Genomic DNA, 122,699 nt, shown 5'->3' with positions numbered 1-122,699 from the left:
TTACCAGATGCTGTGCAGGTAAAAGAAATTGATCTGCTGCCAGAAGCTGCAAAGCAAGCGGTCACTGATCCAACTGGTCAGTGCAAAAGCCCATAAAACCACGGAGACCTCCATGATATGCCGAAGCTCCTTATTGCTGGTTCTAGGGAGAAAAGGAGGGAGATTAGAGCCTGACTCAGATCGCAGAGCCTGAAGGGGCTGATGGGAAATTCCTCCATCCAAGGAGATGATGCTGAGAGGAGGAAATGACCAAGAATACCAGAAGGAGGGGGCCTCACTTGTGATGATTGCTAACATTTGCTGGGCTCCACAAGTTCTTCCCATAAAAATTCAGCCCTCATGACAATGCTGTTATTCTCATCTTGGAGAGGGGAAAGCAGGCATGTGAGATTAAGGTGTGCTCCAACCCCAGCCAAGGTTCCATGGCTAGTAAGTGGCAGAGCTGGGGCCTGAACCAGGTTTGTCAGACTGCAGACTTCTTAACCAACAAGACCTCCCCTGTTTGTGTCTGGGGCTGCAAGTGTGCGAACACCTGTGAGTCAGTGCCCGAGAATTCATGTCTGTGTGCCTACGGGCATGTCTGTGTGTGGGAGGGCAGATTCTCTGGAGGCCATATCTTGGGACAACTCAAGATCGGAATCTGTTTCCCCGACAGCAGAGCTGACCCAGCATCCTTTAGGAAAGAACATATCAGGGATTAATAAGGTAATAACTACCGTATGTTTAAAAGCACAGGGTCTGCTCCCTACTCTAAAATGGGATGGTCTGAACATCAAAAAAGAATAATAGGTAAGGACAGATGAAATCTGAATTGAGAGTCTGGGGTCTGGTGAACAGCATTGTTCCACTGTCAATGTCCTCCTTTTGAGGTTGTACTGTGGTTACATTGGATGCTCCTTCGGGAGAGGCTGGGGGGAGCTGGATGAAGCATTCCCAAGACTCTCCACTATTTTGGCAACTTGCCATGAGTCTGTAACTACTTAATAAAAACTTAAAAATATAGCCCAGTGACTGCACTGGATTGAAACACTTCTGAGATATAAACATCCATGCGTTCATAATGATACTTTTTTTTTTTTTTAAATCTCATTGGTCTCTATTCAAGATGGCTAAGGCCCCAACTCATTACTCTGGAAATAGGTCAATTAAAGGAAAGAGTCAACTATCCATCCTGTCCTTCCTGTGCAAACTGTATTTCCAGGTGGATGAGTGGAAGTCCCTCTTGACAGAAGAACTCCGGATAATCATTGCAGAAGGAATAATAGGTTCTGCAAACCACCCTCCTGCCACCACTAATGAAACCATGGATGGAAATGCAAGCCTGAATGGCTGCTAAAATCCTTGGGTGCAAAGTCAGTGGAAAACTTTACAATAAAGTGAGAAGATGACACCATCTGAGTCCATTGATCCTTAAAAGCACTTAAACATGGAACAACCAGTCATTATGGGGTCCTAATGGCATGGAACAAGAAACACCCAGCACCACACATGAAATATTCTGGCCTCAAAATATGTAAACCTAAATCTAGATCTAACTATTATTTTGCAAGAAATACAAAAAAGAAGGGAAGGCAGGCAGGCAGACAATGAAAGACACCACAGGAAGCAGATGGCCAAATCCAGAATGTTCTACAGGACAAATGATGGAGTTTCTGTTATCAAATCAGAGGCACGAAGATAGGGGAGGGAGGGAGAGACTGCTATAACATGAAGAAAACCTAAGAGACTATGTTCACATCCCAATTTCAACAAGACTCGTTGGAAGACGACATCTTGAAAAACTGAGACAACAGTGGTGTGATCTGGGTATGGTCTACTTCATTAGCACTGAGTGTTCCCTATCTTCCATCTGTCCCTCTATATCCTTCTCTACCTCTCTTCATTCTGCCCTGTGCACTGGGGAGGCAGGGTGCTGACCTGTGTGGACTGAAGCTGGAGACTCCTTTGTTCTTGGGCTTCCAGTTAGATTAGCCAATTGTTTCCAGTTGGTTAAGCCAATGGCTTCCAATTGGGTTGGCCAATGATTTCCAGATGGGTTGGCCAATGAAGCATCCCAGTAAGAAACCAAAGGGTATGAGGAGTGTATGGTTAGAATATTTATTCTCCTGGCCTCCTCCATGTGGGGTTGGCTCAAGCTAGTTGCCACCAGCAACTGGAGGTGACAGTTCTTGTTAAGGAGACCCTCTTCACAGGGCTCTCTTCTTCCATACTCTTGTATTCACTCCCTCCCATTGCTTCCTCCATCAGGTCTCCTGATGAGCATAGGATCCAACTCTTATCAGCACAATGGTTCTAAATGATCCCTAGTGATTTTCCTACACCTGCTCTCTCCTTTGTAAATAACCCTTTTATTCAGGTCTCTTCAAATGACCCCATTTCCTGCCAAGTCCTAGTATGGGTTAAAAATAATAATAATTCTTTATTGGGAGAGTTAAGTCCTGAAAAGTTAATGGGTGCCATATATGGAATCTGAGGGAGAATGTATAATGCAAGTTGGCAAAATGCTGATGGTTGTTGGGAGCAGCAGTTGGTACACGGAGGTTTATGGTACAACAATCTCTGCTTGTTTGTACGTTTTGGGTTTCAGCCTTAGGTACCAACCCTAAACCTGTCCCTTGTTAGTGGACGATCTTGGGGAAGGGACATCTCTCCCTTGAGCCTGGAGTCAATGAGAACTCCATCCCTGGGACTTGGTGAGAATGTGGGGTGAGGGAAGTATTTGGAGGGGGATGGGAGCCACCTCCCCAGGGAGGCACCTGCAACCACCACCCACTTCTTGTATTCCTGGAACACGATGTAGAGGATATGCACAGCAATGCTGTTGAGGGCATACGCGTTGATCACGGGCCTCAGGAAGGACAGGAAGGTGCTGACCACGGTGGTGATGACGACCAGGCAGATGAACTGGGGCCTGGGGGAAGAAGGGTGCAGCTGTCAGATGGCAGCTGGGAGTGTCCTGGGTGGTTTAGGCAGGGTCAGGAGATCTGGTGGCAGAGGTAGATGAGCGAAGGGAAGGGGTTCCAGGGAGCCCAACTGGACTAGAGAAAAGTCTTGAGGGTCCCAGGTGGGCTCAGCAAAGGGCTCCAAGAAGGGTCTGATGAAACAAGGTGAGCTCAGGCAGGGTCCGAAGGGGGGCCCAAGGGTAGGGTGGGTAGGATGATGAGAGGGTCTCGGGGGGCTCCAAGGGGCTTAGTCAGGTCAGCAGAGAGTGTCGGGGTCCAGGTGAGGTCAGTCAAGGGATTCAGAGGAGCCAGGTAGGTTGGAGGAAGGAATTATAGAGGTCCTATCAAGAGAGGGGTCCTAGAAAGCTCGGATAGGTCATATGGGTCAGGAGAGAGATTCAGAGGGGTCTCAGGTCAAGAGAGGGGCCCAGGAAAAACCCAGGAGAGTTCCAGGGATCCCAGGGATTGGCTCAGGAGAGAGGTCCCTGCTTAAGTATGGGTTCCTGGGACCCCCTCTTGGCTTCGAACAGGTTCTGGAGAAGGTACCAGACTATCCAGGTAGGATCAGGAGAGGATTTCCGGGGGTCCCAAGTACTCTCAATGGAGGAGTCCCTGGAGGCCGGTTAAGTCAGGTAGGGTCAGGAGAAAGTCCTGGGGTGATCAAGGGAGGGATTCCAAGGACCTCAAGTGAGCTCGGGGAGTGGACCCAGGAGCCTAGATGGGCTCTGGTGGGATCAACAGAGGACCAGCCACCGCCCCACCTGTTCTCTCCTAGGAAAGTGGGAAAGTAGCAGCGGGGCATCCATATGCTGTAGCCACTGGCCAGCAGCCACAGGATAGCGATCTCATCCAGCAGCTGGCCCAGGAAGCTAAGCGTCATGTGGAAGTACATGGAGAACAGGCCTGGAGCAAGAGACAAAGGTAGGTGGTCAAGGGGGTGGTCCCCCAGCCCTACCACCCCACGGTCATAGACCCCCCCCCACCTACCTACGACCATGAAGAGGACACAGGTGATATAAACATAGCGGGAGCGTTTCTGGGCGTAGGGGTGCATCAGAAACATCATGAGAGGCCCAAAGATGAGGAAGGTGACATTGCTGAACTGGAAAAGAGGAAGACATGGGGAGGGGGTTATCAGAATCACAGGCAGAGGAGGGCTGCCCCTATGTCCAACCCTAAGTTGGCCCATTGGTCACCTAAACCCTTTCAGGCAATTAATCAACCCAGAGTTTGTCACTCTTGTCAACCGTCATCAGTAGATTAATTACTCCATCTCCTCTTCTATCAGTTCACTCATTCATTCACTCATTCATTCATTCAGTGAGTGTGGCAGACTATCTACTAACCTTCCGCACCCATCTGCCCCCTTTTACTTGTAGAAATAGGATCCCCCCAAGTTTTAGACACAGCTACACAACTAAAGACTACACTTCCCAGCCTTCCTTGCCACTCACTGTGCCCTTGTGACCTGGTCTGAGCAATGGGATAGAAATGCAAATGAATAATTACTTTTTTTAAAAATGTGAGCTACATTTATCCAGATCGACTGTATTACTGAGAAATTTTAGAAATCCAGGACTACACAAGGACATGTTCCCTTGGTCATCTGAGGGATGACATCATCACTCATCACAAAACCACTAGAAGATTCCATTGTATCCTGGTGAGACAATTAGAGCGAGAAAGGCAAACAAAATCTTTGTATTATTATGAAAATAATTTTCACCTCAAGGAACCTCTGAAAGGCCTCAAAGAGCCCACAGTATCCACAGACAGCATTTCAAGAATCACTGCTCCATGAACTGCAGAGCTGTAGCGTGGTAATGTTGAGCTGCTGAGTTAACTTTCCAGAACCTCTAGCTCTAGACTTCTACCTCTACCTCTACCTCTACTTCTACCTCTACCATCTACCTCTAGACTTACATTTCAAAAGATGAGAAGATATGATCTTGTCTTTTTAAGCTGTTTTTAGTGGGCCGTTTCATTTGAAACCAAAGCATCCTAGTTGCTGGACTTCTGGATCCGAGTGACATGGGATTGGATCCATGCTCCCCCATCATGGATGGTGACGAGTTAATTCAATGCTCTAACCTACCATATCTGCATTTGTGACATATGTGTAATGCCACTTGCCTCTTCATGTTCTTGACCCAAAGACCCCCAGACCTCAGCAGTCCATGAGTATGATTAAGGTGACAAGAACATGTGTACCAGAATTTCAAGGGTTCAGAGTCCCTGACTGCTGCTACAGGACTTCAGTGCCCCCTCAAAGCTCCCCCCACCCCCAGAGATGTCCGGACCATAGTAAGTCTCTCACAAAAGCTCAGAAACTAGTGTTCTCCCAGTCAGCTTGAGGTCAGCTGCTTGCTCACTCAATTACAACCTTCTTTCCCCCAATAAACTCTTCCCCTTGTAAATGTCTCCTCCATCGCCTCCATCCCATCTTAGAAAGTGAAGAAGGAGCACCCTGTTCGCCAGGGTGCTCCGTTATTCTCAGAAACCGAGTCTGAAGGGGTGCCGACTCAAAAACAGAGAGCTCAAGGAAATGCAAGTCAAAACCACAGGGAGCGATCACCTCACACCAGTCAGAATGGCTATTATTGAAGAAGAAAAAAAAAGAAGACGACAAAATAACAAGTGTTGGGTAAGACTGAGGAGAAGGGGAAACCCTCGTGCGCTGTCGGTGGGAATGCAAGTTGGTGCAGCCATGGTAGAGGTTCCTAAATGATTAAAAATAGAAATGCCATAGGATCCAGTGATTCTGCTGCTGGGCACGGACTCCCCGCCCCCCCAAAAAAACAAAAACACTAATCTGTAAGGATATATGCACCCCTATTGCAGCTTTATTTATACTAGCCAAGATATGGAAGCAACCGGGGGTCCCTGATACATGAATGACTAAAGAAGACATGGTGTAGGGGCGCCTGGGTGGCTCAGCCCTTAAGCATCTACCTTTGGCTCAGGTCATGGTCCCAGGGTTGTGGGATCGAGCCCTGCATCGGGCTCCCTGTGTGTGGGAGGCCCGCTATTCCCTTTCGCACTCCCCCTGCTTGTGTTCCCTCTCTCCCCGTGTCTCTCTCTGTCAAATAAATCAATAAAATCTTTTTGAAGAAGAAGAAGTAGAAGGAGGAGGAGGAGGAGGAGACGTGGTGTATAGTGGAACAGTACTCAGCCACAAAAGGCAGAAATCTTGCCATTTGTGACAATATGAAGGGACCTAGAGGGTGTTACGCCAACTGAAGTAGGTCAGAGAGAGACAAACGCCATATGATTTCACTTATACGTGGAGTCTAAAAGACAAAACCAGTGAACAAACAAACAAAAACCAGAACAGACTCATAAATAGGGGAAGGTGTGGGGGATGGGCAAAATGGGTGAAGAGGTGTAACTTCCGGTTATGAAATCAATAAGTCATGGGGGTGAAAAGCACAACATAGGGAGTGTAGTCAATAACATTATAACATTTCATTGTGACAGGTGGTAACTACACTTACCGTGGTGAGCGCTGTGTAATGTATGTGATTGTCAAATCACCATGGCGCACCCCGAAACTAGTGTAATATTCCATGTCAACTACACTTCAGTAAAAAAGGAGAACACAGAGCACAGAGGCGAGTGTGGGGAAACCATTTACCTGATACAAGGTCACCATCTAGGACCCTAGGTCTTGGGCACCAAGACAAGGTCCCAAGGCAGGAGCCCTTCTGATTCTAGGGAAGCCCGTGGCTTTCCTTGGGTGATGGTGAACCAGCTCAAGGGCTGGTCCCACAATTTGAGGACCCTTGGCAAGCTGGTTTTGCAGCCCACGATCCCACCGATGTCCTTGCTTTCCACACCAATGTGTCTGATGCCCACCAATGGGCGATGTCAAACACATCTACCTGTTCCCAATGGCTACCTGAGAACATGCACGCTGTGTCTGCATCCTAACACCCAACCCCACTGGAGCAGACACCTATCCCAAACTGTGCCAATCAGATTTTCCTGGGAATTTGAAACCTGGAACAGATACAGAGCCTGGGAGTCACCAGAATTGAGTTGCACCATTGTCAACTCTCTAATGTCTTAAGATATTGTCCTGATGTTTAAGACATGGCAACCATTTTGTCACCACAAACAGACAAGGCTGAGAATACAAGCAGATACCCAAGGGTTGTATCTGTCTTGTGCTAAATCCTCCAGACCTGCCGTGGACCCCAGCCCTCCCAAGCAACTCATCTCTCCATTTTCTAAGATACCCCAGTACCTATCTAATGCATTCTTCCTGTTTGGTTTGGGGGTTTTTTTGTTTGTTTGTTTGTTTTTGTCTTGTTTTGTTTTTGCTTAAGCTAGCTTTCTAATGCTTGAATCCAGCAAAATCATCACCATTGGTGTATGAGTTAGGGTTCTTGGGTAGCAGGCAACAGAAAACAAACTTATACCATAAATATAAAAATGTGTACGTAATTACTTATTTAACTTGTTTGTCAATTCAGTCATTTATTGTGGGGAGCTCATTAATCCAAAGAATTGCAGAAAACAAGGAAAGCCAGAAACCAGAACAGCTCTGAGGCTTGAGTGGACAGTCTCTTCAGGGAGCAACTTTGGGCATGAATGGGGGAAAAAAATTATGTTCAGTTGTTATATCCAGGCCCAAGATACATCTCAAATGGAGGATATGCTGCCTGGGCCACAGCCCACCCTCGGCCAGAGGTTGGGGTGGGCACCTTGATTGACCATCCTACTGAGAAAATAACCAGAAGGAAAGGGGCATTTGGTTTTCATAGGGAAGACGGTGCCATGGATACCAAATGGGCAAAATCCCAAATCAGATGTTCCCTCTGCCTTCAAACAAACGCCAGTCCTTGGGCGTATCAAGTATGGCAGAAGATACTGAGCCAACCAGTTCCCCAAACTCTAAACCCTCCATTTAAAACACGTCTGTGACTCCCATAAATAAAATGCAAACTCTTAAACCTGGCTTGTGAACTCCCTCCATAACCACCTCTCTCCACCTTCAACTTTATCATCCAGGCGGAAGGGACAGCTCAGTTCCCCCAAATGAGCCATACTTGCTCTCACCCCTTAACCTCCAGAAGTTGGCAGAGGCTGTTCCCACTGCCTGGAACAGTCTTTGTCCCCACTTAACCCTCTTTGCCAGGTCAACTACTACTCGGTCTTTCCCCTGGGCATCGCCTTTTGATAAAGCCTTCCCAATCCCACAAGGCAGGGTTGGGTGATCGTTTGGGCCCTGGCCCTCTATCCTAACACTTCCCCAGCTGTTCTGAAATTGCCTCACTCTCGCACTAAAGCCGGCTTTGGGAACAGGCACTGTGTCTTCCCTGTTCTCCACTGTAATCTCAGGAACTGGGTAACTGGGTATAGTAGGTGCTCAATAAATGTTTCCTGCTGACTGGACCTCCAAGCAGGTTTCTGTGGTTCACCAGCCACTCACATGAAAACACTTGGCAGAAGGGGTTGTACCTGGAAAGTTCTGGATGGAAGGTGTTACGACTGTCACTTCCTTATCTTTGGACCACATGATTTTATAGACATTGCTTTCAATCCTCGTGCACATCTCCCCCCACGAGGTCTAACTTTCTAGTTCTTATTTGACAACGGATCTCAGAGAGGCAGAGTGACTTCTCTGAGGTTGCACAGCCCTGGGGAACACCAAAGTTTGCTTTTACCCTCTGCCTTAAAAGACAGAGAGGAGTAGACAGGTAACAATGGTTAAAAGAAGGCTTTCCTGCTCCCTGGCCATGTGGCCTGGTGTCTCTGGGTCTCCATTTCCTGCACCAGCAAAATGGCAGAGAACAATGATGGGTAGCATAGAGGCTGTCGAGGGCCATGCACGAGGCCAGGCATCGAAAGACTCCCTTGCCAGGGATGTGTTTACAGTTCAACAAATAGCAAGGGTTACTGCCGGTGGTGGTGGTGTGGGAGATAAGGGTCACAGGCTTATCCTTGGTTTAGTTGCTCCAAGCTCAGGGGCCAGCAGAACGAAGACAGAAGTTTTTGCTAACGCCCCTGAGTGTGCAGAATGAGGGCAGAGCCTCTGACTAACGAGCTCCAGCTGGCTCCAAAGATAGCATCAGACACCGCCCCCTACCGGGGCCTCCCTCCCTGCCTCTGGGGCTGGGCCCCCACCTTTCCCAACCAGCGGCTCCACCTAGACTCTTCCAGGACAGAGAGGTGCTGGCCCAGGATCATGAGCCGGACTCTCTAGGTCCCAGCCCCAGCAGGTACCTTCACCTCCATCCGTCTGTCCGTCCATCCATTTGCTTACTAACCATTCCTTCAGTATCTACCATGCTGCTCAAAGACCTAGCAGCACCCCAAAACAAAGACTGCCTTCCCAGGTCTATGCAGTCAGGGTTTGGGGGGCATTCTGTGCCGCATTTTCCTCCTCTAATGCCAAGCATCACCATAAGGATGAGAGAACCAAGTGCTACGGGGCCGGAGAGTTTCGCTCACCGCTGTGAAACCCCAGTGTCTAGAGCCAAGTCTGGCACACAGTAGGTGCTCAGTGAATTTTGGTAGGGAACAAGGCACGCGGAGAATACATGTTCGCAATGCACCCGTGTGTGTCTGCCGCAGCTGCTCTACCGACTGTGAAAACCAGGGCTGCTGCTGTTCTGGAATAATTTGCTTTTTTGATCACCAGTACCCAGCAGCGTGTCTGGTGAATGGATGTGGCTGGGTGGCTGGGTACCTGAGGTCTGGAAGAAGAAAAGGATTGAGAGAGAGAGAGAAGGTTAGGCGGCAAGGGAGGGAGGAAGGAACAGAGAAGAGAAAGGAGGGAGGCAGACTGACTGAATCGACGGCCCATTTCAGCTTTGGGGAAAGGCAGAGAGGGAGCCGCTTTCTCATCTCCCCTGGCCCGGAGCTGCCCCCATGCCCGCCCACTCCGTCGCTTGTGCATTCCATGGGTTCATTCTTGACTCCTTTGTTGTCCCTGTCCTGCTCACTGGGCGGTGACCTCCGTGAGGACGATACACACCTATTTTGTCCCTGGCTGTGTCCCCAGCACCCACCTCGCTGGGCAGGCATTGGGCGCTCAAGAAAAATCTGTCAAGTCAATCAAATCAAGGGAACATCACCAAACGCCCCCGAGTGCTTTCTCCCCACCGCCGAAGCTCGAACTGCCACCACGCACACCCAGCTCTGTCACCTGTCGAGGACCCCTTCACGTCCCCACCGACACGTGCGCAAGAACGCTGGTGCAGGGCCCGGAGCGTGGGGCTGGAGCACCAGCCGAAGACCCTCCCCAAACAGGACTTGCTTGCATGAATTAAAACACACATAATTAATTGTTAATCACCCAGTAACTGAATGGCCTCACAATGCTGTGGTTAAATAAGTGAGAGGCTCTGGGCCCAGGGGGCCCAGGCTTTAACTCCGGCACTTCCGTCATACACATGCACTTGTGATCTACATGCTGTGCAACCCGGGGGAGGAAGCACACACTCTCTGAGCCTTTATTCCCCATTTTTACAAATGGGGAGAATAAGAGTGCCTACTTCCTAAAATTGCTAGGAGGGTTACAAGAAGCGCTATTTGTTAAAAAAAAAAAATTATACATAAACACTTTTGCATCTCTGTGCTACATTTGCTTCCAATAGTAGTAGTTTTGTTTATTTTGTGCTTGGGATACATCAAGAACATGAAGGTGCTTTTTTTTATTTGTTTTTTAAATTGATAAATAAATCACATACAGTCAAATTCACTCTTTCAAAGTGTGCAAGTGAATGGGTTTCAATCGACTCCTCATGCCCTTGTGCAACCATCACCACTATTTAATTCCAGAACATTCTCATCACCCCCAAAATGAAACCCTGTCCCCAGAAGCAGTCACTCTCCACCCCCACTCCCCCCAGCTCTGGGCAACCACGCATCTGCTTCTTATCTCTACAGATTTGATTCTTCTGGGCGTTTCTTATGGATGGAATCACACAGCGTGTGGCCGTCTATGACTGGCACCGTGTTGCCAAGGTTCATCTAGGATGTAGCGTGTAGCGCTCCCCTCCTGTTTACGGCTGAGTAGTAGTCCGCTGTGTGGATGAAGGACAGCGTGCCTACCCATTCCTCCATGATGGACGTTTGGGATGCCCAGGAGCTGTTTCATCCTCCCTACGGTCTGTGGGTTGGTCATATTAGCACCTCACAGTTGTTCCCTTTCTGAGTGAGTACTCAGTCAATATTTGCTGAGTAAATAAATGAATGGACGTAAGAACGAATGAGTCTTTCTTCCCTGTCCCACCAGCATGCTGTACTTCTGACTTCTGTTTTTTGTCTGTCTCCTCCATCGCCCAGGACACCGGCACCGGCAGAGGTTTTCGTTTGCTTGGGTCACCAGAGCCCGAGACAGTCCCTGACTCAGTCAATTCTTGTTGAGTCATGAGCAAAATGAAGGGGTCCTTATCTCTCCAAATTGGACCCCTCTGTCATCCCCAGCAGGCTTTTTCTGAAGGAGGAAAGAGGTCCAGAGGGACCTATGGGGTCTGGGCCAGGAAGTGTCATAGGCACGGTCTCTGGGGTGTGAAATTATTCAATGAATAGGGTCTTCCCTCCTCATTTTCAGGGGCTGGGGGGGGGGGCGGAACAATTGCTTTTGCCGTGAATTTGATGAGAAGGAAGGCTGAAGAGAGAGGGATGGTTTTAGAACTCATGGGACCTGCTACTCACAGCCAGGGGCTCAGAGAGGGGAGGTTCTCCCCCTGCATCACACAGCAGTCAAGGGAGAGAGGGACAGCAACCCCCCCACCGCAGAGGCCAGCAACGGGAATGCTCAGCGGCGGAAGGACGTGGGGAGGCTGTGGGAAGTACGGGCGTTGCAAACTACACCCCCTTGCACGACCTCCCCACTCTGACCTCTCTGCCCCTTCTATCATACCCCTTCTGCAAACTACGCCCACCGCTGCACCTGTGCCCATGCCATTTCCCGCTCCCGACACGCCACCCCTTGGTTCTGTATCCAAGCATCCAAGAGGGAGCTTTCTGGAGAGGATGAGACCCAGAGCTTCTGAAGTTTTGGCAAGACCCCAGGAAAGAAATTCAGCTGTCTCTCAGAAGCAGGGGGCCTTGACACGTCTTCCTCCACTGCTGGAAACCCTCCTGAGCTGTCAGCAGCCCAGAAGGAGGCCACACCTGGAGGCCAGCAGGCCAACGCCAGCAGAAGCAAACACTGGAGCAGCCCACACCTTGACTTCTCCTCCACCCCGCCTGACCCAGGCCCTCGCACGTCCTTGACCTCTGTTCCTGTTGGATGTGCCCTCCTGGCTCTCCAGGGCCATCTATGAAAGCAACCAGGCGCCTCGGCTGCAGCCCACGTCATTGACTCTTTGCTGTCCAAAAGTCACTCGTGGCTCCCCGGTGCCCTCACCACGGATCTCACGTTCCTCTGGCAGGCATTCTCCACGTGGCCCCTGGAAACCTCCTCCACCTGTCTCTCTGCTCTCACTTCCTCTGTGGGCAACCAGGGCTCTGGCTTCGAGCCACCAACGGTTCCTTGGTCTGCTCTTCTCTTTCACCCCAAGATCTTGGCTTATGCTGGTCCGTTGGCTCCATATCCCTGAGAGAACATTGACTCATGCTTTAAGCATTGAGTTTCCCACCCCATTCAGCGAGCGGAGGCTCCCCAGGTCGTCCCCGTGGCTCCCCACGGCCCATTCTGGTCCCTTTGCCCTCCCTCTGCCACAAGCTAACCACGGGCCTGGTCAGATCTATTTCTGAACCCTTCCTTATCTGGGGAGCACGGAGCCTCTCCAGGACCCCAGGATCAATCAGCTCAGGTTGGTTCATAACAGTGAGGTTGAATGAATGAATGAGCCCAATGAGTCCATCAGGAAATACAGGATATATTTGGAACACTCCCACTCAGCACTCCAAACTCGTTCAGCTGTATCTCTCCTCATCACTCTAGCCACAGGAACACGCTTCCCTTTCCCAAACTGTGCAGGCTCTTTTCCTTCCAAGACTCATTTTTCTCTTTATCCCTTTTCCTCGACTCTTATGCTACCAGGCAAGCTCCTGTTCGTCTTTCAAAACCCAACTCCTCAAGTTGCCCTCCTCGATGAAATTGGTCAACACCTGGGCGGAGTCCTCGAGGGCTGCCTTCTAAACCCTGATGGGGTGGTGCTGGGCTCTGCCTCCCCCCACCCCAGAAGGCAAATCTTGCAAGCAGGGCATTGTGAAAGTGAAAGTCTCTGCAGAGTGAGCTGACTCCTAGGTGGGTCATGAGGAGATCAACATGAACCGATTTTTTAAAGAAAATTCTTGCTACGGGGGCGCCTGGGTGGCTCAGTGGGTTAAGCCACTGCCTTCAGCTCGGGTCAGGATCTCAGGGTCCTGGGATCGAGCCCCATGTCGGGCTCTTCGCTCAGCGGGGAGCCTGCTCCTCTCTCTCTGCCTGCCTCTCTGCCTGCTTATGATCTCTGTCAAATAAATAAATTTAAAAAAAAAAGAAAATTCTTGCTACATATTTTGGATCCAAAACGTGCCTTTTAAAAAGCTGCACAGTATTTGCCCAGAATGTGTTCAGCCCTACACAGGCTGGTGGAAATGTTATGGCTTCCTTTTTATGTATTCCACTACTGATGGCCATTAAAGATGACTCAGACGGCACTTTATATATAAATTTTGTTTTCTATTGGGATTGTCTCTCTGATGCGAGTTCCTGGAGGTACAGTGATGGAGTGGAAGGGGAGGGGGCGCTGTTCGTGAATCCGGAACACCCCGCAACTTGGCAGACTGCCCGCAGGAAGCCGCAAAATACGAGTGCCCAGTCGTAGTGCCCATTCACTACAGAATGAATCCATTTTTAATTACTGATTTGAGGAGGCCAAAAGGGAAAGATCTCATTGTTTTCTGTGGGGCTGATTATTATAAATACAATATCAGAAGCTGGCAAACTCTGGCCCTGTGCCAGATCCTCCCACTGTCCTGCTCTGTATGGCTTATGAGCCAACAGCAACATTTACCATTTTAAATGGTTGAAAATTTGAAAGAAGAATGATATCTTGTGACGTGTGAAAGTTACACAAAATGCGGGCTTCGGTGTCCATAAATAAAGTTTTATTGGCACATGGCCACCCTCATTTGCTTATTACATACTATCTGTGGCTGCTTTCCAGGTATAAGGGTAGAGCTGAGTCATTTCCATACAGACTGTACAGCCCCAAAAGCCAAAAATCGTTAATATCTGGCCTTTGCAGCAAACGTTTGTCAACTCCTCAACGCTATTTATTAGCTCGGATGATCGGTTGGGATACTCAGAAGTGTCTGGAAAGAGAAAATCTTGGGGACACCCTTTATAACATACCTTGGATCCAATTCCTTGTGCCCTGGTCTGTTTTGCAAGTGCCTTTTCAATAGGAGAGGATATGTCCAAGTGTGTTCACACCAGGGAAAGATAACTACTATTTTGCGAAACTTCTGTTTCTCTTTGATAAGTATCTGGAAATGCAGGTACAGGGAGATGATGGGGTTGAAGCCTTGCATGTGTCACGACCATGTCTCCTGTAGCCTCAGAGGGTGTCTGCTAGTCTGCCAGACCCTCCATTTGCTGCATTTGGAGACAGGCTAAAGGAAGCCTGAACAGAGGAGCGCTTTCCATTGTCAAGCATAGCGAGACTCGAGGCTCAGCCCAGCCCCAGGTCAGCCCTCTCTCGGTGCCTTTTGTGGGGACTCCTGCCTCAGGGTGGGCTTCCAGGGGATCCAGAAAGAAGACTCCTAGAACCTCCAACCTCTTCTCCGCCTGGGAGTTCAGCACCGTCAGCCCCCCTCCCATGGGTCAGGTGAGGGTACGCAGGACCAGAGGCCGTATTTCTGCCCAGGAGATACAAGGTTCGAGAAACTACGGGGAACCCCTGAATCTTAAACTCCCACCTCCTGGCTCTGGGCCAAACAAGGCAAAAGCAACCAGGACATCCCAGGACTGATTTCCCTCTCCCCTTCCCCCAAAAAGAATCTCCTGGAACCACCAGGTTCAAATCCTAGCTCTGAGTGCCAGCATGACCCTTGGTATAAATCTTTCAGCCTCCCTGAAGACCATTTCCTCACCCGGACAACAGGATTAACTTTATGTAATATACACTGTGCCTAATTCCCAAAGTCACTGTGAAGATTAAACTGCGATTTTTCCTCTGGAATATTGAGCACAACGCCTGCCCCGCAGAAGCACTCAATAGAGGGGTGCTGGCCTTACTCACTGTGGACTAAGCACCCTCACTATGTGCAAGGTACGGAGCAAAGCCCACAGCCCGCATCACCCCCCATGCCAGTGGCTCCAGGAAGGTGGGCAACCCGCCTTACCCATGGCAATCTCCCCAGCACCACACACGGGGGTAGTAACACAGCCCACATGCAGCTTTGGCTGCTTTGCGTCTTCTAAGCTTTGCTGAAATGCCTCTGCCATTTAGGCATTTTGAGCCCTTCCAACAAGGCCTCATGGCAAGGGCTAGGGGAATGATGACCCACGGTGCCGGTATGCCCAGAACTGAGGGGTCCCCAGGACACGGGACTTTCAACTCTAAAACCAGGACAGTGCCCAGCAAACTGGAAGGAGTTGGTCAACCTAGGCTGGGAGTACAGCTGAAAACAAACTCGACACAGTCACCTCCTCCTGGAAGCCCTTCATGATCCACCCCCCCAGTGGGCTCTCACATCACACCTCTACCCTCCCCGTTCCCCAAGGCTGCCCGTGCAACTCCCATTACAGCACCATCCTCCTGGGTTGTGAATGTCTGGAGTCACATCTGTGTCTTCTGCTCCGGCGGGGCGGGGGGGCGGGGGAGGTGGGGGGGAGACTGGCTGTTTTCCTGGTCACGGTTGCCTTTCCAAAACCTTTCACAGAGCCTGATGCCAAACGCAGACGAATGAATGAAAGCTAGCACCCCTCACCTAGCCGATGCGCCAAGGCGCAGAGGGGTGAGTCCTCCAGCAGGATTCCCCAGCGGCGATGCGGAGGCGCCAGGTCGGAGCCCCGGTCTGTCACGATTGTCACCCCCTGCCCTCCCACCCGGACCTCACCGTGTTGTAGAACTCGGCCACCAGCTCCGAGTGCTGAAAGTTACTCTCACACCAGTCCACCTCAGAGCTCTGGTAGGCGAAGATGCTGGGCATCCTGACGCAGCGCCCGCTGCCCACTGGCTCAGTCTGGCAGAGAGGAGCATGAGAGCCTAGAACAGCCCAGCCCAGGTGAGACAGGCAGAGGACAGCTGGTTGCCCCACGGCAGGCAGGCAGACTGAGAGGAAAAACCTGCCGAACCACTCCCCCGTCGCACCAGGGTAGCCTCGCTGTGCGGTGGCGGCCGCCCTGGGCATAAGTGGAGGGGCTGGCACCATCCAGGGAGGGCGGAGGGGGGAGGGGGCGTGGGCAAGGCGTGTGCCTCCCATCCCTACCCACTAGGAGTGGGGGCTAGGGGGGCTGGTATTAGAACAGTAATTTAAAGTAATAGCGAGCCCGTTGGGAGGAGCAGCCTGGCTCTCCCCACTTTACAGAAGAGCACACTGAGAAAGAAAGAACCAGATCACTTGCTGAAGGCGTCCACGGCGACAGTAAAGCCACGGTGTGAAAACAGGCAGCTGAGTCCAGGCTCGGGGCTCTTAACCAGTAGGTCCAACCACCTCCACACCGGAAAAGCTCCGCACGGCTACTTCCCATACCAGGGGCAACAGTAGTGGGCTTGGCTCAGCTACCTTGGAGTCCTTGGCAATGTAAGGTTGCCCTGTCATTTCATCTTTGGGGGCCTAGGTATTTCTGCTTGTGTTATGGGGGGCTGGGCTGGACCGATGCCACTTCTCTTGGGTGGTCAAAACCTCAGATGCCTAGAGTAGCCCAGCTTCTACCGGGGGCCACCTTCAAAGCCCCCGTGAAAGGAGGAATCTGTAGAGCTCCTGGCCTGGGGCCCCTAGTCCTGGGTTCCAGGGGCTGTGGAAAGTTCTGGTTTTAGAATCACCAAGGCCTGAGTTTGAATTTGGAGTTCCTCCCCTTCCTAAGTTGTATGACCCTAAGCAGGTGAATCCACCTCTCTGGGCCTCGATCTGCTCATCTGTAACATGGGGAGGAGGGAGCTAGACTCAACTGTTCTAAAACACACAGAAATATACAAGTCAAGAGCTTAGCTCACTGCCTGGCCCAAAGCGGGCCCAAGATCAAGGTAACGGGTTTTCTTATTGTAGCTGACCTTGAACTTGAAGGCAACCTGTGAGTATAATAATAATAACAATAATAGCACATTTTACTGATGACTTGCTGGTGCCAGGCTCTTTTCTAAGAGCTCAAAGTTCAGTATTATCTCACTTAATGTTCTTGGCAGCTCTATGAGAGGCCCTCACTACCTCTAGGTCACTAGCAAGGAAACCGATGTCCAGAGAAGCCAAGCAATTTTTACCCAAGGTCACACAGCTACAGAGTGAGGGAGTAGGGCAAGGCACTTTGCCCCTCTAAGCCACAGGTTCCTCTTCTATAAGATGGGGATAATAGGAGTACCTGTCTCTTAGGGCTGCTGTGCCCATCTAATGAGCTGATACAGTGTTTCCCTAGAAAGACTGGGTGATGGACAAACCTGCTTCCGAGACTCAGTGAGCTGTGTGGCAAGTAACCCACTCCCTTTTCAATTCTTAATAGTTCAAGGAGTGGGACTTAATTGGTGTTAATAAATGTTTATGCCCCTTAACACTTAATCCCTTTGTTTGATAAGAAGTCCTTCAGCAGGCAACAGTATCCAACCGGAATGCAGTGACACTGTTTGCATTGTATTTGTTTCTAAATAAGCTTGCCTTACTGGGGTGATATCCACTTTTCACTCAAGGCAGGGTTACAAAATTTCTTTATTTAAAAAAAATTTTTTTAAGATTTTATTTATTTATTTGACAGAGATCACAAGTAGGCAGAGAGGCAGGCAGAGAGAGAGGAGGAAGCAGGCTCCCTCCTGAGCAGGAAGCCCAATGAGGGGCTCAGTCCCAGGATCCTGGGATCATGACCCAAGCTGAAGGCAGCCGCCCAACTGACTGAGCCACCCAGGCGCCCCTGATTTAAGCTTTCTAATTCTGGGGGAAGTTACCGGAATCTATATATGTGAAGAAATTGCATAGGCACATACACACATATGAACATAAGAGCTGTTGAAATCTGCATGAGATCTGTAGGTTACATCCAGGTAAATGTCCTGTTTTGGGAACTGTATAACTATATAAGATGCACCATTGGGGAAAAAACTGAGTTAAATGCACAGGGGACCTGTGGAATTCCTGCAATTTCTTGTGAGTGTATAATTATCCCAGATAAAAGTGTTGTGTTTCTTTTTGAGTAATTGATTTAGGCTTTTCACCGGTGGATGAATGGATTGACAGAATGTGGTATAGCAATACAATGCAATATGATTCAGCCTCACAAGGGAAGGAATCCTGCTACAATGTGGAGGGACCTTGAGGACACTGGGCTCAGTGAGAGAAGCCAGACCTAGAAGGACACATCCTGCAGGACCCCACTCCCAAGAGGTCCCCAGAGGAGTCCCGTCCACATAGACAGAGAGGAGCTGGTGGGAGCCGGGGCTGGGGCAGGGGATGGGGATTCCATGTTTCATGGGGACAGTCTCTGTTTGGGGACATGGAAAGTTCTGGAGACGGACGGTGGGGGTGGTGGCAGGATTATGTGAAAGTGCTTCACGCCACAGCTGTACATTCAAAAATGGTTAAGATGATCAGTTTTATGTTACGTATAATTTTCCACAGTTTTTTAAAAGTAATTGATTTAGGGTTTTTAAAAGGGTTTTATTTAACAAAATATAAATAGAGCTTAGGCAGAAGGTGGATAATATGAAAATCTTGAAGGTGGTCTGTGAAGGTCAAATATTTGTGCTTCGTCCAGACACAAATATCATCGTTGCTACTATTATTATGGTTATTATTACCCACAAGGTGTCAAAACTTCCATGCTCATTCCCCGCCAGGTGCCCCGGAGCTACCTTTGAGATCCTTTGGGGAGATGGGAAAGATGCCAGGTATGGGGGTGAGAAGTTCCCAGAGCCCGAATTAAAGGCTCTGCCCAAATGGGTCTCGACTTCCCCAGAGCAGCTGAAACCCCACCATTTAGCCATGGCCTAGGCCTCCCAATCCCCTCCTCAGCTGGGCCAGGTCAGCAAACAGAAGCCCGCCCAGCCTCTGTCAGCCCAGCTGAAAGCAGGGAGCCTGAGTCCGTGAGGGGGTGGAGCACACGGTCTCTGACCTCCTGCCATGCTCAAATCCAGGGCAGGGCACAACTGTTGGGATCTGGCTCTCCGGGACCTCAGTGAAAGGTTGAGTTAGCATCAGGAAGCACGGTGGTGACGGGTGTCCACACCCAGCCCAGCCTGAAGAGTTTGGGACATCAGCATGCACAGAGCTGACTAGGGAAACAGGACTACCGGGCAAGTGTGTGGCTTCTCCCTCGGCTAGGAGGAGAGAAGGAGGCGAGGGAGGGTGTGCAAAGAGCCAGAGCCTGGGGGACAGGGTGGGAGAGCTCCCGAGGCTGCTTATGAATTAAGACAAATAGTAGCTTAAAACAACACACATACATTACCCTACAGTTCCAGAGATCAGGAGTTCAAAATGAGTCTTCTGAGGCAACAATCCAAGTATCCATAGGGCTAGTTCCTCTTGGAGGCTCTAGGGGGAGAATCCATTCCTTTTCCAGCTTCTAGAAGCTTCCTGCATTCCCTGGTTTGAGCCCCTTCCTCCATTTCCATGCACGTTGCTCCCCTTTGAATTCCATCATCATATTTCCTTCTCTCTGATAGTGACCCTGTCCTAAAGACCCTGAGATGACACTGGGCCCCACCAGAACAATCCAGGATCACTCCCCCTTCTCCAGATCCTTAAGTCAATCACAACTGCGAAGCCTCATTGCAGGGAACATACTCCCAAGATTCAGTAACAAAGATGTGGATATTTGGGGGGAATCATTACTCTACTTAGCACCACGGGGGGTGGGGAGGAGGGTCTGGGGGTAGCGAAGTTGGAGACTGGAAGTGGAGAGGGAGCTGAAGTAAAGAGGGGGTTGGGAAAGGGCTGGAGACTGGGTGAGGATTGGGAATGAGGTTAGGAGTGGGACTGAAGATGGGTCCCATGGCAGAATGGAGTTGGAGGAGCTAGGGACTAGGAGTAGGGATAGGGACAGTGTGGAGATGGTGAGGCTGGAACTCTGTCTCTGGTGGACATGAGCGTCCCACCTTGGGTCAATACCAAGAAGGAGCTCCCATGGGCTTGTAGGGACAGGCAGACGCCCCTGGGGGTGGCCAGGAGGCTGCCAGTGTGCTCTGACTACTCCACTTCTCCAGACAAAGGTCTCATGTCCTCTTCTAACTTAGGCGCTCTTTCTTCTTCTTCTTCTCTCTCCCCTCAACACCCTCTCCAGGTTTGAAGCTGGGGTCTGTCCACTGACCAGCGACCACCTGGTCCACGTAACCAGTCACGAAGACCATTAGACATCCCCGCCCCTCCATGATACTCAGCTGCGGAGCCACTACTGAATCTACTCAGCTCTGTTCTCTCCTCTCGCCCCCGCCATGAGCCTCAGTAGGAAAGAGGCTGATTTTTGTCCTTATCTGTATTATCATGAACATCAAATAACACACGTGCATCGTAGAAAACTCACTAATAATCTTAACCACCCAGACATAACTGTTGTTAATAGTGACATATTTTCAGCTTAAAAAATCATGTATAGGGGCACCTGGGGGGTTCTGTTGGTTAAGTACCTGCCTTTGGTTCAGGTCATGATCTCAGGGTCCTGGGATCCAGCCCTGTGCTGGGCCCTTTGCTCAGGGGGGAGTCTGCCTCTCCCTCTCCCTCTGTGCTCTCTCTCAAGTAAATAAATAAAATCTTTAAAAAAATCATTTATGGGGGCACCTGGGTGGCTCAGTGGGATAAAGCCTCTGCTTTCAGCTCAGGTCATGATCTCGGGGTCATGGGATCGAGCCCCGCGTCAGGCTCTCTGCTCAGCGGGGACCCTGCTTCCCCCTCTTTCTCTGCCTGCCTCTCTGCCTACTAGTGATCTCTGTCTGTCAAATAAATAAACAAAATCTTTTAAAAAAAATTAAAAACCATTTATATTATTTTTTTACAAAGATTTGGGTGTACTGTTTGTTGCCTATTTTTCCCCTTAGAATGTCATTAATATCCTTCCATATTTCAAAGCACTCTTCACTATAATTCTTTTAAATTTTATTTTTTATTCTTAACTATAGTAAAGCACATATAACGTAAAACTTACCATCTTAGCCACGTGTAAGTGTACAGTTGAGTGGCCTAAGCACACTCACACTAGGTGCAACCATCCCCACCATCCATCTCTAGAGCTTTTCCATCTCCCATCTGTCTCCCATTAAACACTAACTCCCCATCCCCTCCCCACAGACCCTGGCTCCCACCGTCTACTATCTGTCCTTCTGGATGATTCTAGGGAGCACAGTTTTCAAGGTCCATCCATGTTGTAGCAGGTGTCAGACATCCTTCCTTTTTTTTTTTTTTTTTTTTTTTTAATTTGACAGAGAGAGCTCACAAGTAGGCAGAGAGGCAGGCAGAGAGAGAGAGAGGAGGAAGCAGGCTCCCCGCTGAGCAGAGAGCCCGATGCGGGACTCAATCCCAGGACCCTGAGATCATGACCTGAGCCGAAGGCAGAGGCTTTACCCACTGAGCCACCCAGGAGCCCCGACATCCTTCCTTTTTAAGGCTGAATAATATTCTATTGTATGAATAGACCATATCTTGTTTACAATGAACATTGGGGCTGTTTTTACCTTTTGGCTATTATGAATAGGGCTACTATGAACACGGGTGTATTAATCAGGAAGAACCCTGATTGATCTATCTATTGTCTATCACCAGATTTATTATAGGAATTGGCCCACCTGATTATGGAGGCCAAGAAGCCCCATGATCTACCATCTACAAGCTACAAAACCAGAAAAAATAATATAACCCAGTGATATAATTCAGCACAAGTCAGAGGCCTGAGAAGCAGGACCTGATGGTGGAAGTTCGAGTCTCAGTCTGAAGGTGGGAGAACCAGGAGCGCCAATATCCAAGGGGGGCAGAAAGGAGCTCTCTCCAACACAGAGAAAATTCTCCCTTACTCTATCCACCTTTTTGTTCTATTTGGGTCCACAGTGGCCTGGATGAAACCATCTGCGTTGGAACAATCTTCTTTAGTCAGTCCACTGATTCAAATGCTAATCTCTTCCAGAAACACTCTTGCAGACACACGAGAAAAATGTTTTACCAGGTACCTGAGCATCAGTTAAATCAACACGTAAAATGAGCCATCACAACGGGTGTTACAGTACCATTTTAATGGCTGTAGAATATCCCATGGCATGAACGGATGCATTGTCATACCTGAGATAGTCTCCTATGTTGGAAAGTTGTATTCTTTTCTTTTTCTTTTATAAATAATGCTACGGTAAGGAGCACACCTGGGAGGCTCAGTTAGTTGAGCGTCCAACTCTTGGTTTTGGCTCAGGTTGTGATCTCAGGATCATGGGATCAAACCCCGCATCAGGCTCTGTGCTCAGTAGGGAGTCAGAGCCTGCTTGGAATTCTTTCCTTCTCCTTTTGCCCCTCCCCTTGCTTGTGTGTGCGGTCTCTCTTTCTCTCAAATGGATAAATAAATCTTTTAAAAATAATAATAGTGTTATTAAAAAAAAATAATAGTGCTATGGTGAGTGGGTCTGAAGGTTTAATCTTCAGGCAACAAATACTAATCAAGTCTAATGCTTCTCTATCCAATATGGTAGCCTCTGACCACATGGTGGCTACTAAGCACTTGAAATGGGGCCAGTGCCATCTGTTGAAACAACAGGATTTTGGATATGGGGTTAAATACAGGATATTATTAGAATTCATGTCAGTAGATCCTGTTTACTTCCAAAATGTGGCTACTAGAGAAAGTTATGTTACATACGTAGCTCTCACAAGATTTCCACTGGATGGTACTGGGCTAATAATAATTATGTTTATTGGCAGCACCAAGCACTGTGTGAATGCAATCTCATTTCACCATCCCAGATACCGCAGGAGCTCCATGGTGTGGAGCTAAAGCTGCCTCTTTGGTGTGGTGCCCTTAATCACCAAGTACCCCCTACCCCCAACCTTACCTCACAGGGTCATCTTCCAGAGGAGAAAACAGAGGCTCACAGAGGTTCAAGTGACCTGCCCCAGAGTAACACACAAGGAGGAGACACTGTTTCCCAAAGGGTGGGAACCTTTTTATGGTGTTAAATAACATTGGATCCCATTGTGAGAAAGTCGAAGTCTCTTGATTTCTCTTTCTGGCGGTTTTGGTCAATGAGAAAGGCTCCACTGGGTGCTACGGTGACTTCAGAGCCTGTATCTGCTCCTGGTCCCCCCTTCTGGGCTAGAATTTCACCTTTTGGCTTGTCTGCATTGCTTTTTAAGACAGCTTTATTGAGGTGTAGTTGACATATAATAAACTACATGTGTTTAAAATGTATAACTCAGGGGCTTCTGGATGGCTCAGTGGGTTAAAACCTCTGCCTTCAGCTCGGGTCATGATCTCACGGTCCAGGGATCGAGCCCCACATCGGGCTCTCTGCTCAGTGGGGAGCCTGCTTCCTCCTCTCTCTCTTTCTGCCTGTCTCTCTGCTTACTTGTGATCTCTATCAAATAAAAAAATTTAAAATATATAATTCAATATATCTTGACACACGCATACACCTTCAAAACCACCACCACAATCCAGAGAGGGGACAGACCCATCTTAGCATAAGTTTCTATAATTGCTGTTTATCTACTTTCCTAGCTTGCCATTTGGGGGGAGCACTGTAAAACTGTCCTTTTGAAATAAATGTGTGGATTCACATTTTTGAAAAGTGAGTTTATTTGAAAACAATGTTTAGGTAAATCATGGTGACGGATTCAGTTGGACAAAGTTTAAAATCTGAAAATGCCCCAGGCTGTGTAGGACATGATTGAGCCACAGCTGAAATGTGAATATGAACGTATATTATAAGAGCGTTCTACCAGAATAAGATTTCTGGAACTGATAAATGACATGGAGTTATGCAAGAGAACGTCCCAGTTGTTGGGAGATACATCCTTAGATATTTAGGAATGAGGGGACATGTTGTTCACAACTTGCCTCGAAATAGTTCTGTGGAAACTGGGGGTGGGGGTTGGTGAGGGAAGGAGGGGAGAGAAAAATATGGCAAAATGGAAGTGATTGGTGTATTTGGGTGAAAGGTCTATGGCAGTTCATTATATTCTTGTGGCTTTTCTGTTGGCATTGACATATTTAAAAAAAAAAAAAAAGTTGGCTAATTAAAAGTATTGCTGAGGATGGGGAGCAAGGAAACTCTCATCCCTGACTGGTGGAAAGGTGGGATGGTCAATCACCCTGAAAACAATTTGACATTGTCTCGTGTAGTACTGAGCAGGATAGGTCAATTACTAGACTAAGAAAATGCCTTAAAAGTTTATTTCTCACATAAGCAAAATTCACTGCGAGTGTGTATCTATCCTGGAAGGTTGTCCGTCGGGTGGCCCAGGCTCCACCCATCTTGTGAGGCTTCCATTTTCAACATGGGATCTCCACCCCCAACCGAACTTTTCAGAGCGACCCCAGTAGGAAATGCATGGAAGACACACTGGATTCTTCACCCCCTCAGTCCAGGAGGGCTTGCCTTACTTCAGCAGACTTTCTATTGGTCAAAATGAGTCCACATGATCACGGTGCAAGGGGAGCTGGGAAATGTAGTCTTTTGCAGTTGCTCCTCTGTTACAGTTCTACCCTATGGAGGGGCGCCTGAGTGGCTCAGTTGATTGAGGGTCTGACTTTGGATTGGGTCATGATCCCAGGGTCCTTGGATTGGGCCCTGCGTGGGGCGCCCTGCTCAGCAGGGATTCTGTTTCTCCCTCTCCTTTTGCTCTTCCCCTGGCTTGCTCTTTCTCTTTCTCTCGCAAATAAATAAAAATCTTAAAACAAAAACAAAAACGAAAATTCTACTCAATGGAAAGGGAGCCTGAATCTTTGTGACAGAGCAGGCTGCCTCCGCCACGTTCACCAAAATCACAAATGAACATGTCCTGCGATTGGGAATTTCCTTCCTGGGTTTATGTCCTCCTGGAAAACCATCACACATAGACTCAGGAGTCAGGCACAACTATTCAGAGTAGCCTTACTAGTCCTAGCAAAACCCTGGAATTACCCTGAGTACTCACGAATTGCAGATTCGATAAGTAAATGACGGTATTTTCATTCAATGGAAAACACACAAATAAACCAACAGGGACATGCATTGACACGAATGACTCTCAACAAGATGATACTGGACCAAAAAAAAAAAAAAAAAAAAAAAAAAAAAAAAGAAAGGAAGAAAGAAAAGAAAAAAAGAAAAAGAAAAAGTCACAAAACAGTACATCTATTTATAAAATGACAAAAGTTCAGGCTGGTACCTAGCTGCTGCTCCAAGCCCCCCTCACTCCAGTGCACTCCCCGACCACCATGATTTTGTCCCCATGACCCTATAGACATCTTCACAACCCAGAAGCTAAAGGGTTAAGATCCAGTAAATATTTTTAATCTTGCTTTAGGTTTAGGGAGACGTGCATATGTGATTAACAAAAAAAAATGTTTAAAAAAAAAAAAAAGCAAAGGAATGGTGAACACCAACTCCAGAATAGAGTCATTTCAGTGGGAGGATTGGGGGAAAGGTTGCATCTAGAGAGTTGCACAGAGGTTTTTACTGGGGTCAGTGTGCTTCCTTCCTGGTTTCCTCCCAATACTCCAGGACAACAAAGGAAAGATATCATTAAGCCCCATTAGGAGCCATTCCCAGAGCCCTGTCTGTGAACTGTTTCTGCTTCAGCCACATCCCCAAGTGCCTTCAAGAAATCTATCAGAATGGCTTTCTAATGTGACTTAACTCTTTTAATTATGTGCAGAAGCATTTACAGGTAAAATACAGGACACCCAATTAAATTTGAATTTCAGATAAGATAAACAATGAATAATTTTTAGCATAAGTATGTCTTAAATATTGCATGGGATTGATTGAACCACTGAAAAAGTATTCCTTGTACATGTAAAATTCAAATTTAAATGGGCATCCTGTATTTTTATTTTTTCAATCTGACAATCCCACTTTGGAAGTTTTCCCTTAACCAAACCCCTACTCCATCCATCCCTCCAAGAATAGAGTTTCACAAAATGTATCTTTCATTGTCTCCACTTCTGAGATCCAATAACCCCCAATGGTTATTCCAAGGCTAACCTTTTGCTGTATTCCTATTATTCACCTGTAGGAGAACAGTGACAGTTTGGGAAACATTGCCAAGATTTTAAGGTTCAAAGGATTTCAGCTTGTAAATCTAGCCCTGAAATTTAAAATTTCTCTCCAACATCACAGCCAAGATCCCTGTGGTCGAAGGGAGGGAGGAAAGCCCCATCGCTAAAGCCTAAGTTATGAATCGAATTATGTTCCCCTCCCCACGCCCCAAAAAAGGTATATGAAAGTAGTAACTTCCTAGGACCTCAGAATGTGACCTTATTTGGAGACAAGGTCTTTACAGAGGTGATTAACTTAAAATGAAGTCATTAGGATGGGCTGTTATCCATTGGACTGGTATCCTTAGAAAAGAGGAAATTTGGACAAAAACACAGAGGGAAGACAGTGTGAAGGGGCACAGGGAGCATGCCATGTGTAGACACAGGATGAAAGGGATGGGCTACAAGCCAAGCAACACCAAAGATGGCCAGAAAACCACCGGAAGCTGGGACAAGCAAGGAAGAATTCTCCCCTACAGGTCCCAGAGGGAGCAGGGCCCTGCCAACACTTTGATCTCAGACTTCCAGCCTCCAGAACTGGGAAACCATAAAGTTCTGTTGCTTAGGCCCCCAGGTCTGTGGTACTTTGGCAGCTCTAGGAAACTTTTGTGAATTTTGTTTCTCCATCTTGAAACGGACTCGGTGGGGTGAGAGATAGCACTGCCCAGAGCACGGAGCAGGGCAAAATGCTCCCAGTAGGGTGAATAACTCACCCCCTTCTGCTCAGGGCTTTCCCAGTTTGGGTTGAGCAAGGAGCCCGATGTGGGACTTGATCCGAGGACCCTGAGATCATGACCCAAGCTGAAGGCAGACACTTAACCAACTGAGACACCCAGGCGCCCCAATTGTTGGATTCTTCTGACTATGCTCTGGAGAAAGGCTCAGTTTTTCAGAGACATGTCTTTAACACCTCACTGACACTTGCTAATTTTCCTTTTAAGGAAGATGAGGTTCAAAGACTGGGACAGAAGAGGTGCCTGGGTGGCTTAGTTGGTTATATTTTACTGTAATTTTAAAAAAGATGGAGTGATAAATTGTGTCAAAAACTGCTAACAGGACTAACAACACAATGAACTGATGATTGACCATTGAATTTGTTGTAACTTTTGGTCCCTGATTTGAGATCTTTCTTCTTTTTTATTATAGACTTTTCTAGCTATAAATTTCCCTCAAAGCACTGCTTTAATTGCATTTCATATGTTTTGATGTTATGTCTTTTTTTTTTTCTTCTCAAAGTATTTTCTAATTTCCCTTGTGTGACCTCTGATTTGGCTATTGAAATTGGTCATTGAATGTGGCCATCTGGAAACCTTGACAGCTGGTGTCTCAGTGGAGTCGTGAGGGAGGAGCCCAATTAGAGTGGGTCCAAGAGATAATGAAAAGTGAAGGAGTGGAAACCAAGAAAAGATTCAACTCTTAGAAGGATTTTTTTTTTCTGTAAAGGAGAGTAGAGAAATGAGTAATAACTGGAGGATACTGTGGGATCACAGGTCTGTATTTTTTTTTAAGATGGGAATAATCAAGGAGAGAGGGAACATCTGATGTAGTAATAGAAAGCAGAGACTTATTTAGAGCGATGACCTTGAGTGGAATGGAATCCAGGATGTAGGTAGAGAGTTGGCCTTGGCTAGGAGCCTGGACAGCTCCGTCATCGTAACAAGAAAGAAGGCAATGTTGACGACCTAAGTCCTATGGAAGTGAACCTTCTGTGGCTTTGTTTGTGCAGAAGATAGGAGGCAAGGTCAAGAACTGAGAGGAGGGGCGCCTGGGTGGCTCAGTGGGTTAAGCCGCTGCCTTCGGCTCAGGTCATGATCTCAGGGTCCTGGGATCGAGTCCCGCATCGGGCTCTCTGCTCAGTGGGGCAGGGAGCCTGCTTCCCTCTCTCTCTCTCTCTCTCTCTGCCTGCCTATCCATCTACTTGTGATTTCTCTCTGTCAAATAAATAAATAAAATCTTTAAAAAAAAAAAAAAAAAAAAAAAAAAACTGAGAGGAGGAAGGGGAAGGTTGGAGGGGAGAAAGCAAGATGAGACATTACCATATGGGAGAGTGGATGAGTGAATGGACCGGGGCACAGAGCAGGGTCACTGGGCAGCAGATCGTTGGTCAAAAATCTCAAGGGAGGCCATTCAATATGGCTGCATATGAGGCTTCCCAGGTATGGGTGAGGAGTAGATGGGGGCCTGGCTTTAATCTGGCTGTCTGACCACCTAAATGTGATGAGGGAAGAGGCAGATGAGGGAGTTGAGGACATACGTCAAGGAGTGATTGTAATGACAGCCCATGTCAATCGAGTGAGGGCACAAGGGAAAGGGGGAGGGTGGGGCTCATGGATTATAAATCCTGGCAGAGCCAAAGGATTGTTTGGATTGGAATACCAAATGGAATGAGCTAGAAAGAAAAGAAGTGTGGGTTGATGAGTAGGGTGCTTGAGAACGTGGGAAATGGTGCCATTTTTGGAAATGACAGAGTCTAAAATAAGACCATGAGAGGTGGAGGCCGAGGTAGAGTGGAGGACAAGTTGGCAGGGAAAGAAGAGTGGAAGGAACTGGAAGGACCATCAAGCTCAGTGGTTCTCAAACAAGGGAAATTCTGCCTCCAATCGACACTTGGCCATCTCTGGAGACATTTTTGGTTGTCCCAACTTGGTGGTGGTATTGGGGAGTGGATGGAGACCAGAGATACTGCTCAGTATCCTACAGTGCACAGGCAGACCCCATGACCGAGAATGGTCTGACCCCAGAGTGTCAACAGTACTGAGGCTGGGAAACCCTGATCTATGTGGATACTGAAATCACCAAGAATTATACCCAGTGAAGTATTTGAGAAAGGAAAATTAAACCAGGACACACAACTGAAAAGAGATGAGAGGACGTCACCAGAGGCTAATAGATAAACAAACAAGATAAACAAGCTGTGGGTATTGTTTGGTGACCAAGACTGAAAGGTGCAGAATGTCAGAGAAGAGGTAGAAACACCGATGGAGGAAGGGTGCCTACCTCACCCCAAGAGGCACATGGGTGTGAGGAGCTGGGAGAGAAAACAAATACAGTCCTTGGGGGAGAGCCAAGCTTCTGTTGGGGGAAAAGGTAAAGAGCGTGTTTTGTCAAGGGGTTGAGAGTACAGGGAACTTTCCTTAGGAATAATTGTGATTTCCCGAGGGCACAATTGAAACATTTCAAGATTTGAGGAGGACTACTAAAATTAACTGGAAGAAGATATTTGGAATACTTAATCTTACAAAGGGCTTATTGCCAAAATACACAAAGAGCTCTTGCAACTCAATAATAAGACAAATGACAAAGGGCTCACAACAGACACTTCACAAAAGAAGACACAGAGTTGGCCAAAAGGCAGAGGAGAAGATGCCTAAAATCATTAGTCATCCGGGGAAGTGAGCATTAAAACCACAAGAATATGCCATTACACACCCATTGGATGAACTAAGATTTTAAAACAACAACCTATCTCTGGAAGGTGATGTAGAGGATGTAGAGTAACTGGAACTCTCATACATCTCTGGTGGGTGTGTAAAATGGTGGAACCACTTTGAAAAATGTTTGGCAGTTTTCCTAAAAGTTAAACCCTTCTACATGATGCAGCCATTCCACTTGATACTTACCCAAGAGAAGCAAAAATATATGCTTGCACAAAGTCTTGTACACAAATGTTCAGAGCAACTTTAATTACAATAACCCAAGCTGGAAACAACCCAAATGTTCATCATCTGGTGAATGGACAAATTCTAGTACATCTAGCACATCCATACAATGAAAAATAATGAATCGAGCATATACACAATAGCACGGTGAATTTCAAAACATTATGGGGAATGAAAGAAGCCAGTCACCAAAGACAATATACTATTCCATTTTATGAAATTCTACTTCAGGGAAATCTAATCTAGAGTGACAGAAAATTGGACCAATAATTGGAGATGAGACGGGAGGGGAAGTTGATTGCAAAGGGACCCAATGGACATTTGGCTGGGGGGGGCGTCATGGAAACGTTTTCTATCTTTTGTTTTTCTTTAAGATTTTATTTATTTGAAAGAGAGCGATCACAGGACCCTGAGATCGACCTGAGCCGAAGGCAGAGGCTTAACCCACTGAGCCACCCAGGCAAGGGAAACATTTTCTATCGTGACTGTTGCAGTTGTTACAGGGTTTTGTCAAAACTCATCAAACTGTACACTGAAAATGACATATTTTATTATACAAACATTATACTTCAATAGAGTGGGCTTTAAAACAAGATGGACAGGGAAGGACAAGAGAGAAAAACAGGGTGCTCAGAGTTGTGGTCTTTCAATTATGAGGTCTACATTACCTAATTATCTGCTTGTTTTCCCCCTTAGATATTACATCAAGGGAATAAAAATGGTGGTATCTTGGAGTATCCAGGCTATACCTACTGAGAAGGGGCATGAAGGAACTTTCTGGTTCTTGAACAGGGTGGTGGTTACGTGGGTGTACATCCATATAAAAAAAATAATTGTGCTCTACAGTTAAGATGCATGAACTTCACTGAGTGTAAGATACATGAACTTCACTGAGTGTACTCTAATAATTTTTCTAAAATTATACCACAGAACTCTTTTCATGTCAATAAAAATGAATTACAACATTATTTTTATTGCTGACACCCCATTTAAATGACTCCCCTCTCCACTAACATGGCTCGCCAAAGCATTTGACACTTCTGAAACTGATGGCAGATCTCAACAGCCTGTTGCCCCTGCCAGCCTTGCTCTTCTGCTAGATCCATTGTCTCCCATGGACCTGTGTCTGCCCCCCTCCCCACTCCTCTCCTCCTTCTCTGACAGGTAGGCCCTCCTTGGTCTCCTCTCACTTCACCCCTTTCCTGGGGTAGGGGTGGGCAGGGAAGATCTCAGCTCCTCCTTGCTCCCTGGGTGCCAGAATTACAGAATCATCAGCTTCCTGGAAATCTCCACTTGGATATGGATAGGCTGCCCAAACTTATCAGATCATAATCCACAGGCTCTCAAATGGGGACACCGGGCAATGTCTAGAGACATTCTTAGCTGACATGATTGGGGGACACTACTGGCATCTAATGGATAGAAGTCAGGGATGCTACTGAACTACTGTGCTACCATACCCAGGGTGACTCCAGACAACATAGAACTTTCCAACCCCAAATGTCAGTAGTGCCAAAGTAGAGAAACCTTGTCCTAAACTGGGTCACTATCTTCTCCCAAACCTAAGTCTCCATCTTAGTAAAAGGCATCTTTATGCACCCAATGGCTCCAGCCAGAAGCTATGATCCTTATTCAACAATAAAATTGAATTCAGTCATTCACAGGCAACCATTCCTGAATTAGTTAGGTAATACTAGTTGCAGCAATGTATAAATCTTAAAATGTTTAATGACTCAAATATGATGCAAGTTTGTTGTTCACTCATCCAAACCCAAAGGGAGTGTTCTTAGCCAGCAGGTAGTTCCCTTCCTAGGCTCCTTCTATGGTCCCACCACCCTAATCAGGCCACTGCATTCAGCTGCAAGGGCCGGTGGAAGCAGGATGAGAGTGAAGTCACACCTGTTTCTTAAGCTCCTTGGCTTAGAAGTGTCCTATATCATCTTCTTGCAGAATCAATTAATGAAAACTCACCATATGGCTCCTCAGATGCAACGAATGCTGGGAAATGTAGTCCCTGAGTAGAAGGGTGCGATGACCACCCTCCAATGATGCTCACCTCTTGGTATCATGCCCCTGCAGAGTCCCCTGCCCTGCACTGAATCATGTGTGACCATTAGAATAATGTGGAAGTGACAATGTGTGACTGCCAAAGCTGGACTGTATAAGCTATTATAGCTTCCACTTTGCTCTCGGGTCATTTGCTCAGGAAGGAAGCCAGCTGCCATACTGTTAGGACACTCCGTTAATCAAGAGGTCCACATGGGGAAGAACTGAAGCTTCCTGACAACTGCTGGACACCCAGCTTGTCCAGGACCCAACTTGCTGGCCGTGTGAACAATCTCGGAAGCAGATCTTTCAACTCTAGTGAAGTCTTTGGATAGGACGACAACTCTGGCTGACGTTTGACTCCATCTTTATGAAAGACCCCAAGTCACAACACCTAGCTCAGCTCCCCTAGGTTCCTGGCCCACAGAAACGGCATATGGATAACGTTTAACGCTATTGTTATTGTTTTATGCCCCTAAATTATGAGGTAGTTTGTTATGTGGGTAACTGCTACAAAGGAGAAGCATGACTTTTAGAAAACAATCTATTCTGCCATCTGCAAGCTATGTCTCCTCTACCTCCTACTCACTTCACAAGTCCATCTCCTCTACACTCTGTCTCCCACAAGCTGCCACCACATTTCTCTTCTGAATGACTACATTTACCCTATCATTGGTCTCCTTTTTTGGAAGACACGTGCCATATCTTTTTACCTCATTGGTTTGTTTGCTTGTTTGTTTTACTTTCCAACATGTAATCATTTCTTTGGGAGTGGGAAGTTCATTGCCTGTAGCTGTGTCCACCATGGTGGCAGAGCTGTTCAGAGGCAGCTGTGACCTTCAAGAAAAAGGGTCCCTAATCCTCAGTCTCTGGAACCGTCTGTCTATTTTTTTCCAAGTGGATATTCCAGACTGCCACCCATGCTGGAAATTTCTTGTATCTATAAGATTTTCTCTCTGCTTAAGATAGTTTCTATTGCTTTCAACCAACAACCCTGACTGGCTCATTTGCCTGCATCATTGCCTCATACAACCTATTCTCTACCCATGCGACATTCATTCAGACAATTGGACATTAATTCAATAAATGTTTACCAGGAACCTACTACGTGCCAAACACTGTTCAAACTTACAATCCTGAGATCAAGAATTTCATGCTCTACCAGCGGAGCCAGCCAGGCACCCCTAAGAGTCTGCATTTTTAATAAGATCCAGGTGATGCTGCTGCTGCTTCTGCTGGTCCACGAAGCATACTCTGAGTAGGGAAGGGCTATGCTAATAAATTACGTATCAAGAAAAAGGAAGAAGAGAAAAGGGATAAGGTGCGCTGGGAGATGAGGGTGAGCTTCAGTTCTAAATAGGGGTATCAGAAGATGACAATAAGCATGGACTTCATGGAGATGAGGAGGGGGCCATCGGGATATGTGAGAGAAGAGCATTTCAGTGCAAAGGCCCTGAGGCTAGTATGTGTCTGATGAGTTAAAGGGAGAGTGAGGAGGGGCACTTGGGTGGCTTAGTGGGTTAAGGCTTCTGCCCTCGGCTCAGGTCATGATCCCAGGGTCCTAGGATCGAGCCCCACATCGGGCTCTCTGCTCAGTGGGGAGCTTGCTTCCCCCCCCCTCTCTCTGCCTGCCCCGCCTACTTGTGATCTCTGTCAAATAAATAAATTTTTAAAATCTAAAAAAAAAGGGAAGGAAGAGTGAGGAGACTGGTGTGGCTACAGTGGAGGGAGCAAGGTGGACAGAAGGAGGAGGTGAAGCCAGACAGGCATGGAGCAGGAGAGGGCATCTATCATTCTGTGGACTATTATTAGGACTTTGAGCTGAGTGTGCCAGGGAGACACAGGAGGGTTCTAAGAAGGATGACCTGAGCTCATGTAAGTTTTAAAAGGATTCCTCTAGCCACTACAGGGAGAATAATTTACAGAGGAGAAGGGGTGGAAGCTGGAATAAAGGGGAAGGGGTGACTCCAACTGTCTAGGCAAGAGGCAATGGTGCCTCAAGTCAGGGAGGCAGCCTGCACTGGTGAGTGGTAGAAGATGCTGAGCTCTGGGTAAACTTGCAGGGTTGAGCCTGCTGGATTAGCCAACATAATTAGGTGCCACAAAGAAGGAAAAATAAAGCATGACTCCAAGTTGGTTATTTTTTTTTTTTTTTTTTTTTTTTTTTTTTTTTTTAGTATGAGCAAATGAAGGATGGACAGAGCAATGCTTTGGTGTGGGAGAGAAGATCAGTAACTCCTCTCAAACATGTTCATTCTGCTATCTAATTAGACATCCCAGGGGATAAGAGAGTGGGGGAGGTCTGGCGCTTCGGGGAGATATCTTGATGGGAGACGCCAACCTGGGAAGCATCAGATATGCAGGTATTGAAGGCAAGGGTCCAGAGGAGATGATCAAGGGGGTGTGGGTAAAGACAAGGGTACACGGGCGCCTGGGTGGCTCAGTGGGTTAAGCCGCTGCCTTCGGCTCAGGTCATGATCTCAGGGTCCTGGGATCGAGTCCCGCATCGGGCTCTCTGTTCTGCAGGGAGCCTGCTTCCCTCTCTCTCTCTCTGCCTGCTTCTCCATCTCCTTGTGATTTCTCTCTGTCAAATAAATAAATAAAATTTAAAAAAAAAAAAAGACAAGGGTACAGAACTGAGGCCAAGGGCTCTCCAAGGCAGGGAATCTCCTTAAAAGACAAATCTGGGAGTGCCTGGGTGGCTCAATCAGTTAAGCGTCTGCCTTCAGCTCAAGTCATACTCCTAGGGTCCTGGGATCCAGCCCCACCTTGGGCTCCCTGCTCAACAGGAAGCCTGCTTCTCCCTCTCCCTCTGCCCTTCTCCGCTGCTCGTGCTTGCTCTCCTTCTCTCTCTCTCAAATAAATAAATAAAATCTTAAAAAAATACAAATCTGATAAGAGAAAAAAATTTCATCACAATGAAGACATCCATCAACAAAGAACTGATTAAATACATATACATATATTTAACGTATACATGTATACTATCACTATACATACATAGATACGTCATGGAATGTTATGTGGCCCAAAAAAGCAGAGCAGCCTCCCTTCAAGACTGGCTGGCATGCACCCTTTGGCTCGTCTTCCCTCTCTACTCCCAGCCAGCTTCTTGGAAGGGAAATGCACCAGGTGAATTCCCATTTTGGATTCCGGAGACCCTGGAAATGGCGAAGGTATGAGCCAGAAGGAGAAGGTCTCTGGAGACTTCATGGTAGAGAGCCAGCCTGCCCACCCTGGGTGCCAACCTCCAGACTGTTATTTGGAGAGAAAGACATTCTTATCTTATCTAAGTCATTGACACTTTGGGGTTAGCCTCTGTCACGTCACACCTAATCAGAATAGGCAATCAGGAAGCATCAGTAAGGGACGCCTGGGTGGTTCAGTCAGTTAAGCCTTTGCCTTCAGCTCAGTCATGATCCCAGAGTCCTGGGATCAAGTCCCACATTGGGCTCAGTCAGGAGCCCGCTTCTCCCTCTCCCTCTGCCTGCTGCTTCCCCTGCTTGTGCTCACCCTCTCTGTGTCAAATAAATACATAAAATCTTTTTTAAAATGTAAAAACCAGTCATATTCCACAATACCCAATACTTGGCAATTTTTAAAGATTTTTAAAAATTTATTTTTGAGAGAGAAAGAGAGCATGAGCAGGGCGAGGGGAAGAGGGAGAAGCCGACTGCCCACTGAGCAGGGAACCCCGTGAGGGACTTAATCCCAGGACCCTGGGATCATGACCTGAGCCGAATGCAGATGCTTAACCCACTGAGCCACCCAGGCGCCCCCCAATTTTTTCCATTTCAGGTCACTATCCACTTTATTTCTTTTTAAGAATTATTTATTGGAGCACCTGGGTGGCTCAGTGGGTTAAGCTGCTGCCTTCGGCTCAGGTCATGATCTCAGGGTCCTGGGATCGAGCCCCGCATCGGGCTCTCTGCTCTGCAGGGAGCCTGCTTCCTCCTCTCTCTGCCTGCCTCTCTGCCTGCTTGTGATCTCTGTCTGTCAAATTAAATAAATAAAATCTTAAAAAAAAAAAAGAATTATTTATTTATTTGAGAGGGGGTTGCGGAGGAAGAGAGAGAGAGGGAAAGCAGACTGAGGAGCCCAACACGGGGCTCAATCTCACAAACCTGACATTGTGACCTGAGCCAAAACCAAGAGTTGGATGCTTCACCCGCCGAGCCAGCCAGGTGCCCCACCACTTTGATTTAAATCAGTGGTTTTCAACAGCGAGCAGTTCTCCCTGCCCCCGCCCCCCACCAGGAGGAGACTCTGCAATGAGACATCTTTGACTGTTGTGATGGGGACTGATACTGTCATCTAGTGGGGGACCAGGGTGGCCTTCCCCAAACAACAAATTACCCATCATAGAATGCCCGTGGTCCTAAGGTGGAAAAACCCCACTGTAAATGGAACAGAAGAGGAAAAAACTAGAATAGAAAACATCAGAAGGCACTACCCAAAGTCAGGATAAATACTTCATGAAACGTTTGTATTTTTGTGTCCTCAGACACTATATGTCTCTCTCCTTGTGAGTCCTAATTTAAAAGGTTGGACGAAAGCTGTCCCGAGGACCAGAGAACTGATTCCGACCTCCGGCTTCCAGGAGCTCCCATTCCACAGGGGATAAAGAAGACAGAATGAATTGATGTCACAATGGACAGTCATTTAAAGAAGGCAGGGGTTCCAGAGTGGACCTGGGTATCAGCAAGGCGAATCAGGGAAGGCTTCTCCAAAGAGATGACGTTTGAGGGGAGACTGATGTGTTGGGAAGGAGCTAGATTCAGGAAGAGGACGCGAGCAAAGCCCAGGTGCCTGGACGGGGCTTGGTCTGTTCGAGGCACGGAAAGCTGGCCCGTGTCACCGCTGGAGCCAAGTGGGGAAGGGAGGGTGGAGGCAGGTGACGGAGGAGGCCAGCATGGGTGACAGGGAGCCCAGTGGAAGGCTTTAGGCAGGGGAGGGTTATGGTGAGCTTTCTCTGGTTGCTAAAGGGGGAAGTAACTGCGGGACCCAGAGAGAAGCTGGAATACGCAGGGGCTGTTACGCCACGCCCCAGAGAAGGTGAAAAGTAGCTGAAATATGGACAGGTAGAGCAGGTGAAACAAAGGGAAGCAGTGAGGTCAGGGGGCGTGGGGGTGTTGGGGGAGGGACTGCGGGGGCTGCAGCAGCTGACGGCCCACCCTTCTCCCCAGGGCAGGGCGGGAGCTCAGGACCTAGCGGAACCGGCCGGGCAGGGCCACCCACCTGACTCACAGCAGAAACTGGGACAGCCCATGCTGCCCACCTACGTCCACAGTCCCCACTGGGGAATGCCACGCCCCGGGCCCAAACACTGGCTCCCCCCGACCCCCAACCCCTGTCAGTGATGCCTAGATCTAGGCCTTCTTTCAGGGGTGCCTCCTCCAAGCTCTTCTACTTCCATGTCTTTTTCTCAGTCCTGTCCTGATTCCATATGGCATAAGTGTCCGTGTCCTGTTCTCTCTCTCCATCAAGCTGGAATCCACTGTGAACACAGAGGGTGCTAAAACTACCCTTATCTAGGGCACCCAGCATCAATGCTAGGGTCCAGCATTTAGGCTCTGTCTGCCTGGTGAACTCCTATCTATCTGTCAAAACCCACCTCAAAAGGACCCTCTTAAGGGAGGACTTCTTGGACGGCCGTGATTCCTGGGTAACATAATCAGTAATTAAAACCCATCAATAGTGAATGCAAACTGAGCTTTACTATGTTCCAGGCCCCATTCCAAGGGCATTATAGTGGCCCTAGGGTGTGTGTGTGTGTGTGTGTGTTTTAAAGACTTTATTTATTTATTTGACAGAGAGATCACAAGCAGGCAGAGAGAAGGAGGCGGGGGTGTGGGGGGAAGCAGGCTCCCTGCTGAGCAGAGAGCCCGATGCGGGGCTCCATCCCAGGACCCTGAGATCATGACTGGAGCCGAAAGCAGAGGCTTAACCCCCTGAGTCACCCAGGGGCCCCCCAGGGTGTATGTTATCAATCTCCCTATTTGCAGATGGAAAATGGAGGCTCAGAGGCACATGGCTAGTAAGTAATGGGGCTCAAATTTGAACTCGGAGGACTTCAGTATGCGCTTCCGCAGCAGGTCTCTTTAAATCCATCCCTGTGCGATTGGTGCGATCATTGCTATCTCCCAGATGAGAAACTTCAGGCTCAGAGGGGGTTAAACAATGTGCCTAAGATCACACAGCACTTCCTGAGTTGAGCCAACCTGGCAAGTAGGGCAGCTGCCTCTAAAGCTTTCAGCTCTTAACCTTCCTCCCTTATCACCCCTTGTTCTAGGCTCTGAGGACCCCTGTAAGAAGGTGGCATTTGGGGGTGCCTGGGTGGCTCAGTGGGTTAAGCCTCTGCCTTCAGCTCAGGTCATGATCTCAGGATCCTGGGATCGAGCCCCGCATTGGGCTCTCTGCTCAGCAGGGAGGCTGCTTCCCCCCTCCTCTCTGCCTGCCTCTCTCTGCCTGCTTGTGATCTCTCTGTCAAATAAATAAATAAAACCTTTTAAAAAGAAGAAGAAGGAGGAGGAGGAGGAGGAGGCGGCATTTGAGCTGATTTGGGGGGAAAGAGAGGTCTCAAAACTTAACAGGAGCCTTCCTATTTCCATCCCTTTGCCCATTCTTCTGCCAGGAATGTCTTTCCCCACCTAACAAACTCCTATCCATCCTTCAAAACCCAGCTCCAATACTCCACCTTGGAAACCTTTCCACACAAATCTCTCCCAGGCAGAGTCTGCAACACCCATCCTTGGGCTCCCACTGCCTGGGGTCCATAGATAAATGGAAGGTCTCGGTAGGAGTTAGCCCCACCGAGCTGGAAGCTTGGCTAGGCCGAGGCCCCAGTGGGCACAAAGGAAATTATTTTCATTTATTTATTATTAACATTTTTTTTTAAAGTAAGCTTTAGCCCAACGTGGTGCTTGAACTCAAGACCTCCAGATGCAGTCGCATGCTCCACCGACTCAGCCAGCCAGGCGCCCCTAAGGCTAATCTTTACGTTAAGGAATAACTAATTCATTAGGAAGGGCACTGAAACTGGGCTCATTAAGGGTCCTCCGCCTCGGTTCCCTTCAGGCTCCGCTCCACCCTCGCCCCGCCCCTAAGCCTGCCGGTCCCGCTCCCCGGACGTGGGCGGCCCGTGAGCATGCGCCCTAGACGCAACGCACGCCGGGAGTTGTAGTTCCGCCATCGGACGGAAGCCGGGACGGACTGCGGCGGGATGTGGCCCGGAATATTGGTTGGGGGGGCCCGGGTGGCGGCATGTAGGTTCCCCGTGCTGGGGCCTCGCCTCGCCGCCCGGTTCTCCCCGCGGCGGACGCCCAAGACCGGCCTGGCCCTGCAGCGGAGCCTGCACGCGACGGCGGCCCGGGCTCTCCCGCTCATTCCCATCGTGGTGGAGCAGACGGTACAGCGGCCGCGGGAACTCGACCCGGCGTGGGAGTCGGGGGTCTCCGGGCCGCGGGCACTGCCGGCCTCTGACCCCCACCGCCATCTTTCTCCCACAGGGTCGCGGCGAGCGCGCCTATGACATCTACTCGCGGCTGTTGCGGGAGCGTATCGTGTGTGTCATGGGTCCAGTGAGTGCCCTGCCGGGATTGTCCTCTGCGCCTGCCCAGACCCTATGCGCCCCTCCTCCTCCGCGAACCCCCTTGACCTCTTGACCTCTCCCACCAAGGTTCCGCCTTGGTCCCAGTCTGACACCCCACTTCCTGGGCACATGAGCCTTCAACCCCCTCTTCTGGCCCCATCCCCCACCTCCAGCCCTTCAGCCTCTGCTTTTCCCTACCTGATTTCTGACTCCCTCCCTCTCCAGTGACCCTCCTCCCCATTCCTGGCTCTGATCCCCATCCCCCCATCTGACCCTCCTGACCCCTTCCCTTCTTGCCCTGAGCCCACTGACTCCCCCCACTTCCTGTGCTCCAACCCCCTGGGGCCCTACCACCCCTCACCACCTCCCCTTCCTGGTGCTGAGTCCTCCCCAGCCGTCTCCCTTGGGCTCTGACACCCATCCCTGTTCGCTGACTTCATCCCCAGCCACCTCACAGTTGCCTGGGTTAGCCTGCTCCTTGCCCTCCAGCTGGGCGCACCCACCCTCCCCGCTTCCTTCCTTGCAGATTGACGACAGCGTCGCCAGCCTGGTTATTGCGCAGCTGCTGTTCCTGCAGTCCGAGAGCAACAAGAAGCCCATCCACATGTACATCAACAGTCCTGGTGAGCAGAGCCATCCCCCGGGCGCCAGGGCCCGCTTCCTGGGTCACTCCAGGTGACTCGGGGCAGACGCCCCCCACCCCACTTCCATCAGGAACATTCTCCCTCTGGAGGAAGAAAGGGTGCTGAGCTTCCTTCAGAATCCCAAAACTGTCTCGAAACCTCCAAAAGTTGCCTGGTCCTTGCTTTTAAGTCTAGGTTCCCAAACTGGCAGCAGAGCCTGCCTCTGATCACACATGTAATATCTTACCAGCCTGACCTGGTGGTCGGCATATTTTAAAATTAGTAGCTGCCACCACCAGCACCAACCCCCTCCCAAAAGAGAAGAGCTCATCTCGACCGAGCGCCAACTGTGCCCTGTACTTGAAGCGTTTCATAGGCATTGAACTCCTCTGGTCCTCGTGGCGGTGGCCTGTGGTTGGTCCGGTTCCCCCTGTCTGCGAGGAGCCACTGTTTGGCAGGCTGGGTAACTTGCCCAAGGTCACCCAGACCACACTGCCAGGACACGCTGACTCCAGAGCGTCCCTCTCGGCCACCACGCTCCCCGCTTTCCACCTTCCCTTGCAACTCTGACAGATCTGGTCCCCTGGGGGCCCGGTTACAAGGGCGGTAAGGGTCAGCTCGCTCTGGAGCACGTGCTCTCCTCTCCCCATTCAGTTCGTGTCACCCGTTGCTGTCGCCTCCCTGCCCTCCGAAGTATTCACGTTTGTGACCTGGGCTTTAAAGGGCTGTCTTTACACAAGCCCCCCCAAGGCCAGGGGCCGCACTGGGGGAAGGCTGGGGGCGAGGAGCCAGCGCAGCCCCTCACTCCTGCTGCTCACTCCGCCCCGCCCGCAGGCGGCATGGTGACGTCAGGCCTGGCCATCTACGACACGATGCAGTACATCCTGAACCCCATCTGCACGTGGTGTGTGGGCCAGGCCGCCAGCATGGGCTCCCTGCTTCTGGCTGCCGGCACCCCGGGCATGCGCCACTCGCTCCCCAACTCCCGCATCATGATCCACCAGCCCTCCGGGGGTGCCCGGGTGAGTGCCGGGCCCACGCAGGCTGCTTTGGGACGGGGGTGGCGTCTGGACAGAAGGACCAACTGGGTGGAAGTCACGGGCGAGTGTCAGTGTCGGCAAGTGTAGGTTTCAGAATGATTTCAGTCAGGTATGGTGAGGCCAGCGGATCGGGAAAGGACAGCCACTGGAAAGACCATTTGTTACTCACAGTTCCCGGGGCGGGGTGGGCGGGGGGCTTGCCCCGTCACGTTTGCCCACATGGGAAGCACCAGCGTCACTCAGGAGGCACAGAGCAGGGGTGGGAGGTGGATAGGGATTTTACTGTGGTTTCTGCAGGAAGGAACAGCGAGGCAGGGCCCACAGAGCTCAGGATGGGCCAGTCTGAAATATCTCAGCAGGCTCGGGGGATAGGGGATGGCTTCATTGTCTGGCCCAGGCCCTGGGGGCAGAGGGAGGGCAGGGGACAGTGGCCCTGAGTATGGGTGCCCTGTGGAGGAGGGGGGCGCATTTGGGATCAGCTGGTTTGCCTGTGAAAACTCATGGCAGAGCTGGAGCTGTCCGCTGGCTCCCGGAATCCGCTTGCCCTGGGAGGGGCGAGGCTCCACATGCAGAAAATACAGTTAATACCGGAAGCTTTCCGGCACCAGGGTGCCTCCGACAGCTACGCATCTGACTCTTGATTTTGGCTCAGGTCACAGTCTCGGGGTTGCGGGATCGAGCCCCACATCGCATGGGGCTCCCCGCTCAGTGGGGAGTCTGCTTCTCCGTCTCCCTCTGCCCCCACCCCATCTCTCTCTCTCTAAAAGGAATAAATAAAATCTTTAAAAAAAAAAAAATACAGGAAGCCTTCCTGGTAGGAGCAAAGATGCTCCAGGGTGTGTGGGCCTCGAAAAGCCTCACTCCACGAAAAGCCTCACTCCACCCACCCGTCTGAATGCCCTCTCCGGCCTCCCTGTGAGTGGCTGATGCTTACTGTGACCTTCTCCTTCGTACCCTCAGGGCCAAGCCACAGACATCGCCATCCAGGCAGAGGAGATCATGAAACTGAAGAAGCAGCTCTACGGCATCTACGCCAAGCACACCAAACAGAGTCTGCAGGTGATTGGTGAGTGCCCCCCCCGTGCCCCCGCCCTCCTTTATTTTAACCAACATGCACACGTGTGGCAGGCCTTGTGCCAAGCCAGGGCCTCTCGACCCTGGCACCGCTGACCCTCAGGGCTGGACCATCCTCTGTCCTGGCCGCTGTGGGACGTGGAGCCATGTCCCCAGCCACCACCCACTGGATGCCAGCAGCACCTTCCATTTGTGACGACCAAAGCTGCCCCAGGGGGGCAGCTTGACCAATTTCCATTGGTCACCCCCAATGGAAATCCCCTGTCCTAAGCACTTTCAAAAGACCAGTTTGCAGAATCTTCATAAAAACTCACTTAAAACGGGTCAAAGGTTTGAACACTGTCCTCAATAAAGAATTTTCTAGATTGCCAAGAAATATAAGAAAAGATACTCATCATCTTTAGTGATGATATTTTAAAATGACATCATTAGGGGCACCTGGCTGGCTCAGTCGGGAGAGACGCGACTGCTGGTCTCAGGGTCAGGAGTTCAAGCCCCATGTTGGGCATGGAGATGACTCAAAATTAAATAAATAAGTAAAATTGCCCATATATATACACATACAGACGTAACGTATATATATTTTAAGATTTTTTTTATCTTTTTTTTTTTAAAGATTTATTTATTTATTTATTTATTTCACAGAGAGAGCACAGGTAGGCAGAGCTATAGGCAGAGGGAGAGGGAGAAGCAGGTTCTCAGCTGAGCAGGGAGCCTGATGCAGGGTTCGATCCCAGGAGCCCGGATCATGACCAGAGCCAAAGGCAGCCACTTAACAACTGAGCCACCCAGGCGCCCCAATTTATTTATTTTCGAGAGTACATGGGGGGAGGGGCAGAAGGAGAGGGAGCCACTCCACACTGACCGTGGAGCCCGACACAAGGTCTCCATCCCACGACCCTGAGATCACGACGGGAGCTGAAACCAAGAGTCGGACGCTTAACCGACTGTGCCACCCAGGCACCCCTTGCGCATCTGTTTCTTACAAAAGAACATCATTAGTCCAGGGAAAGGCCAGTTAAGGCCCCAGGGAGATACCATTTTAATCCGCCGGAAGAGCTAACATCCAGAACCCGACACTCGGCACCAGTGAGAACTGGAGCTGGGACTGGAAGTGGAACTGGAACACTCACCTGCGGCAGGCAGGAGCGAAGAGGAAAGCCGTCTGACACCCCCTGCTCGGGCTCAGAAGGCTCCAGACGCCCCGGTTCCCCTACTCTGCATGCACGCAGATGTGGGTGCTTCTGTCCACCAAAGCTGCAGATGGGCATGCCGACTGTCGTCCTGACTGCCTGTGTGCGGGAGCCCCACGCCGGGAGACACCCCCATGCCCAGCAGCAGCATAGCGAGTGCATTCGTGCTTAATTTATGCTGTGGAGTCCCACAAGGCAACGACAGAGACCCAGCCATGGCGACACGCGGCAGCTGGGCTGAATCTCGGACACAGAGTGCCAAGTAGGAAAAAAGAGTAAATACTCTGATTCCACATATTCAAAAACAAAAAGCAGCATGCTTATCTCTGCCGACACGCCACCATTAGGCTAGCGGTTACTGTTGGGCCAGAGGAGTCAGTGACTGGAAGGAGGCTCCCCCCAGGGGCAGCTGGGGACCTGGGGCTGGCCCCGGTCTCAGTCTGGGTGCTGGTCACGTGGGTATGTGAAATTCACACTGAAACTCGCACTGTCCACTTGCATCTGGATGTGTGTTAGACATCAGGAACCAGTAAAAAAAGAAAAATGGAATGGGTATTTTACCAATGGGGAAACTGAGGTACCAAGAGGGGAAAGGCAAGGTCACCCGGCGAAGAAGGGACAGAACAGGGCCCCCCGGACCTGGCCCCAGGTCTCCAGCTTTAACCCCCCACCCCGCCTCTTGCTTCCCCTGGCAGAGTCGGCCATGGAGAGGGACCGCTACATGAGCCCCATGGAGGCCCAGGAGTTTGGCATCTTGGACAAGGTTCTGGTCCACCCTCCCCAGGACGGTGAGGATGAGCCCGAGCTGGTGCAGAAGGAGCCTGTGGGGGCGACTACGACAGCAGAGCCCGCCCCTGCCAGCATCTGAGAGCCAGACCTCACCCTCCAGAGGAGTCGGGGGAGGCCAGGCGCCAGTCAGAAGCTGGAGCTGCAGCCCTGCCCACCCCTCGCTGCTGAGCCTGGAAGGGTCCCAGGAGGAACTCTGGGTTTGGGGCTGCCCCTCAGGGCAGGTATCTTGAACGAGACACTGTGATTTTCAATTAAATCTTTGTAGTCTTTGAGCCCCGTCTGTGTCACCTTCCCTGCCTGCCCCACGTGGCACGCACATCTGTGCCCTGCACGATGCCTCGTCTGCCTTCACCCCAGCCCTGAGGCTCTGACCTTCCAAGCCCCCTAACTGCAGCAAACCCTGCTGAGCAAAAAGGATATTCCAGGCACTATTCTAGAGGCCACGACATATCCTGAAGCAAACAAAATTCCCTGTCTTCAAAGAACTTACTCTTGTGGTGGTAGACAGTTTTTTAAAAATCCAGGGAGAAAGGTATGCACAATATGTGTGTGTGTGTGTAAGAGAAAGAGAGTTACAGCTTTCAGTGTGGTGCCCAGTGAAGGCCTTGCTGAGAAAGTGATGCTTGAACAAGAACAAGATTTAAGGTAAGAGAAGGACAGAGCAGTCCAGGCAGCAGGCATAGCAAGTGCAAAGGCCCTGTGGCAGGACTGTGACTGCCACGTGGGAGGGGCCCCGAGGAGACTCGTGGCTGACGTGAAGTGGTGGAGATGTGAACAGAAAGGAAGGAGGACAGAGCTTAGAAGGCCTGGTGGATCTGAGCAGAGGGACATGAGCCATGGAGGGTGCTGAGAAGAACAAAAAAGCAGGAGCACTATGGCTCCCATGGAGTACTGGGAGGAGTGCAGCCAGCAAGGAAACTGGAAGATGAGTTCTGAGACGTGGAATAATCAGATGAAAGCTGGTGGCCCCAGCTGGGTGGCCAGGAGAGGTGGGATTCTAGCCAGGTTTTAAAGGCAGAGCTGACGGGTGGAAAGGTTGCCAGAAGGCGCAGGTGTGGGGGCAGGGGATCAGGAGTCCAGTTTGGACACCCGTTACTTCTGGTGCTTGATGTGCCTCAGACATCCGGGGGAGAGAGGGTGGATAAATCTGGGGTCGGGATTGAGAATGAAAATGGAAAAGACATCATTGGGTATGTCAATAAACTAGCAGTCAGCCTGAGAACCGGCTGCTGGATCTGGCACAGCGGAAGTCACTGACCGAATGAGCAGGATCCCAGGTTCAGGGTTGTAGGGGCTGAATGCCAGCCTGGTGTGCACCCAGAGTGAGGGGGCGGGAAGACATGGGAGCTCGACACATTTTTCAAGAAATGTTATTGTATAAGGAGAGCAGAGAATGTGTGGCTGTCCCCAGAGGCGTTGTGGGGTCAATATTTCAACATGCATTTCTAAAAAGATAAATCTTTAAAAAGGCCACCAAAATACCATTTGCAAACCCCCATCCCCCCAAAAACAAAATCACCCCAAATCCAACCAGTGTGCAAATCTCCCCAGTTGCCCCTATATTATTAGTTTGTTCGAATCCGCCTCCAGGTAAGGTGCATACCTTGCAACTCACTGATGCTTCCCGAAGCCTCTTTTAACTGCGGGTTTTCTCCTCCATCTCTCTCTCAATCTCTCCCTCTTTTTCTTCTCTTTCCTTGAAATTCAGCCTTTGGTCTTGTGGACTTCCCATCTGAATTTTGATGATGGGATCAGTCAGGACCGGCTGTGACCTCTGTCTGTCCTTGATATTCCCTGTGACTTGACGTATAAATGTAGAGAAGTCTGATCGGGTTCAGATTCCGCTTTCTGGCAAATGGCCTCTTAAGTGGAGGTGTGTCCGTCCATCAGGAGGCCCCCAAAGCGTCGTGGTCCCTCGTTTTGTGACATTAGAGGCTGATGACAATCCGTGTCTAGATCACTAAATATTCCAGTAAAGGCTGCAAAGTGGTGCTACGTCAATCCTACCCTTAAAGCAAGAGGAGGGTTTTGGGGTTTGCTTTTTACTTATAAGGTGGGAGCCAGGCCGTTTGTACACAGGTAGGGATGATGCATAGACGAGAGGGGGAACAGGTGATGCTTGGCTTCAAACTTTGACCCCAACCTCTACCTTGACATCATGGCCTTGATGTCACTCCCCTGGACCCCGTGCCCCTGACCCCTTCTTCTCAGCGGACTTTTCCCTCAATCTAAAGTTCTGGCCGACCCCACAACCCGGGCCTTAGCCCAAATCCTCCTACAGCCCCTGACGTCACGCCCCAGGCGCCTTCCGTCATTGAGCCCGCCCCCGGCCGCCACCATCTACCGCGCCCACTGCGTCCACACCGCGGGCGAGGAGGCGGGTTCTCTGGGGAGCCAATAGCTTGAGAGGGCGAGCAGAGCAGCAGCCAGTAGCCTTGGCCAGGGGGGCGGGGCTATGGGGAAGGCCAATCATTGGAGGGACTCCGTGCGGCCACAGCCAATGGCTCCGGGGCGGGGGCGTAGCCCTGACCCCGACAGCTTTCACGACCCGGCCCCAGGGTTATGGCCGGGAGTGGGCGGCTGGCGCTGGGGGCGCTGCAGGTACCCGGCTGGGTGCGGGGATCGAGCCCAGCCGTACTGAGCCGCCTTCGGGACGCGGCCGTGGTGCGTCCGGGTTTCCTAAGCGCGGCCGAGGAAGAGACGCTGAGCCGTGAGCTGGAGCCCGAGCTGCGCCGCCGCCGCTACGAATACGATCACTGGGACGCGGTGAGGCCGGCGGCGCTGGGGGCGGGGTCTGCGATGGAGTGGGGGCGGGGCTACGGTGGGGGCGGAGCCTGCGGCGTTAGAGGTCGGCACGGGGGTGGAGCGCTGGGTTGTATGGGGTACGGTTGGGGCCGGGGTCTTGATGCCCAGGGCCTCTGCGGGCGGAGATGAGGGCTTGGTCATAGCTGGATCCCTGACCTGGAACTCTGGGGTGTGTGGGGGACAGGGGCAAGGTTAGGAGCCGAAACAGGTGTGGAGCGAGAAGAGGGAGGGTCATTGGTTGGGGGCGGAGACAGAAGACTTGAGTGGAGTCGAGTTGTGGGCGGAGACAAACAAAATAGAACATTTCGGTGGGACCAGCACTGGGGACTAGCTCTGGGACTCCATTGGAACCTGAAGGCAGGTACAGAGGAGTGAGGCCGGGCCTAGTAGGACAGGGGTTGGGGTTCGAGACCCAGGATCTTAGGGTAGGTAGGATCCAGGTGGTAAGTTGAGGGTGGTGTCAAGGGTCATGCTGGGAAAGCCAGTTCTTTGCACTCTGCCCTCCCCCCACCCGTGCCTCAGTTTCCCTGTTCCCTCTGCGAGCTTCCTGGCTTGACGGAAGCTCTCTGTGCAGGCCATCCACGGTTTCCGAGAGACAGAAAAGTCACGCTGGTCCGAGGCAAGCCGGGCCATCCTGCAGCGCGTGCAAGCAGCCGCCTTTAGCCCTGGCCAGACCCTGCTGTCCCCAGTGCATGTGCTGGACCTGGAACCTCGGGGCTACATCAAGCCGCACGTGGACAGCATCAAGGTGGGCAGAGGCCAGAGCCTTGGATGGGGATGGGCCGGTGGGGTTGATTGGCCAGAGGTTGATTGGCCGCCATGCCCGCTCTTCCAGTTCTGCGGAGCCACCATCGCTGGTCTGTCCCTACTATCTCCCAGCGTCATGCGGCTGGTGCACACCCAGGAGCCAGGGGAGTGGCTGGAACTCTTGCTGGAGCCAGGCTCCCTCTACATCCTTAGGTACTGCCCAGCCAAGGGGCCCCCATTCCCCCCAGTAACTCCTTAGATGTCCACCTAGCATGTTTCTCTTTTTCAGCCCTCCCAGCAGACACGAGCATTCCCCTGTGGCAGGCAGGCCACCTCACCCCACCCAGCCACAGCCTGTTTTCTCTTGCAGGGGCTCAGCCCGTTATGACTTCTCCCATGAGATTCTTCGGGATGAAGAGTCCTTTTTTGGGGCGCGTCGGGTTCCCCGGGGCCGACGCATCTCTGTGATCTGCCGCTCCCTCCCTGAAGGGATGAGACCGGGGGAGCTGGGGCAGCCGCCCCCAGCCTGCTGAACCCCCGGCTCTTTCCCCAGCTTCTCAGAGACACCGTGTTGGTGAATAAAGTTGGAGTGTGGACAGACTGGCCTGCCTTGCACTGGCTGTTCGCAGGGGCTGAGCCGGGCCAGGGAAGCCCAGGAACCCCCCTTCCCCCTCCCCTCCCCACTCTGGGAGCTGAGGTGGCTGGGGCAAGGCGCACCTGGGCTGAACACAATCATGCACTGAACACAGTCACGCGGAGGCAGTTCCTTTATTATGCTCCTTGCCCGGCCCACCTCCCCTCTGGTCTCCAATAAATAAGTCAGCAGAGCTCCTCCAGGAGCCTCGGGGGGCCCCAGGCCAGGCGTCCTTAGGCACCACAGCTGCAGGCGGCTGCCGAGAGCTGGGGCAGCCACTGCCAGCGGTGGTGGTCGTCAAGAAAGGCCACATCAGTGTAGCGGGTGGGCCGGCAGCAGGGCCCACCGTGGGCTCGGCCCTGGCCCCGCAGGTGGGCCAGCGTCAGGCCATGCTGGGTGCGCGCATCACGGGGGCAGCTGCCTGCACAGTAGCGGAAGACAACTGTCTCCTCCGACGCGTAGCCCAGACCCAGCTCGGCCACGGGTAGGGACAGGCTCCACAGCTGGCACGGGGTGGCCAGGGCTCGGCGCGGGCGGGCCCCTGCGGGGGACAGAGGGGCAGCTGACAGTTAGTGGGGTCTGGGCGGGAAGGAGTCGGGGAGTCACACGGGGTCCAGGGGGTCCTTACCCAGCTGCAGCCTTGGGGTCCCTCGGAGCTCTTCCTCTGCCACTGGAGCTCCCCAAACACCAGGGCCCCTGGTGAGGCCCAGCCGTAGGGACAGGATCAGCAGAGAGCAGAGCAGGACGCGTCCTGTGCCCATGGTGACAGGTGGGTCCTGATGGTGGGGAGGCCTCGCTCCCTCAATTTATCCCACTGCCAGGGCAGGGCCGAGGTGGGGGTGGGGGGAGGAATCACCTCTTCGTTGCCGCTGCTGTAACCACAGGATGACCCCCGTGTCCCGCAGCACACACTGTCCTGTGTCTTCCGACTGGTTCCTCTGCCCCACTCGCTGTGCCTCCAAGAGTTAAGGTTCACCCCCTCCCCGCCTCATCCAGACATTCCGCAGACCCGTTTCCGACACCCCCTTCACCCCTGATTTACGAGTGTTGCGGCAGCCAGAGCCGAACTCAGGGCGGGCCACGGGGTCCCCTGCCCCACCTGCTTCTGGAAAGAAGTTGGGGGGGCCACTGAGAGCCCACCAGTGGGACCCCATCCCCACTCAGGGTGCCCAGGGTCTGGAGTCCCCACACTGTGCACCAGGTAGAGCAGGATTGGGTGGGGGGGGGACAGGTCAGCAGGTAGCCGAGCTGTCACCTGGAGGATTAAGGCTTCACGCTCCTGTCTCCGGGCTCCTGTCTCCGGGCCCGCCCCAGCCGGCGTCAAAACAGGAAAAGGGAGAGGCCTGGGGTACAGCCAAGAACCGGAACACGAGGCTAGGAAGCTCACCCTGCAGGGACTCCTGTCTCTAGAAGGCCCACCTGAGGCCCCAGGGACCTCAGCCCCCTCCCAGCATTAGGGTGGGAGGGGCGGTTACACCGGCAGGTTCTGAGAGGCAGCAGAAAGTTCCAGTGATTTCCATGCCCCTGTGGCCTCAGGGAAAGGAGGCCCTCCCTCGCCTGTGAAAGGGGCCTAACCGGGGTCCTTCCCACACGAGGCTCTGAGGACAGGTGGCACGTTTAGCGTGGGACACCTGCCTGAGGGAGGAGCTTGGGCGGGCAAGCCTGCAAGCCTGCTTTGAGGCCTTGGAAGTACGCAGAACCTGGGTAGTGCTTGAAAAGCTGCTCGATCTCGCGGAGGTCAGACAGGGTGGGAGCCCAGGTAGGAGCCTGCAGCTCTGGCAGGGGGGGGGGACAGCAGAAACCAGTATGTTTACCCATGACTGGGGGCACACATGCGATGCAGGTCCCCACCCCAGGCTGCCAGGGAGGGGTACAAACCCACAGTGGGGGAGCCTTCGCTCCGGAAACAGCCACCACCACCACCACCCCCCCCCCCAGAAAACACCTGCTCAGGAATTCGTCCTGCACTGGTGAGCAGAGAAACATGGGTTCGGGAACCGCTGTGGGCTTTTCATGTGAGAAGAGCTGGGGACGGACCCCAACTCCGTCCGCGTCTTGCTGGTGTGGTTACTGTGGCACCTGCTGAGACCACCTCAGACAACTGTCGCTTGTCCAAAGTCACACTGGAAGCCAGATCCTGCCGCACAAAAGGCCCTTGCTCCTAGCCACCAGGGCCTTAGCCCTCCGTCGCATGGCAGGGAGGCCCAGGGTCAAATCGACAGGCCAGGGCAACCCTGCCGCCCCCAAAAAGACTTGGCAGAAAGATGGGGAGGGAAGCTGGACGGACCTGGGACATTCCTAGGAATTAGCCTGTCATCTCTGGCATCCCTGCTCGGCGGCCAAGGGCCTGTGGAACTGGGTGGGGAAATTTTCCACCTAGCATCCAGCCTCGAGCAAGACGGAAGCCCCACATCCTCCCCCCCCACCCTCCGCCCCCAGCCGGATCACACAGAACGGATTCAGGAGCGCCAGAGCCAAATTCCATTTCCAGCACTGAAACTGTCCACAAACAAAAAACCTTCCCACGGCAGAACACTGGCCATGTGAGATAAAAGAGAAATATAACGGAGTCATCAGAAATACGGGGAGCCCTAGAAACATCGCTGGGAAGCTGAAAAATAGGGCCCAGGGGCCAACAGCAACAACAAAAGGGCTTGGGATTTCAGGGCCGCTTTGGGAGAGAAACCACTGGCTGAGAACCACCTAACCCGGGCTCAGCCCAGGGCTCCTGGGCCACCGCGGTGGGAGGTGCGGGCGAAGGCAAAAGCATCGGAGGATTTGCCTGCAAAGCTCACTGCCCAGCGGCCCCCCAAAGCCCCGAGGCGGCCTCAGGTCCCCATTCGAAGTTCTACAGCATAACAGTCAATCGTGAGGAGGCGTCAGGTAAGGAATCAGGAATCAGGCGTCTGGCAGAGACCAGAACAAGACAGATGCTTGAAACAAAACCGTGAGAGAAAGGATCAAAGGCCTTAGAGGCGAGGTGATCTGAAAAGGAAGCCAAGAGCTGGAGAAGCACTTCGTGGGTGAAAGGGAATAAGCTACAACCAAAAACAGGACCAGAGAAGCTAGAGCCAGAGAGACAACACTCCCCACCCCTGCATGCAAAAGGCTTAGGACTGAGAGTAGGCTCAGAGGTGCGGCGGAAGGTTCCAGAAGGAGCCCGCGCCGGGTGAGGCGGCACCCAGGAAACCCCCAGGGTGACGTGAACTGAAGAGGCGGGACTCTGGGATTCGGGGCGCAGGGGAGGGACGAGGCGAGCACCCAGGAAGTTCTGGAGCCGAGCTCGTTTATTGGGCGGCGCCGGGCCGTCACTCCTTGAGGGAGAAGTGCATCTTGTCGCTGATCATCTTGCGCTCGGGGTTGAGGCGCTTGAGGATCTGGGCGAGCACGTTCACCGTCTGCTCGCTGCTCAGCCCCGTCTTCTTCGTCTGGAACTTCTTCAGCAGGTCCTTGGTGGTCATGGGCTTGCGCGTCAGGTAGCGGCGCACGGCGTCCTCGGTCACCTGCACGTCCCTGAGGAGCGGGGCACAGGGAGGGTGGCCGTCAGCAGGAGGCTCCCCCGCGCCCCGTGTGGCCCCGGCTGCCCTCGTGCCAACTCACCCGCTGCTGGGGGTCGACTTCCCGGACTGGGGCTGAGGGGTCGACTTCCCCGACAGGCTCTGCGGTCCCGGCTCCAGCCGCAAACGCTTGGCCACCGGCGTGTCGTTGGTCCGCTTGCCTGGGGGAGTGGGGGCGGGGCTGAGTCCTGCGCTCCCGGGGGAAGGGCATGGGGGGCCCAGGGTCCCCTGGGCAGGGGGCGGGGAGGGGGTGTGGACGGGCCTGTGGCCCGACTCTGGGCTCTGCCCTGGAGGCAGAACAAAGGACCGCAGGGGGGACCGCAGCGAGGGGCAGAGGCCGCTCACCCTGCTCCAGCTTGCTGGCCGCGGCCCGCAGGGTGGACGACGTGCTGCCGCTCTCCGTGCTGGGTGTGCCCGGCCGGCTGTCGCCCCGCGAGCTGCCTCCCGACGGCCTCCGCTCCCTCTTGGGGGGTGTCTTCTTCTTCTGCGGGAACGGGGTTGGGGACGTGAGTCTCGGCACGGGGCGGCCGCCTGCCCACTCGGGCCCCGGGCTGGGCCTTACCGCCATGAAGAGGGCGGACGACGCCTCGCTGTCGATGTCGCTCTCCTCGGAGCTGTCCGACTCGTCACTGCTGTCTGTTGGGGCCAGAGGCGGGACGCTGGTGTCGCGGAGCCCGCCCGCCCCAGCTCCACCTCAGACGGGGGGGGGGGCTCTGCGAGTTGGGGGGCCGGCTGCCCCGGGGAAGCGGGCCGGGGACTGACCTTTCCTGCGCTTCTTCTCCTGAGGCGTGGGCGCCTTCTTCTCCTCCTCCTCCTCCTTGTCCTCCTCCGGCGGCTTCTCCTCCTCACTCTCCTCGCTGCTCTCGCTCTGCTCGTCCACGCCCTTGGGGCCCTCCTCCTGCTGGGTGACCTTGGGCTTGCCCTCCAGCTCGTCCTGGGAGCTGCTGCAAGACAGCGGGGCGGGCGCGGGGTGAGGGAACCAGTGCACCAGGCCCGGCCCAGGCCCGCCGCCTGCCGCCCGCCTCACCTGGAGCCGTCGGACATGTAGTCTACCTCCTGGCCCTCGAAGTCCCCGTCGTCGCTGTCTTCGAACGCCTCGTCGTCGGAGCCCTTCTTCTTCTTCTTCTTCTTGCCCCCCTTGGCGGGGGGTGCCTTCTTCTTGGCCTTGGACGCTCGGCCACCTGGGGAAGCAGAGCGGGGCTCAGGCGGGCCCTCATCCCGTTCGGCCTATCCAAGGACATCTGGACATCTCGGGGGCCTCGCTAACCGGGCAGAGACACCCCCAAGGACTCCGCTCTCCCGCGTAACCCGACCGGTCCAAGTCTCCACCCCCAGCTCCTCTCGCCGGACTCTCACACTCCCGCCCATCATCTCCTCCCCTCCAGCCACCAGGGCCGGAGACTGGGTACCGACGGCCAGAGCCCTCCCCTGTAGCCCAGGGCCTGCCAGAATTACTTAAGTGGCAGATCTGAAGCTGTTCCCCTCCGACCCCTGCATGGCCCATCCCGCGGAAGCCCCGATGAGGGCCACTGCTGAGACCGTGCTGGCGTCACTCCTTTCTACCTCCTACCAACTCTGGGGCTTCCCCGGTGGCCTGCGTACCCTGCTGCGTCGTGTTCTCATTCCCAGCGGGCTGTGAGTGACCAAACCTTCCTACAGCGGCATTAACCCAAGTCATCACTCAGGCACCTTGACCAAGTACGACCCAGCCCCCCGGGGGGCGCCAGCGGCCTCACCTTCCTCGCCACTGGCCTCGCTGTCGTCAGACGACATCTCCAGGTCGTCCTCCAGGTCGTGGATGCGCAGCTCACTGGCTTTCTTGCGGCTGCGCTTCTCCTTCTCCTCGTCTTCCTCGTCCTGGTCCTGATCCTTGAGCCGCCGCTGCTGCATGATGCTGAAGTGGTTCAGGACTTTGTTTCTCCTGGGGGCAGGGGGTGCGGTGCAGTGGGGGTTACAAGGGACCTGGCTCCACAAACCGGGCCTTCCCCCTGCAATCTCCACCAGCCGCTCCCCCAAAGGGGAAACCATGGACAGGAGTTAGGTGATCTGAGGATGGTGTAACCCCAGATAATGCGATCCTGAAATCCCCTGGGGAAGAGCTGGCCTTTCTCCGATTCCCTCTCTGTCCCGCGTCCCTCAGGCAGAAGGTCTCAGCGCGGTGTTGGTATCCAGCAGTTCTCTCGAGCTCAGGGCATTTCTCAGGCAACAGAACTTGGCTACAACGTATTCATGTCCATGTGTTTTTATGGTAGTTGATGGGTGCCTTTGTTTGTATGAGACGTGACACTGATGTTTCCATTTAGCATGGTGATAAAAAGTTTTAAAAAATATGACTGCGGCTACGGAGAGCCTTAGGATTGTATCAAATAGCATGAGGTTCGTCAGCAGCAGGGAAAGGGGTGAGGTTCTGTCTCAGAAGAACGTGAGCAGATGTAACACTACTGAGTAGCACACTTACAAATGGTTAAGATGATAAATTTTATGTTTTTTTTTTAATCATTAAAAGTATCTTAATTACAAAAAGGAAGGAAACAAATATATTACATATATTACATATATTACAATATGCATGAACCTTAAAGACATTGTGCTCCATGAAATACGCTAGTCACAAAAGGACAAATACTACATGATCAGTGAGGTCCCTAGAAAGGTCGAACTCAGGGCGCCTGGGTGGCTCAGTGGGTTAAGCCGCTGCCTTCGGCTCAGGTCATGATCTCAGAGTCCTGGGATCGAGTCCCGCATCGGGCTCTCTGCTCAGCAGAGAGCCTGCTTCCCTCTCTCTCTCTCTGCCTGCCTCTCCATCTACTTGTGATTTCTCTCTGTCAAATAAACAAATAAAATCTTTAAAAAAAAAAAAAAAAAAAAAAAGAAGGTCGAACTCAGAAAGGAAAAGTGGAACGGTGGCCGCCAGGGGCTGGGGGAGGGGACAACGAGGTTCTGTTTAATGGGGGCAGAATCTCAGGACGGGAAGATGAGAAAGTTCTGGAGAGGGAACAGCAGTGACGGCTGGACAACAGTATGAATGTACTTCATGCTACCGAACGGGACACTTAGAAATGGTTAAATGGTCAATTTTACATCATATAGATCTTGTGTGTCATTGATCCAGCCGGGGCTCTCCTGCCTGGTGGAAGACAAGCGGGCCAGAGAGACCCTCCCCTGCGCTGCCAATTCCTGCTCCAGGGCTCAGCTCAGCTACCCCTTCCCCAGCCCTCTCAGGGCTGTGTGTGTCCCTGATGCTTCCGGGTCTGCCTCCCTCACTGCACTGGGAGCTCCCTGCCAAGGGCCTGGTGGAGTCCGGCTTGGTGACCACTGAGTACGCAGCTCCCAGCTAGAGAGAAAGCTACCGTGACACACCCCGTTTCCAAGGGTTTCTGCTCCCTTCTAGGGAGCTGGGAGCTTCTGTCCGGGCCCTGCCTCCCTCCGGCCTGCCGGGCTCACTCACCGCTCCCACTCCTCCTCCGCCTCTTCGGCAGTGAGCGTGCGATGCCGGGCCAGCGGCGTGAAGTTGTACCAGTTGTGCACCGGGAAGGCCTCGAAGGCCCCGTCGGGGCACTGGGTGAAGATGTAGTAGGACGTGTTCTCTGTCACACCCCCCTTCTTTATGCCCTTGAACCTGCAGAGAGTCATGGTCACGCTGTGGACCAGGCCCCTGCCTGCCTATGCCCCCAGCCTAACCCATCTCCAGAACCATCTGGGTTCTCAAAGCAAAATCCAGAGGCGCCTGGAGGACTCCGCTGGTTAAGTGTCTGACTTCGGCTCAGGTCATGATCTCGGAATCCTGGGATCAAGCCCTATATCTGGCTCTGCACTCAGTGGGGGGTCTGCTTGTCTACCTCTCCCTCTGCCCCTCCCCACCCTTGCTCTGTCAAATAAATAAATAAAATCCTTAAAAAAAATTCAATGCCAGGAGACCCTGGGCTTCAACTGTGTGAGCCTCCATTTACAGGTCTGGTCTGTGGGCCACTCCGGGCTTTTGTGCACACTGTTCCTCCTGGAGCGCCCTCCACCACCTGGCCTCCCAATCGCCACAACCCCCACCCCCCCCACCCCTCCCCGCAGACCCCTGCTGTGTGCAATCAGCCCGGTTCTCAGGCTTCCCACACCCCAGTCTCTAGGGCTCCTGCATGAGCACCAGTTTGGTTCACCTTCAGAAATAAAACCCCACGAGAGCCATGGGTGTTGACAGAGGACGCCCAACAGAGTCGGCACACTCGGGGGACAACGGGAGGCACCCACTGCCACCACCACTTACTTTCTGCCCGATTTGCCATTGACGCGGAGCAGCCAGGGCTGGTCCTCGGGCCGGAACTCCTTGAGGACGATGCCGTACTTCTTCCTCCTCGCCTCCTCGCGAAGCTTGCGGTTGAACTCGCTGCCCGCACCGGACTCGGGCATCTCTTCCTCCTGGTAAATCTTTTTGTTACTCAGGTCTCGCTCCAGCCGGGCCTGGGACAGCAGGGCAGGGTGGCAAGGAAACAGACACTTTCAGCGGGATGCCCGCCTTTGCTTGAGCTCTGCACCCCCTCCCCAGAACACCCCTGATCCCCCACTTCTCCCAGGCTGAGCTGCCGGCATTCAGAGCTAACCTCCAGCTGAGCAAAACAGAAAAAGGGGTAGGATACTGGCCTGTATGTCTGTGTGTCCAGACACTGTGTGTCTGGGAGAAGGCATGTGGTTAAGCCTTGTACTAGGTTTATTTTGCAGCTTTTAAAAGTTTGCAACTTTTTTTTTTTTTTTTAAGATTTTATTCGAGAGAGAGACAGTGAGAGAGAGCATGAGCGAGGAGAAGGTCAGAGGGAGAAGCAGACTCCCCATGCAGCTGGGAGCCCGATGCAGGCGGGACCTGAGCCGAAGGCAGTCGTCCAACCAACTGAGCCACCCAGGCATCCCAGTTTGGAACTATTTCTATATCAACAGTTTAAAAATAAATAAATAAACGGATCATTTTGGTGAGAAAACAAAAGCAAAAGCAAAGAAAACAACCTGCTTGGAACTGGCCCACTTCTTTCTCTGCATTGAGACGTCATTAAAGGCTGTTTTCCAAATTTGGATCTCCAGGCAATTCAGCAGCAGGTAAGAAATTCTGAGACGTGCACACTGCTTCCCCAGACAGTGGGGGTGAGAGGCCCCACACGAGCCCTCTACCAGCCCTTTACGGCACCGCTGTCTGCAGCAGCAGGAGACTGGAAGGGAGTCTGGGCACATCAGGGGGGGCAGGGCTAACGCTGCCACCTCCAGACACCACCTCCGGACACCGGAGGACCAAACAACCAAAAAGAGGAGGGAATGTGGCCACGCATTCCCTATCGTCACCCTGGCCAACAACGCCAGCATAACCATCAGCTGGGCCTTCCAGAAAAAGCCTGCTGACCCGATCTAAAGGACAAGAGTGAGAATGGCGGGCACTCCCAGCAGCCCACACCACGAGCTGGGGGCCGATGGCATAAAACCTTGGAAATGTGAGGGCTACCAAGCTAGCATTCGATCCCGGTCAAGCTCCCCAGGCTGTGGCCCCCCCACGGAGGGGAGGGACCAGTGTCCTTCCTGCACCTTTCCAGGGAGCCAGCCCGGGGTGTGCTTCAATGCTAAAGGTGGGGGGAAACGGGCCTGATTCCCTGAAGGTGGTCACCCCAGAGGGCAGGGCCCCTGTCTGGATGGTTCACCTCTAGCCCAGGGGGTGGTCTCCCCTGGCGGGGGTAGGTTTCTGCCCAGGAGTGGCCCTGGGTGGGGAGTGGCTATTGGGGGAGGGGACGTTGTGAGTACTTAGACACCTGTACCTGCCTCCTCCCTTGGGTGATTAGTGACAACCCAGGGGATTCGTTCTTCCCCAGGAAATGTAATCCCCTCCTAAGATTCTGAGGGTTCCCATGACGATCAGGGAACAGGGTATGTGCAAGGTCCTAGTGGCTGGGAGGTCACGTGTCTCAAGAGGTCATCAGTACTCAGGTGCTGCACCTCAAGGTGATGGGTAATGGGGGGCACGGCCCCTCCAAAGGGACACGTGACTGAGGGGGTAGGCTCCTCTGGGCTCTCAGGGGTCGGGGGGAGAGGGGCCCTCCTATTTAATGAAGGACAGAAGGGGTATGTTCCCAAAGTATTTACCAAGTTATTCCTCTTAGGGGTGAGTGTTGGGGGCTGGGTACCCCCAATGGGTGAGTTATTTCTCGTGGATGACCAGTGGTAAAGCAGGTCCCCCCACTGAGTGATCAGGGATTTGGAAACACTGCATCCTCTCTGGATAATTCAGGTGGGACCAGAGGTCGGGGGAGCGCGTTAGTCCCGTATATGAATGGTGCGCAGGTGGAGATGCTGGGAGGCAGGCACCCTACAAGGGGAGGGGTGCCCTGAGCAAGCATCCACCTACCCAAGCTCTGATGGTCTCATCTGCTCAACTAGAGGAAGTGACCTTTAAAAGCAGTCAAAAGAGAGACCTGTGTTGGAAAACAAGATTGGGCGGTTAGGAGCCGCCCAACTGAGAGAAGGCCAGAAGCTGCCCCCCTTAGACTCGGGGCCAACTCCTCTGCTGGGCCGGTCCAGGCTCCATGGCTTTAAATGCCGCCCCAAATACCCAGAGGCTCCCTTCCAGCCTTCCAGCTCGACTGCTTACTTCCCTCCAATCTCCTCTGGATGTCTAATACACGACGTTGGGCCCACAGTTCCCAAATACTCCATCCATAGGCCCCGTCATCCCTCAACATCCAGCCATTAACAAATCCTGTGGGCGCTACTTCGAAACACCCTAGAATCCACCCACTTCTCACACCTCTGTTTGCTCCAGGTGCAATGGTCACTCCCCGGGACCCCAGCCAATGCCTTCCCCCTGCGCACACTCTCTGCCCTTGATCCCACAGCCTGTCTCCCGACAGCGCCCGGATCACCCTATACCTGCTCGATTTAAAACCCTTTAATGAAAATAAATAAATAAATAAATAAATAAAACCCTTTAATGGCTTCAGCTAGAGACTGAATGTCTGCATTCCACCGCAAAATGTGTTACCAAAATGTGTTACGTTGAAACCAAACCCCCAGCGAGATGGCACTGGGAGGTGGGGCCTTGGGGGGGGGGGCTCAGTCACGAGGGCTCCACCCTCGTGAATGAGATGAGTGCCCTCATGAGAGGCCCCAGAAAGCTCCCACACCCCTTCTGCCGCATGAGCACACAGTGAAAAGACAGCCATACATAAACCAGGGGGCAGGCCCTCACCAGACTGAAAATCTGCTGGCGCCTTGATCTTGGACTTCCCAGCCTTCAGAACTGTGAGAAATAAATGTGTGTTTATAAGCCGTCCGGTGTGTGGTATTCTGCTACAGCAGCACCACCAGAGAGTGGCAGCTTCCAGAAACCATCTGCGGGACGCAGCCCCTTCGGTTGCCCAGATAACTCAGGGCTATGCCTGTCAGTGGACATAGCTTCTCAATGTTCTCCTTTCCCAAGGCCTCCGGTGGGGTCTGCCAAATCTTCCTCCCAGGGATACCCAGCAGCTCAGCCTGGGCCTTAGTACCTCATTTGATCTCCACTCGGGGACATGGAGGAAACCAAGCCTTAGCTACTACTGGAACTAAATGTCTGCTGCAACCACCAAGGGCAAGGTCAGGCTCTCGCTCACGACAGGGACTTACCTGGTTCCAGGTAGCGAAGTTGACTTTATCAGCTGCGTTGAAGGCCATGATGTTGTATTTTTTAGTTGTGTTTCTGGAACGGACAAGAAGAGGCACTGCTCAGTCCACCGATCATTTAACAAACCCTCCCTGGCTCAGCAAACCTGTGGACCCACAAAAGCCCTCAGGGGCTCCCCGTCTGTCAGGGAACAGATCCAAACTCTCCCCACTGGGTGCTGAAGAAGAGCAGGAGACACAGAGATCTGGGGGCGCCCAAGATGTGGGAGTAATGGGGAACTGTGCCCTGGGGATGGGGGAGGGCAGGCAGGGAATGATTCCCGGAGGAAAATCCTGGAATTGGGTTTTAGAGGACCAAGAAGAGTCACCGCTGGGGAAAAGGCATTCCTGCCCGACGGAATGCCAGGCCGGGAGGCTTCATCCTCCTGTCTATTACTGGACTTCTTCATTCATTCCTTCTGTTCAAAACACAGGATGCCCCCAGAGGGGCCTCGGCTCAAGCCCAGCCCCGTCCCCACGTCCCTGCCAGTTAGGAGGGGGAATCACAGCAGGTGCCAGGCAGGCCTCGAAGCTCAGGAAGGTGTTGATCCCTTCTCGGGGGAAGCGGGGAGGGCTCAGGGACTTACTTGGGAACTCGAACGACATACTCGGTGACGTTCTGGGTGCTGGGGCCCTGCAGGGAGAGCAGGAAGGACGGTGAGTAAGGGGTCTGCAGCGGCCGCCGCCGGGACCCCCGCACTCCGCCGCATACTCACGAGGGCCGCCATGGGTGACGATCGGTGGTTCGGGTCCGTCCGCGCTCCTCAGTCCCGGGCAAGCCGCTCTCGCGGTGTTGGGTCTCTGGCCGCGACGGAGGACCCCAAGCCCGAGGGGCCGCCGATCCCGGGAGCAGCTCCCCAGCAGCAGCGCTCAGTCTGCCGGAGGTTTCGGGGACCTCTCCCGCCGCGTCTGCGCCTGCGCCTGCGCCTAACCTGGACGCGAAACTCGGGCCGCGTCGCGATGGCAACCCCCTCCGCCTCAGGTTTCCCTGTCTCTTTCCAGAGAGAAGACCTCACGCCGAACCCGAACTACAACACACCCTCCCTGCGACTCGCGTGGGGGTCTCCCTCTTCCATGTAGCGCGGTTAATTTAATCAGCCCTGTGGCCACGCCTCCCTTGACGTCACACCCGGAACCGCGGGGCATCCTGGGAAGGGAGGGAGAACCTGGCCTTCCTCGCGAGCTCCCGGGCGCCTGGCGCATGCGCCACTCCACTCCGGAAGTGAGTCCGAGGAGGGCGCGTCACCATAGCGACCGAGGCCTCTTGTGCAGCTCGCGGCTGCCGCGCCACCTGAGCCTCTTTGGGTTCATTTCCTCCTTCTGCCCCGGGGAGACTTCACCACCTCGCCAATGATCGGGCCCTTGTGACGTTGAGCCGAGCTAGCAGGAGTCAGGGCTGGGTGGGCATGGGGCGCGACCCCCGACGAGCGGCTGGTGGGATGGGTCTGTGGACGTCCAAGCTGCCCCAGAAGGGCAGGGCCCTGAGACCCCAGGAGAAGGGTAACGTCGCGGGGGTGGCTGGCTCACCGGGGGCAGGAAGGAGGCTGTGAGGGGCATGAGGGAGGTGCAGGTGCCGCACACCCCAAGTCCAGTGTGCACACATCCCCCTCCCCCCCCACCCATCACAGGAACACAACTGCACATGCGCAAGGATCAGCCGTGCTTCGATCCACTCTGGGCACAACGCGGTCAATGTGTCCGACGAGCGCCCCGGCCTCCTGGAGATGACAGTGTAGTGAGGGAGACAGTCTCAGAAATCGGCATCTACGGGCAGGAGGGAACAGGGCTGTCACAGGGAAAGAGGAACCGGCTCCGAGGGCTGGAGGAAGAGGGGAGGTTTAAGCTGGGCCCTGTGGGGTTGCCTAGGGATTCACTAAACAGAGGGGGAGGGAAGCAAGGCACCCAACATTGCATTATAAAGGGCTGCACGCCATGGTCATGCCTGGTAGCTGCCACGTTCATGTACTCATCACCCACGCCAGCACATCAGAAACTGTGCCCCGTAGTAGAGGCACGAGGGCCAGCAAGACAGAAATCCTCCTTGCCCTCCTGGAGTACAGAGGCGGGCAGGGAAGACAGACAAGAACAAGTGAACAGGCAGAATCATTGCTGTTCATGGCTGCTGCTGTGGAAGACGTGGGGCTCTGGGTTGGAATGATGGGGCGGGAGGCTCTTAGAGAAAGCAGGATGGCTGGGCTGTGACCTGAAAGCCGTGGAGGGGGGAATTACCAGGCAGGGGGAGCAGCAAGAGAGGGTTGAGTTTGACAAGTTCAAGGGACAGAAGGGGCCACTGGGGCTGGACCAAAGCGGAGGAAGAGGAGGGTGGTGTGGGACGGTCTGGAGGATGGGCGAGCCTGCGCCCGCTCTGAGCCTGTTTCTTTAACTGGGAAGTGGGCTGGTAGAGTCATTGAGATTCTTCAAGGAGATCCTGTGTGCAGAGGGCCTGGCCTGCTCGGGTTCGTATCTGCTTCACAGTGACCCACAGCAGCACTGACGGCATGCCTTGTCTAGATATACCATTGGGGGCTATGGACCCCCAGATGCCATCCTGGGGCAAAAGCGGATATGTCAGGAGACCCAAGTCCAGTGTCACTCACCCAGGGACACACATTTGGTGGTGGACCCAGTCACATCGGTGCATGCTGGCCCCTGCAGGCGCCAAACCCTCTCTCCACCTCTTCCCCGCTCCCCCCACCCAGACATCCTCAGGTCCCCCCTGATCATCTTCATGATGGGCGGCCCGGCTTGTGGCAAAGGGACACAGTGCAAGAACATGGCAACCAAATATGGCCTCTGCCATGTGGGGCTGGGCCAGCTGCTGCGGCAGGAGGCCCAACGCAGTACCCGGCGGGGCCGGAAGATCCATGACATCATGCTGCAGGGGCTCCTGGTGCCTACGGTGAGAGCTCACAGGCTCCGGGGGGCAGAGGGAAGAAGAAGGGGCACATAAGAAGGAGTTTCCCTGGAAGCCCTGTAGAAGCAGATAGGCCCAGAAGGCCATGGCTCCTGGCCTGGCCACTGCCTTGGTGCCCTGGGTCTCCATGTCCTCAGCTGTAAAAAGGGGGGGCCAGCTGGACCCACAGCAGGAGTCTGTAGCCAGAGTTGGCTGACGTCATTCCTATCAAGCTCGTAGCAAAGTGCCCAAGACTTCACAAGCACTGGGGAAAGTTTGCTAGTACTCATTCCTCTCGTGACCTTGGGCATCTGTATCACCAGCCCCTTCTGTACCTGTTTCCTCACCTGTAAAATGAAGGTCACCCCCGTCCCTACCTGTAAGATGGCAGCAATAAGTAAACGAAGCCTCACAAAGTTGGGCACACGGTAGCTGTTGGCCCAGTAGATGGGCTTCGTGCGTCAGAGTGGCCCCAGGGCACCAGGGAGGACCCGGAACCCTGGCCCCGGACAGGGCAGGTACCTGAAGTCCAGACCAGGGACGAGAACTTGACAATGTGGCTGTGTAGGTGAGGGAAACTGGGGCACTGAATCCGCCACCTCTTTCCTTCCCAGGGCATCATCCTAGACATGATCAGCAACGCCATGTTATCTCACCCGGAGAGCCGGGGCTTCCTCATCAATGGCTTCCCGCGGGAGCTGAGGCAGGCCAAGGAGTTCGAGCGCATTGTGAGTGACCCCGGGCTGTGTGAGTGTGTGGTGAGGTGTGAAACTACGCCTCCCTCCCCACCTGGGACGGAGTCCAGGCGGGGTGGGCCTCGGGAACGGAGGAGATGGCGAGGGGGTAAGGGCGTTTTATATGGTCAAGGGACAGCTGGGAGATTGCTGGAAGCTTCTAGAACCTGGGTGGATAGCTGGTGAGCTGGCCAGGACAAAGTCATATTAATACCTTTTTTTTTTTTTAAGATTTTATTTATTTATTTGACAGACAGAGATCACAAGTAGGCAGAGAGGCAGGCAGAGGGAGAGGGAGAAGCAAGCTCCCCACCGAGCAGAGAGCCCGATGAGGGTCTCGATCCCAGGACCCTGGGATCATGATCTGAGCCGAAGGCAGAGGCTTTAACCCTCTGAGGGACCCAGGCGCCCCAAAGTTAATATCTTTCTGTACATAAATGATGGGCAAATGAGTGGCATGTGGGTTTAGCCTCATGTCTGGGCCATGAGGATGAAGCATGGTTGAATAATTCATCTATATATGTAACCACCTGTCTCCAGGTAGCGTGAGAACAGGCTGTGTCCTTAGGTGTTCACGAGACAGACTCAGTCCCTGCTCTTAGGATGCCAACAGATGGGCAGTGACCAATGCGTGACTGGCTGAACAAAACAGAGACATTTCTGGCAGCGGTAAACACAGTGAAAAGCGAGAGACAGAATAACATCCTAGAGGGCCACAGGGGGCTGTTTGGGTTGGCTTCCTTGAAGCGAGGACATGGGACAGCTGAGCTGTGCCAGCAGGAGGCAGCGGGCGCTGGCAAGCCGGGCTACCTCTCTCCAGGCTCCCCCTGCACGCCCGCGGTCTGACTTCAGGATAAGGCCCCTCCACACACCTCAGCAGCCACACATGCCAACAGGAGTGTCTGGAAACGGCTGAGCGGGGATGAGAGAAACTGTGGCAGGTTGTCAGCCTCCAGGCTTTTCTGGAACTTGCTGGATTGGGTCGAAATGCTTTCAAAGACGTCTCCTGGGGCTGGAAGAGGTGGGGCCCTGCCCTTTGGCCGCACCTGCTTGGGAGCAATTCGAAATGACTTGCAGGGCAAATATTGGGCTCCCTCTCCCGGTCTGGGCACTCTGAGGGCAAAGGCCAGGCTTGTGAGTCTCTCTGTCCCCATCAGCCCTGGGCCAGCACCCGGCCCCTGGTAGGCCCCGGCCCTCCAGGCCAGCTCAGCGAATGCCACAAGGCCTGGGGACAGAAGCTGCGCACTCCTGACCCTCGGGCCCCACGTGGCCCCCTGATGGGTTCGGTTTGCACTCTACAGGTTTTCAAGACTTTTTCCCTGAAGTAGTGGCCAACCTTCGAGACTTAGGAGATGCTGCCTCAGAACTCCTGCTTCCCTTGAAAATCTCCCCGCTTGGCAGGCATAGGCCCTGCGCGTCCCCATGGCAACAGCAGTGTGAACGCATCCTGAGCTTTGTCCTGGGCCCCGCACTATTCTTGACACTACGCGGAGGAGCTCTGATCTTTTGGAACATTCCAGAAAAACGTCTCTTGCACCATTAGCGTCCTGCTTTTTTACAGAGGGATCGGGCGACTCGTGCAGGGTCGTGCAATTCAGGTGGTGGGCGCCGGCCTTCCTCGGGCCCTGGCAGCTGGTTCTGAGGCCTAGATTTTTCACCACATCAGCGCGGGACCCTTCTGTGCCTCGTGTTGGGCTCCCCCTTCCTCCGGTGGAGGGTTGCCTCTCTGTCATGGAGGCCGAGCGCCACCTGCCACGTAGGATTGTGCTTGTGCTGTGCTTCTGTGCTAAGAGGAACAGAACATGTACTTTTCCTCTTGTGCCCATGTGGCTGCCAGATGTGAAAAAAAAAAGGCAATATATTGGGGTCTGTGTTAGGAGAGTGCATTTTCTTTGTGGGGAATTTTCTAGATCTCTGAGAGCTGCCCTGCCCCTTCAGCCTTTGTGGACCCTGTGGGCCCCTGCCTTAGGTCTGAGCCAGGTGTCCCCGGAGGCACCCAGCTCGGCCCTTCATGCCCCCACCCCGCTGGGCTGCAGCTCTGTCTTAGGGCGGTCTCTGATGCTGATGTGGGTTTGGAGCCAGTGAGACTGGCCCTCAGGTCCCACTCGGTCACTTGCTCCACCTCCGACTCAGCCTCCCAAGCCTCAGGGTCCTCATTGGTGAATGTGGACAGACGTGCTACCGGCGTCTCCCCACATCGGGGACACGGGGAAGGCTGATTCCTGAGACAGTTTCTGGTCTGTTTCCAAGATTGCTTCGGTCCCCTGTGCACCTGTCTGAGAGCACCGCTAAAGGGGACCGAGGTCCCAGGGTGGGTGGCCTATGTCGAATAAGCACGTGGGGACTCCCCACCGGGAAGCACTCGGCTCAAGCTGGGGCGAGGGAGACCAGATGACCCCCTGCAGCTCCAAGGAGTATCGTCAAGGTTGGATGTGGTTGGAGCATCCGTGGCCAGTCACCCTGAAACGCCCAGACACGGGAGGTCTGTTTCTCTGGGTGCGTGTTTCTCCCCAAAGTGCCACCTGCAGGAAGACTCCCCTGTTCAGAGGATTTTTAAGTAATTGTGTATTTGTTAAAACTTTTTGTTAATCAGAACCTTGCGGGAAATGGCCCTGCGCCCTTCACCTCCGTTCCCTACAGGGGGTGACGTCCTATTCCGTGGCCGTCCGGCACGGTCACCAGGCTGTCAGGGTCACTGTGTAATTGATGTTAGTTCTCCCGGAGCAAGTGAAGCTCTCTTTTTCCATTTCCCGAAGTGTCTCTCATTGCTCCCCTCCCCGCCTGGCAAAATGTAGAAAAAAGGAATTGGGTGAAGTCCGTGTCTTAAGGAACAGCGCTGACCGTGACGTAGAGACTTGTCTGTGGACGTTGACCCCACGAGGCCTCGTGCTCAGAAGCACCCAAGAGAAATGAAGGCGCCCGCGTCCTGTTCACCATCCTCGCCAGGAAGAGGAGGGGCTTATGCACGCGTGTGCGCAAGGCTTCCAATTTTGGGTGTCTCTCTGGTGCCAGGTTTCAATCACGCACACAATGGGAACGATCTAAAGGATCACCCTGTCCCCAATCAAACCATCATCCAGGGTTGGCCACGCTGGCTTTATCTGCGCGAAAACGCCCTGTCATCGGCGCGGTGGCGGGGGGGGGGGGGCTCAGTGGGTTCAGCGTCTGCCTTCGGCTCAGATCATGATCCCAGAGTCCTGGGATCGAGCCCCACATCGGGCTCTCTGCTCAGCAAGGAGCCTGCTTCCTCCTCTCTCTCTCTCTGCCTGCCTCTGCCTACTTGTGATCTCTGTCTGTCAAATAAATAAATAAAATCTTAAAAAGAGAAAAAAAAAACCCTGCACACAAAAGAAGTCTTGTTGCGGTTGCCGACTGTGCGTTTAAAGCAGCTTCCAGGTCCCGTTCTGGGGTCTCCCTCCCCGCGACACTCCCGACATGGTTAACAATCTTGCCTCGAGACCGTCCGGTGTCCAGGCCACCTCTCGGTTTTCCCAGTGCCTGAAGAACGTCTCTTTGGCTTCCCTCCGGTTAGATTTGCAAAGAAAACGAGGGTCACGCCTCACTCGTTGTCTCCTAACCCAAGCCAGGTGGTCAGCCCCGCTCGCATCCCTTTGACTCACTGGAGGGCCTGGGTCGCGCTCGGGCTTGCCCAGGGGCTTCCTGCCTCGCGGAGTTCCCGAGTCGTCTCTCCATGCTTCGCAGGCGCTGCACTCGCGACGACGTTCACTGCCGCCGCTCGGATGCAGGTTCAGTACGTTGTGCGTGTGTGTGTGTGTGTGTGCGTGTGTGTTAACCCTTGAATATTTCAGTATACATTTTCCAAACACTTCCCCTTATCCTGCGCGGGTTAGTATCTGTCCTGTCCTCAAATGATCTTCAGATTTGCGTGAACATCTTCAAAATCTTTGTCTTCTGACGTCTGGCTCTAACGAGGACTGAGATAAGGCCAACCCCGCCGCAGGTCACTAGGGCCTGGCGCTCCCTGTCACCCGCGGGCGCTCCTCCCAACCCCGCTGCTACTGCTTTCCTGGCCCTCGTGTTTACCGAAGAAGCCGCGTCTCCGGGTCTCTCTATCTCGCACAGCCTGGTTGTCGCTGATTGCGAAGGGTTGTGGACCACGTTCCTCTCTCTGCTAGATTTCCTATAACTCGATAGGATGTTTGATAAATCAATGTTCCCGCATTGATGAACGGGCATTCTTCCCTAAAGAAGAAATCTCTGTCCTCATCGAGGGCTGTTGGATTCTCCGGAAACACGGTTGTTGTTGTTTTTTTTTTTTTTTAAGATTTCATTTATTTATTTGACAGGCAGAGATCACAAGTAGGCAGAGAGACAGGCAGAGAGAGAGGAGGAAGCAGGCTCCCTGCTGAGCAGAGAGCCCGATGCGGGGCTCCATCCCAGGACCCTGGGATCATGACCTGAGCCGAAGGCAGACGCTTTAACCCAATGAGCCACCCAGGCGCCCCTGGAAACACGGTTTCTACCAGACAGGTGGGAGAGAAGCTTAATCCCTTCCTCCACGAAGGCCGCTTTTCAGAGGAAGGCGTTGGTGTTCTGGTTCCTTCTAACGGCGACCACGACGTTGGTCATTTTTGCCTTCGTTTGTTTTGTTCTCTTTCATCACTAGGAACTCACGGGTCTTTTGTCGCTGCCCTCGAGCGGGCTGTCACATCGGTGGCCGGGGGCACCCTTTCCCGCTGACACACGTGGCCTCTAACACAGCCACCTTCCCCTCCCATCCCCACCCCTGCCCTCTCGATTTCTGGCCGACTTCCCGCCCCCACCTTTCTCACTTCCTGCTGAATCCCAGAACTGGCTGGGCCTCAAAGGAGCCCTCTTTCACAGTGGCCCCCAGTTGCCACTGAGTTGTCATCGTTTCCAGGCCTTTCCAGGGGACAGAGTTGGAAAGCACAAACTTGTGGAAAAAGTAAAAAAAAAAAAAAAAGTAGAAAAAAAATAACAAGTTCATACTGATGTTTCTAGTTCACACCATGACCGAGCCTCCTTCTTTTTCCCTAAAACCACGAACGCGGTCATTTGCATGATTCCATCATTTGTAGGAGCGTTTCCAAGGAATATACCCATATTAACGACTAAGAACAAAACGAGGGAAGTTTAAGATTTCCCGGCAGCTCCGATTTTCCTTATACAATTCCTCCCTGTGGACGTACACTAAAAACACCGAGCGGCCCCAAATAATCATTTTCTCTGCATAGTTATGATGACGATAACACCCAGTTGGGTACATTTGTTTCGGTTTGGTTTGGGATATTTAGGGATTGCTTTGTTAAATTTAACTTTTAAATTTGCATATTACTTAATGATTCCAAAGTCAGCGCCACAGAAAAAGGTGTGCGGGAGAAAGCTTGTTTCCAGCCATTCCTGTCTGTCCCCAACCCCCCAGAGGCAATCATTTTCATTAGTTTTGGGTTTGTCCTTCTGGTGTTTCATTGTGCAAATATAAAGGAAGTGTGTGTGTGTGTGTGTGTGTGTGTGTGTGTGTGTGAGAGAGAGAGAGAGAGATCCTCCTCACACAAAATCTAGCATTCTGTATATACTTGTCTTCATTTTTTTTTTCTTTTTAACTTTACAGTATATCCTGCAGGGGCGCCTGGGTGGCTCAGTGGGTTAAGCCTCTGCCTTTGGCTCAGGTCATGATCTCAGGGTCGTGGGATCGAGCCCCGCATTGGGCTCTCTGCTCAGCAGGGAGCCTGCTTCCCCCACACCTGCCTGCTGCTCTCCTAATTGTGATCTCTCTCTCTCTCCGTCAAATAAATAAATAAAATTTAAAAAAAATTAACAGTGTATCCTACAGCTCTCCTGTTGGCATCAAAGACTTCCCGGTTCCCTTTCTGGTCCATGGTGTGACACTGCCATTGTCTAACTAGCTGTTCCCCCAGAGACATAAACTGTCAAACAACATATTATTGGTAGACCATAAGCTGTTGGCAGTCTTGTGTCACTACAAGTAATGCCACACAAAGTGACCTGTGCGTGGCATGTTGTATTTTTTAATATCTTTATGATAGGTCCTTTGGAGTGGGTGTGTCAGATGAAAGAGAAACATGTGGGTCATCCTGCTAGCTCCCACCATGGTCTTTGTTTTGCATTGCCACCAACACACCCACACCAGCAGAGGATGCTGCCACACTTCTGAATGTTTGTCACTCTGCTTGGGTGTGAAATGGTGTTTTGGGGTTGTTTGAAATGGGCCTTTCTTTTACTATGGGTGAGGTCGAACATCTTCCCCAAAGCTTAAGGGCCATTTTTATTTCTTCTGTGCGCTTTTTATATTTAGATTTATTTTTTTTTCCTTAAAGATTGTTGGTCTCTTCTTGATTTCTAGGAACTCTTTACATATTAGGGCTATTAGCACTTTGCGGTATGGTTTGCAAATCTTTCCCCCACCGCTTTGTCAGTTATCTATTGAGTTTGCTTTATGGTGTCTTTTTATCATGCAAAAGCTTTAGTTTTTAATCAAATTTATCATATTTTGTTATTTCTTCTAAATTTTAAGATCACCCCTCCCCAAATGCTAGGCTTATAAGGGACTCTACTCATGGTTTATTTAGTACTTGTTTGACCTTTCTTACATGGATATCTCTGATCCATTTGGGACGTATCCTAGTTTTTGGAATGAGCTAAGAGTTCAATTTAACCTTTTTCCAATCAGGATCCAGTTGTTCCAGAATCATCCAGTTGAAAGGTTGTCCTTTCCCCCATTTATTTGGGATACCACCCACACCATGTAACAACTTTCCATATTCACTTGGGTCAATTTCTGGATGTTACTCTGTTCCGGGGTCTGTCTGTCCCCCTGTGCCCTGCTGTTTTAGTTATGGCAAATTTATTAGGTTTTAATATCTGTTAGGGTTCAATATTGCCTCTCCCACCCCTACCAGCCACTGGTTTTCTTTGCCTAGGTTCTCCTGGGCATCCCCGCTTGTTTTTGTATACAAATGTTAGAGTCGACCAATTCAACTAAAAAATATGTTATCATGTTGAAATTACAAGCTGATTTAGGAACTCTTATCTTTATGATGTGGTCTTCCTCTCCAGGCACATTTATATCTTTCTTTTGTTCAAGTCTCCTTTGGGTTATTCAGGGGTCACCTTATCCAAGTTTTCCTTAAAGATCGTCCTTAAGACTTGGCCTATTTTTGGAAAAGTTTTGCCTGAGCTTGTTACTTTTCATTTTGTTGCTGTTCTCAACAGGGCCTTCTTTTCTAACTGGTGGTTTCTGTATACATGTAGGCTGCTCACCTCTGTCAGTTAATGCAATATCCTTTTATTTTTAGCAAATATTTTATCAAATTCTCTGAAGTCCATACAGGTTTATCTATTGATTTTCTTGTGTTTTCCAGAAATGGAATCACATTACCTGCAAACACACATAGTTCTACCTCCCTTCTTTCAAACCCAGGTTTCTCAAAGTGATTTCTTTTATCTCATTGCTTTAGCTGATCTTCTCATACCCTACTAAGTCATAGGAGCAGGAGTGGGCAATTTTGTCTTGTTTCCAACTTCAGCGGGAAAGCAAATTTCCATTAAGATTCTGGTGAAGATATTTATCAATTCCTAACCTCTTTTTAAAAAAAATGTTTAAAGATTTATTCATTTATTTATTTGACAGAGAATACAAGTAGGCAGAAAGGCAGGCAGAGAGAGAGGACGAAGCAGGCTCCCTGCTGAGCAGAGAGCCTGAAGCAGGGCTCGATCCCAGGACCCAGGGATCATGACCTGAGCCGAAGGCAGAGGCTTAACCACTGCGCCACCCAGGTGTCCCAATTCCTAACCTCTTTGAAAATCAGGAATGCATGCTCGATTTTGTTAAGTGCCCTTTCTGTGTTTATGAGGATGATCATATGCCTTTTCCCTCAGAGGTTAATACAACAAATTGTATCGAACCATCCTTGCTTTCCTGGAATGAATCCCACTTGGCTATAATTTTTTTTTTTTTTTTTTAAATGCATCACTGAAGTCTATCTTAGAAGGAAGTTCTGGAGGAACTCGTAGGAGGTAGAGCTCACAGTGGACAGCCATGGAGATCTAGAAAGGTCTCCCTGAGAATAGTCCGGGAGGGCAGAGCAGTGGGATGGGTAGTTGTGAGTTGGGGACTTTTGTATCTTACCCAGTGGAAATATCCGGACTGCTTAAATCCATCTTAGAAGGAATTTTTCAATCCACATACCCATCAGCCTAGAACTAAGTTAGGGTACATCCATACAGTAGAGTACCGTAACAACCGGGGCTTCCTCCTAGCCGATATGGAACCATCTCCAGTTATGCTGAGTGAAGTCGAAGACAAATCAGTATCTTCACCACTTGTATTAAAAAGGAGAAAAAAGACATCGGAACCCATTTGCCTTTATAGTATATGCCTAAATTAGGGGCGCCGGGGTGGCTCAGTCGATTAAGTTGGCTGCCTTCAACTCAGGTCGTGATCTCAGGGTTCTGGGCTTGAGCCCCACGTTGGGCTCCCTGCTCAGTGGAGTTGGCTTCTCCCTCTCCCTCTGCCTGCCACTCTGCCTACTTGTGCTCTCTGTCAAATAAATAAAGCCAGTCTTAAACATAAAATAAAATAAATAAAACAAAACAAAATAAAATAGGAGGTAACTCCAGGAAGGAGTTGCTTCCAGGGAGGGTGAAACGGGTGGCTGGGGATGGTGAGGGTGTCTTCACTCTTCCCTGTGTTATTTCTGAGCTCTGCCAAGGTCCTCTTATCTCAAAAAAATAAACATGTATGGGGCACCTGGGTGGCTCAGTGGGTTAAGCCTCTGCCTTAGGCTCAGGTCACAATCTCAGGGTCCTGGGATGGAGCCCCGCATCAGGCTCTCTGCTCGGTGGGGAGCCTGCTTCTCCCTCTCTGCCTGCCTCTCCGCCTACTTGTGATCTCTGTCTGTCAAATAAGTAAAATCTTTAAAAACAAAAAACATGTAAACAGCAACTCGGAGGTAAAAGATCAGATGAACCCGTGGGGGGCTGCACAATTCTGGACTCCTGATTTCAGGGTCGGGGTTCCGGGAGCCACTGCATCTCGCCTCTTTCTCACCCAGTCCCCTTTGTGGGTGCCTAGGTGGGCCGGGCCCCAGACGTCGTCATCGTGTTGGACTGCTCCATGGAAACAATGGTCCGGAGAGCGCTGCGCCGGGGCCGCCTAGAGCACCGGGCGGATGACTGTGAGCCGGCCATCCGCCAGCGCCTGGAGACGTACTACACGCTGTGTGAGCCGGTCTTGACCTTCTATCAGCAGAAGAACCTGCTCTGTAATGTAGGTCCTCCCCGCTGCCACTCACTTCCCCACGAGCCAACTCCGCAGGGGACCAAGACAGGGGGTCATGCCATGGGCCACAGCCTGGACCTCTCTGGGCCGGTTTCCCCACTGCGTACACTGGCAAGTTCGGGAAATTCCACTTCTTCCATCGGGCAGTTGGGGCACAGGCCGTATGGGCACAGCCAGGACATTTAAGGTCGGAACAGAATGACGGTCTCCAAAACTGCAACATTAACTACATTTTAGAATGTATCCGCACAACGTAAGCTTAGGACAACCGGTTAACCACAGCCAAGTCCAACTGTATACCTCGCCCAGGGGGGAAGCGGGGCTCTCTTAATTCTTCTAGTGACCCATCTTTCAAGACATTAAACTTTGCCGATGTCCCCATCTCCCGCTGAAGGCAGGAGTGCTAAAGGAGGGCGTCCTGTGGAACCGGCTTTGGCCAATGAAGTTGGGGTGGGAGGGTGAGGGCCCGGCCGGGCAGCAACTTCCCTCCGGCCTCCCACCCTGCTCCGAGGACCAGTCCCTCCGGCCGGCTGTCAGTGACATGTCACACCGCACTGCGGCCTTCCTGACCCGTTCACCTGTTCCCTTACTCGCGTGGCCCAGGAACCGCAGCTCCCGGTTTTTTGCTGGCACTTTAAATAAAGAGACCTGCTGACCTGCTTCCCCAGAACTGACCCTTTGCCCCACCCCCTCTAGATCTTGGCAGAAGCAGCTCCAGAGAACATTTTTGCCAAGTGCTGCTCGGTCGTTGAAAGCCTGCAGTGACGGAGGGGCTGGGGGCTCTGCCTTCTTCCCCATCCCAGAACCCACACAGGGCTCCGAAGGGTGCAGCGCCACTAAGGTACAGTATTTGGCGACGGCAGGCCGGGCTGTACCGTGAACTCGCTTCCCACAGGACCCCTGACCGACAGCCCGTTCCTGGGCCGTGGCACCCACAGGGGTGAGCTACAAGTGGTCGTGGGCTCCTGCCTGGCGCTGCCCTTCAAGTCTGTGGGCCCAGGATTCTGAAGGCGAAAACTGATCTGTGTTAGTGTTCAACGACGAGCCCAAAAGGCACATTCCAACTATATACTGGGCCTCAAGATGACTGGCCCTGAGCCGGAGAGCTCAGAAGGCCCCTCAGTTCACTCTCCCATCTTCTGTCCTCACCCTTTGGAGGCCACAGGCTCCCACCAAGCATTGGAACTGGTGCTAAGAGGCCTGGTTTCCACCTTGGGGCCCGGCGACAGACTAGGCCCCAGCCAGGTGCGGATCAAGGCCAGCATGGCTCCCAGGAGGCGTGCACAGCCCCAGGGGGGCTGCGGGGACAGGCTGCATCCATGGAAACACCTGTCCCCAGAGATTCTCCTGGGTGTCTTGCTCCCCATGCTCCCAGAGGGGAGAATGGAATGAGAGAAGGCTCCACTGGGGCTCAACCTGCTAGTCCCCTCTCGGCCAGGCAACACCAGAAGAGCAGTCTTTGGGGGGTGCCCAGACCCCACTCTTATTGGCCAACCCGTTCCTCTTCAACTTGTTTCCTCTACAAACACAACTGCGGCCAGCACGCAGTTTTTAGACAAAAAGCACTTTATTTAACAAAAAAAAAAAAGGGGGGGGGGTCGGGGAGTTAGGAAAGCACGATGCGCCTGCAGAAAGAAAACTATTTTTTCTTATAATTCTTTTTCTTTAAAAAAAAAAAAAAAAGAAAAAAAAGGAAAGAAAAAACACAACACAAAGCTTGTAATTTCCAATCACCATTATCAGGCTTTTACAACATCTATAAAGAACAAACAAACATCTGCTTCAAAACTCTACAGGGGGCAGGGGAGAGAGGAGGGAAGGGGGGGGGGGAGAGAGAGAGAGAGAGAGAGAGAGAGAGAGAGAGACGGCACCCAGCAGACACGGGGAGGTTTTGTTATCATTTATTTGTGAAGTTAAAAACGAGCGATAAAAAGTAAAAACTGCCATACAATTTTTTGTTTTGTTCTCAATTTGTTTTCAGTTTCAATGTCCTCCTGAACAGTTGAAACCCAAGACCAGTCCCGGGATGGGGGGCGGGAGGGGCTGCAGGGGAGCCGAGCGAGGCAGGGGGAGGAGGAGAGAGGAGCAGAGGCCGAGGAGGGGCTCGACTGGGGGAGGGGAGGGGCCTGTGACAGCAACACCTGGTCCAAGGAATGTTCCAACTCTAACTAAAAAAAAGAAATAGCAAGAGTGACTTTTTTTCCTTTTTAAAAGTTTATTTTAAAAACATGAAGAGGGCCAAGGGCAGAAGGAAGAAAATGAATTGCCTTCCCCTGAAAGAGGCAGTTTCAGGAAGGGATAGAGATTTATATATATATATATATAATTTTATAGGTTTTGTTTGCTTTTTGTGTTTTTTATATTTAAAATTTTTTTTTTTTTTTTTTGGCAGAGATTTAATTCTATCTTCTATGGCTGGCTCAACATGAAGGATCCCAATTTTGAAAGAAAAAAAGCATGAGACACACAGAATAAGCGAGAGAGTGAGAGCCCAGCATCGCCCAAGGCCATGACCAACAAGCCACTCACAAGGGCTCCCCCCACACCCCTCACGGCAGCCATCGCTCTCTCGCCAAACAAACGAGGAAAAAAAAAAAAAACAAGAAAGCCCCCAAACAGAACAAAATGGAAAAAAAAAAAAAAATTAAAGATTTTCACAGATGAAGAAGTTCACATTCATTCGAGTCACTGAGCCTGCGGAGAGGGAAGAGATAGGAATCGGTCACTCCGGGGAGGGCCGGGGGGCGGGGGACGAGGGGGCGGTGGCCAGGAGGGGCCAGGAAGCCCCGCTCCTCAGCCTGTGGTGAGCTCAGGCTGGAACCATGTGTTTGCAACTGTCTAGTCAAGTGCTCCGGGGACTCGGCTGAAGTCAGACCGGCTCCTTGATGGAGGAGGAGGAGAGAGAGTGACAGGAGGACCAGGAGGCGAGAAGCGGGGCCGCAGAGGCGGAGAGCAGGGGGAGGGAGAGAAGCGCGCTCAGGGTCTGGGAGGGAGGAGGGGTGCCCTCTGTCTTCAGGAAGGCAGGTGCTCTGGCGCATCACAACATGACAATCTCAGAGATCACGGTGTCCCCACAACACCCCTGTGAGGTAGGTTGGAAGGTGGCGACGATCGTCATGCCCACTTCACAGACAAAACCGGGACACAGAGGCAGGCGCGAGAGCAGAGGAGGCGGAGCCCAGGCGGGGCGGGAGGGGCCCTGGGGCCGGTCCCCTCGGCAAGCTCCCCGAGTCCCACCAGAGCCAGGGCTGACCCACGCTGGGGCCGCCTGCAACACAGTCACTTGGACACAAGGGGAAGATCGTGGGGTTAAAAATAAAAGAATGCAAAGAACAAAACCCAAAAAAGTAATGCAGAGAGGGGAAAACACATCCGTTTTCTTCCCGAGTGGCCAGATTTTGAGTGAGCGAGTTAGCAGCCAGGATGGCGACCAACGTCTGTGCTGCTGGCCTGCCCCCCACCCCCAGGACTACCCACCAGTTCAACAGTTCGACCTTGTATCTGTCTCGCGCTTCCCCCAGCATCGCAACAGCGTGACACAGGAACAAGCGGGCCGGCGCAGGGAGGCCTCTTCGTTTAACCTCTGGACCCAGCGCACACGTCCCCCGCTCGCGGGGACTCCCGGAGACCTCTGGCCACACGGCCCCCGCTGCAGGCATCAAGGACACACCCCGCAGGGGAAGGGATTTCCGGCGCTACCCACTAAGGCAGGATGGACGGTGGCCGGGGGTTGGAAGGAGAAAGGAGGAGGAGGAGGGTGGCAATTCCCACTTGCCTGCTGCTGTCCCTGCTGTGTGGGCGGAGGCTGGGGGCCGCCGGGACCTGGGGTCTGTCCGTAGTAAGCGGCCTGCTGTCTGTAATATTCGGCCCAGGCGGCACTGTAGTCTGGCTGGGAGCCCGGGGGCGCTCCCGGACCCCCTCCGGTGGCCACTTGAGCTGCGGGCAAGCGGAGTCCCGGTGAGGAGTGCGGCCGGGGGCTGGAGGGCCGGGCCCTGCCCCTGCCCTGCCGCCCCAGCAGCTCACCCTGCTTCTTGTAGTACTCCTCCCAGGCCTTCGTGTAGTCCTGCTGCGGCGGCGCTCCGGGCTGCTGCGGCTGCTGGCCTGCAGGAGAACGCCTCGAGAACTCAGAGCGTGGCACGGGGACGCGGCGGCCCCCCGCCAGCCTCGGGCTTGCTCGAGCCCCCCCGCGCGGGCCCGCGCACTCACCGATCTTTTTGTAATACTCTTCCCAGGCCTTAGTGTAGTCTGACTGGCCGGCGGGTGGGGGCTGAGGGGGCTCGCCCTGGGCAGGAGGGGCCGCGGGGGCCGGTGCAGGGCCGGGCACAGGGCCTGGGGGCTGCTGGTAGTAGTGTGAGTAGTAGGCGGCCCAGGCGGCGTTGGGGTCTGCGGCGGCTGCAGCTTTATCTGTAGGAGGGCAGCGGGCTGAAGCGCAGGACCGGAAGCGAGCCCCGCCCTCCGCGCCTCACCCCGGCCAGGTCCTGCCCCTCCCCGGGCAGCCGCACTTACTCGGGTCATGAGGAGCAGGTGGTTGCCACTGGGGGTAGGTATTGCCCCAGCCCTGGGGTGGGTACTGGTGAGGAGGGGGACCCCCCGCGCTGTAGGACAAGAAAGACAGGACAAGTGAGCTGGGGCCACTCCTCCGCGGGGGCAAGGGTGCCTGGCAGGAAGGAGACCCAGGCTGAGCCCACTGTGTACACTCAGTCACGGGCCCCTCGCCCAAGGAAACGGGAGATGAACAATGCCAAGAACACAAACGCTGTTGCCGTGAAGATGTCCAAGTCCCCCAAATTCAACATACACGGGTCTGCCTGTTAGGCGGCAGACGAGGCTCAACATCTGCGACATCTTTCAAAAATGGCATCTATGCGGGCTCCTGGGTGGCTCAGTCATTAAGCATCTGCCTTCAGCTCTGGTCAGGATCCCAGGGTCCTGGGGTCGAGCCCCGCATCGGGCTCCCAGAATTCTCCCTCTCCCACTCCCCATGCTTGAGTTCCCTCTCTCGCTATCAAATAACATATAAAATCTTAAAAAACAATAATGACAAAAATGGCATCTATAAATGCGGGACGCTATGCCGGATCACATCTTGGACAGGTGACATCAAAACTTCTTTTCGGTGGCGAATGAAAATGGGGTCCGCTGCGCTTCCTGCCAGCACAGCACCCCCGTGTCCCAAATCCCAGGAAGCTGAGAATTACTCACTGTGGGGGAGCCCCAGGTGGCCCCTGATTGAAAGGCCCAGGGTTGAAGGGCCCCATGGGGCCTGCAGGGCCTGGTCCCCCTGGGCCTGGTCCAACTGGGCAGAGGGGACCCTGGAGGAAGGAGAAGCGAAGTCAGCTGGGCGGGAAGGGGACTGGAGATGGGTCCGGGCCCCAAGAGCCCCTCCCTGAGCCCACCTCAATCTTCTCCTCAATGAGCTGCTTGGCGTGGTCAATCTGCTGGGGTGAGCCCCGGATGATGAACAACTTGAAGTTGGGGTCCCCGTTGGGCGGCAGCTGCCGGGAGATCTCCACGAAGGCGCCCGTCTGCTGGTTTATGGCTTTCACGTTCTCCCCGCCTGTGGGGGGCCACAGGCAGTGAAGAGAAGGCAGAGCAGGGAAGGGGGCGCAGAGACCGAGCGCCGACGGCCGACTCACCTCTGCCGATGACCAGCCCACACTTGTGAGTGGGGATGGAGAAGGTCATCTCTCCGCCAGGAGGGCCCCAGTTGCCTTGGCCCCTTCCTCGTCCCCGGCCCCCTGGGGGCATGCCGGGACCCCCTGGTGGGCCGGGGGGACCACTCTGCAAGACAGGAGACAGGCAATGAGCGCAGAAACTTAGCCCGGCGCCTGGACTTCCCCTGCAGGGCCGCGCACGTTACCTCCGACCTCACCGGCCGTCGGCAGCACAGCCCATCGGCATCACAGCCTGACGCCACCTACCCTGAGGCTCTGGAGGAGATCGTTGATGATCCGCGCCGCGTGCTCGCACCGGTCTGGGGGCCCCATTATGTGAGCGATCTTCTCAGGACCTGTCCCGTCGTCTGAAGCCAGCATCCAGAGAACAGGGAGACGGATTTTACAGAAAAGCACAACACCAAACCCCCATAACACCGCCTCTGCGAGGCAGACACCGTGCCAAGCCAGGTGTCAGAAATATCTCAGGCTCCAAGTGCCGCTCATCTCACGCCATGGACTGAGGCGCGGGGGGAGAAATGCAGTGGGGCCGGGTTTCCAGAGAAGAAAACCGACCAACTAGGGCAGGGCGGCAGCTGAGGCTTCTTCCGGCACACGGCACCCCCAGAACAGATGCGTTTTATGAAACTGAGAACGGTAATAGACCTCAGAAAAGCAACAGAGAAGTCCTTCCTCCCCATGGGCCTGCCACTTGGGAGACTCTCGCGGAGGCTTGGCAGTAGCCCAGAGTTGGGACAGAGTGATCTGATCCAACCCCGACTGCCCTGTCGGGACGGGCCACTCGGTGGGGAAGAGGAAATGGGGAGATGTGATGAAGGGAGAACATTCCATGTGGACTTAGAAAGCCTGCCCCTCGCGATCTCTCCCACAAAGGAGGGACACAGAGCACGTGCTGCTGGCTGGGAGCGACGAGGCACTGCAGAGGCTCGGCGGGCTCCCTGGTGCCAGGCCCTCTGCAGCGGAGCCTCAGAGCGATCCCGAGGACTGAACCAGAAGACACGGCCACCCCCCACTCTCCACTCGGCTTATCTTTGCAGCCAGGCCCCTGACCTTGCTTGAACTGTATCCGCACGCCAGCGTCGTTCTGGATCTTCTTGATCATTTCTCCACTCCGGCCGATGACCACCCCGACCGAGTGCCTGGGGACCGGCACCTGAGGAGAGAGGGCGCAGAAGGGCCAGCTAAGTCTCGTCCCTGCAGCTCTGGTGCCCTCTGCCCACCAGAACCGAGTCACACCCACCCCGTGGCCCTCCGCCACTCCGGGAGGCCTGCACTCACATCAATGCCCCCGCCAATCCGGGATCCGTACTCGTTCCGGTCCCCAAAGCCGCCCTGGTCGCGCTCCCGGAGGATGTCCATCACCATCTCACAGGCTTGCTGCAAACACACAGGGCAGGGTGTGCACAGGGCAAGCCTCCCATGATCCAAGGGCTCAGGGACCAAAGCTGAGCCCACCGCAGAGCCCTGCTAAGCTCCTGACCTGCCATCCTGAGAGGGAGGGATGGCCAGCCACCCCCGTTCTCCAGGTAAGAAACTGAACGATCCACGTTTAGGCCTCCTGCTCACGTCCAACCCTGTCCAACTCAGTATGAGAGTGAGAGCCCAGGGCTGACTTCAAGAGGACGCACTTGAAAATCTCTCCCCCTTCACTCAAATCTCCAGCCCTACCTGTCACTCCCTTCTGCAACAGCCCGTCCCCTCCCGGGGTTCTCACCTGCACTTTGTAAGGGTCCCCGATGATGCGGAGAGGCTTGTCCACATTCGTGTTCTGGGAGCCGTCTTGAATTAAAATCATCTTCACTCCCGCTCGCTCCTTTACAACCAATGCGGACAGTCAGTGCCAAGCCTTCAAATGACTTTGTGGGGCTAGTGCGCGCAGGGGGCAGGCGTGACCACACAGGGTAAGAGGCTCTGGCAAAGCAGTCGGTGGGGCGTGCACACACAGGCGCAGGAGGAGCTTCTGTCCTCCACCCCACCCCTCACCTGCAGCTGCTTAATTGTCTCCCCGCCTTTGCCAATGACCAGGCCGGCCTTGCCCGCGGGGATCATGATCTCCTGCACGGTGCCGTTCTGGCCCCCATTGGCATTGTCGTGGAACTGTCCTGGGGGCCCCCCACGACCCCGAGACACAATGTCATCCAGCATCATCTTTGCTTTCCTGAGAAGGGAAGAGCGGGGTTCAGACACCGAAAGAGCACCGGCCTGACAGTCCCGTCCGGCTCAAAGGGGAGGAGGGGACCCCACACGTGGGTCTGACAGATGACGAGGAAGAGGGTCTGTCCCCGGGGCTGGAGCCATTCAGGTGGTTCTCTCAGCTCTTCAAAGTCGGGGGGCAATCAAACCATCAGTACAGGCCCTTGGCAAGGGCAAGGGTTGAGGGGCTGGGCGGAGTCACCCCCAACTTTCCAGAGGATGGAGAGAGCTTCTGCTTGCTCCCCTCGTCACAGGGGATGACGGGCCCTGTCAAGGGACTTACTGGACAGATTCTGGGGCTCCTGTCAAGGACACGCTGCGCTCAGGTAGGCCGCCGCTGTCTGCAGAGGAGAGAGAGGGTCAGTGCCGCCCGGGGCCACGGAGACTAGAGAAAGGCTTTCCTCCGAGACGGGGAAACTTGCGCAGCAAACAACGGCTGCTTCTGCCCGCGGCAGCCTGACCACGTGATGCCGCGTCACACTCCCGCGAGCTGCTCCATGCAAGACCACAGCTGGGAAGCCTGACGTCCAGTCACGGTGCCGGACCACTTAGGGGAAAAGGATGAGGCAGAGGGCGATGCTAACCCTGGGCCACTCCTGCCACCGTGTCTACAAACCCCGCTGCGGTGGAGCCGGTCCTCTGGAACCCCTGCCAGCCGGGCCGCCAGACTGGGATCCAAACCCAGGCCGGCCTCAGAGCCATTCCTTCCAGTGCATCTCCCAGCCTCATACATGCCCACTGGTTTCCTGCCGGGTGTTCACTTCAGATGGTGACTTAACTAACATTTTAGAGCAAGATCTAGAACAAAACTTCCTCTATTCAATCTCCCATCTCCCACCTCAGCCTTCCCCAACTACAAAGCGAAAGGGAGAAAAGTTGCAGCTATGCTACAGGGCGCGGTGCTGCACTGGCCAAGACCTTGCCCTGCGCCGGGCATAGAGAAAGTGCCCAGTAAATACAAACCTCTCGCCTCTGTCCAGTCGGACGATTATGAACGTACTAGGAGACCAGCCCAGCCCCACACCCAGCCCCGCACCCGTTCTGACCACATCAGGCTCCCGTACCTGGAGAGATCTGGACTTTGCAGCCTGAGTCCTGCTGGATTTTGTTGATCTGTTCGCCTCCTCTGCCGATGACTAGGTGGGGAAAAGGGGAAATGCAGAGGTGGACGAGGGCACCCCCGCACTCAAAACACTGTGTGGCAGGGCTTCCTGGCCCTCCTGAGAGCCCCACCTGCCCCCCACCCAGAGAGAACAGGTGAGAGCCGAGGACAGTAGACCTCTTCACACCAGATGCTCCTGAGCCAGCAGGGGCTCCCAGGACACATCCCTGAGAGGCAGAGAAAACGGGCACCCCGCAGCGACCCACACTCACTCAGTCCCACCATGCCGTCTGGGACCCTGTACTCTTCTGTCATTGAAGTCCTGCAAGAACAGACAATAAAAGTCAGTCTCGAGTGAGAAGCAGTAGACAGATGAGGGTCTCCAGGAGAAAAGGCCCCTCAAAGCCTAAGCCCCTGACCTGTGGGGCCCTTGGCCTACTGGCCTCTGCCCATGCTTCCCACCACATCTGGACCAAGACCCCACAGGCCTAAGCAGAGTGTGACAAGAGCTCCCTCTCCCCACAGCAAGCCCCTCAACTCTCGAGGCCTCAGATTCCCCATTCAGGCCACAAGAGGCTTGGTCGGGGTCAACGTGGCCCCTGAACCATTTCTGCTCCCACCAACTCGGAGCAAGAGCAAACGCTTGGACGCGGCTACGGAATTCCTATAATCATTTCAGATCTCTTGACTTTAAAAAAAAAAAAAAAGTTTGTATCTTTTCCACCTCAGCTCCCTAACAAGCCAATTTCACTGCAATTCATAGAAGCAAAAAAAAGAAACAATGTGGTCCTTTACAAAGACTTCTACATCAGGTCCACTGAGTCATGGGGGGTGGGTGGCAAAAAGGTAGGAAAGAACCCCGAGCCCCACCGGTTCTTGGGATCAAGCATTTGCGAAGGCAGACAAGAAACCCAGGGCCGGCCCCCAGCCCTTCTAGAAAGATGGCTGTCGACTGCGAAGTTCCCACCACAGCGCAGGCAGCAACAGGGTGCAGACCGCCCCTTCCTGGGCCCTGCACACAGGCAAGCACAGGAGCAAAGGCAGCTCTTCTGCCTCCTGGGCTTCTCTGTGACCAAGCGAGTAGCGGGGACAAGGTCTGAAACGGTGCAGCCCCCAGACAGCTCTCCCCCAACTTAGCAAGAAAAGCCAGAGACAGCTGACAGACAAGAGAGCAAGTGTTCTCCAAATCACAACTTACCTGGGGGGAGGATGGATGGGTCCAAGTTGAGAACTGATGGCTGCAGAGAGAAAATTCAAAGCAAAGATTGGCTTGGCTCCTCTCTGGGACCCTGAACACCCCTGGCCCCCACATAGTCCCGTATGCACAAGGAGTGGCTGGCACTTAGTACGGTGCTTCTGGACCTCCCTGAGCGCCTGAGTGTGACAAACCCACCGCCCATCTGACCGGCTCTGCCTCCATCTCCAGGGGGCTCTGGGATCCCTAAAGTTCATGGACTCCAGATGCTAAGCACCTAGAGCCTCTATTAAGAACGGTGCCACCTGCTCAGAGCTTCTAGCTCCCAAATTCTAAAAACCTCTTAAGACCCTGAAGCTGCCCTCTGCCTGCATCATCCAATGGACTTACAGTCTCCCTGGGAAGCCAGTTTCTTGCTCTCCGGTTGGTCTGTGAAAGAGAGAGAATGTCAGATGCTGCACCCACCCACCCACAGCTGCCTCTAATCTAATGCTGGTGCCACGCGGCCTGGCAAACAGCCCCCCTCCCCCACCCCCAATATCAGAGCCAAGACAGGAGAGTAGCACGGACCAACTTCGGAGAGGGGGGCAGACATCCATCAGTCCCACCACCAGCACCGAACAGTAAAAAAGTCCTTTATGACAGGAGCAATGATGGCAGCATTCGAGTCTGGGGTCAGGGTCAGGGAGGGCCCAGGTGTAAGGCCCGTTGCGGCTGATCCCCACAATGATGGTACTGGCCACCGTGGGCAGCGCCGCACGCCCTGGGCCAGCCAAACTGCACTTACATGGGGCCTTGACCCAACTGCGAGCATTTCCCAGGCCGACCAGAAGGGGAGGACCGATCTTGAGAACTTACAACTTGGACCTAGTCACAATCAATCTGCTCCTCTCAGCCACCTGATACCCCAGGATGGCAGCCCAAACAAAGAGAAGGAACAAAGCTGGGACTGCTGGGCTTTGAAAAAACCAAATGGCAGTGAGCTTCCCCCTGACGCTGGACCATGTTCAAACAAAGACCTTCACTCTACCCCCAGGCCTTCTTCCCAGCAAGCAGTTACCTCCATCTTCTAACTGCCTCTTTTGGCCCCCAAACCCAAAATCAGGAGTGCTGTTGTTCACTGTGGTAGCAGCGTCGCCTCCAATTTTGGCTGCGATCTAGAAACAAAATCGTAAGCACAGAAGGTTACCACCACAACCAATCCTCCCTGGTGTTCAGATCAACTTCTCAGAACCTACTCGAGGGCCTCGGCATTCAAGAGTCATCCAGGAATTTCAAATCCCATTCTAGATGGGATCTGCGCTTCCGTTGGTTTGCAGATGGACCCCAATCCACACTGATCCGCTCTCAGGAGGGTCCCTGGGTTGCCTCCACGAAGGAGGCAGAAACAGTGACTGTAGCCCGGCTCTTCTGGGATGGTGAAGAGCACAACTTTCCTTTCTTGAAAGCTTGACATTTGTTGGACAAATTTTGGGAAAATTTTTTGCTTAAAGGCATCCAAAACCTTCACTCCACCAAAACAAAAGACCCTTTCTGAGAACACAGGTTACATATCAGACACGTGAGGGGCAACTTCAGATAACCCCAATCCCACAAACTTAAAACCAGAGTCCATTTGTGGGTCTATTACAAGTTTTTCCAAAGGCACACAAACCGTGAACTAAGGATCCATCTTTCCACCTCCCTCAACTTTCCCTGTTTTAACGCCTGGAGCCAGAGCCCCTGAGATAAGACTTACTCCCACCCCAGCCAACAGCATCCACTCGCCTCGTTACAACTGCTTCTCTGTCAAGGCAGTTTGGTGAGCACCTGGATGAAGGGCAGTTGAGAACCCTACCCTGCTCCATAGGTGAGGAAGCCACAGACCACACTGGGCGGGAACCGGGTGTTCACCTAACGGGACCTTCCACTCTGCCCTGGAGGCACTGGAACAACCCCAGAAAAGCACTCAATAGCAAAGGCACTCAGCCGGCCCCCAGCCCATCAGCTTCCTGAGAGGGCAGCAAACTTCTCCCATTCTACAGGCCCCCTGCTCTCCGGGACGTGGGGAGGCTGCAAAGGGAGCCGAGGAGGTCAGTCCCACCGGCAGGTGACACCTCCGTGTTACCATCATGCCTCAGAACACGTTGGTGGGACCCTCCCCGCTTTCCCAAAGACACGGACCAGGCTTTCCAGCCACCGGAAGCATCAAAAAGAGCCAGCCCCTGTGCCCACCCTCCTCATTTCCCCTAAGTGCTCGGCCACTCTGGCAGCAAGGGTCCCCCGGTGCAGGCTCCAGAGGAAGGGCTGTTTTCCTCCCACAATTCCTCCGTCCCGAGAAGCGGGCAAACAGGGTCGGGGGCAAACAGCTCTCTGCCCTGATGGCGAGGTGAGGGCAAAGCAAGACCCTCCCCCCCCACCCCGGGGAAGAGGGACACTTTGCTTCCTAGAGAGCGGAGCACGCCCTCGGGTGTCCTAAAGGGGGGGGGTTCCCCAAAGTCAGTCCCAGCCCTCCGGGGCCACTAAACATCCAGGGGCCGTTCATGGCGACCCCCCGGACACCCCTTTCCCCTGCAGGGGTTCACCCGCGGGGGGCCCACTGGAGACATCCTGGGCGGCCCAGGCCCCCGCCTACAGCCCCACGTGACCCCACGGCGGCCTCAGGCCCCCCCCCCGCGACCCCGCGCGCGCGCGCGCGTGACCCCGCCCCCTCCCCCGCCCGCGCGCGCCCCTCAGGCCCGCGGCCTCCTCACCTGGCGGGCCCGCTGCACGGCGTCGGCGAAAGCGTCCTTGCGGATCCCCGGGCCTCCCCCTCCGGGCGGCTGGGAGGGACCCCCGGCCGACCCCCCGCCCGGGCCGCCGCCGCCGGGGCCGCCGCCGCCCCGGTCCCCCGCGCCCGGCGGGCCCGGCGGAGGGCCTCCCCCGGCGCCCCCGGCTCCCCCGGCTCCCCCGCCGCCGCCAGCGGGCGGCGGCGGCCCGGGCGGGGGTCCTCCCGTGCTGTAGTCCGACATGGCGCGGCGGGGCCGGGCCTGGCGCGGAGGCTGAAGCTGAGGAGGAGGCGGCGGCGGCGGCGGCTCAACGCGGGAACAAGGCCTCGCTCCACACGGCCGCGGAGCACTCTGGGAACCCAGCGGCTGGGAAGACGACGAGGGGGGAGAGGGACGCCCCCTCCCGCCGCCGGCGTGACGGACGGCGCCGCCAGGCCAATGGGAGGCGGCCGCCGCTCCTGGGACACCAATCGCGGGCTCTGGAGGCGAGCGGCCAATCGGAGTGCCGCGAGAGGCAGTGGGCGGGAGGCGCCGCGTGACCGACAGGTCTCGGAGGCAGTGGGCTGCGGGCTGCCGGTGCTGGGCGGGCAAATCGAGGCGACCCGAGAAGGCAGGAGGCCCAATGAAGCGGGAGTTCCAGAACTACGGGGCGACTTCAGAACCGGATTGACGACTCCGGAGAGTCAAGTGGACAGGAAGGAGGGGCCTGGCGAAAGGCCCCTTTGACCAGGCTGGGCGGGCGCCAGGTGAGATAATCGTGCACGCAAGCCAATGAGTACGCGCAGAAGGCGGTTCTTGCGAAGATTGGCAGTCAATTTAATCCAACCCCTGACGAGCTCTGGGTGACGCGCTTAGGTTTGGACTGGATGGCTTTCCCTGTTAACCAGAATCCTTTTCTAGCCTTGATTGCTAAGCCAATGGCTGGGCCGTGGGGGCGGGTGCAAGGTGACGGACACCTCTCTGGACGAATGACAGGGTAGGAAATGAAGGTGCCCAGTTTTGGTGGGAGCCAATGGAAGAGGAGCTGCATTGGGGCGGAGCTGACCGCCAAACGCGAGCGGGGATTAGCCGTGGCGAGAGTGAATGGCAGTCGACGTGGGCAGTGCCGACCGGCTGCGAGGAATTCGGGCCTGACGTCTGGGTTAGCGCCCCAGGAGCCTGGTTGGGTAGGCCGGACACATGGCCTGCTCGAGGCCTTGGAGATCGGGTGCTTCCGGGAGGGGGTGGCCCAAGGGCAGGAGGGAACCCAGAGATCCCGGGTACCGCCTGTCTTCTCCACCCCGGGTTCTAGAGCCCCTGCTTCTCTTCCAGGCCTCATGCAACCAGTTCCCCTGCAGAATTCAAGGATCTAGGGCCGCGGGTTCTCTCCTAGGACCCTAATTACATCCCACGCCCTCTCCACATAAGGTCTGGAGATAAGAGCTCCAAGCGCCGATCCTAGGCCTCAGTTACTCTTCTGAACCCAGGCGTTAGGCGGGTTTACAATTCCTACTCAGGTCCAAGGGGCCCAAGATACCCAGGCCTCTTTCCAAGACCCAGGGCTCCCAGGTACCCAGCTTCCACTCCTGGGACCCAGGTATCCAAACTGCCCAGCTCCCTCTCGGACCCAGAGTGTTCCGAGTCCCCAGCTCAGCTCCTGAAACCAGGGACTCCTAGTCTCGACCCAGAGATACCAGATACCCAGCTCCCCTCCTGGACGCAGGTATCCCAGACACACCCGGCGGAAACGGTCTCTTTATTTCCGATTGTCTCCATGTCCACCGTTTCACCCTGAAGCCGGGTCAAGCCACAACGAGCCAACCTGGAGTCCAGACTAGTCCCTGGCCGCACCCTTGGGAAGGATCCCCAGGGATCTTCCGGCCAGGCCCCCAGACTGCTTCTCCGGACAAACTGTCCCCCTGGGCCTGAGCCTGGAGGGCTATTTGGGCCAGGAGACCCTGGATCCTTCTGTCCATTTCTGCCCAGAGTGTGTCAACTCGCCATCGCCTATACACCCAGGGTTTTCTTCATGGCTTCATACACCACGTAGCTGATGCCACCTGCTGGCAACACCTTCAGTAAAGTGGGAGTCATGCCTCGGTACAGCCCTGGCCAGCCCTGCTGGGCCAGGATCCGCCGAAAGACTCCGCACATGGTGGGGTTCGAGCCCTCCACAGTGTCTGTGGGAACAGGGGCAAGCTCAGGGCTTCTCGCAGAGATGATCTGGCCACCTGGCGGTGGGGGGGGTGTGGAATGTTGGGGGGTTGGCTGAAGCCAGGGGTCGGAGTCTGGGGGTCAGTTGGGAAGGAGCTTGGAAGACTGTTAGAGGAAATCGGTCAGTCTGGGGGAGAGTGAGATCAACCCAGGCAGGAGTTTTCAGGATTTGTTTTCGGGAACATCTTAGAAAGCTTTCACATTTACTTGGGAGGGAACTTCGAAGATCTGCCAGAGATTCGGGAGTGTGCTAAGGGGTGGTTTGGGGATATCTTCAAGATTCGGGTAGTGGACCGAGGACTTGTTTGGGTTTAGGGGCTGAGAGTCCATTTGGGGGGTACCCAACTTAGTGGGGGAAATGGTTATGACACTGGGAGGCCTAAACTTTGGTTTTAGCAAATTTAGGAATTTTAGGAATACAGGGTAGGTCTGTTGGAGAAGTGGGGAGAGCATTTGGGGAATATGTGTCTTGAAGTATGGTGTGGGGGCCTGAGTCACATTTGGGGGGTGTTTATGGGGGTCCATCGGGATATGTTCATTTCACTGGTTTGTAGGGTTAATTTGGGGTCATATTTGGGGGTGAGTCTTGGTGAGTTTAGAGTTCGGCACAGGTGGCCAGGATCAGATGTGGAGAGTTTGGGAGTCAGTTTTGGGGGATGAGAACGTTCAGCGTCAAGGCTGGGGGGGGGCACGCACGGTGGCCACTGGGGCTTTTCTGACCTTGGGCCTGCATCCGGGTGCGCACCAGTGTCAGCGGGTAACTGGCCATTTGGCCACAGGTCGTGGACAGTGTCACCGATGACAAACTGACCAGGCCACTGGGATCCTCCATGTTCCTGCCTGACTTCAACCAGAAACATCTGAGCATCTGCAAGAGAAGGGGGTCAGCAGGACACTCACGGCGGGCCTATGTCCACACCAGCCCCGGCACCCCTCTGTGGGACCCGCACCTCATAGACGGCCAGGTCCGTGCAGGCGTAGGGGATGATGCCAAGCATGTTGGGCAGGTAGCCGCGGTATAGGGCACGGGTGCCCTCCTGCTTCAGGATCTGCCTCGCACAGTCCAGCAGCCCCTTGTACTGGCCTGTCCGGCGCAAGGTCAGCCGTGTCTTCAGCACCTGGGGAGGGTGAGGAGGGAGGGCGTTCATCCGATGGAAAGCTCTCAGCGGCCCTCAGCGGCAGCCGGCGTTTCTGTCCTCCAGCTGAGGAAGCAGAAGCTGAGGAGTCCAGAGAGCGGAGGTTCGAACCCAGAGCCACGTGATCCCTTGGCTTGTGTGTGCCTCCACCCAGGGTTCAGAAGCCCCAGTGCTGACAGAGGCAAGAGGATAAGGGAAGTGGCGTGGACTGAGCGGAGTCACAGCCTATACCTGGCGGACACAGATGTAATGCCATGGGGGGGTGCAGACCCTAGGTGTCCTGGTTTGCCCGTTTTCCAGGAGGAGCCGGACATAATCTGTATGACATACCCCCAACATCAAAATAGTAGCAGCTCTACAGTTGCCTGTAAGACCAAACGCCAAGTTCGATAGGCAGAATTCTGAGGTGGTCCCCAAGTTTTCCACCTGATATGTATGCTTCATATAATGCCCGCCCCCTGACCTTGAGTGTGTGCTAGGCCTGTGACTATGGTGGGGTGTCACTCTCCTTGTCAAGTTACATGATGAAGGTGAAGGGATTGTGCAGATGTATTGGAGGTCCTGAAGCGCTTGATTTTAAGTGAAGCAAGACCAATTGTCCTAGGTGGGCCTGACCAAATCAGGTGATCCTTTTAAATGAGTCTGTTGCCAGAGACAGAAGAAATCAGAGTGATGGGGAGCATCCAGGACATCCTTCAGTTGGTCTTAAATGAGCAGACTGTTGTGGAGAGGACCACCTGGCAGGGACAGTACATGGCCTCTAGGAGCCGAGAACCTCAGTCCTACAACCATAAGAAACCAAATCCTGCCAGCAACCAAGGAACTTGGCAGAGGACGCAGGCCTCAGGTTCACTGTAGCCCAGCCAACACCTTGATTTTGGCCTGATGAAACCCTGAGCAGAGGACCTGACTAGCCAGTGCCCAGGCATGACCCACAGACAAAGGAGATAATAAATCTGTATCATTTTAAGCTACTGAGTCTGGCAGTTTGTTACACAGCAATAGAACAAATACACCAAAGACGAAATTTAACTGGTCGAGGGCAAGAATTATATGGAAAACAACAACAACAACAACTTTAAAAAGACCATTAAAGTCCATAAAAGGAGACTTGAACCCATGGAAATGATCTTGGACACCAGACCCAGCCTCATATAGATGGCAGGCATCTCTAAGCTTCTTTATAAATTGAATACCATCCCAGTAAAAACAAACAAACAAACAAACAAACCAATAGGTGACTTTGTTTTCTGAACTAGACAAGTTACTTCTAAAGTTACTTCTAAAGTTTATATGGGAAACCACAGGGGTGTAACCCGGAAAACCGATAAAGAGCAGGGATGGGGGATGAGAAAGCGTAAGATCAAGCCTGAAAAATTAAAGATGATAAAACTATAGGGATGCCCAGCTGGCTCAGTCAGAAGAGCTTGTGACTCTTGCTTGCAGGGTCATAAGTTCCAGCCCTGCGTTGGATGTAGAGATCACTTAAAAATAAAATAAAAGTAAAACTGTATAAACAACGATCTGGGGTTGTCAGGGACTCAGGAGAAGCAAAAAGAGGTGAGTAGGGGGGCACCTGGGTGGCTCAGTGGGTTAAAGCCTCTGTCTTTGGCTCAGGTCATGATCCCAGGGCCCTGGGATCGAGCCCCGCATTGGGCTCTCTGCTTGGCAGGGAGCCTGCTTCCCTCTCTCTCTCTGCCTGCCTCTCTGCCTACTTGTGATCTCTCTCTCTGTGTCAAATAAATAAATAAAATCTTAAAAAAAAAAAGGGTGAGTAGGCAGAACTCAGGATTTTTAGGGCAGTGAAACTACTCTGTATGACACCCTAATGGTGCGTACGTGTCCATATGCATCTGTACAAATCCAAGAATGGCAACTATGGGCTTTAATAATAATGTATCCATATTGGCTCATCAGTTGCAACAAACGCCCCTCCCCCACGCAAGACGTTAATAGCAGAAACTGTATATGTGGGGAGAGGTGTGTAAGAACTCCCGCACTTCCTGCTCCGCTCTTCTGTAAATCTAAAACTGCTGCACAAAAACTTCCTGCTCGGTTTTGCTGTAAATCTAAAAGTGCTGTACAAAAAAATCTAATTGTTACCTCCCGCAAGAAAAGGTGGGGGGGGGGGAGACACTAGTGCTTGGACAGACACAGCAGAGTAAGAAGAGAAAAGCCAAAAAACCTCTCCAGTATGCACAGGAGTTTAGTAAATTATCCCGGTTGCATCTTGGCTCGGCGAGGAAAAGAACAGGACCCAACCAATGCATAGGTGTTGAAATAACCTGCGAGCCATCTGGAACGCAAGTGGGACACACACCTCACGTGAAGGAGGGAGGGGGAAGACGAGGAGGAGGAAGCGGAAGCAGCTGCTGGCTAATTTTCACCTAGTTTCATCTTCCACGGGGAGGTGTTCTCTTACCTCCATGGGGTTGATGAGCGTCTGAGAGGTCGCCACAGCGAGGGAGCCAGCGAGGAGACGTTCCTGAAAGGGTGGGGACCCGTGCACTCCGCAGAAGTAATTCTTACACTGGAGCGGGAGAGAGGACCAGAGAGAACCGCTAACCTTCCTAGCTGAAACCCACCCTGGGTCTGGGGCCAGAGCGTGAAAGCGTGTCTTGGGTGAGGATCTGAGCTTGCAAGGAGGCGTAGGAGAGCTTTGGGTTGAAGGACAAAGGCTGGGCCAAGTGGGCCGCCCCCCGCCCACCTGTTCGAAGACGGAGAACTTGATGGCGTACTCAGGGGCAATCTTGAGGACGTTGATGCCATTGCCCCGCCACAGGGAGCGGAAGCCCCCTTCCTGGACCATGCTTCGGAGCCCCCCCAGCAGGTTCATGAAGTTAGTCTTGGAGGAGTAGACCTGGGGATGGGAGGCCACTGGCCCTGTGAGGAGCCTCCCACCCGGGTCGCCTCCGTCTCAGCCTGGAGCTCAACACTGGCCTGTCCCTAGCCACCCAACCCCGTTCCTCCTCCTGCTCCCTCCCCGCGGGCCTCACAGTGCTGTAACCCACGCAGACCCGCGTGCCCATCTCCGACCTCGTCTTCCTCTCCTTACCTGTTCTAGCTTGCCTTCAAAGCCATCCGAAGACCCTATCCCCAGTTCCCTTATCCCCAGCCCTACCCTGTGCCTCCTGCTGTTCTCTCGGCTCCTCCAACTTCAACCCCATTGGCTCCAGAGTCCTCAGCTCCAGCCCCCACCCTGGTCTCCATTCAGCCTCCTCCTGACTCCAACCCCCCATCCCAGCCCCACCCCCCACATCCTGAACCCCATCAGTTCTGCCTCTGTCCAGCCCCACCCCAAAGGCTCCAGTGCCGGCTTCCCCGCGCACCTGCATATACACCTTGGCTCGGTCCAGAGGGGCTGTGCCCGTGCGGGATACCGCCCCAGCCATGGCCCCTGAGAGCAGAAACTTCCACAGGGCGCTCTCGTTATCCACTTTGAGGACATCCACGGGAACCATCAGCTGCTCTCCTGTGTCCAGCACCTGCAAGGCAGACCCAGCTCCCACCCGTACTCAGCCAGGCTGGAGCTCCTTCCTTGAACTTCCAGAAGCCCCTCCTGGTGAAGGCCCATCCTGGCCCCCAGTGCTTCAAGGTGGAAAGCCAGGTCTGCTTGGAGGGGAGTGGGTCATGCAGAGGGGGCTGGAGGTGCTGGCCGACCTGCCATTCTCAGACTCACTTGCTGTGATGGGAGATGCTCCAGGTCATTTTCACGCACGTGCCCAAACACATACCCGTACACATGTGTACAGCCTGGATTCCGGGAGGGGGGTGGGGGCAGGGTCGGAGATGGGGCTTTGGTGAGCAAGGCCTTGACCCTCTTAAACAGGGTTTGGACACTCAAGCAAGGCTTCTGAGCTTCCTCAGGCTGATCTCCCATGGGAGCCGGAGGGTCAGGACACCCAGTTCAAATCCCTGGTGACAGATTTGCCCATCCAGCAACCAAGTGGGAGGGCCAGCTTATAAATTTGGGTACCGGGGCACAATGACGTCACAGAGGCCCTTGTGACCTCACTGGATGTGGTGGGCAGAACAAAATGTCCATATCCAGATCCCTCTAAAACCGTGGACTGGCCATGTTACGTGGCAAAGGGGAAAGTAAATTTGCCCAAGGATTTAAGGTCACTAACCAGCTGATGGGAGATGGGGAGATTATTCTGGACTCATTGCATGGGCCCAGTCTAACCTCACGAGTCCTTAAATGGTGAAGAGGGAAGCAGGACTGTCGTCAAAAGGATTCAACGTGAGAAAGACTTGACCGACCGTTGCTGGCTTTGCAGATGGAGGAGGGAACCACGAGCCGTGGAATGCAGGCAGGAAGACCCTCGAGGCTGGAAAAGGCCAGGAAGCAGGTTCTCCCCTGGAGCCTCCAGAAGGAGCTTGATTTTAGCCCAGTGAGATCCGGGTCAGGCTTCGGACCTCTGGAATGGTACATCTGTGTTGTTTGAAGCCACCATGTTTGTGGTCATTTGTTACAGCAGCCGTAGGAAACAAATGCACTGTGTGTTGTTGTCGTGGCAATGGGAGACAGAATTGAGGGAGAGTGGGAAGGTTCTGGAGCTCTGAGAGGGAGAGACACAGTTGGTTCCCAAGGTGAGACAAGCATAGCTTTGGAGGCAACCTGGATTTGAATCCCATCTAGGGCAACTCCTGCTATGTGACCCTGGGGTAATCGCTCTACCTCTCTGAGCTTCAGTTTCCCCATGTGTTAACTGGAAGTGATGATAACCTGTACCACATCATGTCAAGAGGTTGCAATGAGTCTTCACGGAGAGCGTGTCTGTCCTTTATGTGGTTTTGTTAAAAAAATCTTGATGTCATCCATGATTCTTCTCTTTCTCTTATGCCCACATTCTGTTATCAAATCCTGGCTTAACTTTTTTTTTTTTTAAGATTTTATTTATTTATTTGACAGAGAGAAATCACAAGTAGATGGAGAGGCAGGCAGAGAGAGAGAGGGAACAGGCTCCCTGCTGAGCAGAGAGCCCGATGCGGGACTCGATCCCAAGACCCTGAGATCATGACCTGAGCCGAAGGCAGCGGCTTAACCCACTGAGCCACCCAGGCGCCCCCTGGCTTAACTTTTAATATATACCCGGAATCTGGCTGCTGCTCACCATGTCCATGGCCTCCACCCTGGTCCAGCCCCATGATGGATTACCTGGACCAGTGCAGCTGCCTCACTCTGGGCCCGTCCACTCTTGCCTCTGGTCTACTCCCCACAATAACACCAGAGGGCACCCGTGAGCCCTCCCCGTCTCTGCCCCACAGCCCTCCAGGGCTCCCATCTCCCTGGGGTAGAAGCACAAGTCCTCTCTTTTGCCCCCAAGATCCTGCCTGACCTCCCCGGTCCCCTTCCTGCCCTTCCCTCCCCCCTTCCTCCTCCTTACCCAATCTGCTCCAGCCACACAGGCCCCCTCCCCGTTCCTCCAACACGCCAGGCTCAGTGCTGCCCCAGAGCTTTCGCACTGGCTGTTCCCTCTGCATAGAATGCTGTTTTCCTGGACATCACCATGGCTCCCTCCCTCGCTGTCTTTAAATCTTCATGCAATCTTTATTCATAGCACCTTTGCTTCCTACCCAGCTACACATTCACTCGTGTGTGTTACTCATTGTTTGTCTCTCCGCACTGGAATGTGGGGTCTTTGAGGGCAGTGATTGTTGCGTGTTGCACAAAGCCGGGTCTGGCACAAAGCAGGGGTCCGGTAAATAGATGAGAAAGGGAAGGAGACAACATGGCAAAGGGCTCAGCACAGAGTCAACGTATTGAGTACTTGCTCAATAAATATGTTCTTCTCCCTTTGAAGATGTCAGTGATAATGTCCCCTATTTTGTGGGTGGGGAGACTCCAAAAGAGAAAAGTGGTCTGTGTGGTATTACAGCACACGTCAGTTCCCAAGGCCCCAATGGTGGAACGGGCTGTAAGAAGGTGGACCGGAAAATAGTTGTTGACTGGCCTCATTAAATAAAATCAAAGCGGTAACACTCCATGCTGGTATGACCGCAGTAAAAATAGGAATGCTAATTCCTCGTTGGTAGCTGTGTGTATCAGACGATTTCTCGGGTGGCGGGACGCTGAAATCGTCATACCCTCTGACCCAGCAATCCCGCTTCCGGGAAAACGATCCTCAGGACATAATTTAAAGGAAGTAAAAATACAAAATAGTTAGCAAGGCTTGAGTCCATCTTTGAGTGGGTGGAAAATCATATCTCTGTGTGCATATCAGTTAGCTGTTGCTGTGTAACAAATTACCCCAAATGTAACAGCTTAAAACACAAACAGGATGGTAAAAGGAGAAAGTTTGGTCATTTGAAGACAGGCAGAAATTGGACCAATTGGGTCTACAGGCTGAGGACTGCCAAGTGCCCGTGACTACCAGAAGCTGGAGGAGGCAGGAAAGATCCTCCCCCAGAATCTTCAGAGGGACCATAGCCCCATTGACACTTTGATTTCAGACTTCTAGCCTTCGGAACCGGCAGACAATAAATTCCTGTTGTTTTTAATTCACCATAGCCAAAGGTGGAAGCAAGCCAAGTGTCCCTCAATGGGTAAATGAATAAACAAAATATGGTCCATCCACACCCTGGAATATTATTCAGCCTTAAAAAGGGAGGACATCCTGATACCTGCCACGATGTGGACGGACCCCCGGGGACACTGGGTCCAGCGAGAGGAGCCAGACCCAGAAGGACCCATCCCGCAGGACCCCACTCCCAGGAGGGCCCAGAGGAGTCCTGTCCACACAGGCAGAGAGGAGAGGGTGGGAGCCGGGGCTAGGACAGGGGGTGGGGAGTCCATGCTTCGTGGGGACAGAGTCTCCATTTGGGGAGATGGAAAGTTCTGGAGACAGAGGGCGGGGGTGGTTCCAAGACAATGTGATTGTGCTTCGTGCTGCTTAGAGATGTTTAAGATGGTGTATTTTGCGTGCTGTCTGGTTTACCACAATAAAAAAGTACCAATCTAAAAACTGTGTCATTTTAAGCCCCCAGTTTGTGGTAATTTGTTACAGCGGCCCTGGGAAACATAAAAAGGGCGCATGAATGTGGGATTTTCCCCACATGTGTCCCGTCCACAGCTACGGAAACCGAGGAAGTCACTTCCTGTTCTCCTGGAGCTGTGTGCGACAGAGTCTGGCCCATGTCCCTTCCTCGGGGGGTAGTTTGAGGTGGTCCCATGTTGACCCACCCCCTTTCAGGAAAAAACACAAGGAAAGAGCTTAGAAAGTGTATTCCTTTTGTTCTTTTCCTTTGAAATAACACAAGCAGGCAGGGAGTGGGACACGGTGTAGGTGGGGGGGGGTGGAAGCCATAAGGGGGGGTCCCCCAGCCCCCCCAAAACAACCCAGTTGCTCTTTTGTAGTCCTTTCCTCGGGTTCCCCAAGGACTAGGGAGGAGGCATGGGAGGGGTCCCCCAATTACGCTACGCTCTGAATCCAACTATAAAGTGCAGAATGTACAGGTTCCTGGGGGGGGGGCGGGGCGGGGGGCTTGAGTTATCTGAAGGGGAGGAATGTCTGCTCCTCTCTGGTAGAAAAATAGACCTGGAGTGAGTTTGGGGGATTTGGCTTGTTTGTTTTGCATAACTGGATGCTTGGCTCCCTGGAAGGCTAGTCTGTGTAGACTTGCTCCCGGCTCCCAACCCTGAAGCCCGGGTAGAGGCTGGCAGTGCTGAGATGTGTTTGGGGGAGTCCCCATAATGTGTCCCCGGCCTCAGATTGCCCCCAAGAGAGAGCAATGGGAGGTCATCGTCAGCCTAAAGGTGAGAAGGGAATGGAAGACACCGCCGTGCATTGTCGGGGGTGGGGGGAAGTTTTGCCACAGGGACCAGAGGTACAGCCGTGCTGCCTGGGTGGCAGGCATGTCCAGCCTCTGCCTAGGGCGTGGGAGGGGGCATCTCCTTCCCCAGCTGCTGGCTTCTAGTCATGTCAGGTCTTTGGACAAGTCCCATGGGTCTTCTGGAAGCAGGAGGCCAGGACCTAGGCTTCCAACAGGCCCCTTAGACTCTGGGCTTTGTGGCATGGGACCCTGGGCTCTGGGGTGTGTCTGGGACAGGGGCACGGGGGATCCAGGAAGCTGTCATTGGCTTATTGGGATCTATCCAGACTTGGAGTCTGAGCATTCAGGATCCAGTGCCAGGGAGGATTCCGGTCAGAATCCAGGGGTTAAGGGGCTGGGATCCAGTGCTTGGAAGGGTGGTGGTGGGGGGGTCTACCTCCTATGGGTGAGGTTTCAGCATCCAGTGCCTGTGGTGAAGGGGTTTGGGGGTCCAACAGCCGCAGTCACCAGGACCCACTCGCTCAGCCGTTGGGCTCACATTGTGGATTTAGGAGCCAGGATCCAGCCGGTCAGGGCTTGGGAATCCGAGATCCAGTGGTTGTGGGTTGAGGGTGTAGTGGTTGAAATGTAGGGAATCCAGTAGTCAAGCAGAGGGATCCAGGACTCAGTGTCAAGGTAAAGGAATTCAGGAATCCAGTAGTTGGGGTGAGGGGATCTGGGATCCAGTGGCGGGGGCCCCGGGATCTAGGCATTGCATTGTCAGGATCCGGAGGCTGAGGCTTCTTGATATCCAGAATCCAGTGGCCGAGCTTGGAGATCCAGGGCTGGAAGCATGGGGATCTGGGATCCGCCAGTGGGTCTGGGGATCTAGGACCCAGTGCTGGATCTGGGGCCTGCGGGGGCTCGGGGCTGGCTGTTTGGGTGTAGTGATGTGCACTTCTGTAGTTGGGCTGTCAGGGTCCATTAGTCGGGTTGTGGGGGATCCCGTGGTTAAGTCATGGAGGTCCAGGACCCCGTGTGTGTATGGGGGTCAGTAGCTGCGATCCAGGGGTGCAGAACTCAGTGGATAAAGTGGGGGATCCTGTGATTTAGTGTGGGGAGCCCTGGGATCCACTGGCTGGGCCATCAGTCTCCAGTGCCTGGGGTGTGGGGGTGTCATGATTGAGGCGAGGGATCTAGCGTGGGTCAGGCTCTGGATCCCTCACCTGGACGTGACCCCCAGGGCCTGCTTCATGTTCTCGTAGACCACATAGGAGATGCTCACAGCCGGGATAACCTTCATGAAGTTGGGGGCAATGCCCCGGTAGAGGCCCCACACGCCCTCCTGGGACAGGATGTGACGGAGCAGACCCAGCATGGAGAGCTGGGGGGCACCCTCGATGGAGGCTGGGGGGGGTGGGGAGGCCAGGTGAGGCCAAGCGGCCCCTCTCACTTCCCCCTCCTACTCCCCAGGGCTGGGCCTGCGGCCGTTACAGCACGAGAGAGGAGGATTAGCTCAACAGCAGGACCTACTCAGAGTCAGGAGTTCTCCAGGCTCTGGAAATGGCTGCTCACCTTTTCACCCCGCTTCTGAGGGCCCAAGTTTGGGGACAATTAGAAACAGAGAAGGTGCGTGTATGTGTGTGGTGGGACAGGGGACAGACATTTCCTCTGCCTGGACCCCAGTCTAAGTCTGGCTCTTCCTCTTCTCCTTCATTCAACCCCAAATCCATACTGAATCGTGGAATGATTATTCAGCACCTCGCTTCCTGTGCAGCCTGTGAGCTCTTGGAGAGCAAGGACCCAGGTTTATGCGCTAATACAGCCCCGGAGAACGGAACACAAATGCTAAAATTCCCAGGGAAATTCCAGAAACAGATTCAGGAGTGTGTATGTGTGTGGGTGGGAGAACCCTAAAAGAAACCTACAGAGGAAAACAATAAACCCATAGCCAGCCTGGTCCCGCCCCTTCTTACCCGGATCCTCCCTCCCCTTCCATCAGGGTAGCCCAGCCTTGCAAACGAAGCTCCAGTGAGCAGCCCTCCCCGCTAAGCTTGCTAAGGGCTCTCTCCCAGTGCTCGCTCATCTGTTCTCCTCGCTCAGAGAAGGCAAAGGGCTCCTGTTCCAGGGTCACAGATGGGTACACTGAGGCCCAGAGATAGGTAGGGACTTTAGTGAAGGCCATCCAAATCCAGGAGGATCCCAGCCGGGGACCCTCCCTAGCCAGGAGGAGGAGCTGGGGATGGGCAGGTGGGGCCCGAGAGGTGATGCTCTTCCCTGTCCCAGCCTCCCGCCCAGGCCTCACCTTGGGCCTGCATGCGGGTCCGGACCAGGGCCAGGGGGTAGCTGGCTATCTGGCCACAGGTGCTGGAGATGGTGCCACAGGCCAGGAGCACGAGGATGCCTGGGTCGGCCGAGTCGTGGCTATACTGCTGGAGCCACCGGTTCTTCAGCGTCTGGTGGGGGTGAAGAAGGCAGTAGAGTGTGGGTTGGATCGGAATTGGGTAACACCACGCAAGACCCTGGCTTTGGAGGTCCTGTTCCCTGGCTTCTGCCTCCCCTGATGGCCGGGACGTGCTGAGTGCCCCACGACACGGTACCTGTGTCCTGCCACTCAGGCCCCACCTCCACCTTCTATGGTATGTGTGAGGACGCCCCCCACCCGCCACTGTCCATGCCCTTGTCCCTGGAAGCTGGAATATGGTACCTCACATAGCAAAAAGGACTTTGCCGATGTGATGGAGTTAAGGACCTGGAGATGGGGCACAATCCTAGATTATCCAGGTAGGTCCAATGTCGTCATAAGCCTCCTTATAAATGAGGAGAGGGGACAGTAGAAGCAGAGGTGGGGGACAGGTTGGAAGACACTGCGGAGTTGGCTCTGAAGATGGACGATGGGTCCACCAGTCAAGGAAAATGGGTAGCTGCTAGAGAAGGGGACAGACGAGGCAACAGCCTCTGCCCTGCAGCCTCCAGAAGAAAGGCAACCCTGTCAACATCTTCATTGTAGCCCGGTGAGCCCCATCTCGGACCTCTGGCTTTCAACACTATGCGATAGTGAGCGCGTGCTCCTTTGAACCCCTAAGGTTCGGGCGCCTGGGTGGCTCAGTGGGTTAAAGCCTCTGCCTTCGGCTCAGGTCATGATCTCAGGGTCCTGGGATCGAGCCCCGCATTGGGCTCTCTCCTCGGCAGAGAGCCTGCTTCCTCCTCTCTCTCTGCCTGCCTCTCTGCCTACTTGTGATCTCTCTCTGTCAAATAAATAAATAAATAATCTTTATTTGACAGAGAGAGATCACAAGTAGGCAGAGAGGCAGGCAGAGAGAGAGAGAGAGAGAGAGAGGAGGAAGCAGGCTCCCTGCTGAGTGGAGAGCCCGATGCAGGACTCAATCCCAGGACCCTGAGATCATGACCTGAGCCGAAGGCAGCGGCTTAACCCACTGAACCACCCAGGTGCCCAATAAATAAAAATCTTAAAAAAAAAAAAAAACCCGAAGGTTGTGGCCATTCATTACAGCAGCCACAGGAAGCTAACATGCTCTCCAGCGTGGACACGCCATCTGCATCCCATTCCACTCACATCGGCGGACTCCCAACTGCCAGCGGCCCCAGTTCTGCCCGAGGACTCCTGCTGGACCCAGGTGATGCTGCTCTGAGCACCCAGGAATAGGCAGGAAGTGCTGGGAAACGAGCACCCCACTGTCCCCAGCAGCAAGATGGAACAGCTGTCTTGGCGTATCAATGCCCCGGCTCCCTTGCGTCCCTGGTGGGGCGTGTTCTCGGCTGCCTCCAGAGCGCGCGAGCGCCCCCCACTGGGAGCAGGATTGATCTCCACCTGCCCACACATTAACTTGCTTGATAACATGCCCTTAAGGGTTCGGGAGGGCATCCCTGCAAAAGATACGATGGAGTCCTAACACCAAGCCCAGAGTGGTGTATTTGGCTTTTCAAGCAGCCAGCCCCTTATGAAGCCTCTTGGGGAGGATCTTCTTTCTTGCTCTGGGGCTGGGATGGCTCTGAGGTTTCACGTCCTATGTCACTTCTAACCCCTTGATAATCGCTGTCCCGAAGTGTGTGGAGAGGGACTCAGGGCTGGGATAGATCAGTGAAGTCCGGGCTGGGCAAGGAGTGGGTGCCTGGGAAGCAAGCGTTTGCCATTACTGCCTTTGCGATTTTAATAGCCTTCGTTTGGAGCAGGATTTGCCAAAGAGGTGTTGAGCGAGTGTTTAAGAGTTGTTGAAAAGAAGTTCTAATGAACCCATAGATATGGCCATCGCTGGGCCAAAAATCAAAAGCGCGACAAACCCCCCAAAAACAAAAACAAAAAAACCCAGCGAAATCACTTTTCTGCACACTTCTCAGAGCTTTTAAGGGACTAACATAGGTTTTGAAACTCCAAGAGGGCACAGGGTGTCTCAAACCACTTAAAACTCCCAGCTCCCTTTTTGGATGAAGAATGGATCAAACAAAGTTCTGTCTAATTTCTGCGCACAGCCCCCCAGTGGCTGCCTCTTGCGCCCAGGAAAAACCAGCCACATCACCAACTTCCTGCTGACTCCAGTTCCTCCGCTCCCGGCCCCCTCTGCCTGGTTCACACGCCCTCGTTCACTGCCTCTCGGAGGCCTGCCTGGACGCCCTCCTGCCCATTGTTACTTTCAATTACACATCCTGTTTTATCCTCTTCTGAGAACTTCGCAGGATCTGAAACTACTTGTTGGCCCGAGGACTGAATTCCTTGCTCATTGGAGTGGGTGCCCCAGGAAAGCAAGGACTGCGTTTTTATGTAACGCTTCCCAGTGCCTTGGGATGCTCAGTAAATCATTGCTGAGTGAGCCAGTGAGTGAACGAGTGGTGGCCTTGTCTCGTGGGGCTGCCCGGGTGCTGGGAGATGGGCAGGTCAGGGACGGATGGCAGGCGTGCAGCGTTGGAGGCGAGGCCCAGCGTGAAATAAAAATGTGCAGGGTCCCTCGTCCAAAAACGATTAGGGATTTCAAGATCGCAACAGCAGGGCATCAAACCAAGAGCCGGGCCCTCGGAGGACGGGGCCCTTGGCGACTGCACTGGTCCCTGGCCTGCGAAGCTAGCTCTCTCCTGGACACAGAGACTTTGGGGGATGCCTCGGGACATGTGGGGCCGTGCTACTTGGAAGAACCTGGTGATCTCACCAGGAGAAGAGAAAAGTCAAGACCCATGGAAGAGACATCACACCCTCCCCCCACCACCCCGGTCCCAGCCCCGACTCCTGCCTCTTTTGATCAGAGATGGTGGCCACGGAGTGTGGTTTCTATGAAATGGGCAGTCCGTGGAGAAGACATCGGCTGGGTCCAGTACGTGCTCTGGGGAGACCGGCATTTCTGAAGCTCAGTTCGCTTTCTCCCACGATTGTGTGAGCTATGGTAGGCCCCGACCTTGCCCGGGCCTGAGGCCCAGTAAGGCTGAACTGCCCACGGAAGTGGGAAGAATTCACGCAACGATAAAGGTGAAAAGTCAGGGAGTCAGACAGCCAAAGGGGTTCCCCAGAATCCCAAGGCCCGTGGCGCTTCTCCACCCCAGCTATGGCCATTCACTGAGTCAGCCCTAGGGGAAAGGGGCGTCCTGTGGGCAAATCTGAGGGGAGAGAAAAGGAAGGAGGCGTGGGCCGCCCACAGACCTCATAGACGGCCAGGTCGATGCCGGCGTAGGGGATGATGCCGAGCACGTTGGGCAGGTAGCCGCGGTACAGGGCGCGGGGCCCCTCCCGCTCCAGGATCTGCCTCGCACAGTCCAGCAGCCCCTTGTACTGGCCCGTCCGGCGCAAAGTCAGCCGTGTCTTCAGCACCTGGGGAGGACCCCGGTTATCCCTGGGCAAAGTGCTTCCAGAAACACCACGCCCAGGAGTGAAGACTCCTCGGAACAGCTGCTTCCAGGAGGCTCTACCCTGATGGCAAATGAATTTAACACACCACTTTCCCTAGAATCTTCTGCCATCCCCAAATCTCTATACCTAGAAATGGTTACATCTCTCAGAGTTGCATATGGTGGCCACTGCTGTCTCTCAATAACTTGTCCCCCCCACCCACCCTTAATGATAGAAACTATAGTTTTCAGCAAGGACACAGCCTCTCAAAATAAAGACTACGTTTCTTATTTTCCCTAGATATATGACCAGGTGACAAAGTCTTGGCCAATGAAACAGCAGGAGAACAGGTATGTGTGAGACTCAGAAAGTATCTTTAAAGGCAGGGAGGTGTTCCTTCCTTCTTCTATTCTTCCTTATTGACTGGAAGAGGGTTGTGATGACTGGAGCACACACAGCCATTTTGGTCCATGAGGTGAGTGCTGTATTCTGAAATGCTAGAACAAGATAGAGGGCAGGAACCTTGGTCTCTAACACTTGGAAGCCACCATACCGGTCCTGAACTGCTTACCTCAGACTTCCTCTATGTGATTTGAGTTTTCCATCGGAATCCTGACACACTGCACAACCTGAAACCTGAAATGATTCCCCTGGAAACAAATAGCCTGGAAATCCATATCCTTAGAAGAGGCATGTCTGTAAACAGCTGGCCCCCACAGTTGCTGCCTAAATCGTTAGGATCAGTACCGCCATCCCCAGAAGTCACATTTCAAATTGCAATGCCCACAGAGACTACACATGAGACGGCATTTCTCTAAGGAGCCACAGTCCAAGTCAGGGAGAGGCAAAGTTACAATCCCAATGCCCATCACAGCATGGAGTGACGTGGCTATTGCAAGCCCCCCACCCTGCAGTGTGGCCCCGGCCAGAGTCCCCCCCTTCTCACCTCCATGGGGTAAATGATTGTTTGGGCCGTGGCGCCAGCCAGGGAGCCAGCCACAAAGCGCTCCTGCACGTGCAGTGTCTCCTGCTGCCCCCGAATGGCCCGCTTGATCTGAAAGTGGGTGACACAGAGGTGGGCAGGACCGCAGGTCCCCTGCGGAGGACACCTCCCAGGGGAGCAGATACCCACTCCTGGAGTCCTGCAGACAACCCCCCTTGCACCCCCAAGCCAATCCTACCAGCCGTCACGGCCAGCTCACATCTCCCACCCCTGCCCCCACCTGCTCATAGGCCATAAACTTGATCGCTGACTCAGGTGCAATCTTGAGCACGTTAATCCCATTGCCACGCCACAGGGAACGCATGCCCCCCTCTCGGATCATGCTTTTGAGGCCCCCCAGGATGTTTAACTTGTTGGTCTTGGAGGCGTGGACCTGCATGGGGAAGATAAGGCAGCTTTGGGGGTCCCCTCCCGGGGCCGAGGCCTGGGAGAGGGAACGGATCTTTCCAGGGCCCCTCACCTGCATGAAGACCTTGAGGCGATCCAGAGGGGCCGTGCCCGTCCGCGACACAGCCCCTGCCACCGCACCCGCCACCAGCTGCTTCCACCACATGCCAGTCAGCTTCTCCTGCTCTGAAAACTCATCAGGGACAGTCAGGCACTCACCGATGTCCAAGACCTGAGGACACAGGGACTGGGGTGTCAGACCGTCAGAGGGGCAGGGAGATGGGCTCCAGCCCTACCCGAGAGTGTCTCCCTCGTGAATCCCAGGACACCCAGAGTGTCCACCCATCAGTCTCACTTGGAGAGCCCAGGAGATCCCTCTTGGGACCCCACCAGGTCCCAGCAAAACATCCAACCTGACTCCCATGTAGGATCCCAGTATCCCTCTGCCAAATCCCAAAGAAGCCCACTCAAGCATCTACCATATAAAGATCCCTTCCAGAGCCGATCAGTACTCTGAAGGATCGTACCCAAGGATCTCCTACAGAAGGATTCCAGAAGATCCCTCCAGGGTCACCCAAGATCCTAGCAGGGACCTGCCACATAAAAAGGCCAGTGGATCCCTCCCAGGACCTCCGCAGATCCCACAGGGAAGCTGCCCCCAGGGATCATCCCTCCCCTAGGATCTACCTATAGACCTCCCAACCAAGTCCCTCACGGATCCCCAGGGTGGGAATGTCTGGATCTCCCAGGAGGATCTCAGAAGATCCCATAGATGGATTCCCTTCCGGATGCCATCAGATCCCACTGGAAGCATCATTCAGAAATTCCCACCCAGAAGCGGGGGATTTAGAGCACCTTCTCCCCCAACTTCCAGTGGATCTCTTTGGATCTTCCAAAGAAGGTGGATTTCTAATGAGTCCCTTCAGCAGCAGACCATTTACCAAGGCAAAAAGAAGCCTGCAGAAGGGGAGCTGTGGGCGGAGGCTGGAGGCTGGGTGCCCCATCTGGTGAGCTCCTCCTTCCCTGTGCTCCCAAGTCTGCCCCTGGCACCCCGAAGTCGGGTCTGAAGGGCTCCAGCCAGATCACAGACCTCCCCTAGTGGGTCCTCAGTGCCCCGAGCCCCACTCAGAGGAAGAGAGGACTAGAGTCTCCTCCCTTGGCTGTTCCCAGTGGCTCTTCCTTCTCAAGACTCCTGGCCCAGCCCCCTCCATGCCCAGGGGAAACCAGAGCAGGGCCCAGCCACCACGCTAGGAAAGCAGCCCCCACCTCACCGTAGAATGCTTCCAGAAATAGACCACATCCTCCACATTCTCCAGCGAATGCAACAGGAAGTGGTCGCGCCATTCCTGCCAGTCGATGGTCATCGTGCCGTCACGGTCCATGCTGGGGGTGTAGGGCAAGGTGGGGACAGAATCAGTGCTGGGGCTGGGCGGCGGGTGCTGAAATGAGGTTCAGTTGGTCTGGGGGAGACTCACGGCCTGTGTGCTGAGAGTGCACCATTTTACAAAGGGGAAAACTGAGGCTCGCTCCAAGATGTGAAGCATCCGGCCCAGGATTTGCCTGACTCCCAAGCCCACCTCTCAGCTCCACATGCCCTGGGATTGGGTCTGGGGCCTAGAGACTCAAGGTGGCCAAGGGGTCCCGGGGACCCGAGTTACCTGGGATTTGGGACCCCCACCTATTCACCTGTGCAGAATTTTCTCGGCTTGCTCCAGCGAGATGGAAATGCCTAGGGCCCGGAAACTCTGCTGGATCTCAGACACATCAATATGACCTGGAGAGGGGGCCAGAAAAGGGTGTGTGTGTGTGGGGGGGGGTTACCCCAGAGCCCAAGTGCAGTACAGCTCAGAACGGGGATGGGCTAGGAAGACCAGGGGATCCAGGAACCCAGGATGAGATTTGCAGCTGGGTTGGTGGTGGGTGTGGGGGTGTGTCACTGACCCAGTGGCATCAGAGAGGTGGGACTGGGCAATGTTGGGGGGCTGAGCTCCTCTGTCCTGTGAATGAATGAAAAAATGAATCCAGGGATAATTATGGGGATCTTGATGCCTCAGAGAATTGAGAGGCAATATTAGGGACCCAGAAGAGGCTATGGAGGAGTGTCTATGCCTCATAGGGAATCCAGAAACAATATGGGGCATCTCTGTCCCTTAGAAACTTCAGGGTAATAATAGGGGTCGAATCCCAGAAGGGAAAAGTAGGTGGGATGGGCCCACGAGCCCAACCACCTAGCTGGGGGGTGAGGAGAGCTCCCAAAATAGCCTGTGAGTCATCCGGGAGAAGTGGCCCTCCCCCCTCCTCCTAGCGCTGCCAGTTCTAACCCCATTGGTGTCTCCAGGGCCCCCGCAGCCTCTCCCTGGGCCTTACCATCCTGATTCCGGTCCAGACTGTGGAAGAGAAGCAGCAGACGCTGTTCCCGCTCCTGTAGGTAGCGGGAAAACTCCTCCAGGTCCAGCCCACCACCTGGGTCGGCGTCACCCTCGGGGGAGATGCCCTGGCAGGGGGGGAAGGGACAAGGAGCTCCAGGAGGCCGCTCCCCATCTGCAGGGGCCATGACAAGCTCAGGGTCCAGGAACTCAGAGCCGCCAGCACCTAAAGGACAGGAGCAGGGGAAGTCACCCCTCCACCTGCCAGCTCACTTCTTAGCAAAATGCCCAAGGCCACAGTAGGTCTGCGAGGTCAAAGCAGTCCTCCAGTTTTCCTGGCAAGCAAACTGAGGCTCTCCAAGGGCGAGTAACTTTTTCAAGGTTACAGAACTGGGAGGTGGTAGGTAGCCTTGGGCTCTTGTCTCTGAAAGCCTGGCCTCCCAGCTGTCTCTTAAAAAAAAAAAAAAAAAAAAAAACCCACAAAAAACCCCCGTCCATATGGCAGTTTCAGGAGCTTCTGTTGCGGACATCTCTGGGCAACATGGGGGCAATGAGAGTTCCAAGCTAAGCCCCCACCAGGACTCTGGTTTTCCACCTGGAAAGTAGGAGGTTGTCCTGGAGGTCTCAGCGTGCTGCAGACACACTCCAGTGGCATCTGGGGCTAGAGGTGTGAAGGAGACCCGCACAGGCCTAGGGCAGGGCTCCCGCTTTGCTACATCCTCTGCTGAGGGTGGCCTCGGTCGGGATTGGGCTCTGGGCTGGGGTTGCCTGGGGCATTAAGCCAGGCCGGGGAAAGGGCCGCCAGGGAAGTGTAAACACGGAGAGGCTGGGGCAGCTGGCTCGGAGGGCAGTGGGTGCCCAGAGGAGCGGAGGGAGGATGGGAAAGGGTGTGTCTCCTGAGGCGAGGAGCAGGGTATGTCTTGGATGGGCAAAGAGTTCAGAGGAGGGTGTGTCCCGGGCAGTGGGCAGGAGACCCGACCCGCTCCTTTCGCGGGCAAGACATCCCCCACCCTCGAGGCACCGGCGAAGGGGGTGGGGACCGGGTGTTGGCAGCTGAACCGCAGGCCTGGGGCCTCCGTGGCTCTGTCTTGGGCGAGCCCGTTAGGCCCAGACACGCAGGGCAGGGGGAAGGAGAGAGAGATGCCCAGCCTGGGCACCCGCACTGGAGCGCAGCCACAGGCAGTCGCTGGCCGCTGCAGCGCTCCATTCAGGGGCTCGGGTTACCGGCGCCGGCGGGGCCGGAGCGCCGCGCGCCAGGCTGGGGTCCCGGCGGGGGTACCTGTTGGGTGTCGCGGTCCGGGTCGCCCCCGCCCAGCCGGGCCAGTCCCTGGCGCAACTCGCGCACGTCCACGCGGCCATCCTTGTTACTATCCAGCTCCTCGAAGAGGCGACCCCAGCGCTGCCGCCGCTCCGCATCGCTCGCGCCCCCCCGCATGGCGCCGGCCCGGGGGGGGGAGGGGAGGCCCGGCGGTGGCGGCCTCGGCGGGGGCTTTGCGGCTCCCCCTCCCCCCCGGGGCCCCGCAGGGCCGGCTCCGCGGCCACTGCCACCGCAGCCTCCGCGCCGCCCGCCCGGCTCTAGCACTTGCAGGAGGCGGCGACTGCTAGTCGTTGCCGCCCGAGCCAGAACTTGCGTCTCCTCCCCCGATCCGCTCGGGGGGAGGGGGCCGGAGGCGGAGCTGCGGGTTTGGGGCGGAATGCCGGGTGATGCTCTGGTAGTGCACGGGATGCACCAGGGTTCATTCTGGGGAGAGGGGCTAGAGAGATCAGTGGTCTCCATTCTGCTCTCCGAGTTCCGCCTTGCGTGCCTCAGTTTACCCTCAGTCCAAGGGGGCGCAGTCGAGAGATATCAGATTTGGTTTCGTAATCCGTTTCCATTTGACCTCCTTCTCCTACTATTCCTCTTTAGGCACTAAGGTTCTCTTTTTCCCCAGACATACTCAAGAACCAACCCTACACCGCCCAGCCCTCCATCCGCCCGCGCGCTCTTTTCACATTCCCAACTCGGCCACAGAAACAGAAAATCAAGAAGCGCCGCTTGCGCCTTGAAACATCCCGCCCGCGAGCCTTCCTTTTCGGTCGCACTCAGACGGGGAAACGCAAGATCAACATGCGGCGCGGCTGCAAAGTCGGTTTTCTATTGGCCAGAGCTGTCCGAGCTGCGCCCGCCCGCCCCACGTGGGCGGGGCTTCCGCGCCGATCCCCTGCTGCCTCGGGCCCCGGCAGCTTCAGGCGGGCTGGGCAGTCTTAAAGAGGCCGCGGCCGGATTCGGTCGCCGTGCCGACTGCTCTCTCCAGACCAACCTGGGATTCTCAGTGCCCCAGGCATCTCAGTGTCCCAGGCGCGAGTGCGGATGGAGACCGCGAAGCCGAGCGCTGGAGGCGGGGCACCAGCCTGCCGCGCTCGCTGCACCTGCCGAAAGTCCCTCCCACTGCTTTCGGGCGCAGTTTCTCGAGTCACCATTAGGAGGAGGGCCGGCCAGACCACTTGGCAAAAAATAATAATAACTAACATTGATTCACGGCGTTGCACAGTCCAGGCCTTTTACTCACGCCTCGAATCATCCTCGCCAAAACCTTATAAGGTGGGTGGGACTGGCTTTCCCACTTCACAGAAGAGGAAACAGAAGGTTAAACTGCTCTACCCAGGCCACATGCCCAGTGAGCGGCAAAGCAGGGATTTAAACAGACCTGGAATTAACCAGACCCATCGCGCTATACTCTAAAAGTGATTCATTTCCCTTTAACCATTGCTCTTCACCCTAGAGTTCCCAGAGGGGTGGAGGTCTTACTGTCATTGTCCTTTATCGAAAAGCACAGCCAAGCTTACTTTTGCCCAGACAGATGTGCTCAGACACACCTGTGAGTCCCAGACCAACGGCCTCTTAGAGAGGGCCTGATGGCCAAAGGTCCGAGTGTCCTCTTGGAGGTCCCCTCACAGATGTTTTCTTCATAGGTGGTCCTTGCAGCCGCCCACAACATGGGGCATACAGATGTTTCCCCAGAGAAATGTCCCAAATAGGTGTTTTCTCACAGACACGTCCCTGAGAGGTAGGCCTCCACACACATGAGCCTCTGTCCTGCTGCCCCCTCACCCCCGGGAAGCTCCCATGGGCTGCAAAATGAATGTGCCTCATGCAGACGTCCTCAGTTTTTTTTTTTTTTTTTTTTTTTTTTTAAATTGGATCTAAATTCCCTGCAGAGGTTCTTCATACATGGCTATACCCTTCATCTCACAGGTACGTTTCTCAAAAGAAATCCACCCAGGAATGCATTGTACAGCTCACCTCCGCCTGTCCCCCCCAACACACACATAGGTATGTTACAGTTAATTGTACACCCGTATGGGTATGTTCCCATATACCTGGGTCCTATAAGATGTTCTAAAATGTTGGTGTGTCTCCTACGGGTCTTTCCAATACATTTCCACACAGGGATTCCTCATACAAGTATTGTCCATTTCATGTGCAAGCCACGCAGATGCGTTTGCAAAACAAAGGTATCCTATACCAGAGTACTCCACCAGGTGTTTCTTATAATGCAGGTGTGTTCTATACAGCTGTTTTCCGCGCAGGTGTGCTTGCACTCAGCTATATGCCAAATAGAGGCGATTCAATGCAGATGTCTCCCATAGGTGTTCTTCCATATCCACGCACATGTCCTCTATGCAGGTTGGCTCCCGGGCAGGTATGTACCGCACAGGTGTGTTTTTGTTAGGGGCCACCCATTCGGACCCGCCGCAGGCATGACCCATGGCCCCGTGTCTCCACGCCGGGTTTATCTCCACTCTTGTGCGATCCTAGAGATGCGACAGCAATGTCGGTGGGAGGTCTCTCTTACCCCTGCGCGCTTTCGTCCCTTTTTACTCTTCGGTGTTAGGGAATAGGGTTCCCGTTACAGGTGCGTTCCTGGCGCGGTCCCACCCCCGTTTGGCTCCGCCCTCTCGCTTAGGCTCAGGTGCACAAGCCGGAAGTGCGCTCCCCTCCCAGGTGAGTGACTAAACTTTCCGGGTCACGTGAGCGGGCGGAGCTGGAGGAGTGCGAGTTACCGACGGACGCACCGAGGGTTCGAGCCAGGTACCCGGACAGGGAACCTGAGCAAGGTCGAGGACGCCTGGGCCAGGTGGGGAGGTAGGACGCACGGCTCGGCCTGCCACCCCTTCCCCCCTTCCCCTTTCCTTTCCCCAGCCCGGGTACGCGCCGCCCGGAGTTAATCTTTAATCTCTGACCTCTGGCGGCGGGGGCGGGGCGGGACTCTGGGGTGCCCTGGGCGGGTCATCCCAGCCCCTGGGCCTGCGCCCGGGTCTAGCCCCCTCCCCCATACCTTTCTCTTTCTCCCGCCCCAGGTGCCGGGTCGCTGGTACCCCCGGCCTGAGATGCGGTAGAAGCAGCGCGCGCGAGAAGCCGGGTCCCCGGTGCCACCAGCCTGTCGCCCGGCCCATGGCGAGCCCCGGCTTGGGGCTCCTTCTGGCGCTCGGCCTGCCGCTGCTGCCGGCCCGCTGGGGCCCGGCCCGGGGGCAAAGTAGGTACCGGTGGAGGGCGCGCGGGGCGGGGCTTGGAAGCGCGGGTTACCTGGGGCCTGGAGAGGTCAAGACCGGGGAGCGGTCATGGGATACCTTGAGAGGCGTCTACAGGGTCGATCAGGGTAGGGGCTTCTTTGGACGATTGGAGTTGGTTTAGAAATTCCCGAGTTCCCGAGGAAGGCAGTACTGGGGCCTGGGGAGAGGAGCTTGTGTACCCGAGTCTCAGTGTGGTTGAAGTGTTTTGGGCGGACTGGGAGCCAGGAGGAGGCCTGCCTGGGCCTCTGATCCCAGGTTGACCAGACTGGCCATAGGTGTGGACCCAGCCGTTCAGTGCTTGTATTTCAGTTTCGTGAACCCCCGGGGGGGGGGGTGGTGGTGGTGGAGGTGTGAGTCAGACACTCCAGGGAAACCCAGGATCCACCCAGATCCTTAAGGGCCAAGGGAGGGCTGGAGAGGTGGGGGGGGGGGGCAGGGTCTGGCTTCCAGACATCATCTGTTAGAGCAGACCCCAACTCAGCGCCAACAGCAGACTGCTCTAGGCTGATTGCTCGCTGCTGGGCTTTGCTGGTTTGGAGATGGCTAGAGGGGCAGGAAGGACTGGGCCAGTCCCTGCACGCAGGGCTCCCACAGTCTCTATCAGAACAGAAGATTCAGAAAGGCAGAGCTCTAACGGAGGGATGCCCAAGGAAGGTGCCAAGAAGGGAAGGATAGATAAGGATTAATTTGTACTTTTTACCTACCCCTCCCTACAGCGCTGGATCCCTCTCTAAATGAGAACGGCACCGTTACACCTGCGGAGCCGGGCTCTGGCTCCGATGGGGCCCTGGTGAGTTGGGGTTTTAGGAGGAGAGCAGCAGGGAAGTTACTCAGGCAACCCACGTGTAGCCGGTGAAGGGGCCCAGACTCCCAGAGGTGGCAGGTGCTTGGGAGGGGGAATCCCAGGCAGGGGTGGGCCATGGTGTTGGGACAATAAGGAGCCCTGGATGCATCTCAGGTAAGGGTGGACAGTCAACCTGTCCCCTCTCCTGCAGTCTCAGGGGGCCATCACTGCCATCATTGTGGTCTTCTCCCTCCTGGCTGCCCTGCTTCTGGCCGTGGGGCTCGTGTTGCTGGTGCGAAAACTGCGTGAAAAGCGGCAGACAGAGGGCACCTACCGGCCCAGCAGCGAGGAGCAGGTGGGTGCCCGCGTGCCGCCGCCCCCCAACCTCAAGCTGCCGCCCGAGGAGCGGCTCATCTGAATGCTGGGGCCCGCTGCAGCCACCACCACTGGCCAGGACCGCCCGGTGCTCGCTCACACACAGCAGCTGCCACCAAGACAACAGCCTCTGAGGGTTCAGGAGGACTTGGGGGGCCACGGGGCACCTGCCTGCCTGGTGGGCTCGGTGAAGCATGCCACCTCTGCTTGACTCTGCCTGCAGTTGGGGATGCCGGGGCTGGGGGGCCGCCTCCGCGCTTGCTGCACCGTCTTCGATCGGCCTTCTGTCCTGCTGCCGCACGGGCCCGACAAAGCCTCTCCTTTCCTTTCAGTTCAACCATGCAGCCGAAGCCCGGGCTCCCCAGGACTCCAAGGAGACAGTGCGGGGCTGCCTGCCCATCTAGGTCTCCTTTCTATCCGTCTTCCTTGCTGTGTGACCTTGGGGGAAGGCAGAGCCCTCTCTGGGTAATCAGACCTACCCAGTGCTTAAGAATAGCAGGGAAGAAGGTGCTTTAAAGACTCTGTCCCTGAGGGCAAGGGAGAGTGTATTGCTCACGTTTTATATACATACACACATATATACATTTGGTAGTGAGATATAGTAAAAGCTTTTTCTCTTTGAGCTGATGGGGGCAGGAGGTAGTCTAGATGGAGGGAACAAACTCAGGGCTCATAGGCTGTTGAGAGATGAATCATAAGGTTGCAAGGATCCTAGGACTAGGAGGGCTTCCTGGAAGGGAGGGGCTTTCAGCTACGCGTCAGAACCAGTTGGAGGCTGCTCCAGGAGGAAGGAAGTGGATGGGGTACCTTTCTGAGCAGAGAAAAAGCCCCCAGATAAACTCACCAGGAAAACCAGCTTTGGGTTCTTGTGGCTTTATTGAAGGACTGGGGTCTCTGCCAGGTCCCTGATTCTTAACCTTCAAAACACTTTTTAAGCTCAGCGACTCTGGGCCGGCTCCAAGCCTGGGGATCCTGCCAGCTGTTGGCAGGTGCAGCAGGGGGTCTGAGGGCTCCTGGCCCCTCTGGGAGCTGGCAGTGAGTGTGCTCTGCCTGTGGGACCTCAGAGGGCTGGGATCTGGGGTTCTCTGGGGAACCAGGATCTGAGGAAGAATCAAGGGGTTGGGATGTCCAGGTAATATCCGAGTTGGGCATTGTGGGGACCAGAAGTTGGGAACCTTCCTGAGGGCTGGATTGGGTGGGTGCTGTGGAGAGCTGGGCACAGGGGCTCTCCTGGGCCCTGGGATATTTGGTTGCCTTGGGGGAAGGAGAGAGATGTAGGATTAGAAGATGGGGCTCAGGGTCTCCTGGGCTGCTTGGATCCACAGAAGCCGATGAGGACTGGGATGAAAAGATGATTTCTTGGCTGGCCTCCAAGGGTGGCTGGGAAGTAGGGTCCTTTGAGGAGGTCGTGGCATCCAAAGGCTGGAGGGTTTGCAGAGATGGCAGGTCAGCAGGTAGGGACAGGGGCTGAGGCTCTGGTGGTTTTTCCTCATCTGGTTGCCATCTTGATGTTCCCGGGATGTCAGGCTGGATAGGGGTGGGGAGATGGGCAAGTTGCTGGCCTTCAGAAGCTGGAGGGGCTGGGAAGAAAGATGGACTAGACGGGGAGGACTGGGGGGCTCTCACCAAGCTGAAGCAGCTGTCTGGGTCCCTTCTGTGGCAGCAGTCCAAGCTCTGGCTGGGCCGCAGGCCCCCCGTCCTGCTGGCTCCCATGCTTAGGCTGTCCAGAATCTCACTCAGCAAATCCAGCTCTTCTCCAGACCCCAGGAAACTGCTGTCCAGAGCTTCCTCTGCCCATGGGTCCTGGACTTCCTCAGGGCTCAGAGCAGGTGCCCTGGATAGGGATGGGCAGCCTCAGATGTCTGCCCAAGACCCCAGTCCTGACGGGACTCCTCTGAAGCTTCTTGAGTTTAGGCACCATCCTCCCCTGGTGGATGGGTCCTAGCCTCCCACTTCCAACTTTGCCCCCTCCCCACTCCCAGCCTTTGAGCCTTACCCCTCCTCCAGGGACTCAGAAGGGCTCTCCAGCCCCCTTCTCCTGCTAGGGCGCAGGGGCCGGTTCTGCAAAGGACAGATTTGGAGGGCGGGGCCTCAGGAACTACAGAATCAGGTTTCTGGAGGAGGGTGAGTGTTAAGTGGGTTCCGGGTTTTGGGGTAGGCGAGTGAGAAGTCTGGGTGGAGACATAATGGGAGGAGGACCAGGTGGTGATTCCAGGTGTGAGCCTTTGCGGTGAGGGGCGGCGTGGGGGGGGCACAGGTACCTTTCCAAAGTGCTGGGTGATAGGCAGGCGCTGCTGCAGACGGTCTGAGCGGCTGGTGAGGGACAGGGCTCTCAGGGAACCCCCCCTTTGCAGGCCAGAGTCCCCATCCTAGGAAGAGGGTGGGTGAGCCAGGAGCCCCTTCTTCCACTGCCCCAGCCATTGGCTACTGGCCTTACCTTGTACATCAGAAGGCTCTGCATACCCTTCCAGCCGCTCTTGGCCTGCGGAGGAGCCAAAAGAGAATTAACCTCCTCGGTGATTTGACCCCGAGCATTTTGAGAACTCAGCTCTCCATCCCGTAGGACAACTGCCTTGTCCTCTGTTCACATTTGTGCCTCACAGACAGTCACAATTCTCCATGCACCATCCGAATTGACTAAGAAGTCAACCCAAGTGTTCCCAGTGGACATAACCGCTGAATGAACGGGGAGTGGCAAAAATGGAACATTGTAATAATGTACCAGCATTCAAAAACCAGACAAGTGAATAAAACCTAAGGGACAATTTGGAGCTGCAGACACTGGCCACAGGACACTTCGGGGCTTGGGAGACAAGGAAACCGAAGGGCAGAGGCTGGGACTGTAGCATCTGGGATGAAGATGTTCACCAATGAAGCTGGGTTGTCAATTTCAAATAGGGAAGAAACGATCCTGACAAAAGTAGGCAAATGGAGAATAAAAGCAGGAAAACTTGTTAATGGCTTAACTGCTGGTTCAGTTCTGATCAAAATGTTTGCACTTTAAATCAGGGGGTAAAATGTCCTGCCCCCATGAGGGGTTGACATGTGCCTTGTCCCCTTGTCTTTGTCACCCCGGTAAGTGGCCTGTCTACTGTAGCCTCACCGAACGGTACATGTTTTTGACAGCTGGTTGGGTCTTGGCCTTGACAGAATGCAGGAGGGCACCACCACCTTTCTGGGGAGAGAGAATGGCAAGGGAGAGAGACTCGGTACCCTGGGGTTACCCATGACCCCACCCCCCCACCCCAGCGGTGTGATGCTGAACAAGGCCCTCTCCCTAGGCGAGTCTCAGTCTCTTCACTTCTGTCTGTAAATGAGCATCATGATGACCCTCCCTGGGGACTATTATGGAGCTAAGTCAGCCCCAAATAAACGCTAAACACGTGTTCGGTGTTCCTACCTTTAGGTTGTCTGCCCAGAGCTGGTAGGAGCGAACAGCGCCTGCAGTGAGGAGACGTGGTCATGGCTGGTGGCCCGAGGCTGGGGTGCTGGTGGGGCGGGGGCTCGGGGCTAGGCACAGGGCTCACCTGAGAAGCCCTCGTTGCATGTGATCTCCTGCTCAAAGAGATCTGAGAAGCCCTCTCCCGTGTTCAGCTTCTCCAGTCGGCCTTCAATGAACTGGGGGGGGGGGGAGGGTCAGAAAGGGCTGCCACCAACGCATCCGAATTCGGGGACTCAGGATTCTACCCACGCAGAAGCCATCTCTGGCCCCTCCAGGGACCCACCCCCTAGGACTCAGGAGTCTGGAGCCTCCTCAGGATGCCAGAAGCCCAACCCTCTCTCCGCTGCCCCTGTCTGAATCCGTCCGGGACCAGACCCCGCCCCTCATAGGGACCCGGAAGTCGGACTCTGACACTCCTTTCGGTGATCCTGGAAGAAGTCGACCTCATCTGCAGGGACCCGAGAACCCATCCCAACACAGATGGACCCTAGAGTCCAGTCCACCTCCGAAGAACCCAGGAATCCGGCTCCACTTCTCCACTCTGTCCCTGCAACCCCGGAGTCCCCGCCCGGCTCCTCCCCAGCCAGGGGAGTGCGCTCTTGCGACCCGCCCCTTACAGAGTCCCGCACGTACCGCACAACCCCGGAGTGCCATCCCCGCCCCGGATGCTCTATCCTTAGGCACCCAGGGATTTAATCCCACCTCAGTCTCCCCAGGAACCTGGGAGTAGATCTTATCCGCGGGAGTCAGGGGCTCCCAACTTCAGGGAAACGGTAGTTCCGTCCTGCCTCCCCGACCCGGGGACCCTGGAGGGTGGGACTCCGCCGGACAGCCTCTAGTCTCCCCTGTAGTACTCAGGCGTCCGTCCCTCCAGCTCCAGCTCGCCCCCCAGGGACCCAGGATTTTCTGCTCTCGCCCCGCCCCCCGGCGCCGCCCACAGGGTTCTGGCGCACCTGTTTGAACAGCTGCAGGTGCACAGCCCGTCGATGGAAGGCCTGCAGGGGCGCCCCGGGCTTCTGGGCCAAGAAGGCTTCTTCGCTGAAGGTCACAGGCTGGCCCTAGAAGAAATACCCGCGATCTAAACTTCCGTGGCTCTCCTGGACCCCAGCTGTCTCCCTTATTCTATCGTGTGTCTATGCAGCAAACTTAAAATGGGACCGGAATGGGATCTATCTCATCATACGGTTATGAGCATTAAATGAGATACAGTGACAGTAAAACCTAGCATTTGTCGAGTGCTCACGATGTGCTAGGCACTATCCAAATATTTTGCGCATGCCCATTCCCTGACTCCCATGACCCTTTTGTGCGGGTACTCGTGGGATTCCATTGGACAGATGAACAAATAGAGGCACAGAGTGAGCACGCCACAAGGGTTAGGTATTATTATTGTTGTTGTTGTTCCTTCAAGGACCCAACAGGCCTCTCCCTTAGCCTCTCCACTGCTCACCGGGCTGCAGATGAGTGCGTCGCGGTAGCCCCCGAAGAGCAGGGCCTGCGCTTTGAGGAAAAGACGGGAAACCCCTTCCCCGGGCGCCAGCGCAACCTTCCTTAGCCGCAGCCTCAGCAGGGACACCTGCGGGACATTGGGAGGCTGTGAGCGGGCGGGTGTGAGGCCTCGGCCTCCGCGACGCGGCAGGGTCATAGAAGGGGGTGACACTGACCACGTCTGGGGGCAACGCTTGCACGTCGTCGAAGGGCGTCTCCAAGGTATTGGAGTCCACGTTCATGACCACGACCTCCTCCAGAGCTTTCTCCCGCACTCTCTGCGTTGGGAAGTGGGGGTGGGGACGGCCGCTCAGAGCCCGAGGATCTCTGGCCTGGGCGGTCCTTGGGAATGCAGGAGGAGGGGAATCCCGTCCGCCGCTGCGGTCCGGGTCCGCCCCCACTCACCTCGGCGAGACTGGAGTGCACTCCGATGAGGTAGGGCATGGGCGCACTGCAGACAACCGAGGGGACAGGTCATTGCGAGCGCCGTCCCACAGTCTCCGGGACCCCTGGGCTCTCCCCCTAGCCCCGCCGCTCCCAGTCTCCGCCCCTCACCAGCAGTAGTCTAGCAGGTGCGGCGGCAGCGTGGGGATCAGCACGTGCTCCCAGTGCATGGGGTACAGGAGGGCGCAGGACGCGTGGACGCACGATGTCAGCTGTGGATACGTAGGGGGCCGTGGAGTCAAGGACTGGACATGCCCCCCACCCCAAGCTTCAGGGACCCTCTTTGGGATAGTGGCTCTCCTGGCTCCATTTCCCACGTCCCCAGACCCAGATAGGTCCCCAGGGACCCTATGTGCCCCTCCTCGCCTCTTCCCCACGCACTACTGGGTAAGAGGTGGAAATTCAAATCCCTTTTGGAGTCCTGTGAAGCCCGAGAATTCGGCAAATTACAGTGTTTGGAGCTGGTGGGGCCACTACTCAGCAGGTCCTTGTCGTTCCCTTCAGGGGGCGGAGCTAATATGCAACCCTCCGATCTCTCCCCTCAGTGGTAGAACAGCCCAGTAACTCCACCCCTAAGAGGCGGAGCTAGAGTTCAGCTTCCCTCGGTCCCTAGGGATGGAGCTCGCGTCCGTCCTGCATTCGCGACCTTCGTTCTCCTCTTAAGGGACGAAACTACAATTGAGCGCTCCCTGGGTGCATCCCCCCAGAGGGGCGGAGCCAGCCTTGTTTCGGCCCCTAGTGGGTGGGGTCTGGACTAAGCTCTCCCAAAGCGGGGGGCACTACAGCGCAGCCCACTCTGATTCCCCCCAGAAGGGCGGAGCCAGGATCCAGACCAGCCCAGATTTTCAAACCCGCAGAGTCAGGACTTTGCCTCGACTCTCACGCTGTGGAATTAGAACCAGGATTCCGCCCCGCCGTCCCGCCCCCAGGGACCAAGCCAGGCCTGGGCCCCACCCGCGGCCCGGCTGGCCCCGCCTCACGGTGCTCAGCTTGCTGGCGATGAGTAGGACCCTTCTCTCCGCCAGGAGCGCGGCGAACAGCCCCACGATGTTCTCGTCGGTCACCGCCACCACCAGCTCCGTTAGGTTCCTCTGAGGATCGGAGAGAAGCGCTGGGCGCAGGGAACCGCAGGATCCGGCCGCCCCCTCTGGGTGGGCTTCGGCATTCCCCGCCCCCCCCCCCGACTCCCGCCCCCAGCACCGAACTCACGTTCTCAGGAATGGATGGCAGGCGGCCGGAGTCGGGGGCTACGAAGCAGGAAAGCTGGTAGGGGGCGATGGGCGGGGGCACCGATCAGTCAGGGGTCGGCCTCACCGGGGTGCCCAAGCTAACCGGGTCCCCAGTTCTGCTCACCGGCCCGCTGTTCCCGGGGGCAGGGGGCGGGATGCTATGCGCACTGGAGACAGTCACTCCGCGGCCCTGGGAGAGAGGTTGTGGCTGTGTGGTCCTCAGGGCTGGGGTGCAGCTTCCCCATCCTCCCAAGGGGGGTCCCCCGGAGGCTGAGGGCTACTCACCAGCTCGACTGACGCCTGAGTCACAGGCAGGGGCTGCTGCAGCAGGTTTAGGAGAAGTTCCTCAACCTCAGAGACCTGGAGGGGAGCGGGTTGTCTGAGCCAGGATGCGGGTTGGGGATTCTGAGGCCCTTGACTGGGGCTGAGTGGTCTGGGAGGAGCCAAGGGTCTTAGCTCAGGCCAGGAGGTTCTGAGCCTGGCGGGGGGCTTGGGAGGGTAGGGCTGGGACTAGCACAGGATTAAGAAGGAGGGGCTGGTCTCACTTGGTCCTGGGCCAGGAGATCGCCCACTGTGTTCAGCAGCTTGTAGAAAACCTCAAACCAAGGCAGGTGACTATAGGGAGAAGACAGGTTCTAGGAACTACCCCTAGGCCAGGCTCCTTCCCACCCCCACCCCAGAGCCCATACCCCACACCTGAGGATGCAGAGGCAACTGTGGGCACCAGCCCGTAGGTGACAGAAACCATATCGGCGGGTGCCGCTCAGGTCGGTGAGGGCGAAGGTGAAATGCTGCACAGCGGCACTCGGGGGTTCCCTGCAGGTGGAAAGGGCTCTCAGAGACCTGAGGGTCCCAGCTCCCTGATCTGTCCCCCTCCCACAGCCAGTACTGTGTCCACCAGTCTGAGTTCCTGAGTCCCTGAGTGTCCGCTTCTATCCGTACCTTTCCACATCGAAAGGGAAGCAGAATTTAGGCACCATCTGCATAGCCTCCTGGGGGTGGAGAGAAGCACAAACCGCTTGACAGCCCACCCGGGGCCAAGACAGTCTTCTGCCTTGGGCGGACTGGCCCGGGTCCAAGGGGAGCAAAGAGCCAGCCTGCATACCTGGTCCCTGAAGTCTGGGGGGAACTGCCGCAGGATGGGGGGGTCTGTGGGAGATGAGGCTTCTCAGTGCCCGGCCCCAGGCCCATCCCCCAGGTCCCCACTCCCACCTGAGGCCCCCAACTCACCCTCCTGCAGGGAGGCAGGACAGGCTGCTTCAAAGAACCAATCGAACACGGCAGGTGGATCCCGTCTGTGGGACAGGACACATGGGACATGGGCTCAGTGAGTCCAGGGGCTTGCTTCTGGGTGCGCAGTCGTGCAATACGTGTGTCTGCAATGCCACATGTGTGTGCGTGTGACAGGTGTAACTATGTGTGTGTGCCCTTGGTGATTTGTGGCGGTGTGTACAGGTCGTGTGGTGATGTGTGAACAGTGGTGTTGATTGTGTGTGCATGACTGAGAAGTGTGGAGCAGAATGAGAGTGTGACTGTGTGTGTGTGTTTGTGTGTGTGTGTGTGTGTGTGATTCTATCCTGTGTCTGCCTGGCTGTCCAGTAGGTGGGAGTGCAAGTGTGTGAGATCTAGCCAGTGCAAGGACAAATAACATGCACAATTTCTTGCATGTCTGTGAGTGTGGCCGGGGCAGTGTGTGCGTGCCTGCCCAGGGTCGTCTTGAGAGCAAGAGCACCCGCCCAGGTTTCTTGGAGTGGGAGACTTCGTGGTGCCCCAGGGGCTGACCCCAGACTTCTCGTCAGAGCAAGGAGGGCCACAAGCCCTGGGCTGTGAGCCGTGCCCTCTCTGCCATGCTCCCTTGCCCATCCCCCCTCTCTGCCCACCCCACAGAGGATGCTGGGACTTGGGCTCTGGGGGAGCAACAGCAGGACCCGAAGAGAGACAGCGGACAGATGGGTCTGGCTGCCAGCAGACACAGCCTCTGACACCCCGCCAGGGACACCCCGAGCTCTTCACCCTCCTGCCCATGCAATCCCACACAAGCATCTGGGCACAAGGCCCCACACCATCTTCTCTCACCTCTCGGTCCCCTGCCAGCCCCCTGAAGCCATGTTCCCCATCTCTCTGATACACCAAGAGGTGCCTGCTCAGAGTTACAGACTTAGTCATGCAGAGCCAGAAGGCAAGAGAGAGAGAGAGAGAGAGAGAGGGAGAGAAGAGGGGCCGAGAGTGGCCTGAGAGTGCCTGTGAGTCAAGTTCACACTGCAGGCCTGCTGAGAGACCTGCCCCGTCCCAGCCACCTGCCGCTGTGGCTCACAACCCCTCCCGGCCTGCCCCAGTTCAGCTCCTCTTGGCCCCAGCCCAGGCCTGCTCTGGGAGTCGTGGTCCAGAGAGTGGGAAAGGGCGCAGCTCTTACTCTGCTTTGGATCCCATGGTCCCTGCAGGGCCACCTCCGGCAGCGGGGCCCTTGCCCCAGGGGTCCTGGGGGCCTGTGCTTGTGCAGGGCTGGGCCCTGAGCCCGCTCAACTTCCTGTGTGGCTGGGAGAGGAAGTTTGACGGGGTGACGTCCTGGAGGGAGGCCCCCGCCCCCACCCACTGTGAGAGACCCAGGCATCCTGCCTTCTAGCCTTCTGAGGGTAGGGTGAGCATGGGTGGCAGGCTCAGAGGCTAGACCCCCAGCACCGCTCTGCCAGGCCAAGGCACCTCTGGTCCCTGACATTACACCCAAGCCTTCCTCTCTCTGGGGCAGCCAAAGATTCAATTTGCCTGAAATGCTTCCTCTTTCCTCAACTCTTCCTTCCTTTGGCCCATCAGCACCGGCCATTCCCTGTAGGACCACCAGAGGGAGCCAGGCTGGAGAGTGGACACAGGGGAGCCAGGGAGGTGGACGTCCAGCAGACAGAGTGTCCTCACGGACACAAATCCAGGAGTGCAGAGGGACAGCACACATCCGGAGAAGTCCTTGCCCAGCCATGTGACAGATGCAGAGGTGACACACAGGTGCAGCCAGCAGCTGGTTCCAGATGAAGACTACAGACCACAGCTGTGGGTACAGACAGGACAATGGAAATACAGATCTGGACAAGAGATAGAAGTGCATAGAGCGCAGATACAGATAGAACAGTAACAGAGGGACAGACATGGTCAGGACCCTGCCCCGAGCCAGAGTCATAGCCAGACATAGTCACACACACGGAGAGAGACCCATCCAGACACCCCCAAGCAGAGTTGCAGACCCGGAAAGAGACAGAATGCAAGTGGACAGATGGCCACCTTGTCCTTGGGAAGCACAAGGACATACTTGCAGCACAAAGGCAGAACACAATACAGGTACCCATGATCACGCACATACACAGAAAACCCCAGAGGCAGACTGAGGGAGTCCAAATTCAACAGACCCTGCGAGACTCCTTGGCCTCCTGAAAGGTACTGAGAAGGTCTGTATGGATATAGGTGTGCACAGGAGAGAATTCACATGCCTGGCATGTTTTGGGGGGAGTCTGGAGGTGAGCGTCTGTGTGGCTGTGGGGTCTGTGTCTCCTCCATCAGACTGTGTAAAGATGCAGGTGATTCTGTGCATGTCTGTTGTGACTGTGTTTACACCCCTGATGTGTGAACTCAGAGTGGGATTCTCTGGGCAGCTCAGAGCTGTATCTGGAATGTAAATGGGTATGGTGCCTATCTCACAGATCCTGTGATGTCTCAGTGAAAGAATTCATGGAAATTGTTTACTATGAGGCCTGAATCAAGATTTTGATATGCTCTGTCTGTTATTGTGGGAGGAAGGTCAGCTGAATGTTTAAGAAAGTGACCTTGGAGTCAGAGAGACCTGAGTTCAAAGGCCTGACTCCATTCTTTAATGTCTCCCTTCTTTAATGACCTTAGGCAAGTCATTTGACTTCTCTGTATTAATTAACTATTGCTGTGTAACAAATCACCCTAGAATCAGTGGCATAAGAGAACATACATTTGTCATCTGACGGTTTCTGTGGGGGCCAGGACTCAGGGCACAGCTTATCAGAATCTTCTATTGTGTGCTGTGGTCTCATCCGTAGGACCAGCTGGGGAAGGGGCTGCTTTGAAGCTTGCTATTTAGTTGTTGGCAGGACTGGGTTCATTGTGGATTGTTGGACCAAGCGTCTCAGGCCCTCACTGCCTGCTGGCTGGAGGATACCCTTGGTTCTTGGCCACGTGGACCTTCCCAACATGCTGCTCGCTTCACTA

General features: G+C 54.4%; 11 protein-coding genes and 1 long non-coding RNA gene across 33 annotated transcripts in view; 5 read left to right on the top strand and 7 right to left on the bottom strand.

The window, feature by feature from the left end:
• The window catches only part of ACER1 (alkaline ceramidase 1), a 17,573-nt gene extending 1,399 nt beyond the window's left edge, over positions 1–16,174 (bottom strand). The window contains exons 1-5 of the mRNA XM_004771570.3: positions 15,954–16,174; positions 3,930–4,044; positions 3,704–3,845; positions 2,774–2,911; positions 5–142 (exon numbers count right to left, since the gene is read on the bottom strand). Coding sequence (XP_004771627.1) covers positions 5–142; positions 2,774–2,911; positions 3,704–3,845; positions 3,930–4,044; positions 15,954–16,046 — 626 coding nt within the window. The 5' untranslated portion in view covers positions 16,047–16,174. The remainder of the gene's footprint in view (positions 1–4; positions 143–2,773; positions 2,912–3,703; positions 3,846–3,929; positions 4,045–15,953) is intronic.
• A 22,955-nt stretch (positions 16,175–39,129) lies between these two features.
• Positions 39,130–44,534, top strand: LOC101688054 (caseinolytic mitochondrial matrix peptidase proteolytic subunit). Its single transcript, XM_004771571.3, has 6 exons — positions 39,130–39,360; positions 39,461–39,532; positions 40,070–40,166; positions 41,001–41,188; positions 42,167–42,272; positions 44,169–44,534. Exons 1-6 carry the CDS (start codon positions 39,175–39,177, stop codon positions 44,339–44,341), a joined length of 822 nt encoding a protein of 273 aa, XP_004771628.1. The 5' UTR covers positions 39,130–39,174; the 3' UTR covers positions 44,342–44,534.
• Positions 44,535–46,773: 2,239 nt separating this feature from the next.
• On the top strand, positions 46,774–48,415 carry ALKBH7 (alkB homolog 7). 2 transcript variants are annotated; one of them, XM_045085624.1, is made up of 4 exons: positions 46,774–47,028; positions 47,642–47,815; positions 47,903–48,027; positions 48,104–48,415. In XM_045085624.1, the coding sequence occupies exons 1-4, from the start codon at positions 46,825–46,827 to the stop codon at positions 48,345–48,347; spliced, it is 747 nt and encodes a 248-aa protein (XP_044941559.1). In that variant the 5' UTR covers positions 46,774–46,824; the 3' UTR covers positions 48,348–48,415. The 2 variants fall into 2 exon arrangements, with proteins under 2 accessions (XP_044941559.1, XP_044941563.1); XM_045085628.1 differs by having other exon boundaries at positions 46,776–47,028; positions 48,185–48,415.
• Positions 48,416–48,530: 115 nt separating this feature from the next.
• On the bottom strand, positions 48,531–51,580 carry PSPN (persephin). The gene is made up of 2 exons (XM_004771572.3): positions 49,077–51,580; positions 48,531–48,989 (listed from the first exon to the last, which is right to left on the bottom strand). Exons 1-2 carry the CDS (start codon positions 49,207–49,209, stop codon positions 48,682–48,684), a joined length of 441 nt encoding a protein of 146 aa, XP_004771629.1. The 5' UTR covers positions 49,210–51,580; the 3' UTR covers positions 48,531–48,681.
• A 137-nt stretch (positions 51,581–51,717) lies between these two features.
• On the bottom strand, positions 51,718–60,878 carry GTF2F1 (general transcription factor IIF subunit 1). 4 transcript variants are annotated; one of them, XM_013045391.2, is made up of 13 exons: positions 60,255–60,301; positions 59,632–59,704; positions 59,216–59,266; positions 58,376–58,442; positions 56,264–56,457; positions 55,454–55,624; positions 53,742–53,926; positions 53,033–53,186; positions 52,768–52,949; positions 52,568–52,641; positions 52,351–52,489; positions 52,049–52,166; positions 51,718–51,961 (listed from the first exon to the last, which is right to left on the bottom strand). In XM_013045391.2, exons 5-13 carry the CDS (start codon positions 56,404–56,406, stop codon positions 51,757–51,759), a joined length of 1,371 nt encoding a protein of 456 aa, XP_012900845.1. In that variant the 5' UTR covers positions 56,407–56,457; positions 58,376–58,442; positions 59,216–59,266; positions 59,632–59,704; positions 60,255–60,301; the 3' UTR covers positions 51,718–51,756. The 4 variants fall into 4 exon arrangements, with proteins under 4 accessions (XP_012900845.1, XP_004771636.1, XP_012900844.1 ...); XM_004771579.3 differs by lacking the exons at positions 58,376–58,442; positions 59,216–59,266 and adding an exon at positions 60,384–60,878; XM_013045390.2 differs by lacking the exons at positions 58,376–58,442; positions 59,216–59,266 and adding an exon at positions 60,384–60,878 and having other exon boundaries at positions 52,768–52,946.
• Positions 60,879–60,911: 33 nt separating this feature from the next.
• Positions 60,912–75,193, top strand: LOC101688921 (adenylate kinase isoenzyme 1). 3 transcript variants are annotated; one of them, XM_045085650.1, is made up of 6 exons: positions 60,912–61,167; positions 62,367–62,566; positions 63,175–63,288; positions 72,371–72,518; positions 73,274–73,418; positions 74,970–75,193. In XM_045085650.1, the coding sequence occupies exons 1-5, from the start codon at positions 61,074–61,076 to the stop codon at positions 73,327–73,329; spliced, it is 612 nt and encodes a 203-aa protein (XP_044941585.1). In that variant the 5' UTR covers positions 60,912–61,073; the 3' UTR covers positions 73,330–73,418; positions 74,970–75,193. The 3 variants fall into 3 exon arrangements, with proteins under 3 accessions (XP_044941585.1, XP_044941577.1, XP_044941589.1); XM_045085642.1 differs by having other exon boundaries at positions 60,914–61,167; positions 72,371–72,565; XM_045085654.1 differs by having other exon boundaries at positions 60,916–61,067; positions 72,371–72,565.
• LOC101685478 (KH-type splicing regulatory protein) lies at positions 74,463–85,856 on the bottom strand. 4 transcript variants are annotated; one of them, XM_045085567.1, is made up of 20 exons: positions 85,475–85,856; positions 83,803–83,899; positions 83,133–83,171; positions 82,746–82,785; positions 81,820–81,869; positions 81,510–81,581; positions 80,729–80,786; positions 80,236–80,410; positions 79,967–80,065; positions 79,531–79,629; positions 79,303–79,405; positions 78,499–78,599; positions 78,214–78,358; positions 77,974–78,134; positions 77,780–77,889; positions 77,084–77,172; positions 76,784–76,981; positions 76,601–76,678; positions 76,353–76,513; positions 74,463–75,271 (listed from the first exon to the last, which is right to left on the bottom strand). In XM_045085567.1, exons 1-20 carry the CDS (start codon positions 85,730–85,732, stop codon positions 75,263–75,265), a joined length of 2,142 nt encoding a protein of 713 aa, XP_044941502.1. In that variant the 5' UTR covers positions 85,733–85,856; the 3' UTR covers positions 74,463–75,262. The 4 variants fall into 4 exon arrangements, with proteins under 4 accessions (XP_044941502.1, XP_044941505.1, XP_044941507.1 ...); XM_045085570.1 differs by having other exon boundaries at positions 74,463–76,513; positions 85,475–85,575; positions 85,717–85,853; XM_045085572.1 differs by having other exon boundaries at positions 74,463–76,513; positions 85,475–85,571; positions 85,717–85,787.
• A 129-nt stretch (positions 85,857–85,985) lies between these two features.
• LOC123393513 lies at positions 85,986–89,788 on the top strand. Its single transcript, XR_006608292.1, has 2 exons — positions 85,986–86,235; positions 88,462–89,788. It is a non-coding gene; the product is annotated as an uncharacterized LOC123393513 (long non-coding RNA).
• Positions 87,195–93,111, bottom strand: SLC25A41 (solute carrier family 25 member 41). Of its 4 annotated transcripts, none has more exons than XM_004771585.3 (7): positions 92,498–93,111; positions 92,148–92,303; positions 91,526–91,678; positions 91,241–91,348; positions 88,633–88,800; positions 88,403–88,550; positions 87,195–87,648 (listed from the first exon to the last, which is right to left on the bottom strand). In XM_004771585.3, exons 1-7 carry the CDS (start codon positions 92,696–92,698, stop codon positions 87,476–87,478), a joined length of 1,107 nt encoding a protein of 368 aa, XP_004771642.1. In that variant the 5' UTR covers positions 92,699–93,111; the 3' UTR covers positions 87,195–87,475. The 4 variants fall into 4 exon arrangements, with proteins under 4 accessions (XP_004771642.1, XP_012900909.1, XP_012900912.1 ...); XM_013045455.2 differs by having other exon boundaries at positions 87,195–87,528; XM_013045458.2 differs by having other exon boundaries at positions 93,005–93,111.
• Positions 93,112–96,029: 2,918 nt separating this feature from the next.
• SLC25A23 (solute carrier family 25 member 23) lies at positions 96,030–107,788 on the bottom strand. Of its 5 annotated transcripts, none has more exons than XM_045085550.1 (11): positions 107,442–107,786; positions 106,164–106,388; positions 105,483–105,570; positions 105,068–105,179; positions 103,870–104,028; positions 103,630–103,782; positions 103,353–103,460; positions 102,221–102,388; positions 98,879–99,029; positions 97,800–97,980; positions 96,030–97,418 (listed from the first exon to the last, which is right to left on the bottom strand). In XM_045085550.1, exons 2-11 carry the CDS (start codon positions 106,348–106,350, stop codon positions 97,280–97,282), a joined length of 1,446 nt encoding a protein of 481 aa, XP_044941485.1. In that variant the 5' UTR covers positions 106,351–106,388; positions 107,442–107,786; the 3' UTR covers positions 96,030–97,279. The 5 variants fall into 5 exon arrangements, with proteins under 5 accessions (XP_044941485.1, XP_044941476.1, XP_012900837.1 ...); XM_045085541.1 differs by having other exon boundaries at positions 106,164–106,290; XM_013045383.2 differs by lacking the exon at positions 107,442–107,786 and adding an exon at positions 105,738–105,793 and having other exon boundaries at positions 106,164–106,293.
• Positions 107,789–110,147: 2,359 nt separating this feature from the next.
• On the top strand, positions 110,148–112,730 carry CRB3 (crumbs cell polarity complex component 3). Of its 3 annotated transcripts, none has more exons than XM_045085562.1 (5): positions 110,148–110,234; positions 110,504–110,679; positions 111,433–111,506; positions 111,712–111,855; positions 112,208–112,730. In XM_045085562.1, the coding sequence occupies exons 2-5, from the start codon at positions 110,598–110,600 to the stop codon at positions 112,277–112,279; spliced, it is 372 nt and encodes a 123-aa protein (XP_044941497.1). In that variant the 5' UTR covers positions 110,148–110,234; positions 110,504–110,597; the 3' UTR covers positions 112,280–112,730. The 3 variants fall into 3 exon arrangements, with proteins under 3 accessions (XP_044941497.1, XP_012900838.1, XP_044941494.1); XM_013045384.2 differs by having other exon boundaries at positions 110,155–110,288; XM_045085559.1 differs by having other exon boundaries at positions 110,158–110,280.
• Positions 112,731–112,732: 2 nt separating this feature from the next.
• On the bottom strand, positions 112,733–121,030 carry DENND1C (DENN domain containing 1C). 4 transcript variants are annotated; one of them, XM_004771591.3, is made up of 23 exons: positions 120,892–121,028; positions 119,709–119,773; positions 119,584–119,627; positions 119,421–119,470; positions 119,175–119,294; positions 119,024–119,093; positions 118,764–118,838; positions 118,603–118,668; positions 118,459–118,512; positions 118,230–118,340; positions 117,361–117,461; positions 117,211–117,256; positions 116,982–117,083; positions 116,768–116,893; positions 116,271–116,375; positions 115,403–115,493; positions 115,276–115,316; positions 114,979–115,050; positions 114,313–114,357; positions 114,137–114,244; positions 113,872–113,936; positions 113,502–113,709; positions 112,733–113,402 (listed from the first exon to the last, which is right to left on the bottom strand). In XM_004771591.3, exons 1-23 carry the CDS (start codon positions 120,906–120,908, stop codon positions 112,788–112,790), a joined length of 2,397 nt encoding a protein of 798 aa, XP_004771648.1. In that variant the 5' UTR covers positions 120,909–121,028; the 3' UTR covers positions 112,733–112,787. The 4 variants fall into 4 exon arrangements, with proteins under 4 accessions (XP_004771648.1, XP_012900835.1, XP_044941467.1 ...); XM_013045381.2 differs by having other exon boundaries at positions 112,733–113,709; positions 120,892–121,029; XM_045085532.1 differs by lacking the exon at positions 119,584–119,627 and having other exon boundaries at positions 112,733–113,709; positions 120,892–120,993.
• Between the last annotated feature and the right edge of the window lie 1,669 nt (positions 121,031–122,699).

The sequence above is a fragment of the Mustela putorius genome, unplaced genomic scaffold, assembly GCF_011764305.1.
Source record: "Mustela putorius furo isolate JIRA1106 unplaced genomic scaffold, ASM1176430v1.1 tig00000095_pilon_pilon_pilon, whole genome shotgun sequence".
Taxonomy (NCBI): Eukaryota; Metazoa; Chordata; class Mammalia; order Carnivora; family Mustelidae; genus Mustela; species Mustela putorius.
Note: the sequence above shows the minus strand (reverse complement) of the source record. Positions and strands in the feature narration are given on the sequence as shown.

Coding starts and splice junctions, on each gene's coding strand:
- LOC101688054 (XM_004771571.3), top strand. CDS start 39,175: ATGTGGCCCGGAATATTGGTTGGGGGGGCCCGGGTGGCGGCATGTAGG. Junction 39,361..39,460: donor CCATCGTGGTGGAGCAGACG/GTACAGCGGCCG, acceptor TTTCTCCCACAG/GGTCGCGGCGAGCGCGCCTA. Junction 41,189..42,166: donor AGCCCTCCGGGGGTGCCCGG/GTGAGTGCCGGG, acceptor TCGTACCCTCAG/GGCCAAGCCACAGACATCGC.
- ALKBH7 (XM_045085624.1), top strand. CDS start 46,825: ATGGCCGGGAGTGGGCGGCTGGCGCTGGGGGCGCTGCAGGTACCCGGC. Junction 47,029..47,641: donor AATACGATCACTGGGACGCG/GTGAGGCCGGCG, acceptor CTCTCTGTGCAG/GCCATCCACGGTTTCCGAGA. Junction 48,028..48,103: donor GGCTCCCTCTACATCCTTAG/GTACTGCCCAGC, acceptor TCTCTTTTTCAG/CCCTCCCAGCAGACACGAGC.
- PSPN (XM_004771572.3), bottom strand. CDS start 49,209: ATGGGCACAGGACGCGTCCTGCTCTGCTCTCTGCTGATCCTGTCCCTA. Junction 48,990..49,076: donor GACCCCAAGGCTGCAGCTGG/GTAAGGACCCCC, acceptor TGTCCCCCGCAG/GGGCCCGCCCGCGCCGAGCC.
- GTF2F1 (XM_004771579.3), bottom strand. Junction 59,705..60,254: donor TATGTCGTTCGAGTTCCCAA/GTAAGTCCCTGA, acceptor TGTCCGTTCCAG/AAACACAACTAAAAAATACA. Junction 53,927..55,453: donor GCGGAGGAGGAGTGGGAGCG/GTGAGTGAGCCC, acceptor CCCTGCCCCCAG/GAGAAACAAAGTCCTGAACC.
- LOC101688921 (XM_045085642.1), top strand. CDS start 61,074: ATGGGGCGCGACCCCCGACGAGCGGCTGGTGGGATGGGTCTGTGGACG. Junction 61,168..62,366: donor CCTGAGACCCCAGGAGAAGG/GTAACGTCGCGG, acceptor CCCCCCACCCAG/ACATCCTCAGGTCCCCCCTG. Junction 72,566..73,273: donor AGAAGAACCTGCTCTGTAAT/GTAGGTCCTCCC, acceptor CACCCCCTCTAG/ATCTTGGCAGAAGCAGCTCC.
- LOC101685478 (XM_045085564.1), bottom strand. CDS start 85,732: ATGTCGGACTACAGCACGGGAGGACCCCCGCCCGGGCCGCCGCCGCCC. Junction 83,900..85,474: donor CCGTGCAGCGGGCCCGCCAG/GTGAGGAGGCCG, acceptor TTTTGTTTCTAG/ATCGCAGCCAAAATTGGAGG. Junction 82,786..83,132: donor ACTGGCTTCCCAGGGAGACT/GTAAGTCCATTG, acceptor TTCTCTCTGCAG/CCATCAGTTCTCAACTTGGA.
- SLC25A41 (XM_004771585.3), bottom strand. CDS start 92,698: ATGGGAGATCAGCCTGAGGAAGCTCAGAAGCCTTGCTTGAGTGTCCAA. Junction 92,304..92,497: donor AGCATCTCCCATCACAGCAA/GTGAGTCTGAGA, acceptor TCTGCCTTGCAG/GTGCTGGACACAGGAGAGCA. Junction 87,649..88,402: donor CACCCGGATGCAGGCCCAAG/GTCAGAAAAGCC, acceptor CTGTTCCCACAG/ACACTGTGGAGGGCTCGAAC.
- SLC25A23 (XM_045085541.1), bottom strand. CDS start 107,597: ATGCGGGGGGGCGCGAGCGATGCGGAGCGGCGGCAGCGCTGGGGTCGC. Junction 103,783..103,869: donor GCCTCAAGGTCTTCATGCAG/GTGAGGGGCCCT, acceptor TTCCCCATGCAG/GTCCACGCCTCCAAGACCAA. Junction 97,981..98,878: donor GACCCGCATGCAGGCCCAAG/GTGAGGCCTGGG, acceptor CACCCCCCCCAG/CCTCCATCGAGGGTGCCCCC.
- CRB3 (XM_045085562.1), top strand. CDS start 110,598: ATGGCGAGCCCCGGCTTGGGGCTCCTTCTGGCGCTCGGCCTGCCGCTG. Junction 111,507..111,711: donor CTGGCTCCGATGGGGCCCTG/GTGAGTTGGGGT, acceptor CCTCTCCTGCAG/TCTCAGGGGGCCATCACTGC. Junction 111,856..112,207: donor GGCCCAGCAGCGAGGAGCAG/GTGGGTGCCCGC, acceptor CTTTCCTTTCAG/TTCAACCATGCAGCCGAAGC.
- DENND1C (XM_013045381.2), bottom strand. Junction 116,894..116,981: donor AAGCGTTGCCCCCAGACGTG/GTCAGTGTCACC, acceptor AATGTCCCGCAG/GTGTCCCTGCTGAGGCTGCG. Junction 113,710..113,871: donor TCTGAGTCCCTGGAGGAGGG/GTAAGGCTCAAA, acceptor ATCCCTATCCAG/GGCACCTGCTCTGAGCCCTG.